The 115,418-nt window shown below is 37.5% G+C and overlaps 5 protein-coding genes across 7 annotated transcripts; 1 reads left to right on the top strand and 4 right to left on the bottom strand.

Annotated features, from left to right (window-relative positions):
- The first annotated feature begins 2,250 nt into the window (after window positions 1-2,250).
- Window positions 2,251-36,776, top strand: slc1a2b (solute carrier family 1 member 2b). 2 transcript variants are annotated; one of them, XM_088006343.1, is made up of 11 exons: window positions 2,251-2,637; window positions 21,275-21,414; window positions 24,174-24,326; window positions 24,566-24,816; window positions 25,442-25,589; window positions 25,910-26,036; window positions 26,964-27,197; window positions 27,328-27,522; window positions 28,493-28,627; window positions 28,763-28,951; window positions 32,134-36,776. In XM_088006343.1, the coding sequence occupies exons 2-11, from the start codon at window positions 21,285-21,287 to the stop codon at window positions 32,135-32,137; spliced, it is 1,566 nt and encodes a 521-aa protein (XP_087862469.1). In that variant the 5' UTR covers window positions 2,251-2,637; window positions 21,275-21,284; the 3' UTR covers window positions 32,138-36,776. The 2 variants fall into 2 exon arrangements, with proteins under 2 accessions (XP_087862469.1, XP_014858084.1); XM_015002598.2 differs by having other exon boundaries at window positions 2,509-2,637; window positions 28,763-29,027.
- A 1,287-nt stretch (window positions 36,777-38,063) lies between these two features.
- Window positions 38,064-52,168, bottom strand: cd44b (CD44 molecule (IN blood group) b). Its single transcript, XM_015002600.2, has 8 exons — window positions 51,830-52,168; window positions 43,396-43,561; window positions 43,038-43,174; window positions 42,876-42,935; window positions 42,188-42,505; window positions 41,201-41,281; window positions 40,962-41,040; window positions 38,064-39,714 (listed from the first exon to the last, which is right to left on the bottom strand). The coding sequence occupies exons 1-8, from the start codon at window positions 51,894-51,896 to the stop codon at window positions 39,501-39,503; spliced, it is 1,122 nt and encodes a 373-aa protein (XP_014858086.2). The 5' UTR covers window positions 51,897-52,168; the 3' UTR covers window positions 38,064-39,500.
- An 8,941-nt stretch (window positions 52,169-61,109) lies between these two features.
- pdhx (pyruvate dehydrogenase complex component X) lies at window positions 61,110-84,506 on the bottom strand. The gene is made up of 11 exons (XM_015005966.2): window positions 84,328-84,506; window positions 80,330-80,413; window positions 78,463-78,563; window positions 73,871-74,079; window positions 72,566-72,664; window positions 69,308-69,473; window positions 68,960-69,107; window positions 66,948-67,006; window positions 65,398-65,556; window positions 62,623-62,687; window positions 61,110-61,922 (listed from the first exon to the last, which is right to left on the bottom strand). Exons 1-11 carry the CDS (start codon window positions 84,461-84,463, stop codon window positions 61,667-61,669), a joined length of 1,482 nt encoding a protein of 493 aa, XP_014861452.1. The 5' UTR covers window positions 84,464-84,506; the 3' UTR covers window positions 61,110-61,666.
- Window positions 84,507-86,528: 2,022 nt separating this feature from the next.
- LOC106929221 (ciliary microtubule associated protein 1A-like) lies at window positions 86,529-88,482 on the bottom strand. The gene is made up of 6 exons (XM_015005965.2): window positions 87,951-88,482; window positions 87,638-87,841; window positions 87,409-87,510; window positions 87,090-87,211; window positions 86,861-87,001; window positions 86,529-86,785 (listed from the first exon to the last, which is right to left on the bottom strand). Exons 1-6 carry the CDS (start codon window positions 88,060-88,062, stop codon window positions 86,687-86,689), a joined length of 780 nt encoding a protein of 259 aa, XP_014861451.1. The 5' UTR covers window positions 88,063-88,482; the 3' UTR covers window positions 86,529-86,686.
- A 9,426-nt stretch (window positions 88,483-97,908) lies between these two features.
- ehf (ets homologous factor) lies at window positions 97,909-105,672 on the bottom strand. Of its 2 annotated transcripts, none has more exons than XM_015005963.2 (9): window positions 105,467-105,672; window positions 103,197-103,307; window positions 102,490-102,747; window positions 101,123-101,167; window positions 100,976-100,996; window positions 100,793-100,855; window positions 100,656-100,700; window positions 100,371-100,566; window positions 97,909-98,673 (listed from the first exon to the last, which is right to left on the bottom strand). In XM_015005963.2, the coding sequence occupies exons 2-9, from the start codon at window positions 103,270-103,272 to the stop codon at window positions 98,574-98,576; spliced, it is 804 nt and encodes a 267-aa protein (XP_014861449.2). In that variant the 5' UTR covers window positions 103,273-103,307; window positions 105,467-105,672; the 3' UTR covers window positions 97,909-98,573. The 2 variants fall into 2 exon arrangements, with proteins under 2 accessions (XP_014861449.2, XP_014861448.2); XM_015005962.2 differs by having other exon boundaries at window positions 100,976-101,017; window positions 105,467-105,671.
- Window positions 105,673-115,418: the final 9,746 nt, after the last annotated feature.

The raw sequence follows: 115,418 nt of genomic DNA, 5'->3' as shown, positions 1-115,418 counted from the left end.
GCGTCCTGGTGAATCATCAAATGATTCATTCCTGATGATTACTTTTCCTGTTGAACCAATGCAACGATCTCAACCAACTCAAAATGTTAACATTAAGCAAAAAAATGAGGAGCTGGGAATATACTGAAGGAAATCTGAGCACATTAGCCAACAGCACACGTGCAGTTGGCTAATGTGCAAATGTGCTCCAATTTCATTAAGTTAAATCAAAACATATTTTTTAATAATTTATCCACTTTTTAGGAGAAAGAGTACATAAGCAATGCAAAATTAGCAAAAAAATAAAATAAAAAAAAGTTAACATCTTTAATGTTTAGTATTCAGTATAACCACCGTCCTTTTGAACTACTTGATGCAGCTGATCAAAGGAGTAGGTGAGATTAACTTGCAGGAATGCGGTCTAACACAACATGAAAAAAAATAGCAAAGGACATATAGATGAAGGCTATAAATTACTGCTATAAATTCATAAATCAAAATCAAAGTTCAATGTTCATGTGCTTTATATTGTAGTGATAAATGAAGTGACGTCTGGAGACTATTTTAAGCAAACCGTACAGGAAACTCTCCATCAACACGTTTCTTTGATGATGTCTTTTCCTCAGCCTTTCTTGGACTCTTTAATCATGCGTCACACATGCTCATGCTGTTCCTGCCAGCACACCTGCTCAGACAGAAACCAACGCTTCTCCGCTCACTCCTCCAGTGAAACCTGGAACTGCTTACGCCAAATGCAGAAGTCACAAGTTTATTAACACAGCACAATTACAACAACCTCACCTGACCAAAGCGCTTCACAACACATCTGCTTGTTGATTTGACCAGTGTTTTCTGTTTTGATCATGTATCTTAAAATGTACACAATTTTAAGCAGCTGAGGGACGAAATAAAAATAAGCGACTTCATATTGTATTGGTACACTCACATTGGCAATTACGTTCTACACTTTCGTCTTGTTGTCTGGTGGCAAAGCTGCAAGTAGAATCAGTGGAGACTCTAATTTCTGCAGCCCACATGAAGCCCGTTTTCATAGCCAAGTGTTGTTTTGATTCATACGGAAAGGCCTCTGCAACTGATAGAACTGTTGGGTGTTACTGAAGACAAAAACACTGGGAAAATGCCCTAGAGTGTTGTATGACGTTCTTCTTCTGCAGAAAGTGCAGTGTATTATGAACAGGTTAGGGAAACATGAGACTGGTATTTGTGTTATGTATAGCATTGTTTGAATAAATGTAATAATTAGCTTATCGGTATCAACATTTACTCACTCGGCTGTGATCTCAGTTTTGGTTGGGAATTATGATTTCACTACATAAAACTAAGACAAATTACCTTTAGCTAGTTCTTCATTTATACATGCAAATGTGATGTAGCGTGTTAAATATTCGCTTCAATATAATTTTATTGTCAGCGTATCATAATAAAAAAAATGTCGCACAAAAAGCAATAAAGATTAATTGGAGTGTGAATAAACTAACAATTTAAAAGTGACAGAGTGAAAACAAAGTGAGACCTTGAATTAATTTATTTGTTCATATTACATATTTACACATAAAAATCTAATCTGGCATGTTTGAGAAGGTTGATGTATATATATCCTGTTATCCAATTAGATAAGTCAATTTAACAACTATACTGCCTATTTTAACACATCTATCTATCTATCTATCTATCTATCTATCTATCTATCTATCTATCTATCTATCTATCTATCTATCTATCTATCTATCTATCTATCTATCTATCTATCTATCTATCTGACAGAAGTATTCTGTCAGATTTCTTTTACAAGAGTGGTTAAGGTAACCATTACTTCAACTTGAAGATTTAGGATATTTTTAAAAAAATGCTCTGATCATACTTAGTACAATAAAAGAGTAATGGATTTAATGACTCTTTAAACAAGAAGGTTTGCCTATATTTGTGGGGCATGCTGTAAATTAATGGGTTGACCATTGGGACATGGTGTACTTTGCTTATTCTAACAGACTACACAGACAAACTCTAGATTTTCTAACAGAACAGGTCTAAAACATTTATGTCTGTTTTTTTAAAAAAATGTACACAAAGAGAGAGAACAGCACTTTCCCTAAGATGTTAAAGCTAGGCTTTAGGCGATTAGAATTCAGTCTGTGATCAGTTCTGATCACAGACTCTCTGTACTCCATGTGCTTCCCGTCCTGAACAGGTTTCGCATGAACTTTAACACCAAATGGTGTTTGCGTGAGGGTAATAAAAAGAGAGAGAAGAATAAGGAGACAGAGGGAGGAAGAGGGAATGTTAGGGTGTAGGCTGCATCTTCGACCAACGGGAGTTGGCATTCCCATGCAGAAGAGACAAAGAAGGAGGGAGGGGGGCGGGAGGCGGTGGTGAGGAGGTAGACGGTGGGGAGCAAAGCGTCGAAGAGCGAGGTAAGGCAGAGCTCATTCAGTGGGAGCGTTGAGCTGCAGGAGCTGCTCGGATTTTACTGGCAGAAAAAAAAGGAAGCCCCTCTGGTGTGTGAAGCGCTCCTGTCCCGGACCGCTGTGCGCTCTGCAGCTCGTTGTGGCTCACCCAGTCTGAAGCGGATGCGCTTATAGAGCCTGCACACCAAAAAAAAAAAAAAAAAAAACTTTCCCATCGTGGTTCCCAGCAAAGGTAAGATGCTTTTGTTTTGTTTCATTTTATCATGCAAACAACAGAACGCTTTTTACTGTAGATTATGGAGGAAAAAAAAAAACATGTTTTAATCGTGATTTAAACTGTTTTACAGTTAAACACCAGAAGTTAAATTTTAGCCATTTATTCAGGTGCACATGGGCAGCATTACTGACGTTAATATTTTCATTCTGAAATGAGCATGGGGTTGCAATGCTACATTGACAATTGACTGCAGACACAACAAATAAATAGAAACATGCTGCAAAGAAAAGTCGTACAGCGCAGACTACCAAGGTTTTATTAACCATAATAAGCCATATGAAAAAAAGTGCAAGTATTTCTGTCATAATTTTTAAATTTCAAAAAAGAGGTGCATGCCGAAGTTTAAGCAACGTATGAAATAACCAAGTTATGCGTTTAAAAAAAAGGGACAAAATGTGCATTCCGGTTAAGACTGCAGCCTCTGGCCAACATTAATTGCAACACCGAGAGATGCAAAATCTTGTCTTTGGGTAATTTTGTGGCGTTTTGCTTCTTTAATCATGGTAAAATCTGGTACCTAAATAAGGATTTGCTTCAGCAAAAACGCAAGTAGGCTATGAATTAGCTGTCAACAAGTTGCTTCGAGCTAAATTCGGAATTGATAGTGTTTACATTTTGGCCACTTGATTAACCCGATAGTTGAAAGACCATAGATTCATGTGGACTTTAATGGTTTAATAAACTAAATGTGTGAATTACAACGCAAATCTAAAACATTATATTTTGAAACAGGGTTTTCAATATGCATTTTCTCCTGTACTGTATTTCTAATGCCATCGGAAATGAATACAACTTCCTGTTTTTTTGGGGGGGTTTTTTGCAAGTTAATGGCATGATGTAAAGGAATTCCCTTTTTCTGTTGCCCTACATATTTACATCTGAGAAAACCAAAAGTTACAAACATCGCTTCTTTTTGTGCGGTGGTTGCGCCACCCATCTCCCGAGCCAATCATCGCAGTCCTTTTTCTTTTTCGTATTAAAACTCATGCATGCTCAATAAAACGCACTCACGGAAACAGACACTTTTTCAAAGGTACCATCAATGTCACCATGGAAACCAAGTCTCTTGGCACCTTGAGTTGATTGCCTTCTGCATCTTGGCTTGTCTGGAAAGCGTTTCTGGGCAGGCGCTTGCAGACGCTCCTGTGAACTGTGAGTCTCGGATAAATGATGGATTTCAGTGCACATGTTCCTCTGGTGGTGCAGGCTTCAAAACGCGGTTTGTGTCGATATTGTCAAGGGGAAACCCTGGCCTTTAAGGGGAATTCTGCACAGCAGTGTCCATGCAGCTAACACATTTCTTTCCAGAGGCTGCTGTCTATGTTGCATTTCTAACCTACATGAATGAACACAGCAGACATTCAAATCAAGTTCAGACAGACTGCAAAGCGCAAGGAGTCACTTAACAGTAAGAATGTTCTGAAACATGCAAGCATAACAGCTTGCAGCATGAACAGTTGCTACATACATTGACAGCAGTCCTATCGAGTACGTTTTGCATATTTTACGCAACACGTTTTAACTACTGAGCCAACAATGAGTTCAGTTGACTATATCCAATGCTTTATGTTTGATAGTTACATCTTTTGCTTCATACTAATTACCTCTTCAGGTAAGGTGCTCATTTATATCATGTTGTTTTTTTTTCTTTTTCAAATGTGATTGTAATGACAGTCAAATCAGATGAATGTTATAAACATGGCTGTGAAAGAACGATTGCTACAGGGTAATTTATTGAGAATCTGTAGAAGCATGCAACACAGGTTCCCCCAGCTCAGACACAAATAGTAGAAATAATCAAATTAACTTTCTGACCCTTGAAGTATTTTTTTTTTTTACCTGTGGGGGTTTTCTCTGTGTTCATTAACATGTCCTTTAAGACTATTACTCTACAGCCACCAGGGGGCATTTACATCAGACTGATCAAGATTTGCCCAGAAAATAAACAATCTGTAAAGTTAAGTAGATCAGAGAAAATTATTTTGTGGGAGACTGAAAATGCTATTTCTTTTTACTGTTCTGTGCTACGAGTAACGTTGTTCAAGTATAGTGGCTGCAACATACGGAATACATTTGGGACTAAAGGGAATACATGTCTGAGCAACATGCCAACACCTGCAGGGCCCTGAAGCATTGATAACATCACCACACCCATTTTATATGGCTGTTATCCATCAGTCATTTTGTACTGGTATTTCTGTTCTTGTGACGTTTCATAAGATGTTTGAAAATAACTGCTGCAGAACGTTTGCATGAAATTATAAAAAAAAAAAAAAAAACAGGTTACAAATAATGCATACTCATGTTCTTTGTTTTATTCATTGCTCCTTCAGTACAGTGTTGTTCCTTGAAAAATATCAATCCAAAAATAATGTGGAAACACTTCTGAAGTGAGATTATACCAGTGGCAGACATGTGTGTGTGTGTGTGTGTGTGCGTGCGTGCGCGTTTGTGTGTGTGTGTGTGAGAGAGAGAGAGTGTGAGAAAATCACTGTGTGGGAGGGATAAATTAAAAGATTAAAATATGGAAAAGAAAGGAAACAAAACCATGAAATTGTTTCATTAGTCTTGTGTACATACATCACAGACTAGTAGAGCAAATGCTTGAGGAAAAAAGGGTGGGGATTGTTATTCTTGAGGCACTTTGTGTGACTAAACTATCCTGCCTTTGGGCAAATAGCCAGAAGATGGAACACATGTTACCTGCCAGCAAGTGCAGTCAAAGCTCTCTTCTCAATGGTGGGAGGGAGGTAGATGGTGGGTACTTAGCTGGGAAACTGGGAGAGAAAAAGACAGTAGAAGTAGGAAAAAAGAGGTGAGAATCCAGGTGAAATAGACAGTAGACCCAGCAGGGGCACAGTCTCGGAGATGTGTGAGCTTGGGCAAGTATACGGATGTGCATGGCCATTCATGGGGCTTCACTGTGGTCTTGTTGGCAGTCTTTTTTGCATCCAGTGTTTGAGTAATCCTCCTGGGAACACACAGAAGCTGCCAAAGTACCATCCAGCTCCTCTGTTCACTCTTTCCTTGCTCGTCTATCTCTGCCTCTCTATTTTTTTTCTGCTTTCTCAGTATCCTATCATTTAATTCCTTTCTAATTACCTTAATATCATTCAGTTTCACTTGCCTTTTCCCCCTCATCACTGTATTCTGGTTGTGCATCTTCCCAGTGATGAGAAGAGGGTGATTCACACTCTTAAGGTCCTGCCTATAGAATCAGCATATCGTTTCTCAGAGAGCTTGAACAGAGTGAGGCCATTCCCATGGACTGACCAAACACAGAGCCTTCCCTTCACTTCTGTATGACTGCGCAGGAACAGACACATAAGCATTCAACAGCGGGGGCTGCTGCTGGGCGGCAAAACGACAGATCTCAGCTGGCTGTGGTTGAAGCGTCTCTTCAGTTTCACTATGAGACAGCGACATAAACAGTAAAAAAAACCAAAAACAAAGCATGAGTATCTTTAGCCATGCATGTTTACAGATTTTTAAAATTGATTTTAGGTAAACTATAAATATTTTAGTGAAAAATCATTGCATATTAGGGAGTAAAGTTTTGAATTTTCTTTTAGTGTGGGGTTAAAAGTCTCTGTCATATAACATAATTTATGTGTTTCACATTCCTAGTCTTTCTATAAAAAAAAAAGTGGAATTCTGAAAGCATAGGTTTAGATTGTTGATGCATTCCTCAACAGACTGCTGCAGGCTATATAGGATTTTTTTTTTCTCTCAAGGTAGACACAGGTCAAGAATACCACTCTAATAATAATAGCCTGCACGTTTTTCAAAAAGGTTGGGGCTTCAATAGAAGGTCAACACATATTGAAACAAACTATGTATAGTCAGGACCCAAAGTATGTATGCTTCTTTAAGATTTAAGATTAAAGTATTGCTTTGATTTTACTATTATGCTTGTTTTGATAGATAACCTATGGAGATTGTAACAGATTAGGGGGATGGCAATGAGGTCTTCCAACTTCAAACTCATCACCAGAGATAAATGATCAAACTTAAATTGGAAACATGAAGTATGGCAAACACAAGAAGTGTCTTTTTACTGCACTGCCAATATATATTTTTTAATTGATTATTAGGAAGAGTTTAAATCATGTTCATCGTGCCATTTTATTAATTAAATGTAAGCAAAAGACATGTATTGTTCTTTTCAAAATTGATATATCTTTTACAATTGTTTCGTCTTTGGAGAGGCTTTTGTCTCATTTCTTATTAATAGCAAACTTCTAAACTAGACTCAAAGGATTTTAAACATGTATCTACAAGGGGTGTAAATAATTTAGATGATGTTTTTTTAAGTACTGAAAAAAAGTTCTGCGGAGTTTTAGATAGGTGTACTAGTTTTAGATCTAACAGGAATTATGGAATTATGTGATTAATCCCTATTTGTGCATTGAATAATATGCTCATAACTTATATCAGATGTTCGTGGTGCATTGTTGGTTGATACAAAGTTTTGGACTTGAACTTAGCTTTCTGTATCAGTAAGTCTGCCATATTTTTCCTCTCTCATATTCAGTCGTGGTGGTCAATGTGGACTTAGCACTGCATTCATAGCATATATAGCGCAACAAACAAACCTTCTAGAAAATCTTCCCGTTTCATAATAATTTTTTTAATTTATTGATATTTATTGATACTCTTGTTGAACAAACAGTAGAGAAAATAGTAATAATAGTGTCAAAATCTTTTTTAAAGTCACTTATTGGAATTTATCAAGAAAACAACAAATCAGGATTCTTATGATATATTTTTTTACAATAAATAATGCTATGAGAAATGCCCAACCCTAATATGATAAAACATTTTTATAGACCTATGTAAAAATCACTGCAGGATCAATGTTAAGATCCTGGTGTAAAATAAGTGTGCTTCAATAAGTACCTAGTGCTCCATTTTTTTCCCCAAGTGTGATTTTCAGTTTGGTGTGTAAACAGACAAAATAGTGTCAACTCCTGGTGTTCATGCTTAGGAAGAAAAAAAAAATCAGATTTTTCTCTATTTGATCTGCTAATCACTGATCAAAACTGCTCATGTGAAAACTCATTGATGCATCCATAGTTTGCTACTTCTGCATCTTTTTTTTAATAAGCTAATTTCCCGTTTTTCCCCTTTTTGTAGCTTTACTCACGTAGCGTATAATGTTTACAATTGATATCATACATGAATTTACACACAGGGGGAGTCTGAAAGGGATAGAGTCAACATTTATTGATATTATTCCCATCCATCTTTTCAACACCGTTGCTGTTCTCCTCTGAAATCCCCAAACCGCCCACATCCTATTGGCACCTGCTACACTGGAATTCAGGTCAGCAGGGGGGTGTCACGAAATTGCTCACAGAGTGATTGGTAAGGCGTAGAGGAGGCAGAACGGAAAGAGGGTGGAGGGCGGGGGTCTCATATTTGTTTTTCCCCTCTGTTACTAAAGGCCATGCCACTGTAAATAATCAGCCCATTGTGCAGCAACAAAGGAATTATAATGAAAGCACATGAAGAGATTTGTTTGAAACAAAACGGTTCATCTGAACAGTTGTCACAAGATTCAGTCTGACAGATTCACACTGGTTGTCACATAGAGCAGCCTTTAGTGTATGCCAGGGAACTGTGAGCTTTAAACATGTTGTCCGAACCGAAAATGAGAAAGATGATAAACAGCCTTGCTTTGATCCTAGAAACAGAGGTAAGCTGTGAATAGGGGTCTGTTTTGCAGAATCAAAAGGCATAATAACGTTTGAAACAGAGACACGGGTTCTGCTTTTCATTGTTTGCATCCATGTAAAGATATTTACATATAAAATTTAGATATTTTATCCAGTATAGTGCAATAGTAAGTCAAGGAGAGAAATATCAAAGACCTTAACAGGAAAATAAGAAAAATGTGATAAAGCCAAGAAATAGCAAAATTAAAGCATAACACTAAAAAAAAAAAAAAAAAAAAAAAGTGTTAATTCCAAATCAAGACATTTTAACATCTTAGACATGATTGAAAACTGACAAAATAATATTTGACCTCTATGGAAAGGCTTTACTAATGTTTTTTTAGTCTTGATTCTTCCAGAGCTGAGGAGCATAGAAACTAAAAAAAATAAATAAAAGCAAGCTATGTCTTGTGGAACCACCAGTGACATCACGTTCACTCAGATTTCCGATTGCTAATTGGCACCAAGTTGTCACTTTCATTTAGATCTGAGTAAATCTAGCACAATACCAATCACATTCAATATTCCAGCCCGTCAGTCAGTATGTTACAATCAGCTGTGTCAGCACTGAGATCCTTGAATATTTAGATTAACTGCCTATTCAGCTATCTATAGCCAGGTCTGTTCAATAATTGCCCTGTATTTATTAGTCATCCAGATTAAATTATCTACTCGTATGCAGATTGATAAGAAACAGAGGTACAGTGATAGACACTTTGCCATATCAATTCATCTGGTGTATTTGGAACTCTGTGAAAAAAAAATAAATAAAAAAAAAATAAAACTTGCTTAATGAAGACGACAACTCTCCCATCACCACTACCGAGTTTTGTTGCTCTCCTCACTCCCTCTTCCTTGCAGTCTCACCCTTCTTCCTTTCCATCTCTCCCCCGTTTTTTTTTTTTTTTTTTTTTTCCTTTTCCACAAATCCTCAATTAAGTGCGCAATGGGCCTCAGAGGCAGGTTTGTGTGCATCTTTTGTTCAGACTTTGGGCATTAATGTTCCTCTTGAGTACGTAAATAGCCTGAGCTGTGGGAGAGCAAGGCAGGGTTGTCAATTGCCCGCTTAATCTCAGAGAGCTCCATCACTTTCAGACATTTTAGGAAGCCCACATGGGACATGCATGAGAATGTTGGCTTCAAACTCAATGGCCACATAAGAAGCAGTAACCTTTAGCAGCCATGTCCGCCCCTTCTTCTCCCTCTCTCACTGTTTCTCTGGCCTGCTACTCTTAAAGTCCATCACCCTCATCCACCACCTCTCCACAAAAAAAAAAAACAAAAAAAAAAAACACTAGCCTTCACCCCTTCTACTCACTCGCATAGACCCCTGACCAATCCACCCTTTCCATGAGTGCTGCTCCCCACTGATCGGCCTATCCCATTCTGACAAGCTCCAGTTGATAGACCCTACACTGTAGATCTGTTTACCTCAACCACTTGTCCAGTGGAACACACAACAGTGCCGTTCACTGCCTGTTTGTCAGTCCTCTTTTCAGAAGTAAAAGAGGAGAAGAGAGGAGGGGGAGTTGCAAAAACAAAAAAAAACGGAGGAAACAATTAAGTTTTCCCTCCTCCCTATGAACCCCATGTTAGCAGTTTCCCAGCTCTGGATTCTGTGAACCAACTTGGAGTCCAGTAAAGTGGCCCATTATTCTAGCAGAGCTGGCGTGTTCCAAGAGCGGCTTGCCTCAATGGCTGATGAACACAGAGAGGGGTTTGTTAGAGGGTTTTGGCTCAGCACATAATTCACTGGTTAATTGGGAACTCTATCTATCTATCTATCTATCTATCTATCTATCTATCTATCTATCTATCTATCTATCTATCTATCTATCTATCTATCTATCTATCTATCTATCTATCTATCTATCTATCTATCTATCTATCTATCTATCTATCTATCTGATTGACATATATGATTATTCAGTGACTGAGACTGTATTTCTGTCTTGTCTGAAGATTAAAGTATAACTGGGATTTGAAGGAATTTGCTGGCCTGAAATCTCTGCTAAAGCTGACTTCACCATCTTTTGAAAGGAATAAGATGTTCAAGCTCAAGGGATCTCCCCGTGACTGGGATCAAACGATGGCAGCATGTGGAACATATTCTTGTTGAGATCAGCTTGATGCTGATTGTGGCTGCCTGCGTCAAATCATCAGAAGACAGTAGAAAAGCCAATGAGAGCATAAAAAAAAATAAAAATAAAAAAATAAAAAAATCAATGAACTGAGGTACAACAAAGGTTCCCCTTATGCATTCGTCAAGATTGTGCATGTTATTAGCAAACATTGTTTTAGTTGCTCGTGGACAAATGTGACGTGATTCTTTTAGGAAAGTGCCCCTGCATCCTGCATTGTGTGTTATTCTAAGGGATCAAGCAGGCCGAGACATGACCAGACAGTGCCCCATGTTGAAAATCTTAAGTCTTTCAAACATGCAAACAAGGGGACTTGTTGAGGTGCTGCAGCGTGGAAATAACATGTTAAGCATGTGTTTATCTAAGAGGGGATAAAAGAAAGATCAGGCAAAATAAGCAAAAAGAGTGATGTAAGCAATAAGAGAGGCCCATATTGGAGAGCCAGTGAAAGAGATAGACTGGACAGTTGCACTTTGATAATTTCCAGCTTAAGTCCACTTTAGTTAACATTAATGATGTAAGATTTCCTTCACCAGGATACTAGAAATAGAAAATCATCTGACTGGAAAATAAATTGGAATTATTAGTGTCTATGAACTATAACACAGGGCTACATATGCTACAATCTAGTATTCATCAATTATTTATATTGGTTATCCTATTCCCCTAGCCTGGCCATTGCTTTCCTGTGCAGTTCTTCTCTAGAAAATTCTCACTTACAGCACAGTCTGGGCTTTTCTCCCTTTTCTTGGATTCTCTTTGGTAGATTTTCCACCGGGTCAATCAGCAAACAGAATGATACGTTCTGTTTGCTGTGACTGCCTGAATGTGTAAGAAGTCACAAACCATGTTGATTTTCTGTGCTGTTTTAGAATTGTAGTCTGCCTGTAGTTTTAGCAATGGTAGAGGAGGAAGTCAACAAAGCTGTTCAGTCTGTATTGGCCACATTTCCAAGTATTGAATTCAAAATAATAGCCACCTTGTTTGGAATGGCACTTATGTCTTTGCAGTGGAGGTTGATTGAGGCAACTCACAGTAAGCATTCATAGCGTTGAACTGACATACTACATATGTCATGGACAAACATTAGTCATTGGGTAAAATGTAAAACTTCAACATGCTCCACTCCTCCAGGAAGTAGATGTGTATCAATTGTCGAGAGCCCATAGCCTCTCTATAAGCAAATAGCATAGGATCAGCAGCTGGATTTTACCAGGCTGCTATCTTCTTGAAGCCTAAACATCACTATGTGCCACAGTTAGTGGCAAGCATTTCCAACACATAGTTGGCTCTTGGTCCAGCAATGATCAGAAACCTATTTTTGTTGCATAAATGTCAGAGGTGTGTACACACCTCTCCTACACACAGGTGTGTAGGGAGAGAGTTCATTAGGTTTAATTTGTGGATGTAATGAGCTGCGTGTGTGTTTGCAGGAATGGCCTTTAGTCAAAACTGCGGGGGGTGTGAGGAGAGCAGGCCATGGTGACTGCTTCTGGCTGTGCTTAGCCCCTTATGGCTCTGTTGTTTAATTAGACAGAGAGCATCCAGCCTATTTTACTCCACCTATAAGCGCTGCTCAGCATAACTGCAATCTGACTTGTCCACCTTCAATAGTATCAGACTGAGACTTAGGATCCCAGATGACAACGTTGCATTGCATATGTGCACTTCAAGTGTGATGGATTATCTTCATGCATTTAAATCTGAGAGTGTTGAATCTGGTGATGTATGAAACAAGATCTAAGATCTATGAAGCGTTACACTGCGCCAGCTGTCCTACACAGATGTTAATGTTTCATGTAACTACAAATAACCTGGCAACTTCAAAGACAACCCCCTTATCTAACCTTCACCACATTTTTCTCTAGGTTGCATCTCCATTCATTTGTCTCCACTGTCCCTTAGCTAAGCAAACTGTCTTTATTTTACCCCTTTTTCATCAACCCGCCTCCGCACACAAACACTATTCCTCATCTTTGTTTGCACTTCATTCTTGCTGTTTCACTCCTCTCTTATCTTCCTGTCATTCCCTGTCAATGACATATTGGGTACTTGTGGAGAGGGATGTGGTGGTCTTGCCTTACTGACTGATTTAATGAGCTCCTGTGGGGATCAGGCCGAAGCCATCAAAAGCGGTGTGCAGGGATATTGCATGTTCTGTCAAGCGGAGGCAGGTTTGCTAGTGACAGTTTAATGACTTGGTTCATAAACTGCAAGTTTGGGCAGCTGTAGAAAGAGATGCTTATACAGTATGGGAAATCTCAAGTTAGTGTACTGTGTGATTTTGTTTTTCTCTGCCTCTCATCTCCAGCCTTTGCGTGGAAGTGGCAGGGGCAGGGAGACAGAGCTTAGATTCGAGCAGCAATAAAAATCTTTTAGCGTCTGCTTAGAAGGACCCAGATGATGAGCATCACAGATAAGTCTCTTTAAAAGCAGAGAGAGGACAGGGTTAAGGTTGTAAATGCTGAAGCAGGGCATATAAATGTCAGATGTTTAGGAAAAATGTGAAGCAGTGGCTGCTCAACTGATCTTCAACAGTGAAGCTGAATTATTTTCTGAGATGCATGCCATTAAAGACAAGTCTATCTCAGATTAATAGCAGCCCCCCTGACAACGGCTTGTCATCATACACTGATGGGGCATAATTACAGTGAGACTGGTAGCATCTGATAGACTGACAGACCCTCTGTCATGATTTCCTCTTTATAAACACAGAAAGTTTTGCTGGGTGAGGAGAAAACTCATGAAAACTCCATTTTTGGATTTTTAAATATGATAAAAATTGAAAAATTTTTAAAGGAGAGTTTCTACAAAGTTTCAACTGCAGTCACTAATCAGTGTAGGCCTGGGCTGGTATGGGATTCTCATTGTACAGTGACCTTGATTACAGTGACCGCAGATATACAGGATCATCTGTTTTTACATTTATTTTACTCTGAAATGTAAGATGTGGTTGAATGATTTAACTGCATGGTTTCTACACCGTGTCTGTCTGTATTTATTGCTATTGGAAATATCGCCAAACATTTCAATTTTTGCATTTTCAGTGTGGAGAATGCATGTTTCATTTAGTTAGAGAAAGCTTCATTCACTCTGGCTGCATTTATCACTCTTTTCTGTCTCAATAAACTGACATTTAAATCATGGGAATGATTTGAAATAGCATTTTTGCAGTTTTGAAATTGTCAGTGTTTATAAATCGTTTGGATATCTTGGTACATGGCCTATCGCTTGTACTGCCATAACAAAAATCCACCCATGCTATCAAATACATGGGATAAAAATAATACAAGATTCAAGTAAAATGTTTACAAGGCAACGCAAAAAGAAACAATTTCAAAAATGCAAATGTCTAAAATGAGAGGTTGTGTCATAGGCCATCAGTGAGATCAAATGCCAACATACAATCTTCTTTCGCTAAAAGCAGCTTAATCTGTGCTTAAGTCAGAGCGATCCATGCTGATATGAATCAGAACACAAAATAAGGATTTTTTTTCCCTACAAAGAAGAAAACAAGTATTATAATTCTGAAGTCCTGTCAAAAAATGTATTGTATTCTTATGCCTATTTTTTGGGGGGACACTCACTTCCATCAGTGTAATTTGAATTCAGTGGAATTCAGTTCATTTATAGAATGCCAGTTTACAATAAATGTCTTCTCAAAGCTCTTAACAAATCTTAAGATCTTAACTTCTGTCACACATACATCTCAATTTCTCCTAGTTATCAAACTTTATGTTGTCAGACTGAGACAACATAAAGAGAAACAGAAGAGCTGCTGTAGTAGTGCTTTCTATGTTAATGAAAAGTAAAAAAGATAATAGCAGGGGTTTTTGGCAGCTTTTTCTCAGCCAGTACCCCCTTCAACAAGGCATTACATCCAAACAGAGTGCCAGTCCAAATGTAGCTTCTCTGGACAGAAAAATAACAGAGAGAAAACATAAAGTTACAAGTTGAAGAAACAGCAAATACAGCAAATTGAGAAGTAGTAGAAGAAAAAAGTAGAAAAGTAATTAAAAGTGGTCAGTCTGTCCTGCATCCTAAGCCTATAGTAGCATACAGAGATAGCTCAGTATAACCTAACCTAACTCCTTAAGAACAGGTCATGTAGGAGGTAGAGTCAGGTACAACTGTCTTTATGGACCAAATTTAGTATATAGTATTGAATGCAGATGAATTCAGTAAATACAAAAGGCACTTTTCGAATGGCAACAAAAGCTATCCAAACTATGAGGTAAATAATCTCCCATTAACTTCTTGTGCCACCCTTGGCAGTAACAACTGTGCTGCCAAGAACTGGCAAACCTTTTTGTCATCTTGCGGGATTTCAAGCATTTTCAGCATCTTAACGGCCATGCATTTCAATCAAATATTTTAGCCTGAACTTTGATTAAACCATCTTCTTCTTCTTTTTGCTGAAATGTGATGCTAGTTTTATACCAGATATAGTGGAAGGCACACACTTTCCAAAAAGTTTCGACGTTGTCTTGTCATTTGATAAAATTGTTTCCCAAAAGTCTTGGTTGGTTGGAAAATGGGAGATGGATTTTTTTTTTTTCTTTTGTCATTACTGGTGTTAACCTTGGAACGTTTTTACCCAGTCTTTTTATTATTGTTGAATCATGGCCACAGGCTGTAACTGAGACAAGTGAAACCTGCAGCGGTTTAGATGCTGTTCAACGTTCTGTTGTGACATTGATTTGGTAAGCTGGTCTCTCCTGTGGAGGTTCACCACTGTTCCAATACTGTAAATGTGATTCACTAGACTCCCAAAGCTATAGAACTAGCTTTGAAACTTTATCAGAGCCATTTATGTCGATTACTTTGTTTTTGTGCTTTGTTTTGAGATGTGTTGCTGTAAGAGTGGTAACCAGTGAATTTCAGCCCAGCATTCCGGAGATAATCCAAGATTTAAAAGTGTGGGTGGAGGGTGTGACTTTACTTTTTCACACAAGGCTAGGTTGGTTTGAATAGCATTATCGTTTGAAAACAGCATTTTGTATTTACTCAGACTATATCTGATTTTAAAATGTGTTTTGTGATTATTAAAATCACCCAACAAAAAAAGGAAGTATTAATAAAAAGGATAAACGTGAAACACATCGAAGGGAATACTCAGGTTACAGCTGATTTTAGTTAAATAAATAAATAAATAAATAAATAAATAAATAAATAAATAAATAAATAAATAAATAAAATAAAAAATCTCTTAAAATCTGTCCAATTAAATTTGGATCCCAAGTAACTAAAATATGCAATATTCCAAATGTTTTCCTAATCAGAGAGCTTGCATAATCTTAAAGTTTCACTGACCATGGTGATTCATACTGAGTCAGTTGTAAATAGTACATTAAATTTTCCAAACATTTGTTGAAATGAAAAATGAAATATTTTGCTAGACTTCATACAGTAATAGTGAGAGAATCATTGGAATCCAGCAGTTTGCTCCAGTTGGATGCTTAAATTAGCAAAATGGCTTTATTCAAAGTAATGTTTGAGTGTGTCAAATTATGTCACAACACCTTCATTTGTTGTTTAGCGCTTGAAATTGGTCTGATAACAATGTGTTAACATTGACCCATCGAAAATCAGTATAAAAGCAGTTTTACTTAGTGTGCAAATTTCATCAGATTTTTAATCTCCCTTGAAGGTCCACTTGGATTCGTTTCAAGAGAGCTTCCGTCTTTCAGTTTTAGAACCCTCTGTTGTAAATTTGAGATTATCCAGTTGTGTGCAGCAGTTAGTATCGACATCAAATACATATTTTGCTTTGGATGAATTTGCGTGCAGGAACATGTTTAGAGAAGGAAAGGTTGAGGTCTAACCCTAATGATTAAAACATATTTTCAAAAAATGACAAGGAATTAAGAACAAAGAACAGTAGAGACTTTGACGGGGTATTCATTGTTGAAGCCACTTTCTGCCCAGTGCAGTTTTTTTGTTTTTGCTGGGGAAATGCCTTTTTATCAATGAATGTACTCATCCCAGCAATTATCTCGAGATACGTGATTGAGTGAAGGAGTAACAAAGCTCCTCTTTCCTTTGGGTGCTGGAATGTTTCTCCTACTTCACATGCACCTCACAACCTGAAGGGTTTGCTGAGAGATCCCTTTTGGGAAGGACCTGGTAGGGGGTTCGGAGCTTGTGCACATCCAGAATGTGTGAGTCCATCTCTCTCTCCACTGTATTGCAAGTGGTTGTGAGGCCCAGTGGGTTGGGTGGTTGGTTCGGGGAGAAGGGGGATATATCCGGAAACTGGCCTAGATCCAGTTGTCTTTGCCTCACAGTATATTGTGATACACAAATCATGAGACTGGGCACTGGGCCTCTCGAAACACCAGTGGGAAACGCGCATTTCTAATTTACATGTATCTCTGTGCTATAAAACCTGAATTTGACAAGCATAACCGCACAACTAGTCACTTCATGGTTATTGCGTAACCACGTGTTGTATCAGTGGTGGAGTAAATATACGTAATTCATTGAAAATGCAGGAGTGCAACACCAACAATGTTCTGCTTGCAAATGTTCTTTCAATCTAGGTGATGAAATGGCTTCATATGGATGTTCCAGAGAAATATATAAGCTGAGGTGAAAATAAAGAGTGTCTGTTCGATCATTCGCTCGGGTCGTATAGCATCTGTAAGTGGTTTTTAATCAGGCTGTGTTTGTGTGCTGGATTTGTGTGACTAAAAGCTTCCTCTTTTCCCCTCATCCCCTTCCCACTAAGTCACAGAGTGTTGCTAGGACAACCCCTTGTGGTCCCTACTGCATCGCAGTGGTCCTCAATGCCAGCACTCAGGGAACCTCCTCGCACTGGGAAGGCTGCATAAAATTGGGATAATCGGCGTCGATTATGGGAGACAATGGGCTGCCGCTTCTCAAAGATTCATTCATCCTGGAAAAGAGACTGTGGAGAGAGGGGGGGACAGAGAATGGGGCGCCTTGGTCCCTCCGCTGCTCTCCCACGGTGGGCACAGGCATGACATCAGTGGCCTGAAAGAACTGGCATTCTGGACATGTCCATTACTCCCCCCTTCCTCACTATAACCTTGCTCTCCCTCCAACCCGAGCCCAACCTCCCGCCTTTTCTTGCCGCTGCCAGTTTGGATGGAGCGCTTGGCCAGGCAAGTAGGGGCCACCGCTGCTGTTTGCGTGTGAAACAAAGCCCTTCAGAGGGAGAGAGAGGAAGCAGAGAGCTTCACATGGTACCAGCCAAAAGTAGGGATGGCTGCCTCAGCCTTCCCCATCTCAGGCCCCTCTTTTGGCTGATAGATGCTGGTGTGACCCCAGTACCCCCTTCTCCTCTAGTGTCCCTCTTTCTTTCTCCTGTAACCCCTTCTTGTATGTCCCATCCTTTAGCTGTCATATCACAAACTTGCCTTATGTCCATTACTTAGAATAATCATTGTACGTCAAAGGATTTGGGTTGAGTGATTTCTCATGACACGGCCTTTGCAAAGATAAGGATGGCATTCCTCTGGCTTTTGTTGTGAGATTGGTCATTAGTTTTAAAGAGGAAATAGCTTTCCAACACATTTCCCTAATTAGAATGATGCGATGCTGCTCCACATGGTGTGAAGTCCCATGCTGCTGAGAGACTAAAGCGAAGTCAGCGTGGCACCGTCCTCACAAGAATCATACGTCGTTTGTGCTTTGCCTTCCACTGAAGTACGGGAGTTTTATGCATTAGTAGAATTACATAAACCTATATGCTTTTATGACTGACTTCAGTATGAAAAATTAGTTGTGTATGCATGTATGCAGTCAGTGCTTCAAAATCCTCTCTAATGTCATTGAGTGTTGTCCATCAGGACCTTAAAGAGAAAAAAAGAATTGAAATCCTTCGTCCATCATTTATTAACTTCTCAGCAAAATCATCCCTGACAAAGCGCTACTGTCCACAATGTGCCATTAGCAGGGATCATCATCCTCATCCTCTGCAGCCCAAACTTTCTCATGCCATCCATGGAGTTTGAAAGTATAGTCGGATGTTGGATTACAGAATCCAGGGAGTGCAGGATTCTAACCGATTTGACAATTAAGCTCATACACTGCCTCCCTCCAACTTCACTTGTACTTTTGGTTATTTATTTAGTCCCAGGTTTTATCACACGAATGCGTGTTTGTGTATGTGTGTGTCTGTGTGTGTGTGTTTGTGAAGTCAGAGGGTGGGGGCGAGGTAAAAGAGGGGTTATTGCACACATCAAGATGGGGCAGTTCAGGTTTCTGTGGCTGTGATTCTGGTCCAGACTACGTCCTCTCTTCCCTCTCTGGATGCTTTGGAGCCGGGTGGGCAGCTGAGAGCGGCTAGCCGTCAGCAGACCTCTTCCGTTTTCAGCTTCGGACATTATCCACTGACACCTGCCAACTTATTGGATGGAGCACTTGTGACACAACTAATGCTTTTTTTCTGCTGATTCATCGTAAACTACCAAAGTTTGGAGATCTGCTCCTGGTAAATGTATATTGCACTAACCTCATCACCACCAGAAATGAAGTAAGTAATGAACATTTTTAATTTCAGTTGCAATATGACTTTTTCTTTTGTTCGTTTTATATATATATATATATATATATATATATATATATATATATATATATATATATATATATATATATTACTATTATTGTTCTTAAGGAGTTAATGTACCAATTATGCATTTTAGTCAGGATAATATTTTGGAACCTTTTAGAAAAGAGTACCAAATAAAACTGTGATTGCTTTTCATTCTTAAAGTGAACAGCAAATTCAAAACATAACAATATAAATGCAATATATTGCATATATAATACACTATAAATATATCGCCTGAATTATGATATCCCATTTAAGAATTTTGTTATATGCCACACAGTCCCACATTTTATTCTTTTCACTAAGAGTTTGTAATGTAAATTCCTAATTAAATCAGCCCAATCATGTTCAAAGAATGAATTCTGATTACAAAGAGGCTTTGGAAATATATGATAACCATTAATCATTTTTTTGTCTATCTGAATTTTGTTTTTCTAGGACTGACTTTGAAAACAGTTCATTTTTTTCTCAGTTATGACATTTTATTATTATTTTTTTTTAAAAAAGCATGTAGGTTGTTCAAATGTAAAATTATGAACTTTTTAGTAAATGATGAAAAAACCTTGAATGTTTTTCGTCATTCAATCTGCATGAAGCTCAACTTGCAGTACGTTTTTATATTCATCTGTTCAGTCCTTCTATGTCATTTGTCTCTGACTCAAAGGGAAAGGTGTTAATGAGAAGATCCGGCTCACTTCCTCACTCAGAGCTAAAAATAATGAAGGGAGAGCAAAAAACGGAACGTCCGCATTGCATTTATCATTCCTTCTGTTAGGAGTTCAATTATTTGGTACTGCACCAAAATGTTAAGTTTATGAATTCCTTTTATGAAATACGGAGAGTGCATAGATGGAGTTCAGCTGTTTGCTCTTTCTTATTTGCAATTCACACATTACTTTGAGATTATTAGCAGTAGATCTGACTGCTTTGACAGGAGGCTGACCAGGTGGTCTCCCTATAATGTAGTTTTCTCACACATCGCTGGAGGAAAACTTTGTGTGTAAGTGTGGTGTGTTCAAGTGGGGCTATTGTTAACCTCTTACATAACAATGCCATTAAAACAAGTTTTATTCTCAATCCACGGCTGAGATAAAGAAACATACTTTTCTTGCAAGAAAGGTTTATCGCAGGAATTTTGGTGAAAAATGTATATTGATTTGAAACATCTACTACTCAGACACTACTCATAAAATGTCAACAATCTGTTCCAATGTGTCTCCCTGTGTAACTGAATTTGCGCTTAAGCTTCATGTCAAAAGCAGGTTTGTTTTCTCATGCTATCTCCTTGTGATTGCAGGAGACTGAAAAAGTTAGCCTGTCAATGTGTTCCCGCAGTACTTGCAAATCATTCTTCTGTTGTGTATCATTATTATTTTTTTAAACACACCTGCAGAATTGAAAGGTGGTAAATGGTTCTTCAGTGCATTTACAACAGACTGCTGTAGTCCAGCCTGATTGAAGGTTTGTCATCTTCAGAGGGAAGTACATGAAATGTTTCCTGTCTTACTTCAAAATAAGAGTCCCCTAATAGCCCTTTTTCTTATCAAGGTTTGGTAAAAAATAATTCATGGACCTCAACCAGACGAAACTGTTGAAAGTGCTTCATGCTTCAGTTCAAGATGAAATATTAATTTCACTCCTACTAATAATTTTTCAGTCATTTTCTTGTGTACTTACTGTTTTGTTTTTGGATTAATTTAGATTATTCATTTTGTTCTACAAAGAAGATTAACTGAACAACTATATGTATGGATGGATTAGAATTGTTAGTACTGAAGAAATATGAATAATGAGCAACAGACATGACTTTACCAAATGCTTAGCACATCGATGGAAAGTGGAGCAATTATCAAGCTGCATCATCTTGTCAGCTTCCATCTGTTGGATGCTATAGTAACCACGGTGTTCAAGTGACAACTTGGCAACAGTTGAATGCTTCGCATGTTTTTTCTGCTTTTTGGAAAAAAAAGTTATAGAGTTTGTAGAGACGTTAACTAAAATCATGCTGCTTTCACTGTGAGATTCTCAATCTAAAGTTATACGGCATAACATGTTTTTTTTTTTTGTAACTGTAAACCCAATGGGTCATTTTATCTTTAGCATTTATTAACAAACTCTTCTCTTTTGTGTTTTGTTTTTGCCTTTTTTTGCTACAGTGCCAACAGTATGCCTAAACAAGTGGAGGTGAGGATGCATGAGAGCCACCTGGAGCCCATCGAGGCGAGGCCCCGGTCCAAATGTGCCCAAATCTGCTCCAAAATGTTCAAGAACCTCCTGCTCACGCTCACAGTCCTTGGTAAGGGAAATCTTTTTTTTCCTCTCTTAGGCGTATGATAAAAAAAACTGTGCTCTGTTAACTCAGAGCTACAATCTGCAGCTAGCTTGCAGCGTGAGGAGGAGATGCCATCTGTGTTCAGTGTACCAGACAGTAAGCTGACTGGGTGTTCTGACCTTCTGCAGCACGATGCCACCTGTTGCTATGAAAAGCTCTTCCCCACACACACAAGTCACCCAAACAACCTATGGTGAAAAGTATTGTGATTACCGCTGTAGCTCTTTAATAAACACTAAAGGCCATGACATGTTCTGGTTGCGGAAACAAATCTTTAATTAAATTACTTTTATGCCTCCTCATGGCCATCAGTGACACATTACTTTCTAATTCTGAGGCTTTGGAAATGCCTTCCTGTGAGGAATTTTTAAAACTTTGGACAGTCCAGCTTCTATGAACATCTCAATCACACAACCCTCATAAAATGAGCCAACATGATAAATAGATCTCCTGCAACATCAGAACTAAGGGATAAGGATCAGTAAAGGAGAAAGCGACTGGGGAATGAGAAGGTCAAAGAGAAAAGATCAATCCTAAAACACAGAGTGTCTAAAATCCACCGGATGTTGCCAGCCCCAGGATGTTACTGGTGCTTTTCTGCTGGCTCCGCACCAACAGTCACACAGACACAGAGGACAGCAGCTGGCTCTAGTCAGACCAGATGGATGGCAAATTTACATTCTGGCAATAATTGTGCAGATAGAGAATGACTGCTACTATTTGCATTAAGACTAAGATATATGTCTGATCTTAAGATTTATGCATCTAAGTATAGGTTTTATAAGTCATATGCCAGTTCTCTCAGTCTCCAGTATGCTTGTCTGAGGCACTCAGATGTGTGTTATCAAAATGCAGAGGAGGAAACAAAGGGAATAATTTGACACTTGAAACAACTACATAAACTGATAAAGGTTTCTATTGTTTCAGTTGTTTTACAAATGAAACAAATTGTTGCAAAATAATACAAAAAGGAATGTTTACAATATTCTCTATGGAACAGAGTGATGGCTGCTTCAAACCACTGGTGTTTGAACCTCAGGGTACTTTGTAACTTAACTGATTATATACAAGGAATCATTGTCTATTTGACAAATTATAATCAATGTTTCTTTAATGTTTTTACATAAAGTTTATTTGACTCCATCATGGTTTTGGAGGTGCAATAAATAATAGACTTGTGTACTTCACAGTTGGGATGGTGTAAACAGGATTGTAATTTTTAAAAATATTTACTCTAAAAGATCATCACGGCCAAACACTTCAATAGTTTTATCAGTTGGCTGGACACATATGTAGCAAAAGGATTTTGTCCCACAGTTTGTGTCTAAACTGAAAGTAATTTATGCTGTTTTGGGGGACAAACAGCTTCTTCCTAACTGTATGTCATTTGGCCGCTGGCAATAGTACGATGATACAATCTTAACAGCTTCAGCAAGAATCTTCACAATGACTTTTCCTTTTGTTCTGTTGTTGGTCTGCGGTTTCACCCCAAAACACATTTATATTTCAGAACTTTTCTCCTTAGCTAACAGTGTAATGGCTGGACATTCGAACTGTGTTTATACTTGGGTAGAACTATATCAACAGATGATCTTGGTAGTTTCAGACATCTGGAAATTGCATCCACAGATGAACCAGACATTGTTTTTTTTTTTCCCTTGGGTAATGTTTTTTTTTTTTTTTTTTTTTACATTATGTCACACAACAAAGTAGTATGTTTGATGTGTTGTCTTACAGTAAATACATTCAGAGGTGTGCCTTCAGGTAACTGAAATAGTGTGAATAGTCAGAATAACAAAAGTAATTCAAAGATATTTACAAAATCATGTCGTCATTATCTGGGTTCTTGTAAATTGTTGGAAGTCACTGTAATCTTAGTGTATACATTCTGAATTTTAAAATGTATTTAAAATTTCTCAAAAAGTCGACCCTCATTGTTGTTGCATCCAACAATTGGAGGTTATCCTGGTAATTCTAACTACACAGAGTACATAAATGTATAACTGTTTTAACTGAATAAAAAAAAAATCTCTGGAGCTACTACTACACTGGTCCATATGAGCTTGTTACCTGTCAAATATATTGACACTGTAGCTGGAACAAGAAAGTATGGCTGGTTTCCAAGGGCTCCCAGGAGAAGCTTTCTCTTTCTTTCAAGAACATTGAAGCTCACCTGTGATTTGCAGGGCTGCCTGTGAGCAAACCACAAAAAAAAAACCAAAAAAAAAAACTGTAAAAATGATTTTAATAACAAACAAGGGCAGTAGTGTAAGTTTTCATCCATTCTCCAAATGAAATACTGGCCTATTTATTTAGTATTCGGTGGAATTTGAAAATACTGAAAAATAAATAAATAAATAAAATTCTTGAAAAGTTAGATTTCTTGTGATTACATGTGCCAAACCTGACAATCTGATATGCTGCCTCTTTCAAAGAAATCTGATCTTGCCTGGTTTTGGTTTTATCTTCTCAACTCACTGTGTTTGTAGCCAACAGGATCTTTGTTGGCCCTGAACAGCTGACTTGAGAAGGTGGGAGTTGATACTGAGTTGTCTTGCAAGACCACAGAAGCAAAAGAAAAAAAAAAAAAAAACGATTGAGAATGATTAGAATTTTTATATAAAATAGTGTAAATTTTTTCATTGAGATTTTTCCCCCTTGCTTAGATTAAAATCTTTAAGTGATTATACATTTTTAAGTTATTCCCACTCCTTTCACTTTAGGTGTGATCCTGGGAGCTGTATCAGGGATGCTGCTGCGTGTTGCCTCTCCAATTCATCCGGATATTGTCATGGTGATTGCCTTTCCTGGAGATATTCTGATGAGGATGCTGAAGATGTTGATCCTCCCTCTCATTATCTCCAGCTTAATCACAGGTGCCGACTCTATCACAATTCATGCTTTTAAATTCTCAAGGAAAGCCATGTTGCTCATATTGACTGGAATCTTTCTTTTGTTCAGTTTCCTCTGTTGTCGTACTACTGTAACACACTTGATGGTGATCATAGAGTCGCCAAATAGCATTTGTTTTGATCTCTTTATTCCTACATGCTATGTCAACTTCTTCACTGAGCCAGAAATGACCGGATAAACATCTTGTTTGTGTGCGGTACAGGGCTTGCTGGCCTGGACGCCAAATCTAGTGGCCGCCTGGGAACCAGAGCTATGGTTTACTACATGTCCACCACTGTTATTGCTGCTGTCCTGGGTGTCATCCTGGTGCTAGTCATCCACCCTGGCAACCCCAAACTGAAGGAAAATCTGGGCGAGGGCGAGAAAAACGATGACGTGTCCAGCTTGGACGCCTTCTTCGATCTGATAAGGAACCTCTTCCCAGAAAACCTGGTGCAAGCCTGCTTCCAACAGGTAAAAGATGAAATTGTGCTTCTTATTGTAAAGTTGTCATTATAATATCATGTCAAACTAGAATAAATTGCAATTTATTTCATTGAAATAAGTTCGCCTAAGACTTAGGCTTATCTTCCAGTCTGCTCGACAGTTTAACTGTAAAGATTGGGACGTAAATTTTGTTAGCTGGACCCGTCCACTCTGAGCGCTCCAAGAGCGACAATAACACTTCCATTCAACGTGTGACAGCAAATACAAAACAGGTGTAGATACCGTGAGGCTGATTTTGAGTGCATGTTGTTGTTTTGTTTTCTTCTATCAGCATAAGGTTTAGTTTTCATCAACTAAACCTTATGCTGACCCAACAGAATGTGGTCTAAATAGCAACAGAGTTAGATGTATCCTGACAGGAATAAAACTAGCTGCTGTCTAAAAAAAAAAATAAAGAACAAGAGGTTATTTTCAATTAAAGTGGTACTTTAGAAAAAGCCTAAATATATGATGTAAGCGTCACATTACACTTTGTATAATTAGGTCATAACATATTTTAAAACCAATTAGGGAGCTGTCATGGTTTTCTTCTGAGAAGATAATTCTGCCACTTATTTATGTTTTTTTTTTTGTTTTTTTGTTTTTTTTCCAGATCCAAACAGTCACAAAGAAAGTTGAGGTGGTTGTGGAGGAGGAAGTTAATGTCACCACTGTGGAGGGCCTGGTGGCTAACATTACCAAGGAGCCACAGTTCATCATCAAAAAGTCTCTTCAGTTCAAAAGTGGCATGAATGTTTTGGGTATGTAACACGGGGCCCTCTGGGGCCTCGTAGTTAACTGCACACATTTGTACCGTTAAAATTTAGCATCAAATTGATGTTAAAATCATCATGCTAGGATGCTAGCTATAACAAAGCTAACATTTGCTGATGAACCCCAAGCTTCTTGTGATGAAAATGTAAATCATTTGCTGTTGAGGCATTTTCATCAACTAATACAAGTCGGCTCATCAAATTCATTTCTCATACTTGGCATTGTAAATATGTTTATACATTTTCTTCCGTACTGAAGCCGCCCTCCATCGCATCTATTCTGACGCATTCATAATTTTCTGCTGCAGGTCTGATTGGTTTCTTTATTGCATTTGGCATCTGCATGGGCAAGATGGGAGAGAAGGCCAGACTCATGATTGAATTCTTCAATATCCTCAATGAGATCGTGATGAAACTTGTCATCATGATCATGTGGTTGGTATCTGTCATGGATTTCTTTGAACCACTTCAAAACCCATTTCGCCGTGCTTGAAAAATATAAAATATTCATATCGATGCAATTTTTTTCATATGTTCTCATGCTCCACTCACAAACTACAACGTATTATTTTGGGGTTTTATGTGATACACTGACATAGCACAGGATTGTGACTAGGAAGGAAACGGGGCGGATGATTTTTGTAATCTTTTTTTCAAATATGAATCTGCAAAGCATGAAAGGTATTCAGCCATCCTGAGTCAATATTTTGCAGATATGTCCTGAAGACTTTCCGTGACTTCTGTAATTCTTCTTTCAAAAGTAGCTTAATGTCAATCATATAAGATGGAGAATATATTGGAGTATTAATTTTTAAGTTTTACTAAAATTCCTCAACAAGATATAGGTTCACGGTTTGACTTGGCTCTTCTAATACTTGAATAATAATGGAATGTTGTACATTTAGCTTTATATTTAGGATTTAAACATTAAAAATGTGGATTTTTCATTAAGATGGAAAACTTTTTTTTTTCATATGACCAGAGCATAATTTGTCCTTATGTTTGCTTTGTACACTGCATGGCTTTTGCCAAACTGCTACTCTTCCATAAAAGTCAGATTTATGGAAGGCATGAACCAGAGATTTTACATCAACAGGTTCTTCAATCTGGATCTCTGCAGCTTTCCTAGAGTTATCACATATAACTCTAATTAAATACAATCAAGCTTGTGGGTCTAAGTTTTACAAATGTGGAAAGGTTTAAGCTTCCAAAAATTGCAAGAAAGGAACTCCTTTATCTCATGTTATTTTGAAACATATCTAAAGGATATTACGTCGTAATCACAGTGCTCTTACAACTTGTTTTGATTATGCTCTTCGCTTTAATTTCAAAGTAACAAGAAATTGTTTCTCACCCAATAAGGTACTCTCCCTTTGGTATTGCCTGTCTGATTTGTGGCAAGATCATCTCCATTAAGGACTTGGAGGTGGTGGCCAGGCAGCTTGGCATGTACATGGTGACTGTGATTATCGGTCTGATCATCCACGGCGCAATCTTCCTGCCCAGCATTTACTTTGTCATCACAAGGAAAAACCCCTTCACCTTCTTCTTGGGGATCTTCCAGGCCTGGATCACTGCTCTGGGAACAGCTTCCAGGTCAGCATGAATAAGGATCAACGGGTGAACAAGTCATTGTGAATAATGGTTTTTAGAAATAATTTGTGCATGGTTATATGTGTTTACAGTCCTCCTTGTTTTTTTTTTTTTTTTTTGCTTTTATCTCCAGTGCTGGCACACTTCCTGTCACATTCCGTTGCCTGGAGGAGAATTTGGCCATTGACAAAAGAGTCACTCGTTTTGTGCTCCCAGTAGGTGCCACCATCAACATGGATGGAACTGCTCTCTACGAGGCTGTGGCGGCAATCTTTATTGCCCAGATGAATGGCGTGAATCTTGACCCTGGTCAGATCGTCACAGTCAGGTGAGAAAAGCATTATTTTTATATCAACATATATATATATATATACTGCTCAAAAAAAATAAAGGGAACATTTCACTTTAATTTTGTGTGTGGCTCCAAATCCAGGCCTCCATTGGTTAATAAATTTGATTTCCATTGATGATTTTTGTGTGATTTTGTTGTCACCACATTCAACTTTGTACAGAACAAAGTATTCAATGAGAATATTTCATTCATTCAGATCTAGGGTGTGTTATGTGAGTGTTCCCTTTATATATATATATATATATATATATATATATATATATATATATATATATATATATATATATATATATTTTTTTTTTTTTTTTTTTTTTTTCATTCAAGGTTCAAAGAGTCTGTAGTTTGTAAATTAGGGCCTTTGTCAGTAAACCAAAAATAATAAAGAAAGCAATGCAGTCTGTGTTATAGATCAGTCAGCATAGTTACTCAGCAGAAGTGTGGATGTATTAATCAGTAAACTATGAAGAATGTGTGATTTAGAAACAATCCTTAAATATGAAAATTAAAGTGAAGCACATAAACCAGCATGTGGAAGTAGCAATAGTGTTGAGCCTCATGCTAGGCAGGAAGACAAACAGCGGGTACATGCTCTCTTTCATCAATCTTTGCCAAAAGACTCTTCTCATAATAGAGTGAGTTGAAGATGGATGACCCTAGTTCTGACATTTTTACACATAAATCAATGAAGCTTCAAAATAAACATTCCATCTCCCACATTTTGGAACCAAATCAGGTTCTCCCCAGGCCTGTACTTTATGCAGACTGAAGAAAGAGCCAGTATGAATACAGTGCCTTTTTTTTTGCCTTTACAGATTTTCTCTGCTTTCAATTTTTTATCACATTTAAATATTACAAATTATGAACCTTTAATACTAACATAAAAATAACCTGAGTAAATAAGTAGACCTTTTAGAGATCTAAATAACTTTGTTTCTTTTTTCTTCAGTCTGACAGCCACTCTCGCCAGTGTTGGAGCAGCCAGTATTCCCAGTGCCGGCCTGGTGACAATGCTGTTGATCCTTACCGCTGTTGGCTTACCAACTCAGGATATCAGTTTGCTGGTTGCTGTCGACTGGTTATTGTGAGTCTAACAGACTAACAGACATATTCTGGTTATATTTTGTTAATTTAATAGATTTCTTATATTACATTTTCCAAAAAAAAGAAAAAAAAAAAATGTATGATGTCTTTAAAATCTTGGTTTGTTTCTCCTCAGGGATCGTTTCAGGACCTCGGTGAATGTGGTGGGTGACTCCTACGGTGCAGGGATTGTGTACCATCTGTCCAAAGCTGAGCTGGAGGAGCTGGATGCGCACACGGCTAAATCAGACGACATCGAAATGATGACAAAGACCCAGTCCTACTACGACGACATGAAGAACCACCACGAGAACAATTCCAACCAGTGCGTCTTAACCGCAACTCCTTCTACAGCCGCTACTGCCAATGCTAACAATTCTGTCTTAGTAGATGAATGCAAGGTACTATTAACGCTTTCTGACATAGAGACTTCAATATAACCCTGTGCCGTTGCATGCTCATCCTGCAGCTTTGCTTCGTTCTGCATGCTTTGCGCCGACTCTTTGTAAGCAGAGATGCACTTGCATAAACTCTTTATTTCACATGTGCACCAAGTTTATTTACTCGTCTGGAACAGCCGCTTTTGTGTTTAATGATCATTCAACATTTAAAACACAGTTCAAAACATAGTTGATGTGCTTGCATAGACAATTATAGACAGATCAGCTATCCCCCTAAGATGACGTTATGGGACAAAGTATGAACTTCCTCAATATAACTCTGAGAAATTATTTAGCGGCGTCACATCTAACATAAGTTCAGAGTAGCTCAATGAACACAGCCGTAGTTTCAATTAAAACGTTTCTATAAATATTTTAACTGCTATTTTCTGTTTATTCAACGTAATATCCAGCGGGTTTACTTCACTTTATCTTGTTTTGTGGCTGATCATACATTTTTTACTCATTTATCCTTTTAATTTAAAATGCAGTGATGGGAAGTGTTGCATAATTAGCAGTTCATGCATAACTAATGCACACCTCTCCATCCCACAAAGAGTGATTAAGTGCTCTAACACAGTCTCTTTGTCCCAGCTCTGAGAACTGTGCAGCGAAATCAAAAGTTAATGTAATGCTAATGTAGAACAGATCACAGGTTAAATCTCAGCTATAGATTTTTATTTTTTTTTTTTACTTTCATACTATTACTTACACACTTGGGTGCAAAAAGTCAGATGATAAGATTTGTATTTCTGATAAAGGGTGTGGCCAAGCAACACTGTAAGCAAGTAAAAAAAAAATACAACCACCTGTTTTCAATGTCCAATTCATAAATACATTTTTTATATGTATACGTAACACAAAGGCATGCTACTTCCAGGGCTTACATTTTATTTTTTTTCATTTATTTGTTTTTTGTACATACCATGACTCACATTGCTAACCCTGCTCCACACTGCTGTAGAAGGCTTGCAAAAAAAGACAAAAAATAACAATGCATTTATTTATTTATTTATTTTATTATTATTTATGTTTTTGTACATTGTTTAAATTTATGTGTATATTTTGCATGGAGCATTAAGATTTTATTTTGTTTCATCTTATATTTACTTTTTTTCAGTGCACGTTTTGTGGAGTTGTTATTAACCTATTTATACAAAATAATCACATTTGTAGGGGCTGCACAGTGGCGCAGTTGGTAGAGCTGTCGCCTTGCAGCAAGAAGGCTCTGGGTTCGATTCCCGGCCCCGGTCTTTCTGCATGGAGTTTGCATGTTCTCCCTGTGCATGCGTGGGTTTTCTCCGGGTTCTCCGGTTTCCTCCCACGGTCCAAAAACATGACTGTCAGGTTAATTGGCCTTTCCAAATTGCCCCTAGGTGTGAGTGTGTGTGTGCATGGTTGTTTGTCCTGTGTGTCTCTGTGTTGCCCTGCGACAGACTGGCAACCTGTCCAGGGTGTACCCCGCCTCTCGCCCAGAACGTGAGCTGGAGATAGGCACCAGCACCTCTCCCGACCCCACTGAGGGACAAGGGTGAAGGAAAATGGATGGATGGATGGAATCACATTTGTAGTTTATTCCCAAACAAACGCTTCCATTGCCATAAGCATGAGCCTTGTTGGTTGTCCAGAGGTTCACATAATCTGCCACTTCTGCTTCTGTGAAAGAAAATGAAAACAGACCTGAATGCATTTTTATTTGCTAAAACATTAACAAAGTACAAGATACATGGAAAGTGATGGTTGTTTTGTACATGGGTAGCAAATAATTTATAACTACAAGTTTTAAAATATGACATGCCTACTTCAGGGGAGGGTCAGGAAACTCAGAGGAAAACATGCAGTGATACTTATTGCAGTAGTAAAAAAATCAGTTTAAACATTTTAAAAAATCATATAAATATGTATATAAAATATTTTCCAATTGTTAAAAGCTAATATAATTTTGGATCTGGCTCCGTATAGTTTGGTTTGTAATCTCATGTAAAAATGTATTTTTTTTGGATAATTTACTTTTGAGGCAAAACAAGTTAGTAAACAATGAAATGAATTGTATTTTTATTTTATTTTATTTTATGTTTTTCTTGCATTTTCTTTTATTATTGTGTCTACCTTGAGTTCAGAAGTTTTAAAAGATTTATACTATAATGTTAGGACAGAATGTAAAAAGGTTCTGGATGCTTCTTAATGTTTGAAGTTAAGTTTGGGTAAAGGGTTGGAGTAGTTAATAACTCTTTAACTTTTGTTGATCTTCCATTTAAGATAAGTCCTGATCAGTAGCTTAGCTTAGCTAACAGCTACTCAGAGAGGGGATTTCTACCGTCTTAAGACAAAACCTGGGTAGGGTGCTGTGGAAATGCTGTTTTATGAACTTTTAAGTCATCTTCATTTTTGCTTTGGGGGTAAAATTTTCACAGAAGTTAAAAAATATATATTAACACAGAAAGTGAAGTTGGAAGACGTGCTACACCAATGATCTTCCTGAATGAAACATGTTCTGAGAATAGAATGTGTAAAGCTTTTCTAGAAGAGTGTCTGGTACAAAAGTAAAACAGGATAAAAGCAGCAAATAATATCACATGTTTAAGGAGTAATGTTTTACTAGTTTAATCTTTTATTTGGTACTTTACACTGGCAAAATGTTTTTTTTCTTCAGATGTTTCACACTTGAAGCTCACTGATGGTGGTCTAAGCCCACTTTCCTTTATTCACTGTAAAACTTATCAACCATTGTGTAAACAATGACTCTATTCAAATGTGAAAGCAGCCTAAATTTTATAAAACAGCATTCACACAACCCACCTCTGAATGTTTGAGATTGAAGTTGTTCTAAGCCTGTAGAAGTCCACATTGTTATTCGCATAGGTTAACGTTAACTTCAAGTGTTTATGATTGTGGATTTATCCTAAATGCAAACGAAGAGATCTATGTGCTGCAATAACATATTACCTGCGCTTCCTTTAAAAGCACCTGCAAATGTTCTAAATTCTCCTTTGACTGTGAAGTTACCTGTATTTTTTTACGTGTGCCATGGATGAGCTGCTTAGATCTCCCTGCTGACTGCTTGCAGGTAACCTCAGCCGCTAACGGTTCTGCTGCGGAGTGCACGCTTGTTGAGGAGGAACCATGGAAACATGAATAATGGCAGCGCAGAGATCCCCCTGCTCCTGGGCTCCACGAGCTTTCCTATCTGGTGATAAAACAAGAAGAGTGAATGAAAAGTCACATGAACAGAACTACTAATGTTTTTTTTTGTTTGTATTTTTTATGTAGTTTTATTTTTTTTATTCTTAGTCCCTTTAAGAAGTTTTTGTATGTTGTCTATCTGACTGCTATGTTATACTAATTCACATAACCGTGAACTGACAACAGAGTTATACCTCACCTGTTAGAGCGCAGTCACATCCTGTGTACCAGATACTTGCACGACATACTTCAAGGCTTGGGGAGGGAAGAAAGAGAGAAATATTACTAGATTTTTTTTTTCCTTAGGAGTACAGTTCAGTTTATGTTTATAAGAAAAGCAACACAGTAGTGGTGCAACACACATGCACTGAGGGTATCTTCTACATTTTATAAAGATGGCTCCTTTTTCTGAGTGGGAGGATGAGTGGGAATCACACCAATAACTGATACAACTGATTTTATCTGTGCTGAACATGCTGTATTTACACCTTCACAAAAATCTCCATGGTACATCAATTTACAGTAATCATGTACTCTGATCAAAGGAAAATCCCTCTGAGCCTCTTCTCATACAAGTATTTGTTTGTGGAAACAAATCCTGGTTTCCACAAGCCAGGTTTTGTTTCCCCTCCTCTTTTTTTGTCTTCTGTGAAGAAAATTGACATTCTTCTTTCACGTGTTGAGAGAGATCTTAAAACTAATTTATTTGTGTCAAGAAAGCATGACCAATTCAAGAATAGGGACCAAACAGGCATAACGTCAACCGGCTAACAGGAGCCTTTCCTCTGCCTCCTTACGTACTTGCAACACATTGTCACATTTGTCTACAATATGATGCAAGCAAAATCCCTAAAAAAAAATGATAAAGCACTTTTCCCTTTTTTTCCGCAAAGTAACTTTATGATGCCAATGAAATTAAAATCTATTTTTATTTCTCGAAAAAAGGAAGACAATATATATAAAAAATATAGCACCCTGAAGGAAATGTAGGGATTATATGGAGCACAATTATTGTCAAAATGCCAAGTTTAATTTGTAGTTAGTGTTATTTTTGGCCATTACAACTTTGCTGCATACAAAAATTGATTTACAGCAAACAGCAGACACTCAGGCTTTTTATGTTCCCCTTAACAGGAATTCTTGTAATGTCGAAGTGTTTACTCTATCAGCTAAAGGAAATGGCTTCTTGTTAGCACCATTTTCCAATGCTTTGTCTGTAAAATAAAACAAGAAAAAAAAGTGTTTACCTTCCACATTTATACTGAAAGAAATGTGAATATATTGTGGAAAATGAGGATTTCAAGCACACACATTCACATGGTGTTTAAGCTACATTCCACTGGTGGAATCTGTTTAGTACCTGTAAGCACAATCATCCCTGACCACTTATGGAGCACAGTAGGCGAAGCAACAGCAACGATTCACAATTACATCATATTTCCAAGAGGCTTCCTGTACTGCAATCAGTGTTCATGCCAACAGAGCTCAAGACTGTTTCTACCAACCCTATATGCTGCAGCTGTACTTTTGTGCCAATCAGAGGACATTTTAGGGGACTCAGAGAAGAAACGGGTTAAGCTAAGATTATTCAAACCATCAGGTCATATTAGGAAAATCTGCCTCTGATCAACTTATAAAGGTGGCAAAGGTTTAAACAAAGCAGGGAAAACTGGATATCAACCTTTGTTGACGGGATAGTTCAGGATTTTTTTTTTTTTAAGTGGTCTTCTTCTAAATTGTTTTAAGTGGTTGATATCTTAACTCTTCTGACGCCTTCATTTAGTAGAAATCTGAACTGGGTGGTCCCAAAGGCTGAAGCTGACGAGTAGCTAGAAAGGTCCCAAGATCAAAGCGAACCTTCTAAAACAACCTCTGTTCTCAGAAATGTCGAAGCAGTTTATCAAACCCACTTTTATTAATGATTATTTACAGAGGAGATGGAGGTTGGAGGTGGTGCATCACCAGTGGAATCCCTTAGGGCAAAATTTATATTTTCTGCTGTGTTTTCACCTGCTCTCTACATGTAAACTGAGTTTTTGATGAGAATTGTTTTTTTCTAAAAATGGTTTCAAAAGTGCAAAATTTTAAAAGCTCCATGTTTTAACTGAACTGAGTATCCTGAGAAAACTAAAAGCAATGACGTAAAGGCACACTCTGTGCATGTACACATCTGCTTTCTAGAAACCATGACAGTATTGGAGCTGCTTAATATCCCTGCCTTCCTTTGTTATGATTTTGTTTCCTTCAGACTTCAAAAATGAAGCTAATGAGGCGATAACCAATAAGAAGATTTGTCTTTTTTTTTTTTTCATAGCAAACATGGCAGTTGTTTTAAAAGGCATAAAATGGCATTAGCGAACTAATGAATTGCTAGGGAGATGCTAAAATTGGAGTTGTTAAAAGTGTTAGTCTTGACCCCTCTCGAGCTAGCCGTTTTGTTTCAGCCTCCTTGAACCTGAATCCTGAACTTTCCCCTCATCCAGTGTGAGAGAGCAGTGAGAACTCGGTTATGTGGGAGTTGATTCAGTAGCTTTTTTTTTTTCAGGTGGATCCTTCTCTCCTCTTTGGTTTCTTTTTAATTGTGCTGAAATGACAACCATGCCTTGAAGGTGTTCAAATCAAATGTCATTTTCTGTAACAATAGAAAACCTAACTTAGCACTTTGTCCTTTAGTTCTCAAAGCTCATTCTCAGCATACACCTTTTTAAGTTAATTTAACATAAGCGAGGCATGTTTTGAACAACACTGGTGTTCTACTTAACATATTAAAGGACTGATGCATGCTTAGACTAAAAAAAATAAAATAAAACACACACATAGACACTCATTAAATCACCTGGGCTTTTATCCCTGAATCACACATATATTAAAAACACTTAAATCCTAAAGGTCAGTCAAGTTTGATCCATATTTCCTGAGCTACAGAGCACAGAATTGACACCTTTACAGGCTCTTACCTTTAGATCTTGTGATATTCAGGAAAAAAAAAAAATATATATATATATAAAAAGAAAACTTCTCCAGTGAAGTGACAATGTAAACCATAGTGTCACATAAGGGGACTACTATGACTACTATGCTCAATATTATGGTTGTAGATGCATGAATTAAAAAAAATTCTAATTATTTGGTTTTTTTGCACCACTATCTTAAAAGCATGATATTTTGAAGTGCCTCCATGCACTTTGTGTATATATTGTAGTTAACAGATTTCGTTTTATTGATTTGTTTTGTTTCTTTTGAAATGCCATGTAGAAATAAGGTTTCATTCCTGTGACTCGTTGAAATGTAATCAGCTAGAGGAAGGGGAAAAAAACAAAACAAAAAAAAAAAACATTTGTTTTAATAGATTAGACGAAATGTATAGAGGACAACATGTAATAAATTGCCTGTATGATTTCATTTTCTAATTGCTGTTAACTAGCTTTTTAACATTTCCGTCACACATATGATATATAAATATCTTTTCTTTTGTATCTAATGTAAGCGTTTTGAATGTTTGCTCCATAAAGATATAAGCAGTGTGAATTTGTTTTCATTGTACATATATGGATATAATTGTTCTGTTCAGTGGCGATGCAGAGGTTAATTAAAATTGCAGTGATCCTGAATCAAACGCAGTCTGTGTGAAAAGAGAGGCGGTTAAGAAGAGAAATAAAGAAAGACAAGAGTAAAAGAAGGTTTCTTGTTCTATAAGGAGGCCAATCTCACTTATTTAGGGTAAAACTGATGTGAAGGTGTTTAAAGACAAAAAAAGGGGTCCAGTTTGCCCTTGGTGTAGGACACACAGAGAGAGATAAATCATAGCCAAGAAGTTAATCAGAAAGAATAAATACCTGTGCTACTTCTATGCCTACCACAGTACAGAGCAACAATCCTCAGGTGAATTATCTGAAACATTTTTAAAGGAAACATGCTGGCTTCTTAGTCTCAGGCATATTTGTTCAACTGATTCATTTAAACCTACAAGTCATGAATATCTAGACCCATTAGAGTCTATGCCTGCCTTCAGTTCACCACTTCTTCACACATTCCACGTCTGTTGCACAACCAATGCCAGTGAAGTTCGTAGGAATCCCACGTTTTTTGTTTTTTTTTATTGCCTTCAGTCTCAATAGCTTTTTTGAATTTTACACTAAACAGGTATGCTGAGAGATTTGACGCCTGCTCAGCTAAATGTTACTAATTAGACGCAAAGTAACTGACAATGAAAAGCTGGAATGCTTTTAAACACTGTAAAGTGTGTCTTTTTGAAGAACTCCATAAGTAGACATGATGGTCTGTTTCATCGCTGCCTTAAATGAGTTGGGGTCTGCCCTTATTGTAATGATGTTGTAATATCAATGTAATGGCAAGAGAGTATGTGTGTGAGAAATATACAATTGGGTTAAAAAAAACTGAATGAAGCATTCTTTCCTCAGATTTTGGTTGACATGAAAACAAAAAAAAGAAAATCTGTTTCTACATATCAACAAATGTACCTTTGGTGTACATATACAACTATAACTAATAAATGTTCATAACTAAGTGCTGTTTTGAGATTTTTGAATTGTGGTGACTTTTACAGTTCTGATGGTACATGAACACTAATTTAATCTATCTGAATGGTGTTCAGTTAGCTGTTGTTAATACTTCATGTTGACTTACTGCTTATTAGATTTTAAAGATAAATGACCTAGCTTACACTTCATTGCATTTATTTCATAGCCTTTTTTTCTGCCTAATTTGATAAGACTTCTTCAAATTAGGAGTCGAAAATAATATAGATTTCAGCTAAAAAGGGATCTCAGTGTGTGAATACACATCATTTAGGTATTTACTGAAGAGGTAAAACTAATCTTTAAAATCTCCACATGCTCCTGCAGTTATATACTATTTTTAAATTTCACGTGTGTTCTCATTCACTTTAGATTCAAGTTGTTTTGTACAGGACAATTTAAACACAGGATGATTTTGAAGGTAGAAAAGTATTTTTTTTTTTTTAAATATTGATTGATTGAAAAATGTATACATTGACCACAAGAAGAGAAATGCTCTGTGTAGCTCTAAGTGCTAGTTTCCACCTGTAGTCTCTGACACAGTTAATGAGAATTAGTTCTTTAACTATCTTACCTGGTTAAATAAAGGTTAAATGAAATAAATAAGTTGCATAGTTTCAGTTCTTTTAATTGAACATCACTGAAAACAACTTTGAAAACAACAACTAGTTTTTCAGTCATGCTTTAGATGAAGACACAGTGCTCTGCATATACTGTATATTTAGTTTTGCAGTAGAGAGCTTCCTGGACAGATTGTGTGTCCATCAAAGCACCAATATAGAGAAAACAGTAACAACCATGTAATACCGGTGAACTCTTTATGCATACATCTGATCCACATGGAGAAACCTCAACCTAGAAAGCCAAGGAAAACGGAGTCGTAAACTACATAATGGTATTCTTTTAAATTGAGTGAAAACTAAGAAAAATGTTTTTCAAGATCCCACATGATTTAAAACATGTTTTTTTTATGACAATGCAAGTGTTAAATTACTTTTATTACTCTATAATTAGTGCATGCAAAGTCGGCTATTATACACTACTGACAATCTTGCGGGTTGCTTTTGGAAGGATGCCATGGGTATCTTTCAAAGTGTCTCTCTTTGTCTCACTCCTTTTATCCTGTGCTAACGTTTTCCCGCATCCCGACTCTGGTGCCATGGAAACCTTACTTCCTGTTACGTGGGAGAAATGCAACATGCGTTTCCTGTCATGCCGTTCATTTATTTCCCTTTTATCCCCGTGCTCACAGAGTGATCAGTTGGTGAACACCATGTTCCAGCGCATCTGTACACATTTTATTTATTTTGTGGTCACTTTACAGATCTTTTCAGCAAAACCGTTTTGTCAAACCTGCCTACTCTAGTGCAACACTTTTTCCTCTTCAAATCATAGGAACATGTAAAAAAAAAAAATCTTAAGTAACAAGTCAAAAGAATGTCATTCACAATGACTGCATATAATTTAGTCTCATTCTAAAAGCTACATTGGCCACACAGAGAATAAAGTTGATTAATACATAATGTGTGCGATATATTCAAGCTACAGCGAGTTCAATAGAAAAAAAGATGATTACAAGATTGAAAGCTTTATAAAGAAACATAGAATATAAACATCAGCTTCTTTTATCACATCTGGTTCAGAGCAAACAGGTGTTTCTCTTGAATAAGCCTTTTGGATTGCTCTACGTCTGCAGTGGATTAACTTCTCTTTTTGGATGTCCAGTATTTACACCTCATCTCATAAAAATTGAGCTTGAGTTTATCTCAAAATTGATAAACGTACTTGAAATACCACCCAGTTCTTTATTTTGTCTCAAAATCAGTATCTGCCAAGCAGATTCCCTATAATAAATTTTTCATCCACACGGTATGATCAAAACATAATCTTATTTCTGTATTCATCATCGTCGGTTGTGCAGTAAGCACTCACTTTGGAAAGCTATAAGTCATGCTGATTCAGGATGCTATCTATTCTGACCTTCACAAACCAAAACATTTACCTCTAAGGTACAGTTTCTGATTAAATACTACTAGAAACAGCAGCAGTTCTTCACGCTAAATCGACAAAGCATTTTCCTATGAAAAAAACAAAAAGCAATGGCAGCTATTGCAACATTTGTAAAGTTTCATATTATGTACACAGTCAGGGAAAACAGAATCAAAAGGAAGATAGTTGCGACTGATCCATCCCCAGTTTTCTTAAAGCAACAATTACAGACAACAGGACATGTCTGAAATATGTGCAGAAAGGAAAAACATGAAAATAAAGAAATAAAGGAAGTTTTTTCTCTCTCTCTCTGTCTCTTAAATAAAAGATAACAAAAAGAAAATTACAATTTATTTCTTTTTCCGGTTAAGATTACTAGCTAGAATTTTACAGTCATCAAATTTAACAAAAAGCTTTTCACCCACTCTTAGAACTCCCCATAATCAATAATTAAAAATAGCACACACAGTAATTAATGTGAACGGAAAATAAACATATTCTGATATTTTGTTCTAAATCTCTCATTCTTGCGCACTGATCTGAAATGCTTAGCCTCTTTAAAAAGCTTTTTGTGCAAAACTTTGTACTTTACTTGAACACGAAATGACACATTCAAATGCTCTTACTCAGTGCCCGTCCACTACAAGCCCATCCAACAGCCTCCAACTCTTTTATCCTCTCAAAAGTCTTCCCCCAACCTCCCCGGCTCTTTCCTGCCCAACTCTCAGGCCTGCTGGTCTTTATCTGGAGACTCCTCTAACGTGATGACAGTGAACTCCTCCGTGTTGCCGTTCTCCTGGATGGTCTCCTTGTTCATGAGGGTCACCATCTCCTGCTCTCTCTCCGGGTTGCGGGAGCTGCATGCTGCAGCTGCCACCCCGTTGCCGTCGCTGCTGTCTTTCGTTGTGATATTCAGCGTTTGCTTTCTGCCACACCACCTGCAAAAACACATTGAGGGCGAATGTTGGGTTTTTGCAGTGGTTCAGTCAACAGCTGCAAATGCTAAAAGCTAAAAGTGTAACTCTGGATTGATGGTGTGGATGTCAAAAAACATGTCACTGTTGCAATCAGAAGCGCATATAACAGACCAGACTGGGAAGAATAATAGTTTGGACAATTCTTTTTCTTTTCTGTGATGATTAAGCAAAATCTCATTTGAGATGGTTCCTTTAAATATTAAAGAAACCATTAAGGATTTTCTATAATGCACACCTGATCAGAATTGTATATAAAGGCTCAAATATATCCGTTCACTGCCACTTTTTGAATGCATGTCTACTAGCAGCTTGCAGAGAAACTGTAGCCTTTTAGTTTCTGGAATAAATCTGAATGCATGTCTGAATACTCTTCCAATCAGAAATGATCGCTTACTTCAATCAGCTGATTGGAAATTATCGTTTTGACGAGCAAACTTTCTGCTGGAGAAAAGTTGTAATCAGACCAGACAAAGTTTGATGTATTTGGTCACAATAGCGAGAACCGGGTTAAAAATCAAGGTGAGTCTTTTGAATCTTTTAACAGCAAGTATGAAGCACAGTGGCGGAAGCATCATGATGAGGATTTGCTTTGTTGCCAGTTGCCAGTGGTGTTAGTACATTCAACAAGCTTTAACATCTGACTAGGTCTTATATCCAAAATCTTCAACTTCACCTCAAATCAGTAGTTAGATGGTTGAAAACTGAGCACATTTTGGTTTTGTTTCTGGTCAAAAATGAAATGGTTTTGGAACAGGTGATACAGATTAGCATTAAGCTTGTGGACTAGCCCTGCACTCAATGCGAAAATTTGTCGGCTGTGTTGAAAAGCCAGGTTTTGATCAGAAGACCAACAGATAATGAACTATGCACTATTTGTGATGAGATAAGTGGTGAAATATCCAGACAGATTTATACCAGAGGCTCATAAATGGCTACAAGAAGTGTGTGCAAGCAAGGTACAATCTGCAAAGAGACTTTTCACTTAATACTACTGAGGCTGTATGTTTATATTTGAGCCATTATGTGCTATTTTTAATGACTTTAAACATACACATCCTGGTTTTCCCTATAGAAATTTCTAGTTGTATGTTGTATTTTCAGTTCAACAAAAGCACCAAATTACTATGCAATTCACTCCTGGTTACAAATACTTTTCTCTGAAACTGTGAAAGACAGCACCAGAAGTGTCATATCAACCAAGCCATTACCCTTTTCTCCTGGCAGCAGCTGCACACACAAGGAGAATTGCACCTACTGCTACAATAACACCGAGAACAACCAGCCAATCTAGAAAGGAGAAAGAATAGAATAAAATATGAATATCGTGACAGTGTTAAAATGATTCCAGAAAAAAAAAAAAAAAAAACAGAGCACTGCGATAATTTTGCTGTTGGCTGTCGTCATGAATAGTATCTCTGGGTTTTGAGATACATGTATAGTTACTCACCTGATGAGCTGCTGTCTTTTTTATTCTCACTATCATTTCCCAAATTAGACGATCTTCCTCCTCTACTATTCGGTGTGGCATCTGCACATCAATAAAATAATAATAAAAAATGTTAAAACAGAAAAACAAACAAACAAACAAAACAAAAAAAAAACATGCCTGTTAAACTGCCAACCAACAAAGCAGTTTTTTAGAGCTTCATTAGAAAAAGAGATGGGTTGGCCTTTTCACTTAGGACTGATCAGATTTGGCTCTACTTCATCTCCAAATATATTTCAGCTAACACAAGGGGGCGTCATTTGTTCGAAAAGTTACTTTAGTTACTCCTGTCCTCCCAAAACCTGTTGCATCAGGCCTCACAGCATATATATATATATATATATATATATATATATATATATATATATATATATATATATATATATATATATATATATATATATATATATATATATATATATATATATACATATATAATAAAGGGAACATTTCACTTTAATTTTGTGTGTGGCTCCAAATCCAGGCCTCCATTGGTTAATAAATTTGATTTCCATTGATGATCTTTGTGTGATTTTGTTGTCAGCACAAAGTATTCAATGAGAATATTTCATTCATTCAGATCTAGGATGTGTTATTTGAGTGTTCCCTTTATTTTTTTGAGCAGTGTATATATATATATATATATATATATATATATATATAGATAGATAGATAGATAGATAGATAGATAGATAGATAGATAGATAGATAGATAGATAGATTACAATATTTAATTTCTTACAAGATTCAATCTTTAAATCGTATTACTAGCAACATAAAGTTTTTAATTCTGAAACGTAGGCTTAAAACTTAAAACTGCTCAAAGGTAATTTTCAAAAGTTTATTTTAATCTGACCGACCAACCTCATTGAAACATAACGTATAATTTACTGAGATGTACTGGACATACTGTTAGACTTTCCTTAAACTCTGATTTTATGTTTTTACCATTGGTTTCAATATGTCTCTTTTCACCCGATGTTGTCGTTTCAGCGTTGATCACTGGAGTTGGTTTTTCCTCCTCTGGTTGAGCAGGCCATATCCCAGATCCATCACTCGGGTCTGGCTCCACTGTAGTGAAAGCAGAAGTGACGTTGCTTCCTCCAGCGGGGTTTCCCTCCTCAGGAACCGTGGTGAAATCATCTTTACTCAGATCTTCAGGTGTAGTTGCAGCTGTTGGAGAATTCATCCAGTCCTCCTTTGGGATTGTTTCTGATGTTTCTGACTCTGTTGTGCCATCGGTCAGAGGCTGTGGTGATGTCAGAGCTGTTTAGAGAATAAGCATTTTTTGTTCACTCATACACTTTATACATATATTTTTGTTTTAAGCAGCATCTAAGTTAACCAAGTCCCTATGGTATTTCAGTTATTATAACTGTATAGTTAAGGACATTGTTTGCTAGAGTCTGAAACAGGATTCTGCCTGTTTCAGACAGTTCATTTGTTTAACCATTTGTGTTAATTAGAGAACAGAGATCAGAGGTCACATAATATGGTACATCTTTCACTGGAGCCACTTTCTCTCAAATGCCTCAATCCTACAACAAATCTCAACCGTAAAAATGTTTCAAACACCATGGTGTTTGTTTAGGACTTGCAGTCCATCACAGTCAATATGAGGGTGTGTTATACTGACCTGATGTGTCTGAGAGTAAGCTTTCCCGGAAAGCCTTGCTGCAGTTCTTCTCAGCAAAATCTGGTAGCAAGGAACCATAAGGCAGCAAGTTTCAAATCAAAAAGTCAATAATAACAACAAAATAAACCAAAATCTCATAATAGTTCCTCATTTGCAATTTACCATTTTCGTCATAACAGTAAGCATCAAATTGATCTTCAGTATGTGAGTTAACAATAAACCCAGTCAAGTTCCTTGCACAGTTTTCATGCTGAGTGTGCCTGAGAATGACGCTGCTCCCATTGCTGATCCAACCGTACCTTAAGTGACAAAAACAGTGAACAGTTGTCGATTCAGATTTTGATCCACAACGCTTTAGAAATTTGGAAAATAAAACATAGCATATAGCATTCTTCAGTTACATTGTGTCTTACCTAAGCAATAAATATACCTTACTATATAAGATGAAATATCTCTAATGTGTTATTTTTATGAAACAATACTTTATCTACAATATTTTTCTGAAGGAAGTTTAATTTACCTGCACGTTTCCATGCTGCTGTTATAGGCCAGTTGGACTTGCTCTGGACTTGCGATTGTGCTGTCCAGCTGCTCACAGACTTTTCTTGCCATTTCAAGAGTCAGAGAGTGGCGACTCTCTCCCTCAACCAGAAATACGCCTGCATAACTGCAGCTGCGAGAGTTAACTGGAAAGAAGCAAATAAACAGAATGAGAAGTCGTTTTATTACTGTGAGAAATTCAGAACTATAGTAAAAGTTATGGAAAAAGAAATTGATGAGCTAAGTATTGTCGGAGTCAACAACACAGAGATCTGTAATTAAATCAGTATACTTAATATCTCTACTGAGGTTTTATATTAGATCAGGGAGGAAGAGAAGTGTGTAATTCATTTAAATTCAGCCCACTAACAACAACTCCATAAATAAAATATTATTTTTTTGGATTTGTAAGGTCCAAAGCTTATTTATTTCATATAATTATTGGTATAAATAAATCTTGTGACATTCTAAAATATATATATATATATATATATATATATATATATATATATATATATATATATATATATATATATATATATATATATATATATATATATATATATATATATATATATATATATTATGTTCCATAATAGGGTTTCACATTGAACGGCACCGTTCTACACTCGCTGAGATTATGAAACTGCAAACACATCTCATTGTGCTTTGTTACAACCATCTGCCTGGTCTTGATGAATGACCCAAGCAACCACAAAATATGTAAAAGCATTTTGCTTTAATTCAAAACATATTTTGGACCATAAAATAAACAAAGATTTGGGAATTTTTTAAGTCGCCCTTTGGGTTATTCTTGTTTAATGCATCTCCTATTTTTATTTTTTTTTTAAAAGAGGAGTTCATTAATATTGAGTTTGCTGTGAAATGTGTCCTGGGAAAGAATCATTTTCAAAGTGATCTTTCTTTTTACTAGCCTTTCACCCTATTCTAAAATTATATTATGATACATCTTTTAATTGCATTTTCTGATCCATGAAGAAGAAAATCTGGTCATTATTGTGCCGCCTGCCTCCAAATGTCTGTTGCAAGTCTATTTGCTTCAGTTTCCTTGAGAACTTTCAGGGTCCGGATATGAAAACAAACATGCAAAATTGGTTTCATCAGATAAGATGGCAGCAGTTGGTATCCACGTGGTAACTGCTTCTTTCAAAAGCCAAACGCAGGTTTCAGAACTGAAACACCTGGCAGGCAGGTGAACCCTGGCACAGTGACAGAGGGACAGACGGCAGGTGGGGTGGGGAGGGGAACTAAAACCACGAACACACAACACTCATGCTCTTGGCTTGGTAAAAGAGGATGCTGGTGCAGGGTGTGGTTAGCCTTTATACATGAAAGCAAACAGAAAACTTGGTATTATATTGAGGTTCACTGAGGAAATGAAATGTTCAGCTATTACTATGTCTTCAAATTCTGATAAGCATGCATAGTAAGTTCACCCCTTAAAGCTTCAGTATGTAACTTTTATTAAAAAAAAGATTGCATAATTGTTGAAACTGTACAGTATGAGAAAAATTGTGCTCCATTGTCTTCCTCTAGTGTTCTAAATGCTGACTATAAACAACCAATCAGAGCCAGGAAGAAGCTCTTAGTGATGTCAAACAGGCTAGTGTACGTGCCTCTCCCTCTCTCTGTCCCCTTTGCTCTCTGCTATGCTACAGCTTCTTCCTGATACCCCAGTCTGCCATGAATGCACAGTTTTCCTGGAATCATAAGTTGCTTCTCCGCCATTAGCACATTTATCAGCACATACACAAGGATGATTGTCAGCATCAAGATGCTCCTCCTGACTCTGACTGGTTGTTTTTGACAGGGAGCAGTGCATTTCTTTAGACAACAGTAGCAGGTCAGTCAGGTTGAGGAGCTCAATCTTTTCACAGATTATCTGTCCTGGTTTACACTGTCACTACATAGTAACAAATATATAAAATACATATTTTTTTTTAATAAAAGTTACATACTGTAGCTCTAAAGACTTTTCACTGTTTCCTAGGAATGTCGTTGATAATCTGAAGATGAGTTAAATTATGTCACATGCTTCCAGAGAAACAGAGAAAACATATGCACTTGCTTTTTTGTGTGTAGATTATCTTTGTTACCAGGGTGACAAATTTATGAGTTGTGAAAGATGGCCTAGTCACACTGCAACATCTCATAGGAAATGAGAAGTCATTTGTTTTTATATCTGATTGCTGAACTTTTTGGAGAAAAGCTGTGAAAAAAAAAAAGTCACACTGACCTTACAGTCATAGCTGTGACAAATATTCTGAACAAATAAAACAAAAAAACTTCAACTGAGACATTAAAACTTTAAGCGCTTATTACAGACACCTGCTCAACTGCCTATTAATTTAAATAGAGAATCAGCCACAAGGCACAATGTAGATTTAGTTTCCTTTTCCTTTTTTCTTTTTTTATTTTATTCAATTGTTTGTTTTTATCTTTGTACTATGTGGCAGGCATCTCAAAAAAAAACCCAACAAAAAGCATCTCGAGCAATTAATGCGGCTGACCACGTTCAACTTTTAACAACACCACCTTAACCATTTCCTGCTATTCTCAGCAGGATAATCACACACCATTTCACAAACCTCACATTAAAAATGACAATACAATGAGTTCACTACTTTAGTGGCCTCCAGAGACATGTAATCTCAATCCAGCAAAGCACCTCTGGGACGTGGACAAACAGGAGGTTTTCATTAGGAATCTGAAGCAGTTCAATTTGCAGCTCCTGTATGATGCCTTCACATCAACCTGGACCAAAATATGCCTCAAACTTTTTGTGATTTTTTTTTTTTTTTTAAAGAATAAAGTTCTTAAGGAAACTTTATTCTTTTACCAGAGTCAACTTGGTAAAAGCAGGATGTACCTAATACAGCGTCCTTTAAGTTTAAATTTGCAACGAACAATAACATTATGTTGTGTTTTGCAAATAAAGGACAATTTGTGTAATTTCACAACAATTTATCCGTTGTGATGAATTGGATTCATTTGGAACTGGTTTCAAAATGAATCCAGTTCTGACATTGATTCATTTTGAATCAAGTCACAATAATGAAAAGATTTTTTGTTAAGTGACCATAAAAATATGTATATAATCAACTATACAATTTCATCTGGCTGCATTCTGAACTTGACACTTGTATTAAATTGCACACCAGTCAGAGGATTACTCATTGATAAGTTTTCTCCTTTTTTTAATTTCTTGATTTTCATGAGAAAAGATAAGGGCCCCACACCTTTTTTTTTTCAACATGCTATCATGAGCAAAAAGAAAGCAGCAACAGAAGCAGGAAGTAAAGTTTTTGTATGTTAGTGGCAGTTGTGCAACAGTGCCAAGTTCCTCTGCACATGCTGTAAAAACTAACTCTCTCCTTCATACGTCTCCGTCTCCCATAGGAAAATCTGAAACAACCTCAGTCAGAGCAGCTTGCATCATTCACACCCTCGAGGGATAAAATAGACAACAACCTTGGCCTTGCAAACCTGCCCCAAACAGATCAAAGGGAGAACAGCGCGCCTTCGGTGGGCTGAAAAGAGTGCTGACAGTGATCTAACAGGGCACTCGTTAATATGCAGAGGGACAGTTGTGGGTGTCTTTATGCAGCCCAGAAGCCTGTTATGCCAAGGCATTGACTCTCCCAAAAGCTCCTTTGTCACCTAATGGAGTTGGAACCAAGGAGACTGCAAAGTCTGGCTGCAGAGTTCAATAGAAACGAAGCTCTGACACTCTGTGTTGCCAAAACCTCCAGCTGCAATGGGAAGAATTGTCAACCCAAGTCTCCACTCCTACTTCACTTTCTCTCCCTCCCTTCTGCCCCCATGCTTTTACATGTTGTCTTGTTTTTTTCTGAAAGCTCTCTGTTTGTCGTTTCTATGCCAGCAATAAAACACAATATACCCCCCACATTCATGTCTTAAAAAAAAAACAAAAAACTGGTAGCTCACAGATGCACAGGGCTGATTATCCCTTCATGACTTCAGAGCCATTCCTCAAGAGGAGGCAGTAAGCTGCTGTCAACAATATTAACATACAAAGCTGGGTCTCATTTTCTCCTCTTATCTGTATCTATGTTGTTACTTGCTGCCAGATGCACTCTATAGGGAATGCTCACACTTAGGTGTTCTGAAAAATATCATGAGGTTAGAATGCCATGCTTGAAAAAAATAACCTGCTGTGTCTGCCCTGTTCATACTGTGACATCTGTTTAGCCATAGTCCATATGCTGGTTGTGAAGCAAGATTGTGCAGCATCAATTCCCACAAAGCGTCACTGACCAGCATCATCACGCATGGGTGAACTTCATTTTGTCAGCACAGATCTTTCCCTCCACTGGGAAAAGTCTCTGGGGTAGTGGGACAACTGAAACATGAGATCTAGTAAGGACAATGTTTTCAAACACTCAGGCGTATAAACACAAAATATTCAAAGGTCACAAAAAGGACTGACAAAACTGGCATTCTCTGCAAAGTGTGACTTCCTATCACACCTCCAATGTTTGCACCTCCACCCACTCTACTCTGGATGGTAGGCAAGTTTTTTTGCAAACGTATCAAGGCGGTAACGTCGTCTTTTTCCTTTTACAGGCATGAAGATTTTGCTTTCTGTACAACACATGTGAAGCGAAATCACTTCAATCTGTATAACTTTGAAAACTGGAGAATGAGGAAGAGGAAGGAGTCCAAAATGTTTGTTCTTCTGCAAAATGTCTTTTCAGTTTGAGGTGTCAAAAGTTTGTAAAGTGCAGCATGTTATAGATATGTTTCTATTACTTTATTAATTTTAATAACTAGCAGCACCTGGAGTGTTTTCTATAATAGTTTAGCAAAGTGTTTACCATTTCCTTTGATATATTGTTTTTAAAGCACTTGAAATAAAACTATGTCTCTATGGCAAAGTAGATCAACATTACAGTAGGAATTATTCATATCAGCTGATTAGAAATTACCAATAATTATTAATCTTGTTTAATCATTAGAAAAAGTAATGAGTAAATTTTGAGGAATGGCCATTTATTTGGAAAAGCACCTTTTCTTTTCTTTTTTAGTACAGTAAAAGACCTTTTACGAACAGCAAATGCCAAAGGTTTTGGATGCTCATTCCAGCAGAGTGGATCAAAAATAAATATAAATAGTCTGGAGTCATTATGGATCTAATGACTGTGGACATGAAGGATTTCCTGTAGCGGCATGTGCTACAGTAAAACTGAATAAGACATCTGTTGTTGAATTATGATTTCACAGGATATGATGACCAACAGATCATTCCTAAAGGACTAACTCAGTCCATGTGTTTATCTGTACTTACATTGATTACTGCGTTGATTAGGCATTGATTACTGCCTAATCAATGGCAGACCTGCAGTCCTTGCAGGTCTGCCACTAGCTAAGACAGCTGCAACTGATCCAGAACGTTTCTGCTGGCAGCCTCACTGAAACCAGGAAGATGGAGCCCATCACCAAAGTTCTAAAATCCTTACGCTGGTTCCCTGTAGCTTAGATAATAGACTTTAAAAAAATACAGCGATAGTTCATAAACTGCTGAACGGTTGAGCACTAAAATACACTAGAGACCTGTTGTTATTGTATCAACCTTCCAGACCACTCTCATCTTCTGGTTCTGGTTCTGCTCTGCATCCCCAGAACCAGAACCAAACATGGCGAAACAGGATTCAGCTTCTACGCACCACAAATCTGGAACAAGCATCCAGAAAACTGCAAACCAGCTGAAACGCTGAGTTCCTTTAAATCTAGACCAAAACCTCAGCTGTTTAAAGCTGCTTTTGAACCATAATAAATGAAACATTGACCAACATACTTGATGTGTTTTGATCATTTTAATGATGACATTCATAACAATGTAATGTTTGTTTTGGGTTTTCTCAAAATGGTGTCTTTTATGACTTTGTATTGTTGTGTTTTTATGATGTACAGCACTTTGAACTGCCTTACTTCTGAAATGTGTTATACAAATAAACTTGATGGATTGACCTATTGATTGATTCCTAAAGAGATTTAGCTAAAGGGGGAAGATCCTAAGACTCTAGCATAAAGGGCGAGGACATCTGATGAAAATAGCTGGTAGTCATCCACATAGAAGTCACAAGAAAAGCCATGTGAACGGATAACTGGGCCAGAGAGGATGAAGCATACTTTGCAGAAAAGAAGTCCCAGTATCTAGTTTTAGAATCCTCTTGTAAAAGACAATAGGGCACTGATGTTCATTCCTGACAGGATACCTTGTAGGAAAGACATAAACAATTAGTTTCCTGCAACCCTATTGATTATTTGCAATAAAACGCCTGATGGTTTTCTGATCATATTCCAGTATCATAGTAAGTAATTTCCCTGTTGGGATGAATAAAGTACTTCTATTCTATTCTATTCTATTCTATTTCAAGAGTCAGTTAAATCACCTTTTGACTCATTTTGCCTAAATATTAGGAGCTGCCTAATATTTGTATAAACCTTAACACAAATATAGGGTGCAGAACTCCTTAGACCTCAACCTCCCTCAATACCCTTAAGACGACCATGAGCTGTGCTGCAATGTTCATTGATAGAGAGGCACTTACTAATGATTTGTTCAAGAAGCAAACTGAATGACATGAAGAAATTCTGCTAAAATGAAAAGGCAGGCTAATAAACAGCATGGCAGGCAGATGCTAAGTACTAGAGTCCATAGAAACAGAGTCCCCCCAACACAGGCTGAACAAGTATTGGTTTGTAGTAAAGGGCACACTGGTAGAGGAGGCAAACACGTGCCTTTTAGAATAGAGACCCTACCAACAAAAGCACTCTTTGTCAAGGCCTAGTTTATGGAGACTTTGACCACCCCTCACCCTGAAACATGACACAGGAGCATTCAGGGGGAGGTTGCCAAACCAAGGAAACAAATATCATGTCTGCAGGACATGCAACTTATAGCCAGCCAGTGAACATTTAAGCAGAAAGAAGAATATTCCAACCAAACACATGGTGAGTTCTGTAAGTGCACAATGAGTCAGAGTTTCTTCACTAGAATACGACAGCATGTGAGCACATGAAGATACCACATACGGTTGTTAAGAAGTTCTGATGTTTCAGAGGTTCACAGGTCTGTTCATTTTATCAGTTGTTTAGCTTTGTTGCATATTGAGCAAATTTTGTGATTCAAATATAAAATTTCACTGACTTTATCAAAACTACTGAAGTTAACTATTCAATTGGATTTCCCTCAAAGTTCAAGATCCTTGCAGAATTTGCGCTACAACTTTTAAATCAAATAAGCTAAAATTATTTTCTTGTCTTTTTTTTTTTTTAATCAAAGGGAAAATCTCAGATCAATGTTGTTCATGCTTTTGCCGTCATTGTGGTGGATATCAATTTCCATCCACTGTCCTCTTCCCTCCTGACTACTTTTTGAAGATAAAGTCATTATCCACAATGATAAATCTCATCATCAAAACACGTTAATTGAATCAGTGTGTAGACTGAGTCTGGACCTGGATGAACAATCGCTATAAACAATCGAAACATGCACAAACAAAGCACACACTTCTGAGCGTGCAAGGATCCTTGAGGAGCAAACAGGGGCTGTCTTAGGGGTAAAAGGATCCCCCTCCCCCCTTCCTACACACTCAGCACCTGAGCTGTCCAGATATCCCCTCATTTTGCCTTAAAATCCTAGTCAATATTACAGCTTGATGCTGATTTTTATTTGGCCCAGAGCCAGAGGAAGGTCTTTGTGAGCAACTAGACCACCAGCTCCTCAGGGAAAAAGCCAGACAGACCCGAGACCTGTTTGATTCAAAGCCAACTAAGCCTCCAGAGACTATCGCTCATAGCACCAAATCCAATGAAATTATATGTGAGACACAAAGAGTTAGGAGAAAACAAAAAGGGAGAAAACTAGAGCACATCCAAAGACCATCCTTTGTGTCACAGACTGCAACATTAAAACAGGGCAGAATCGCTATACCTTTTCCCCCCAATTGATAATTGTGCTTTTAATAGCCAGCCACACTGTTCATAAAAACCCAGAAAAGCGGAGGTTTAAATGCAAGCACGTGTCTAAAACAGAGTGAGGAAGAAGCGGGGCTTTCTTCTTTGTGTCTGTCATGCGTCAGTCTCAGACTATGCCAGACGTAAGCCTGTCTGGAGAAGCACATGCTCTCTTGCCGGCACCAACTCATCCATTCTACAAGCAGCAGCCTCAGTAGCGTCTTTCACTCTCGAGTTTCCTTTTTTATGAGTTCTCATTCATGTGCTCTGCAAGCCTCAGCGTGAAAATAAAACGAACGCCGTCTGGCTATAAAGTCTGATACCAAAGAGAATTACCAGTCACAGAAGAACAATAAAAACAAAGAAAAACACAACAAAGAGATATTTAGGTAAAATCTCAATCTCCTCACCTTGAAGTTGGTTTGAACTGCCAGAGGCCAGTATTCCAAAGATTACCCCTACAGGAAAAGTCCACATCTCTGCCAAATTGTCTGGTGGTGGCTGGGTGAGCAGCTGGGTATAAAGATCTGTAACAGTCCTCCTCGTGTCTCTTCTTCCCTCTACAGTACCAGCAGTGATGGCTGGTGGGTGTATGTGAGTGGAACAGAGTAAATGTGTGGGAGAGAACAGAAGAAACCTGGGCTTGCTCGGGTGTCTGGAAGCTCCTGGAGATTTGCATCAACTTTCTCCTCTCTGCCGGAGAGACAACAGTGGCTGGTGGCATGCATGTAGGAGGGGAAGAATGTGTTCATGTGAACACACACCCTTCTGCCTCTCCCTCAATTGCCCCACCTCCCCAACTGCCCCACCTCTCCACTTTCTCTCCCCTTTTTCCTGCCTTTAGAATTTGCAGTCAGAAAGAAGAAGGTGATTTCTCCTCCAGTGTGACGGCTTGTCCTTGTCTTCCTACCTCATTTTCACCCTATCTGCTGACACCCCTATTGCCTTTATTTATGGTCCTTGCACAGAGACAGTTTCAGAGAGCCCATCTGGTCTTTTGTTCAATCTTTACAATGTTGTCAACTCATCTGATTTTCTCAGCCCAGCTCCACAGGGGTTTGCTGTCAATCCTTCTCGACTACCGTTTGGAAGAGGTCATGCGTTTCACAAATTCAACCTCACTTTGTCATTTTGTACGTACTGAAAGCTCGGGACACATGGACTCATTTTATCAGACACACCTCAATAGCAATTGATCAGAATCCTGTTAGCTTCAGAGCTGTTTTGCTTATTATGGCATGAAACCAACAAGATTTAAAAGAACATCCCCCAGCAGAAAATCTCCTGCTCCTCCACATCCCAAAGGTCATCTACTGGGTTGAGATCTGGTGACTGTGAAGGTCATTGGAAACTGTGAGCTAAATGTCATGTTCAAGAAACCAACTGAGGTGATTTGAAATTTGTACCTATCAAAAAAAAATGAATGCACTGTTGTCATAAAGAGATGAAAGTGAGCAGCAGCGTCACTCTGGTTGGTTGTGGCGTTTAAAAATGTTTAATTTGCTACAAAGGGGCCAAAGGTGGCTGAAATTGTCACCCACATTATTTGACAAACGCCACCAGCCTGATGACAGGATAAAGAAATGATCACTGTTTAATATAGTTTCAGCTAGATTCCTCTGAGCGTCACTGTTGAAATTGGAAAACAGTTTTCCAATTTGTTTTTGACCAGTTTCTTGCTCTCAAATTATATGGTCATTCGTCATAAACTTCAAAGAGGTTTGTTAAGAAAAATCTTTATCATTATATTTGCCTGATTACCTGTTTATGCAAATAAAATAATCAACGTACTTAATAAAGTGGCTGTTGAGGTTTTTGTTTATTTTTTTTTCTATAATTTTCTATCACTGACCAAAAATCCAGCTTTTGTTTTATTATGCACTACAGTTACATAAAAAAATGACCCGAAACATTCTTGTCTGTACTATCAAATATCTCAACAACCATTTCCACCATGAGAAAGATTCCTCTATTCTTATTCCTGGTTTTTCATTTCACTTCATAAGGTAATTGATGGCGTCACCTCAGGTTTCTGGAATCTCCCCAGTGCTGTTGGCAAGTGATTGCGTAATATCTCAAATAACCAGATGCAATATGAAACCATGACTGCTATCTGTAAGTCCTTTACTTCCCTCATAACAGACCATGAAGACCTGTCCTAATGGTTTGTCATGGCCACTAACTTTGCGGTCATGGGAATGGCAGTCAACAAGTGAACGACCTCGGTCTTAAGTTGAAAATGTTCATTGCTACCCCCACAACACCACGTTTCGATTTCAATGGGAAGCTGATTCATGGGGACAGGTTGATGCACCTTTTGGAGCTCATGCCAAAGTTCTTTTTAAATTTTTAGATTGGATATTTAAGGTATTGTTTGCTTTTGTAAATATACATTTTTGACTGTGCTGCTTTTTACACTTTTGCTCCATTTTCTACACTGAGCTAACACTGGCAATGCAGCACAGCAATAGCTTATCTCATTCACTGATAGCAGATTGAGTTCTGGTAATAGATGCTATTTAAAGCCTTCAGTTTTTTTTTTTCAAAAACTGTTTAATGAGTAATCTTTGGAGAAAGACCTGACGGCCATACAAGATGTTATATTAACACAGGCTGTGTACAGACACTCAGATTCTTATAAGTGAGAGGGAATTGTAATTTATGAGCTCATTTAATTAATAGCCAACCTCTTACAATTTTTTGTCACTTATTGAATTACATTAAAGTGTTGCTCAAGTGTAATGTGAACACAAGAATAAAGAAAACAAATATTTTCATTACAGCCATTAGTTCTATATGTTTGTAAAGCTTTTGATGATTTGTGCATGAACACAGAGGAATACTAATTCAGACACCATTCTCCAATATATTTCTCCACATATTTATGAGGCTATTAATATTCAGGTTTTTTTCTTTTAATTTAAACAGCTCTTTTCACCCAGTTTCATCCTCTCCTTGTTGATGTTGCCCTTAAGAGCACAGGCCACCAGTTTTTTGATTTAAATATTTTTGAAAGAGCCAAGAATGTCACTAACTCAGCCAAATCCCAAATGATTTGGGGAAGAGAAATGAGTCACAGATTTTCCTCCAGACTCAAAAATGGCCGTCATACACTATTAACATAATTCATCCTTGCTTATCCTTAGAGTCATGGGGGTCGACTCTGGTGCCCCTCTCCAGTGGAAATGAGGCAAGAGGCGAGGTACGAAACAGACAGGTTGTCAATCCATTACGCAGCAGCAGATAGAAACACATATGTCATTAAAAAAAGGGATGTTAGTGATCTTGCATTAGGAATGATGACATTTAACATGTGATGATTCACATTTTGTCCTTAGAAATTTTACTTCAGACTCTTGAAGCTACTTCAAATAAATATTTTTTGTCTCGAATCACACAGTTCACACCTCACTGCAGATTCTGTTCACTTCCTGTTTTGATGTTACCATAGTTACACTGTAGGAACACTACAACAAACAAGCACTTAAAAGAAATAGTAATTCTGCATTACGTTTGTTTCCCTATTTTGGTAAGTAAACTTCTGATGCCGTTCTATTGAAGTTCCCCATTTGTGTGAAAGGGAGAACAAAAATAACACCTGACTGAACTTTTCTCTACATCTTTTCATGTTCAAGTACAATCAGCAGGGATTGTACTACTTGTAATGAGGGAAAATCCAAAACAATACAGTCAACAAGGCAAAAACAAATGGGGAGGTAAATGAAAAAACATAACAAGAAATAGACACTAAGATAGTGTAAAGACAGACAATACAGTATAGTTTATACTGTCTGCTCCAACAAATGTAATCTTTTTGGGGGGGATTTACTTTCAAAAAGTGGTTGAGCACAGTTGATGTGGCTCATGAATTTCAGTTTAAGGCAAAAATAGTTTACGAAAAAGTTTTTTTTTTTTTTGTAGATTGATCGCCGTCAGTCTACAAACGTAAAACAAAAATGCAGACCCTATTTGAATTCAGCATACTTAGGCTAAATTCACACTGTAGAAGTGAAGTGACCTAAATCTGATTTTTTTTTTCTTGTCCTTATGAGACCTGCACCTGATCTTTTTATGACTGTCTGAACAACACAGGCCAGATTTTTACAAATGCCACCCGAGTCACTTGGATATGTGGTTCTAAATCTGACACGTAAATTATCTTCTCAAGTGAGATTTCTGTCTGTTCGGCCAGGTCATAATCATTTGACCTGTACTTCATTGATATTTGACAAACTCGACAACAATGGCAAACGATAATGAGAATTGAGTTGTTAATGCCCTGGCACCAGTTGAACAACAACTTTAAAATAGCAAGATATGCGCCACCATTACCATCCATGTTTACTTCCGTAAACACTGAGCACGCTCACTACATGTGACGTTACCACATCCTACGGCTGGAAGTGTGAACTTAGACCTACAAACTTTTATGAACATGAAAATGAATTAATATGAATCTATGTGTCTTGTTCTGGTGGGAGGCAATTGTGGAATAAATAATGGAAAAATGACTAGATCAATCTTTTTATTTTCTTTTAGTAGATGCACCAGGCTGGTTGTTACATTAAAAAAAATCATCAGTGCTTTATCACTAATGCCTGGTTATGTCTCCTGGATGACTGGATGCAAAAACAAACAAAAAACAGGTCATGTCTGAATCCAGTATTAGACACAAGGCTTCTGAGTCAGTTAATAGGGAAAAAGAGAAGAAGAAACTTTTCCATGATGGTTATATAGTGAGAACACACACATGCATCCTCACCAGACGTACTTGTGGTTTGGGAGTCCTTGCGGTAATGGCAAAGCTAATAGCACATCCTCAGCATTCCTCTGAGGCAACGTGCTTTTTTTCCCCCTTTGGCCAGTAAAGTCACTGGAATTTGAGAAGAGGGGAGTTTGGAGATATCCATATAAGAACAGAGGAGTGTGACGTTGAAGTGTTTTCCCAAATGTGATACAGTGATGACAAACAGTATTGTGGCCTCAGGGTGTCTCCCAGGGTTTGATGAGTTGTTGCTGTGTTGGCTGTTTCTCATTTCTTAGTGATACAGGTTCCCAAGACGACTGGTGACCATTATGTTTAGGTGCTTAAAAGGCAAATATTATTGAGTTTTAAAGCCAAAAACTCTACAAACCTTGAAGATACAAGTCATTTTACTAGACACATCTTGCAGTGGGTTGAATCCAGTCATGTTGAAGAAACCAGATAGACATAAATTAAGCTTTATGACATGGTACATTGTCTTGTTGGATGGGTGCATTGTGGTTATAAGTTATGAACACTAATTAGGCTAGTTGGAGTGTTTACAGTGTTTAATTTGTGCTAAGAATCCAAAGAATTTGCTAAAAACATTTCTGCAAACCATTATACCATTACCATTACCCTCAGTTTTGTGTTTTGTTTTTGTTTTTTTCAGGTAAAAGGGGCTTCAAGGTTTAACATGCTAGCATTCATATATGGTTTTTTTCTTTATTTATACAAGATGCAAGTTGTCCAAGAAGACTTTTTTTTTCTTATTTTCAGAATTAAAATTAAATTAAATTGTCCTGGAGGAATCAAAGTGGATAGCTTGTAGAGTCTTCCATGTTGGTGGAACAGAGTATAAAGAAAAACAAAATTCCAAGTTCCGTATTCTGCATACTTTAGTTTTACCAAATGATTACATGAGATACTGCTGTTTCTTTTCATCCTAAATCAATCTGTTCATTTTCCTATGAACTCTGATGCTGACAATGGATTTTCATTCACAGAACTGAAACTCACTAGATTAATTTTTTGTGTGTAATCTATTCGCTATAAGCTCCATACAGATGGTTGTGCTTGGAAATCTCAGTAGATTAGTTTGTGAAATACCCACCAACTCATCAGGCAGTAACAAACAGACCCCTTTCTTACATCCCAGCAAACCAGAAAGTCAAAAGCAGAAAGTCACTATCAAATATGGATGATGAAGTCCTTTCTGGAACTGCAGAGAAAGAATCAACTGTGCTTTGTTTTACCAAATGATTACATGAGATACTGCTGTTTCTTTTCATCCTAAATCAATCTGTTCATTTTCCTATGAACTCTGATGCTGACAATGGATTTTCATTCACAGAACTGAAACTCACTAGATTAATTTTTTGTGTGTAATCTATTCGCTATTCGCTTTCCTTGACAAGAAAAGAGGATATTGATTGATGTGTCGCTTAACATTATTATCAATATAGAAAAGGATGTAATGACTATCAACTATAAATAACCCCATGTTTACAAAACAAACAATATGAAGTGAAGACTTTCCTATCACCACATTCGTCCTGGCCAGCCATTTGTGTCATATGCATCGATGCCGGAGTTTGGTGTCCATCACTTTTCGGCAGCTTTCAGCTGTGTCCTCAATTCCCTTGTTTTACTTTGTTTTTATGTTTCTTTTTAAGCAAAAAAACAAACAAAAACAAAAAAAAACTTTGCTTTTGACATGGAAATCATCACAACTATTGTGAGCCATGTTGTTCTTGCTCTCACTCTTTTATACTCTCAAGCTTCTTCCTATTACATCAATAAAAGTTAAAAGACTACTTTTATTTCAATCAATGCTTCTGCCTGGACTTGTCTCTTATGGGCAGAGGGAGGCTTGTTTCAGCTGTGTTCACAATGTGCACATTTGACCAAAGTTTGCCTCAGTCTCTCGAGCTGAATGAGCCAGCTTTGCGTCATGGGAACATGACTGGACTCCTTCAAAAGGCAGGGCTTTGCAACAACAACAAGGCAAGGGCCTCGCTTCAGTTTGGCTGCTGGGATGGCAGAAATGAGCATGATAAGCAGAGTGCTGCAACACACTGGAGTGTAGGACAGAAAGGAGTGTTTTATGTCGTCCATACTTGGTTTGCATGACGATAAGCTTCAGTTGACTCAGAGGTGTAATGTTTGCAGTGGTTGCTTGGTTTCTGGGCTGCATTTCTTTTATGGGTACTTCTACAGGATGCCTGTAAGAATGATAAGCACCCATTTCAAAGAAATGACATAAAGTCCAGAGTTAGCAAAGGCAAAAGAGGAAGGATGTGGAGGTTTCATATTTATAATCTAAATATGTACGGAAAGGAAAAAAACACTGGTACAAAAAAAAAAAAAGTATAGGGGAAAACGGGTGATAGAGCAGAGGAAATCCTGTCAACAATGGTTGAGCAAACATGAGTGTGAGAAGTGTAGATGAACACAAGACGTTCTCTACAACTATCCCAATGACGGGAAAATTAATTAATTGTGATTACGTTGTCCTTTCAAAAGACCTTAGATAACTTATTACAAATTTGTTTCTTGCAAAGAGTCAGAAAAAGTAACTGTGACCTTTTACAACATGTTTTTCTTTGTCATAAACTCCCTGCCCCAGCAAATCGTTCCATTCAAACACCCACTGTTAAGGAATTTAAACCCCATCAGCTGTTTGACCAACAACTTAAACAGGAAACTGAAGGACATGCACACCTGAGTGCTCAAGGTACAAATTCATCCCATTCTGTCTCCATAGCAACAGTCCCAATCTTTCTACACCACACTGTGCATTCATGAGCCCGACCTACAGTCCAGCCCGAGCTTTGCCATTATCTTCCAGACCTTGCGCATTCTCCATAAAAGCACCTTGGTGTGAACAAAGGGGATTATTCCTACTGGGCAGCTCTCTTATCCAGCTGTTACATATAACCGTACTGCTGGCCAAAGATTGGCAGGCAGCCATCCTGAAGTAAATGTCATACTGTGACATAGAAGCCAAAGGAAATGTCAGAACCTACAGTATATAGCTGCGTCTGCAGTGCTTATATTTAGAAGGGTATTATTCTGTTGTTCTACTTCCCAGCCGCTCTGGCAAGCGATAAGCGATAGGAAATTAAAACGCAGCAAAAATAAGCCCTGATGACATGATTTCACCATCCTGAGGATTTACCTTACCCAAACAAAGTGAACATATGAACTAAAAATAACATTGTTCTACATTTATTTGTTTTTAAGGACACCACATGATGATATTACGAAGAACACTGCTCAACAAGTAGTGAACAACTAGACAAATTGTCCTGTCTTCAAATATTTTACCATATGTTCACTAAGCTTCCATTCCTTCTCAAACTGCTGAGGTTTATTGCTGAAATAAAGCAGATCCGCAACCTGATTTCATAAAAAATATGGATCTCAAACACACGCACACACCGTGCATGCCTGTTTTAACTTCCTGCCATTTTATTAGCTCTCATTGCAGCTCCTGCGCATTCCTTCAACCATTTCATTTTAAGCAGCAGTGCAAATTATCTGTGAACTGCTTGCAAGTTGATCTGTGTAACCACCCTATTTCTTTCTGGCAGATGGTGCATCAGGATGAACAGTCAAACGTAGCAGCAGGATTACGAGGCAGCTCACAGAGAAATAACACGTTTATATTCAACGAGAAGAAGATGCCTGAAGGTGAAGGAAGAGATCAGCCTCACTGGGGTTCAGCGGAGATGATCAGATGTGATTTATGACCGAGTTTATCATTATTACTTCAAAATGCTTGCCTGTGCCCATCTGCCTCAATCCTCAAAATTTACATTACGCACTCTCTCCAATATATATTTAGCTAATTATTATTCTTTAGGTGTTTGAATTGTTCTGTAGCCAACTTCTGAGGGTTTCGGAGAATAGCTCTAGTTAAAGAGGTAAAATTACACACATGGAGCAACTTCTCAAATCAATTTGTTGCACTGGATTTCATTTAGGAGTATCAGAGTGAAGATGGCCTGCAATGCAATTCACTCTTACCCTCTTCGCTAAAAGCTGAAGAGGGTAAGAGTAGTTTTGCAAAGATCTTTGAGACCTTAAAGTATTGTTCACTCCTAATTCCAAATTGCACGGATCAATTTTTTTTCTCAGCAACATCATGTAACTTTCTGTAGAAAATAACTGGTATCTGGCAATTGTTAATATTACTCTCCCAAAGCTTCCCCCTAAAGGGCCCTTGTCTGCAATGGTGATGAATTTCAAACCGACACCACAGAAACCATAGAACAAAATGTTCTTGCTTCCGAGTCCCAAAGTGGTAAAGTGCATCAAGGACAGCAGCATTCAAAAACTTATTAGTATTAAGAGTTGTTGCTCAATCTAATGGCTTCAACCACTTAAAATAAGGCAATTCATCCGTCATTGTTCCCTGCATAACTTGCCTTAGCTAATTTATAATTTGAATTAAAAAATAAACCCTATAGACTATGAGAATAAATAAAACAAGAGTCCAGCCATTAAGACAAAGATTAAAGAAGCTTAATCAAACTGCTATAACTGATCCCTTGTTCTAATAACGGGAACTGCTTATGGCGCGCTATATATTAAGTTAAACAAAATCCTTTGCAAACATTGATTACTGTATATATAAAGGATAAAAATTTGAGCCATTTGTCATGTTTTTTTTTTATAGATCATATCTTGTGTTTTGATGCACTTGAACAAATTGAAGCAGATACAGAAATTTCCCAACATCTGCTCTGCCAGTGGTTACAGAAGACAGACATCTGCTAGCAAACATGGACCTGTCCACTGAGGCCAGCAAATTATTTTAATTGGCTTATTACATAATGCATTTAGATTCCAATAAACTTGAAATGGACAAATGCATCTCTAGTTACCCGAATTCTTTGTCAAAATTGTGAGAAAAAAAAAAAAACAAACGTAAATGAAACAAAGGTTGAACAGTGTTTTATTGACACAATAAGACACCAAAACGTAAATGTAATTACATTTGGACTTCAAGAACTTGTCAGTGACAATTATTTTTAAATAAAGGAAATAATATTAACATTAACAACTTAATATGTTTGTAGATTTAGTAACAATTTGCTCAGATGGATTTAACAGGAGTGCAAACTGCATCGCCACGGATGTTCTGTTGATAAATATTGAAAAATCTTCATTTTAGGGGTTGACCGTTTGCAGATTTATTATGGGTGACAGAGTTGGTGCAGATGGACTTAGACTGAGCATTTTATTTACATTGCTTGTCTGGTAGATAGCCTGTCCATTTAACAGTATTTGGGACGCACTTTTGCTTTGATGTTGAACTGAATCAGAAGTTCACTTTTGACCAGGTGGTAATCGGTCAGCTTACATCATCAACACCACCACCAAGCTTAAAATGAGGCAATAATGCTAATCCACTACTTAAGAGCTCTTTCGTTGTGAAAACATGAGCCGGGCTTTCTCTTAAGAATTTTTATTTTCAACTGTGATCTTTTTCCATTCAGGCGAGGGCCATTCGCTGCGGTTGTTCAAGGTTGGCACGGAATTTATCAAGAAACCGAGAGGCTAATTCATCATCCACGAGCCGACCGTCGCTGGACAAAGTAACTGTCATCAGCTGTTGCTTGCGCAGCGTCTGGTCATCTTCATTCAGTCGCAACTCCGTCCTGGAAGTGCCAACAGCGAGGATGCAGGCCTGAGGAGGGTTGATCACGGCGCTGAAACCAGTGATTCCGAACATGCCTAGGTTAGATATACTGTCCCCGGAGGGAATGTAGCAGATGGGAAAATGAGGGAAAAGACATGTTTCATGTTAGACGTTAAGAATAAAGCATTAAAAAAAAAAACAAAAGGAAGCACATAATGATGGCTGTTTTCTCATTTTTTACATGTTATATTCCAAAGAGAACACTAAGCAGTCAAGGCACGGTTTAATAAGTCTGACCAGAGGCCACTAAGCTGTTTAGCTTAATGAGACCTTCTGCTCTGAGGAAGAAATAAAATGAATAAAAAGAACACACACTGATATATCTTTAGCAGGACAAAGAGAGCAACATCTCTGCACGGATTCATTGTTCTAGTTTGACACAGAAACCCCATTAATGTGTAAATGACACCATTAATTCAAATGAGGAGGGAAAAAATGCTAGCTCTTTTGCAAATGAAAACACCACAAGTTGTCACCCAAGACCACATTCAGTCCAAAACCACATGAAATGTAAAATATGCATACTGTACAGACAGAATAAAAGCATAAAAGCTAATTATGGTCACTATGAAGGGAAGTTATGATCTCGCTGAAATGCAAAAGAAATTGTGAGACAGTAATGTTGCTCATCTAAAATGGACAACTTTGAGACAAAACTGAATAGACTCAGTTACACTACAGACTTTATAAAACATGAGAAAATACAAGTTTAGTATATGCTACTCCTTTATCCCTATAACTCAGTTTACCTGAACGAGCCTCCCTGGTACTCCTCAGGCAGTAGTTTACCGTCTCGAGCTTTCTGGGCCAGCACCTGTGAACATATGTCACGTCATGTAGGCTCCATTTGAGAAATAAAACAAACTATAGTTTACATTTGAAACCAAAAACGATACATGCTGTGACAAATATGCAAAAAGCTACGACTTTAGACAGAACTGGATCCTCAGGGAGATGTACACCAGAGCTCCCTCTTTGGCACGGTACATTAGAGCTTAATCTTCACGACCGACTGCACCACTCCAAAGCTCAGAAAACAACTTGTGTTATTAAGCTATCGAAGAAATAAACTGGTGCATAGAGGATTTACTACAGCTTTCAGTCAGGAGACATAAAAATACCCAGCCGTGTAGCAATGAGAGCACATGAACAATGTGCTTTTCAATGACACGCTTACACTACTGATTACCAGCTTGATACTTACATAGATATATATTCTACAACTGTCAAGAAAAGGTTATGCAGGATCCATGTCAAAAGTAAACAGGATTTATTTTTTCTTCAAAACTCATGTTCAAGACATTAACAATGTCAAACAGCAAATGCTCATATTAATGGAAACAATTTGACTATTTATTGATAAAATGAAGAAAGGGAATTGTCAACAATTGTCACATTAATACACACAAAAAGCTGTTTTCAAATAATATTTTTTAAACAGAAAAATAAAACATTTTCAACAAATATGACCCAAAAAGGAAGATGAACTGTCCCTTAAACCTAGTAGCCTAGTTTGTAATAACTGGCAATGGGTCTTTTACATCGCTATGGAAATGTATCCTATTTTAGAAAAACAATTTTAATCATGGCTCGCTGACAAGTGTTTGAGCATGAACAGCATATTTTGGGTTTTTTTTTTTTTTTTTAGCAAGTTTAAAGATGAACTTGTCTAGTAGATGATGTTTAAAGTTTTTAAACGATGGACGGAGATTCTCCTTAAAGATTTTCTAGTAGAGACCAGAAATAATGGTTCCGTTATGGCAAACGATCTATGCTCGACAGCAGCAAGGCATCCCCATGCCATCACACCCCCACCATGTCTGACTGTCATTATGATGCTTTACTGTTTTTACCTTAAAAGCTATGATACTCTTAAATCAGATGTAACAGAATACACATACTCCAATTAGTCCAACCTGTATCTCAATCAAAAATAACAATAAAAAAAAAAAGTCCATAAGTCTTGGGGACCATCAATATGTTTTTGGTAAAGGTGGAACACACCTTTTTTATCCTGCACTAATGTTTGCCTTACAAACCCTGCTTTTCTTATTGTTGACTCAATAACTTATGCTTAATGTGTAACCGAGGCCCACAGTGCTTCATATCTGAGCGAGTTATTTAGGCATTCTTTGAAGTGATTTCGGTAGGCCAACCACTCCTGGGAATGTTCACAGCTGTTGCATGTTTTCTCCATTTGTGGATAATGACTCTCGCTTTACTCCCAGATCCCTAGACTAACAGATGTCAGTAACTCTCAACTGTTAAATGTTCTGGGGTTGGGGCATAATGTGTTGCTTTTTGAGCTTTTCTACCCTACTTCGTGTTTTCAGACATGCTCTGTTTAAATGAAATATTGATTCTTGTAGAATGGTAATCATGCGGCTAGTAAATTTGAACTCAGATTTAAAAAAAATGGAGTTAAGCTCAGCTAAGTTATGATTTGAAGCAGATTTTCAAACAGAACTACATTGTTTTGGATAGCTAGTAATTGTGCAGGTTAGTCTTTATCTGATATTACAATTTTCAGATCACTACAGACAATCTGGTAGTGGGAAAATAAACTTCACAGTACACCTGCTCCAACTGATGCAACAACACACCGCATCGCTGAGAACGTGACACATGATAATGCAACACATCACCGACCAAATTCTTGTTTTTATTGGTGCAATCTTTATCAGATTGAGACAGTAACCATTGAGATGCATTTCACAACCACTGCACCTTTGTAGATAAGATCTAAGCAAACAGTAACACCTGGTAAACGCCAAGATATTTTCTTCTTTTAAATCTCATTGAATATATTCCACACGACGAAGAAAGCGAAAGTTTTTCATTTACTTTGCTTATTTTATATGAGAAAGAAACAAAGTTGAAATTCTAAGAAAACTTGGGTTGTGCTCAAAACTTCCTTTTTTTTTCCCTTTTCAAATTCAATTTGATATATCCATATCTAGATCTAGAAACATGGTATTTTTGATCAGTTGTCTGATAGTACATAGTTTTAGTTAAGTTGTTTAATTGTGGAAAAAAAAAACAACTATTTACTCCTAAGCATATGTGAAACTTCTGTGTTTTCTGACTCATCCTACCAGTATGAGTGTGACTATGACTTAACCAGATTGATTTTGTTTCATTATTGCTGTTTTAAGGACTTAAGGTGAAATACAAAACGTAACTTATTTGGTTGAATTTCTTGTTAATGAAGAAAGCAGAACAAGCTGGCATAGTTACCCCCATGATAGACACATTACACAATAATAAAACTTCTTGGAAATTGTCATTTTTGATGCTTAGACATTTTAGAATATGACTACACCCATGTTTCACAATAAAACATAACTTCAGAGTGGCTTTAATATTTAGATTTTTCTCCAATTATCTGTAATGCTCCCAGATACTAGGTTGAAGTTATCAGTTTTCTGCAGACTTTAAGGTTGCAATATTATTGGATAGACCTCTGCAGAGTCTCATGTAGGAAAATATTTCTTCCTGTTAATTTGCCTCAGCTTCTTTCATACCTTAGCAGTAGCTGAGATCTCCTGCACTCCTTTGTTAGCAGCATCCCTGATGATCGGTGTGATGAGGCCCCTGTCAGTAGCCACAGCGACTGAAATATGGATAGAATCTAGTGGATGGGGTCCATCACCAGACCACGTCACATTTACTTCTGGCATTTCCTGGGGGAAAATCCAATTTTGATGTAGCGTGTGAATGGGAGCACACATTGTCACAAGAGAATGACCAGATAAAAAAAAAAAAAACAAAAAAAAAAACACGCTATCAAAATACCAACATTATACTTCTAGACAACAGGCTTTTCTAAAAAGAACAACATTAAATTCAGTAGATGGAGCTTAGAAATGTCTCCAGAAAAAAATAGGCTTAGGCTTCATCCAGTTTCCAAACTCCTTAAATTGCAATTTGTGGAGTTTTGGAACCTAGATCTAATTGCCTCTCTGGGAAGTAAGCCCAATCCACAAACCACAGACAAGGATAGATCACTTACTAAGATCACAGCACCAGACTTTCTTTGACATCCTCAGATGATATTTGCCTAAGCTCTGATCTGATTGATCTGAGGTTTATTTGGCAGCATGAGCGGAACTTACTTAAAATTACACTGACATACACAGAGTACCAGTCAGCCCCAACTATGGGACGTCCAAATGACTTGAAAACATCCATTTGTAAGTCTGGAGGGGGATCCGTGCGCTTACTATCTCACTTGGGAATCTGTGTGCAAAGTTGCTACAGTTGAGCCGCAGCTGCTTCATAAGCACTTATGTTTAACAAACTCCGCATTCATTCCTGTTTCACAGCAGAAGATCCATAAAAGTTTAATAAAGTGTGACGGCATGAAAATGATGCATATTTAGGTCAAGTAGGGTGAGATAGTTCAGTCTTCAGCAGAAGCTGATCCAAAGAAGTATTTCAATCATGTGCTAAACTGCAGCACCAGTCAAAGCATAGCGTGAAGCTCTGAGAGACCATTTAGTTATATCTTGGCACTTTTTACTTCCTTTACAGTGAAAATGTTAATGTCAGTTCCACACGGCTTGTTACCATGACACATCCATCGTATTTCCATATTAAATCAGGTGCCAATTTGTCTTGGATTCAAAGGCAATACTTCGGTTGAACAGTAATTTAAAGCAATAAGATGCAATGCTCAGCAAAAAAATCAAAACACTATACAGCCATCTTAAAGTGCGATATTTAAATTATGGGATGACTACATCCACTGAAGTCCTATTAACTTTCCCACAATCTTTAAATTCTAGTGACAATATATTTAACAAGACTGTTCAAAAGGGTTACATAATAATTTTCTAATCATAATCATAGCTTATGAATGCTATGATTATGATTAGATAAGATTATTAGTACATGAATATACTTTAAGTAATAAATGAAACTAGGGACCAGGCTGTTGCTAGTGTCCAATTCTAAAGATATATCTACGATGCAACTATTAAAAACATAAAAATGAACAAAAGAATTGAACACATAAATAAACATTTAAACAGGTGCAAATGAAGCAATAACTGGAAAGAAGTGGAATACTCACTCTAAGTGTAACAGCAGCTGCCTTGATAATAAAATCATTGACGGACACTTTGATTTGATCTGAAAATACAAAGAGGAAGCAACCTGTAAACAATTCACTTCACTTACCAAGAAAAAATGTCAGTGTTGGAGGGGTGTGAGAAGTAACAAAATGAACTGATGGCAAAAGAAAATGGAGGAGGACACTAATTATCATAACACATTAAAGGAGTTTGTAACCTTCAGTACGTTTCTGAACAACAAGAACGGAATAAGATCCGCTAATTCCAACCGCCCTTATCAATCACAAGAGAGCGTTAAGGGGGGAGAAAAATATGGGTGTTACAGATGAGACTTCAAAAGTATTAGAGCCAACATTTCTCTGTAAGGTTGAGTCAACAGAACTCGCTCCATTTCTCTGTGTTAGACATCAGTGAGACAGACGGGTTTGGACTGGCAACTGCCTGCCAACTCTAACTAGTGTCCAAAAGTGCAGCCCCAGACGGTTATGAATGCTGTGAGCGGGATGATTAATGAGCTAACCGTGAAATCACGCTGCTCCTGAACAATAAGGGGCCACAAAAACAACCGGGGCCAGAGAATCCCTCAGTACACACACAGCCTTGCTAATAGGTCTGGAATGGGCGTCTCATTTCCCCCACACAGCACCCATAGAAACGTGGTGTTTGTTTGACACTAAGGCAAAGTTAAGCTAAATGAAGCCAATTACGTGATAGGTGCAACCCACAGTCCCCCGCACCCTGTCAAAAAAAAAAAACAAAAAAAACTTTTATCATTTCAACGAGAAAGGTCAATTCGGTCAAAGTAGGTAATGAATGATTCGTTGAAGGTTTGATACATGAAAAAAGTTCCAGGTTATTTTGACCTGGAGTTGACCTTCCTTAGCAGCCTTGCGGATGTTTGAAACATCCACAATCTGGTGTCTGTTGCACAAGAAGGAACAGTTTGTGAAATAACTGTTGTCAAGAGTGGATGTAGGCCTGAGGAAGTAAAATACTTGTGTGCCAAAATATGAGAAGTATATGATTAAGCCTTCAAACTGGGACAGACAAACTCCTTGTAGTGTTAATAAAACATTGAGCTGATGTTGCTTTTTTCCTAGACTCTATACCCATGCACATTCATTTTCTTGTTTAGTGGCTGTCAGAGCTATTAACTGTTTTTTATTGCACAGAAAAATACACTGATGAAAATGTCCTGATCCAGCCTCAAGCAACAGCTTGGAGTCCTGATTAAACCATTTAAAAACTTCATAGTCATGCACATTTGCTTCATCACCTAACTCATAATTCCCAATGTCACAGTGACCACTTTAAAAACCAGTTTGAGAAGTAATTTACAGGACGTAAAGAGGAACTTGCTAGTTCCTGTTCAGATCCAGAATGCCTCAGTCTTTTGTCACTTGTTTTCAGGACTACTTAGCAACCAACGGCCATCTGAACAAGGGGGGGGGGAGTTAATGTCAGTTACAGAGATCACTGCACAGAATACAAAAGTTAGTTTTACGAACAAGAACGGTTTCTCTGAGCTAGAGAAGTGTGATGTTTTGGAGCCAGATGAACATAACGTTTCCGGATGTATAAATGCATGAAAAAGCAGTCATGTGAAAACCTTGACATGCTCATCTTCGAGCAAACGGAACCCGTAAGAATTTACCGAGACGTTCACCTCAGGGACAGAAACATGTGTCTATGGAAAATAGAACATGTCTCATGTTCTCTCTGTGCATGTGTGGGTTCTCTCACAGTCCAAAAACATGACCGTTAGGTCAATTGATTTCTCGAAATGCTCCTTTGGTATGGATGTGTGAGTGCATGGTTGTTTGTCCTGTCTGTCTGTCTGTGTGTTGCCCTGCGATGGACTGGCAACCTGTCCAGGATGTACCCCGCCTCTCGCCCGAAATGTCTCGCTAGAGTTAGACACCAGCACCCCTCCCAACCCCACCAGGGACAAGGGTGTAAGAAAATGGGTGGATGGGTGCACACACGCTCACTTTAAGCTGAGGGTTTGTACCTTTGGCGAGGTCTTTGCGGAGTTTCATGACAGCAGCCATGTCACAGTCTATGGAAGCATATGCATGTGGGATTGTAGTCTTGGACTCGGTCAGTCTCTGAGCAATCACTCGGCGAATATTCGTGGCAGGGATCTCAGTGAAACTTCCCTGAAGATGACAAGTGGAATGAATCGTTTGAACACATGAATGAGCAGACAAATATATTTAAAGGCTAAAGTTTGAGGTGTATGGAAATAATTCCTGAAAACAAAAATAAAAACTTGCATACATGAATATTTAACCAATTCAAAGGATTTTTACATCTGATTAGAAAATTTGGTCAGGAAAAAAAAAAAAAAAGTGCTCACCGGTGCTCCTGGTTTTCCAGGTACAGACACTGGAGGGATGTTGGGTCTGCTGCCTGGAGGTGGAGGGGGAGCTGCTGGGGTGGGGGCAGGACTCGGAGCTGCTGTCATCATGGTACCTGGTGCAGTTGTTGGGGTCGGGGACTTCTTTAAAAGGTTCAGTGCATCTCTTGGAAACAGAAAACAATGAAAATAAACAAGCATACATAAAAAGATGTAAAACAAGTTAAACTGATAATCTAAAAACATCTTTACCTGCACAATAAAAAAAAATAATAATAATCAAAACTCTAAATTTGTTAAATTTCTTGTGTTTCACCTAATGTGGAACTATGCTGTTCCACACATGACTTTCAGTTCAAGTTGGTTATAAAAGCATAAAGAAACAAATCCCTCATAAAAACTACAATATGTCCTGCACTTGGATACCAAATTTCATAATGGAAGCTAAACTTTACTTGAGGAATAACTTAAATGCATTCATTTCCACAAATGTTTTTCTTTTAGTTTCAGTTTCAAAAAGATTTATTTCATATCCTCAGATCTTTATCTTGCACCATCCACCTGGCGTAGAATAAACTGTTTGCTGCATCTGTTTTTGTTTGTGTCAGGTTTACAAAAAGGTAACCTTAGGTCGTTTGTGAGTGGAAGGGTGTCATGAGAATCATGTACTGTTTGCAACCACAATTAAAAGGTGTGGTAGAATCAAGTGTCAGCCGCCCAAAGGGACTACCTCATTCAATACTTTCATTTCATTATCCTTCTTAACGTCAAAGACTTCCTAACTCAACCAATAACATGCCACAGTAGACTAATTATTTTTAACACCCAAGTTAAAATTCTTTGGTTAAGCGATTTTCCAGCTGACTCAAGTCTTAATTTTAAGTTTAAACTGAATTTTCTTTTAATATCATTATTCAACTAAAATGAAAAACACTGATTTTCTTTACTGTAACCATTTCATTAGAAATGAAATGAATGGTTATTAGAAATGGTTACAGTTCGAGTGAAATGACTACATTTCACTCGAACTGTAACCAGTGGAAAAAAACAAAACAAAACAAAACTGAGCTTTTAAAAACGCTACAGAGCACAGAGAGGAGACAGAGGCAGAACTTACAAAGACAGAAATTATTCCATGCGAGCAAATCTGCCTTAAAGCTATTCTTTAATTCACTTGTTTTGGTCTGAATTGCAGAAGCACTGGATAGGGCAAGTATCAGGTGTGTTTTGAGATCTCCGGTTCCAGTTCACTGGCCTGTGGTCCACCTACCCACATGTAGGCAGCCTTTTGTTTGGACCAGCTGCTCCTGGGTTTACCATGCCGCTGGGACGGCCTGGGGCTCAAATCTCACTTTTTCTCATCATTCTGTCAACTGCTTTTTATAATCGCTCCCGGCTCCTCTCTTTCCGTTACAGATTTGTTTGTGGAGGCAAATTAGAAATCCCCAAGCCACACTGATTGCAATCCAGTTATTTCATCAGCTATAACAAAACAAATAAATTCCAGAAATGTTCTTTAAGAAATTCAGTGCAGCTTAATAATAGAACCGCTGATCTGTTTTGTGCAGACGGTTCAGTGGAACCTCTACCGACAGCCGAGGCAAAAGAACTTCTGAAAGAGGAGGAGAAGGTGACTTGAATATTAAAAAGGAAACAAAGGACCTCTCAAATGCAAAAATTCTCAAAAGAAAGAAGTGTGTCGAAATATACTGTCTTCTAACGCCCCCACAGAGTAAGCTTATAAAGAAGAAAACGACGAAACCGATGGAAAGGGAAAAAGTTTGGATTTATCTTATTTTATCCAGCACAGTGCCTGTCCTTTAATTTAAATAACTACTTTCATTTGCCTTTATGTGTCATGTAGGAATGACATTTTGTGTTTTAATTTGTGACTAAAACAGTAGCATGTAGGTTTTTATTTAGCCAACGAACCATCCGTGTGGTTTACCATAAAAAACAAGAACAACCAAACCACTTTCTATTATTTGCTTGACAAGTTCAAATTAAGGAACACACAATTCTTAGCCTCATTTTATTCATTTTGTTTTTAAAGGGAATCCCCTTAACTTTGGCCTTGAGCAGGGTTGCAAATATGATAATGTTTTCAATATCGCCATGTCACTGTACACAATTTGCATACTGCAACAAATTGCAGAGTCTATAATAAGCACCATGCCATTATTTAAGCACCATGTCTCTATGGCTGTAAAAGATTTGGTGACACTAGTTGTTAAATGCAGCACACACATGTTTGAGAAGGCAAAGATCTTGGTAAGATGATGAAGTCATTTAAGTATAAGCAGGTTGTTTTGATGAGGGCATCAGCTGGAAACAAGTTTCTCAATAAAACCTTGCTGTGAAATAATGATTGAATCCCGGGAGTACCTGGATAGACGACTAATTATCTGAGGTCTATTTCTGCTATAAAGCCATCAAAACTTTTCAATTAATTGTCTAGAAAAGGATAAAGAAAATAAATATTTTCTTTTTTTTAAATTGCAAGTAATATATTACCTACAATTACAAGTTTTTGGTGGTTTATTTAGTCAGCCACCAAATAAACTCCTGTACAATAAGTGAGCAGGTATTTTACATAGTGAGGTACACAACAAGACCAAAACATGTTAGTTCTCAAGAACTAACTGTAAAATGCTCATTTCAAAATAATGTGCTAGTTATTTTCCTCTGTACACCTAAGAACATATTGTCCATGTTTCCATGGTCACCACGGAGCTTAGAGACTGGGTCGCTATGGCAACAGAAGTTCCGTAATGAGATTCCCCAGCAGGCTGTTTGGAGAGCAGCAAGAGCATTCAGTTAGGTCTCAAGTGACGGCAGGTAGCCATTTGTGAGTGTGTGCATGTGTGTGTACATAGCTTTCTCCTTAGTCAATTCAATCCAGAACCGAGCTAAAACACTTAAAGGTCTCAGCCACCTTATTCTTTACAAATGTCATTGTTGTTTACAGGATCTTTACTGATACCCCAACATCACTGAACTGTGGTGGGAAAGACTAAGCAAGAACAAAAACCTCTCACAGTATTGCAGCATGCAGAGGCTCGGACATCTTTACTCTGCTAGTTCTGGCCCTTTGAGTTTGGTCCTGTGGCCGTTTCCTGCCTTCTGACTTTCTAAATAAAGCACCTATCTGTCTAAGTCTGCATTCAACCCTTTGTATATCAGCCATTTCAGATTTTATTGAGTGAAACAGAACAAAACTTGTAGCAGATCTTAATGTAAAACCATCCAATCACTCACTCTTTAGTGATCAGTCCGCGTGGCCCTGTAGGGGTGGCCAACTTTGGGTCAATACCATGGGTGTCCAAAATGTGTCTTGCTGCTGGACTCAACCGTAACCTGTGTTTGGAAGAATGTGTTGAGAATGGCGTTAAAAACATGTAGAAAAGAGTTCAAAACTAAGCTTTTAAACTTTAGATAACCTGCCTTCAGAGATATTTAGAGACATTATTGGTAAAGTGCAACTAAAAAAAAGGAAACAAATGTCGTTCAGTTCAATGTGAATTTAGGATAAACATAAATGAAGAAAAAAAAACAAACAAAAAAACACCGACTCTGAAAAGATGGAAAAGGACCTTCTAAGCAGCCCACATGGTATCTTAAGTTTTAGTTTCCACTCTTGTCAGCATGAGTGAGGTAAAAAATTACCCAGTCAGCTTTAAGCTAGCTTTTTTTTTTATTTCCCCATATTGAAATTTTTTTTGAATCATGCCTGTCTTAAGGCTCCAGCACACTCAGGCGTAATTCGCTCCGCATACGTCCAAGTGCACTCGAGGCGGACTCAACACAGACTCAAGGTGGACGTCTGTCAGACATGTCTGAGGAAAGATCAATTTCTGCACACTCAGTGTCGCAAAGTAATCTGCTCGATGGACAACAGTGTTTACATCCAACTTATTTCCATGTGACACTGAACTGATGAGATTGAGAGTTAATGAACCCAGTCAAGAGGACTGCCACAGGTGTATGGAGGCTGGCCTGATGGAGGAAAAAAAATTGAGGCTAGGTGTCCAACTAGCTCATCAAACTTGCTAGCATCCATTAGGATTATGGGAAATATAGCAATTTGTCACAAGAAATGTAGGCAATTATTACACTTGACTATGAAATCCCAACTGTGTATGGAAAATGTGCGCGGACTTCGCTTGGCTCACTGAGTAGACGGTGTTATCTACAAAACTGTTAGTATGACAGAGTTTGTTATGTACAAGTCATTTCACAATAAAAAAGATCTTCACTGTGTAAACAGACGCATATTTGACGACAAACCAAATCTGGTCTGTGACCTGAAATGGACGTTCTGCTTCAAGAGTATGTTCTAAAATTATATCACAACCACTACTGCCCAGAGGTTATGACCCCAACATGCAGGAAACTATTCCTTACTAATTTTAACTGAGCCTTTGATAATTCTGACAACAGTTAACTACTAAATAAATGTTAGACTTCAAATAATTCTGATCCTAATATTACAAAAATCCCTAAACGCAACACTGGATAGGTTTAATTTGAACAGATCAAAAGACAAAAAAAAATGACACTCACGGCCCAGATGTGACTGGTTTTGGCAGAGGGCTCGGAGATGGAGCAGCGGGGGTCAACGTCGAGGCAGCGCCTGCATCTGAAGCAGATGGAGCTGCAGCTGGTGATGCAGCATCTGGAGGGGGGATCTCAACCTGCTTCCAGTCCTGCCCTTCTTCCACCATGAGGGCAATGAGAGTACCAAGGCGCACGTTGCGACTGCCCTCTTCCATCTGCAAAGAGGGCGAGGCAGGCACTTAGACAATTACACAGAATCATCAGATTCAATCATTTTACAACTGAATCCATGAAGAGTAGAAGAACGGTTAAGGACTCTTGTACAAATGTGTGAAAAATAATAAAAACTGAATTATGGGAAGTTAAATCTGAGCTCTGAAGTCAGTTACTACCCATTCTCACTAATTAAAATGTTTGAGTGACAATTATGAGGAACCTTTCTCATTACCTTCACTACTTTTATAACTTTACTGCATAATTCTAGTAACAAAACCATGACTGCACTGCAGTGCCTGTGAGTATTGCTATGCTCCTCTATGCCGTTAGCCATTGATTATCTTGTTACACAGTAACCCAAATCAAATACAAGCCTTCTGTTGGTCTCCCCAAGCTATACAGGGCGCCGTTTCTCAAATATTGATCCATTTAATTTAAGGTTCAGCACAACAGAACATTTGGCAGGTTGCACTTTATCACTATTTAGAAGATACTCCCTCAGTGAGCTGCTTGTCAAGATGTGGATACAAACAAAAAAGGGACAGGAAAAGAAAAAGGAATACCGTTTTATCAAAGAAAAAGAAAGACTGTAATTTGAATTTAGCAACAACAAAATAAAAACAAAACATACAAAAACAATAAAAGGTGACTGAGGAAGCCATAAAACCAACAGAGTATTATTCAAATGAGCTTGTGAATTCAAAAGCATAACTCCAATGACCAAACCACCAAACTGGAAGTAACATCAGAACGAGAACACCTGAGTTGCACGATTATGCCTAAGCGACACGGCTGTCCAGCAGCATCATTTATATAAACCTGGATGTCTGAGTCACACAAAGCACTGTTGTTTTACACATTCATTTTCAAAACTAACAACAATTTCACCAACACTTTAGTCAAGTAATTTATTCCCAATGTCATATATATATCTCAAATTTAGTTTGAGGTTCTCAAAACAGACGATACACAAAGCAAACCCCCCTCCTCCTCCTTCTCCCCTTATCCCCCGAAAAAAAAACAAAACTGAAAAATAAATCCACAAATAAATAATAGTGAATTAACATAGATTCAGAGGGAGGCTGGGCTTGCTAAGTAAAAGGGGTGTTGGGGGCTTATAAGAGTTGTCCAGGATTTGTACTATTTAGGAATCAAACCTGCCTGGACCTTATGCTTCTTTTACCTTCTGTCTGATAGTTTTGGACAGAAAAATGCAGTATTTCAACTTTAGAAACATTACATTTCTAAGAGGGTAAGGATTTATTCACAATATGATGAATCTTTTTATTACATTGAAGATTAGATGAGGTGGTGGTACTTAAAAATGTGGAAATTACTTACTCAACAAATTGCTTCATAATTCTTAAGGATGAAACAAGCTTGTTTTCCATGGAAGTCAAGTTGCGTTAGTCGTTTTAATAACACAATAGTATTCTTCACCTATGTACACTGTTTTGTTATTACAGTCAATCAGATCCACTGTAGTAGTGTAATCCCAAGGTTAAAGCTTTGTGTACCTAGTGTAAATGAGTAAATGATCAAAATAGGGTTTAATGATGTAACTTAAAAAAATGACGAAAACATCAACTTTGTAAATATTTAACTTGTGTATTTTTAACTCCAATTTCTTACATTTGTCTCACATAAATATTAAGTGTTATTCCACCCCCACCTGCCTTTTCTTCCCCGTGTGCATATTTGTATTTGCGAGGGTGTAATCAGTCTGGTTTTTCCAAGTTTAGCATCCCGGCAGCACCTGCCTCGAGAAGCAGGAGGTGATAGATGAGGGTAACCACGAGGGTCTCTTTGGGAAACACAGCAATCTGTACATTTCCATAGAGATCAATCAAAGAAATACATCTCCCACAATAGCTGTTCAAGAAAAATAACACTTCTGTGTGCAATCTCTCATCAGATACCCATGTAGATATCTTTGTGCAACCAACAACCACTGTGTTTTGTTAGTAACTGCATACTGAACAATTACAAATCAATATATTGCAATTAACGGAGCTGATTGATTAAAAAATGGGGGCACATAGGGCATATGTTTAGAAGTGTTCAATCATTATTCCAGCATGTAATTTTGACAAAAAACTGTTTCAATTTGTCAATTTCTGTTAAATATTTTTTTTTTTTTCGGTCATCGATATCTGTTTATGTATTTTCCTCATTAAAGGAATCTACACTGCAGCATTGTGGGACTCAACACTGCCATCAAATGGCTGCAAATATCATGCAAATGTGTACATTTATCCTAAATCAAAGTCAGGGCTCTGCAGAGCTCCATAAAGCTCTTGGGGAAAAGATGATGTAATTAAAAACTTTTAATAGACCAATAATTATGTTTAACAACATTAAAGCACCCAATTATTGTGGTAGCAAAACACAAGTTCACACGAACCTATAACAGCTGGGTAAAAGCAGGTTTAATTTCAACAGATTATTCATTTAACTTGCTACAGTAACACCTGTAAAATCTCCCATTTTCTAAATCAATGTGTCACGTTTGCCAGCTAATACAGGTGCAATTAGGAGGTTCTATAAGGTTAAGCAAAAATAAAAAATAAGGGCAGGTTCACCAAAAAAACTCTTAAGCCTTTGAACAGTTTTTCAGCTTTTGTTCCCCCTGTTCTTTATTTCCAAAAGGAGGGTGGATTTCAACTAGACGTGTACATGAATGCTAGCAAATCATGAGGGACTGTGTTTAGCAAGTGAGACGATGTCTGGCTCCGATCAATAGAGCATGACAGAAACAGGACTGTGGCTCCCTTCTTTTTAGTGGTGACACTTCCCAATTTCAGTGTAATTTCTTGCACTTAAAATGTCAAAGTCACACAAAACAACCGCTACCTGATAGCTTAAATCTTTATTAAATTATATGTCTGAATGAATGTTAATGTGAAACTTCACATTTGGGATGCCTGATTATGTAAAAAAAATAAAAATAAAAATAACCACAATTATTCCAATACTATTTGAACAAGAGTTTAATAACTCCATCCAGTGACAAAAGAATACTATGTATTAGATGTATTTAATTAATTCCACTCAATTTTTCTTCATATCATGCCTAATGTGCATGTTTAGGTATAATTGTTCAAACTTGTGTCACGTCTTTAAGTCATTAACTCTTAACTTCAGGGGCCGACTTTCAGATTCAAGACATTTTCTCAAGACAGTCACTGATCTGCTTGTATTGTTTCAATATAGTCATTAGCACACATTATTTCACTGTTACCTGTTTTCTGGGTGGGCTGTGTTAAACTGTGAAATTGTCCTTACATGTTAATAGCCAGTGATAACACTGCTTAACCTTCATTAAAAAAAAAAAAAAAAATCCTTTCTGAGTCCAATTTTTCTGTCTACAGCACCCTGTCAAGAAATTTGGCCACAGGCAAGTAATTATGCTTGCCTTTAAATTAGAAACCTACTGGGTGCTTAGTGAGCCACATCGACACTGCTACTGGCTAATATGCTCTAATCCAAAATGCTAAAGCGTGCAAAGATTCAAAAATATGCCAAATGCTGTCCAGATCTGCAGTTATTACCATTAATATCACACACACACACTGTCACACAGCAAGTAAAAGAGAGCTTGGAGCTCATCTAAAGCAGACCATCTTTCTTTGCCAGCCAAAGTCCCTACCCCCCAATTCTTGGGTGGTTGCTATGGAAACTATCTTAGCCCCACTGTGGCGAAGACATGAAGAGGAATGGAAACCAGTGACATGAATGGCATAAAAAAAATAAAAATAAAAAATAAAAATCACCATGTAAAGTTACATATAAAATAAAACAGAACTAATGGGAATGTTTTTGATGTGCACTTGTTCTGAAAACAGACTTTAAAAGATTCAACTAAAAAATATTAATTTAACACAGCATGCCCAGGAATCCAAGATTACATGGACAGAAAAAAAGATTCAGACTAAACAATGACAAAGATCCATGATGTTTTCGTCTACACATGCAGGAAACTGACAGAAGAGGGGAAAAAAATAAATAATTTTTCTCTGCAGACTGACAAACAAGTGGCGGAGTCCCACTGAATGGCATCTGATTGCTCCATCTCTGGCAGCTTACTAAAAATTCTAACAATAAAAAACAAACTGGGGGGATGGCGAGAAACATTTGTCAGTGAATTCAGTATGTCAATGCTTTTGCCATCTCTGTTTAGGAAAAGCAGATTAAACAACTGCAGTCAATTAGCATTCCCAATTAGGGAAAGGAATAAAACAAGGAAAGGATTAAACAGCATTATATCTTGTGTGGATATGAATAAACTCAAAACCAAAGTTACATGACAAAACTAATCTCAGTCCTCATGATGCTAAATTCGTGTCGAATCATCAAGGGTTTTTTGGCTCTCTTTTTCTTACCAATATTTTTGCCAAAACCCCATCATCATTTGATTCCATAGTAACCACCGCCTTGTCGGTCTCTATTTCGCAAAGGGCATCGCCTGCTTCCACGGATTCACCTGTTAAAAAAATGAACCACATCTGAGATCTTTCAAAAGACACATTAATACGCATTTGCATTCACACAGCCAATTATCAAACATTTTCATTATTAAACAGTTGTGAACTAAGCTAAAGTGCAGATGAATCACTTGTGCCGTGACTGGAATACATGAATAGTAATCATTGGTGGCATTTTCAATTACTCTTGACAAGAGCTTTGCTTAAACCCTGAACACACGTAAAGCTAAAAGAGATAAATATCATTCCAATAAAGGCAAAAACAGGAAACTGTACAGTACTTTGAATTTGAAATATGTTATGCAAATAGACTGGGAGATACAGCAGGTCTGAAATGACATGTCTGCTTAACTTTAAAGAAAGTTAAAGAAACAAGTCAGAAGGGGCCCAAGCTCACCTGTTCAAGAGTTGGAATATATCAATCAATAATCAATAAGGATGATAATTTTTAAAAAGTTAGTTTTACATGTAGTACAAGAAAAATTAAGATGCATCAAGTGAAAAGATGTGCAAAAAAGACAAAACGATATTAGTTATTACATTTGCATCATAAATTGCTTTTTAAAAAATCAACATTGTAACATCTTAAATTTAAAGTTTCTTTGATTTCATCCCAACTCTTGAATTTTATGTTAGACAATATTTCTTGACCTGGGACGTTTTAAACTTCCAGGCCAACATGTCAGCAAGAAGTGACTTCTTTAGGGTTAAGCATGCAGGGTAATAACAACTTACATACTGAAGAATGGTTCAGTCAGAGAAACCTATAGTGCTTAAATATGGTTCATTAATAAGTCAGGGCGGTGGCGGCGGGGCGGGGAGGGAAAGGTGGGGGTGCTTGAATTTGACGTTGGGTGGTGACAAGGGAAAAAAAAATCTGTCACCTCAGGCTATTACCTGAGTTCTCAGTGTGTGAAATAAAGAATGAATGGAAATATAAGGAGGAGGGCTGAAACATCCAAGGAGTATGGAGTTTAAAGGCCCCCCAACACTGAGCAATGATTGGATTTGTATGAGGCATTAACAACCTATGACCCCTTGGGTTTGATGTGATGTGCAGTATTAAAGATTCAACAAGAAGCTTGGAGCTTTAAAACCTCTACTCCACCAGAAAACACTGGAAATAAAAAAGAAAGTCAGTATATTTCTGGACAAAATAAAAAGCAGTTCAGAAATGAGCTAACATATTACATGTAAAAAAAGAACAAACTAAAACTTTTTTTTTTTCAATTTGGAATTGAAGTAAGCATCTCTGTCATCCAAAACAATTATTCTTTGAAATACATCAAAACACTTTACTGACACCCATTATGATAATGGATGTCAGTAAGTAACATACTGCTTTCCTCTTCTTTATTTTGCTTTAACATTAGCCCTGTGCCAAAAAATAGATGGCAACAAAGCAGAGCAGCCAATCAGAGCACAGTACGCTGGCCCCAGATGAGCAAAAGCATGGCTACAGCACCTGGCCAAGATATGGGTTGCTAAGCAGTGAGTCCTCTGTCTCTTTGAACCAATTAAGGAACTGCTCCACTGCTTAAACTTGTATTAAATTAATCATTCACTAGCCCTGTGTATGGTCTTTAATTATGAGAAGTAGAAAAGCTGGGCTTTTGTTAAGAAACAACAACTACGAGCTAATGCTAAATTTTAAAAGGTCTGCAGCAAAAGAAAGAAATTACAATAACATTTTTTAGCAAATTAATATCATTTTTATTTTCACTAACATAAGACGACAGAACAGTGTAAACATGTGTCCCTTTACCTTCTTTCTTCAACCATTTGACTATGTTTCCCTCTTCCATGGTGGGCGAAAGGGCTGGCATTTGCACTTTGAGTGGACTGACACCTAGAGGAGAGAAAGAAGAAAACAGTTTTTACAAAGACACTAGCAATGAAAAAAAGCAACACAGATGTCACACTAAATTGAGTAAACAGGAGTAAACAGCCTAAAGGCAGAATGTCTGGGCTGCGACCAAAGCTGAGTAGGTCAACGCAACATCACCATCTGCAAAGCAGAGGACAAGTGACAGGACAACTGTGAAAGATGAGCAGTAGCAGCAGATCAATGTCTAACAATGGCCCTGGCACCAACTGTATAAAAAATAAAAGAGGTTTTCTTCCTCTTTCATCCTCGTTTAGACCGATGTCCGAGACAACATTGAGACATATGGCCAGAGCTCATCTGGCTCTCAGCAGTGTGATGGAGAGATCCTTCTCATTTTAACAACTTGTCTTCCTTGTCTCTACTTTTATGTTTGTTTTCCACTTTGGACCTTAATAACCTCAGCTAGACATTTCAAAAATACACTTGAAAATAATAGATGTTTGAATTATGGGAGCTATAAGCTCAGAGGTACACAGGTGTATCTTTCGAACACGTCTCTCCAGTTTAGTAACTTCTACAAAAAGGTAGAAAAATAACTTGCAGAAATTGGTTAGCTAAAAATAATTAAATACTAGCGATCACTAAAGGGGCAGCGTTATGCATCTTCCAGGCTCATCGTATAGCACCACCAAATGACTACATTACCTTCAGTTACCATAAAAATGCTGCACATAGAGCAAATGTGACTTAGAAGAAATTTGAGAAAGTGCTTAGGCACTCCCAAATGGCTGGCTGTGTAGATTTCAGTATTTCTCAAACATACATGAAAGAATCAAAGTAACACTACGTATGTCTTTGATGAGGGAATAACATTATAAGAGTGCAACAATGCTCAAATAAGTGGATTTTACCTAATATCCCCCATTAAAGGAAGCAGTTCTCCAAAATGCAGATAACCAATGCCATCTGCTGGATAGCAATGGCGCAACATATAACGTTTTTTTTTTTCATTTTTTCCTCAACTGAATTTTAATAATTGCATCACCAGATTATTTATTACACAGCAGGAGAGTATTAACATTCATGCTTCATGAAATACAGCTACGAAAAGAGAAACCATCCGCGCAAGACGTTTAATACAGCACAAATACAAATATCCGGAGAAATAGTAATTGATCACGACAATGTCCTACTATTCTCAAATGCTGGTAAATCATGGCACATAATAGCCTAAATGCATTGCACATAGTGCATTAAAAAGCATGTTGTTCTCAAAATAAAAAGAATATTAAAGCCGCATGAGAAATTAAAAAAAACTGTACGCTCAAAGACGTTAAATAATGAAGTATTCCTAACTAGTGGCAATAAGTAACACAAAACATTTAAGTGAAATGACATTAAAAAGTGAAAACACAAAAAGCTTTGTCAAATATGAAACCCAAAAGACATGTAGTATGACAAGAAACTCAGAAGTCTAACATATTTCAACGAAAAACATCAGAGGTGACATGCTAAAAGCTAAGCTAAAGACATGATAGCTTGCCGTCTTAAATATATGCCACGACAGCTAGTAATCAAACACCACTACCATGTTCACAAAATTGGTGATAACATGACACCTGACCATATTATAACAAAACTAGAAAATTCCGCAGAAATTTTAAGGGGCATGCCAAAGTGTGCCCGTCGGTTTTTAATCAAGCGTTCTGATGCAAAAAATTAGCATTAATGCTAAAGAAAGCTTCAATGTAGTCAATAACCTGTGGAGAGTCAGAAGCATGTGGACTAAGCTGTACTTGTACCATTCAGTATGTTGCATACGGTAAAATTAGCCAAAATGCTAATAATAGCATGAATGGTATCAGCAGAATGTGGGGTATCACCACCATGTTGTCACCCATTGACTCAGTCCAATCAGTATTCTAAACATGGCTAATAAGTAAATAAATTGGCTAAAAGCTTATTTTAGTTAAAATGCTAATGCGTGCAAGGAAGTGCACTAGTGGGTGGCAGTGAAATGCTAATGTTTGTGCTGATGTTAATGAACTGCCTTGCTGCAAACATAAAAGAAGAAGAATATTTTTGCACCGCCTGCGTCGGTGCACTGACGTGAGGGGAGTATGCAGGCTTTTATTTTGAAACTTTCAGTAAGCTTCATTTGAAATGGCAACACTAATCCCATGTGTAACAGTGGTTTGGTTAAAACGGTTTTCTAACACAAAAAAGAGCAATTACATGATGTAAAAATTGTCAAGGCTTTTATTTTGAAAATTTTCAATAAGCTTCATTTGAAATGGTCACACTAATTTCATGTGTAATAGTGATCAGGTTAAATCAGTTATATGATGCTCAAAGCACAAGTAGTTCAGAATACCAGCCAACTCCTCCTCTGTAATAATTGAGTGTTCCGCCATGTTGTAGTTCTGACATGCTGCTCAGGCCTCTGTTTTAACTGAGTCTTTGCCATAGATAGAACTACAGTTATGGCAGTTCCTTTCTCTGGATTCTGTTGCTATAGCGATTGGCCCTCAGCCAACTGCTGTGTGTGAGACAGAAAGCTGGGGAAGGATTTCTATCTTTGAGACAACCATGAAATGCTAATGTTAATGAACTGCCTTGCTGCGCAAGGCAGTTCACTATCCTGAGAAAAAAAAACATTAAAAAAAAGATTTTCATTTTTGCATCGCCTACGGCGATGCACTTTTGTCAGTGCAATTTTCAGAGTTTTATTTTGAAACTTTCAGTAAACTTAATTTTCATAACCACACTAATCCAATGTGTAACAGTGGTTTGGTTAATCTACCTGTATAATGCCCAAAACAGGAAGTAGTTCGAACTGCCAGCTGAGGCCTCCTCTGTAATAATTGAGTGTTCCGCCATGTTGTAGTTCTGACCTTCTGCTCTGCCCTCTGTATTAAAGTGTTCCGCCATATTTAGAACTACAGAGTCTTTGTAGTCCAACCAGCAGTTCTCCCTATCTCTGCATTCTGTTGCTATGGTGATGAAACTGCCCTGCGTGTGTGTCAGAGACTTTATCTATCTTTATGAGACACCCAGTCAGTTTTAATGAAAAAAGCAGTCCGAACAACTGCTTCCCGTTCGGGATCCGTAAGCCCGATCCAAAAACCGTTTGAAGCATATGAGAGGGCTATTTTTCGTCTCATTTAGTACCGCGATTCATATCTGTAGCTCAATCACAGTAATTGCAGTGATGAGAGAAAAATGGTGTGCGTTGAGCTCAGAGATTTTTCAGAAATATATGTAAAACACTGGGGAGGAACGTCAGTTACCCTGTCCCAAAACTTTGCTCTGAAGCACCTGGACCGAAAACCGTAAGCCCTAGGGAAATTTTGAAAACATTTTACCGGAGCAGGCATACGTATCAATGTCATGACCAACTTTCATACCAATAGAGCAATTTTTGCACCCATGAGAGCAATTTCAAAATTATTTTGGGGTCAAAATTCCACTCTTTTTCTCACTCTAAAAAGCGGCAGTTGGTTTCAGTTACACTCTAAGGTTTCGGCAGTTGGAAATTTCGCTCGTTTTTCGCTTTTTACGTCGCCGTCGTAACTCCGATCCCCAATAAAAATAATAGCTCCAATGCCGGGATCGAGACACACGTTTTGATACCACTTTTGTGGGTGGGCACGCAGCGGTACGAGCCGCATTAACGGTAATGGAAGAAGTTGTTATAATAATAATAATATCCAGGCGTTCTATTGGGTGTAGATTAATAGGTGCCTGCCATGCAATGCATGGAGGCAGTGACTGACCTGCTTCGCAGGTCAGTCACTGCTCTCCCTATGCATTGCTATGGCATGCCCCAATCATCCCAAACACAGCTGACAACTGAGACCACCAAATGACGCTAGTAGTAAATGTCACCTCAGAAAGGACAATGGTTAAGCATAGGTTTACTCCTCAACACTCACCGAGCACCCATGGCGACTGAAAGAAATGTCTCACACGGTCCTGACACGGCTGTCTGGGCCACGAACATTTGTTGAACTGAGACAACCTGAAACCAAATAAAACTCCCTGTCGACCCAGGCGCAAGGAGACCGCCATGTTGTCGTCCTCAGATGGGGAGAGCAGTCCATACAGATGCCTGACGATAAAGCAACACACTGATTAAGACAAAACTTTATGATGGTTAATGAATGTTTGAAAACTAATGAAGAGCAAAATAACGCTTAGGGTTATGGAGTGGGATGTGATTAACTCTATTTTATTGAGAAATAAATCATGAATTTAAGGACTCATTAAAGAACAGGCAAACCGAGTCTTCTTATGTTGGCCCCTTGGGTCCTAAATTCTTTTTTAAAAATAAAAGCTATTGAACGAACTCGTCTGTTTAAACAAACTGTCTAATTGACCAAACTGAGAAGAAATTATTCAGTGAGTAAGAATTTATTATAATTTTTATGAAAAACTCAATATCTTTTTTTTTGTTTATTTGTTTTTTCTGGATCTTCACAATTTAATAACGGTTAAGATAATGATAGTCTGACTTATTACCAACACAACACAAATAATGGCAATTTAAATAGCAGACATGCCAATATATCTGCCATTTAAATTGTCTAATGTAGAATAATATCACCTTATGGTATGTTTTCTTTTTTTCCATCTGAACAATTCTTTCAAAGAAAAGGTTTTAATTTTTCACTACAAATATTTAAAAAAAGCAAAAAAATTCCAATCTTTATCTTTAGCCTATTTTTTATTCTATAGCGCCATTAATTCTTGTTTTTTTTTTTTTTGCATTTGCAGCACTGCTTAATTTGTATAATTATTTTTCCTGCTTTTCTTTCTTTTTAATTTTCTGTTGTTTTCTCTAGTTCAAGAACTGGCCGGACATCTCCTTTTTTGCAAAAGCTTAACAGGTTATGTGATTTAAATATTCCTCTTCTAATTTCATGTGAAGCTCTTTTGATTGTCTTGTGTATGAATGATAAACTAACTGAAATAAACCAGCTTATCATTTGTATAGCATCCTTCTATTTTGAAACGCTAAATAATACCCACCAAGTGTGTGTAGAATATGCCCTACCTTTCATGACCCATAAATATTCAACTACATTAAATATGCCCAACAAAAATTTTATGAAGCAACTAACACTTGAACGTGTTCCTATTCTTACTTCATTTCACTGGTTTTGTTACATGGCTGCAAAGACTGGAGAAATGTGAAATACTGACCATCAGCAATCTGCCTTTTCTAAAGGACATTTACACTAGCATGCAGAAACCAGTGCAAAAATTATAATGTTCAACAACATCCCCCTATTTGTCTTGAACCACTCACCTTCTTTCTCCGTCCAGACTGAAGAACATCCTTCCCCTTGTAGCTGTGAGTTCATAATGGTGTCGCTTAAGCCACCCACTACATTTTACATCAATCTCTCTTTAATAATTTGAGATTTCAGGCTCTTATTGGCTTTTTCTGTTGTTTATTTTATTTCCAGACCTGAAAAACACTTGTCATTAGCTGTTAAGTTAACCTACAGCTCATTAAATTGTGATTAAAAAAAAAAAAAAACATTTATTTTTTTCTGAAATGGCAAACAACAGCAATTCCATTCCAATATCTGTTGAATTCCAATACAAGCACACATTTGACTTGATGAGCTCGTGATTTGGGGATTACTTCAACATCTTGAGATGTCGTTCCAAAAGCCATTCCACTGGGCAAGCGGAAAACATTCATGAATCCACTGACAGTTTACGGCTAATTGTGCTATTTTTTTTCTTTTTTGTTTGTTTTTCAGAAGTTAGAAAACACATTTTGTCGACATTGTTTGGCAAAACAAGATTGTTTTGGTTTAAATGTAAATAAATATTATGCAAATATGTATGCTCTGTGCGACAATAACAAACATGTGAAATGCATGGACTCCTGCTCTGACAACCAACATAGGATCAGGAATTGTTTTCAGTAAAAAAAGCAAACCAAAAAAAAAAAAAAAAGTAGTAGGATAACTTAAAAACAAAAGAAAATAACCTTTAATTATAACTTTTTGATAGTAGAATGAACATTGCTAATTCAGAAGTGCTTAAAATAATAAAATAAAATTTAAAAAAATCACCCTGTAACAGTTTCAGGTGCTGTTAAACTGAAATTGTGTTTCATCAGCTAAATTCTTAGCCCATTAATATTGAGAGCAAATCAATGCCAATGCAAAGTAAAGTTATTGCATTATTAAATTTGCTGCGAAAATAAAGCTAAAGGAGTAAAATGATCACAGTTATCTTGTTCTTTGCTTATTGAGTTTTATTGAACTCAGCTCTTTAGAAGAAACCATCCATGTTCACAATAAAGGGGATTGTGTACGGCGAATGGTGAATTCCAAAGGTTACGCTGGGTGCTTTTGGTTTTATAAAGGTTGTCTGTAAAGAAGAAAGAGAATGTGTTAGGAAGCTTAGGATTTCATCTTTGTTTCTTGTACAAGAAATGTTGTTTACCTTCTCTGGATAGTATGTTCCTGGACCCGGTGCTTGTGCATTTTTGTCAGGAAGGAAATTGCGACCTTTCATTGTACACTGTGGCGGTTTTGACCTGGAGAAATACGGGTCTGCAGGATTATAGGCAGCAGGACCTGGAGTCTGAAAAGGGACACCACAGTTCAAGAAAGCAATGGTAAATCTGGCATTTTGATCAGTTTCAAGGACTGTTCTTTTTTTTTTTTTTTACCTTTCTAAGATCCTCAAAAAAGGATCCTTTTTGTGTGCGGCCCATGAGTGTGAAGGAGGGAGATGAAGGGCTTGTTATTTCTTTTGTCCCAATTATACCTGGGAGTTTGTAGGTAGCTGGACCTAAAAGGGGAAGAGATAATTATCTGACTATAAAATTTGAAAGATTATCTGAAACATAATCAAAAAAAGTAACCACACAAAAAAGAAAAACAGGAAATCTGTAAGGGGCAAATACTATTTCACAACACTGCTTAAAATGTAGTAAAATTTTTCAGTACAGATACAGTGACGACGCACATAGCAAATTCCGTCCTCACCTGGAGTTTGGCTTTTAGCAATATCTTTGTTTCTCCCAGAGAGAGTAAATGAAGGGGCGGACCTGTACAAACTCTTTGTTGCATGCTCTGGGTAGTACTGTGCTAAAATACCAAAGAAAATTAGAGAAAGAAAGTAAAACAAAAAAAACTCAGTTAACGTGAACAAAATTATGTTTCGCATGTGCTCTTCAACAAGCGGTTGTTGTGTTTTGCGACAGCCCTAACTGACCAGGTCCAGGAGTACGGAACATTGCAAAGGGCTTTGGACGACCATGTATTGAAAATGCCGGTGTCCCATCTTTGCCAAATCTGGTTATATTGGGGGGGAGCATATACTTGGGTCCAGGGGAACAGTCGGCGTTTGTCACTTTGGAACGAGCACTTATAGAGTACGCTGGTGCTTTAGGCTTTGTTACATCATGGTTATTTGCACCTTGAATTGCAACAAAAGAAGACAATTAATAAAATACAAAAAAAAAAAAAAAGTTTAACTCCTGAACTATGAAATTCATAACTGCAAGCTATGCTAAATGTACTCTCACCTGTTAGACCAGGTAATACATATTTAGGACCAGGAGTCCCATACTGTGCAGATATGAGTCCTCTCGGCCTATGGGGCCTCCAGGTCCCAACCCAAGGGTCATCTTTCACCATTGCTTTGAGGTACAGAAAAAGATTGACTTTACTTGAATAAATGAACCAAATAAATATATTTTTTGATTCTAATCTGTAGAAATTAGTAACAAAAAATCTTTTGAAATTTAAATAATTTAATTTGAATAATAATTCCTTCTTTCGGCACTGTCTTTGTCATCACCATCTTTTATGCGCAATTTAAATGACTGTAGTTCGATTTCCCCCCCCCCCTCACAAATAAAACAATAAAACGAAAAAAAAAAAATGTTGCAGTGATTGAACATGACATATAATCTGAAGATAATACTTAAAAAATTAAAGCTTGTCCAAATTAAATAGATATTAACAACCAACCACAACAGTAGATTTTGAATGATAACAGTTCTGTTTAACATGATCAGTAACTACTAATTGACTTGGTGGAAAGATCTGAATTGTACAGACACACCCACACACAAATAATCTATCAAAAACACCAAACATTTTCTTATCAGGAAAGAATAACTTGTACTAAAAGGATAATAAGAAATATAACTATTTTTTTTTGTGATAAAAGAAAACAATCTTTTCTCACATAAAAACAGTGACTTGCTCTGTAAACGTCTGAGGTATGGTTTAGATTCTCTGAAACTAATGTGTTTGTTTTTTTGTCTTATGTTTTTATTGCAATTAAAAGCAGTGCTTCTGAAAGACATTTTACATGTCCCATGTCACCTAAATTGCTCTGTTACTCTACCAAGTGTATGGATTTTTAATTAACTGCTGTTAATGTTTACTGTGTTAGTTAAAGTAGAAGAAACAGATCTCTTTTCAAAATTCAACATTTTCTTGTTCATAAAGTAAAATCATAAAAAAAATTGGACAGACAAATAAGTTACCTTAAACCGTTCCTGGTCCAGCTCCTTCTGTCCCCCAGAAGCTAACTGGAATTTTACTTAAAATCAGAATTTTGAAATTGTTGATGCTGTCCCCTTGACAACATTACCATGGTGATGTTTTTAATCACAATAACCCAGTCAATAGCAAGCAATTGAAATCAAGTGAGCCAAAATAAATGGGTTTTAAATTAAATTTTAAATCTTCAACATTCAAATCACTTTAGTAAGGATTAACTAACATAGTTTTTTCAACTGAATCAAGAAGGTCAGACAGATATGGAGGGGCGAGGCAGCGATTTGTTATTTGTTTTCAACCACCCTCTTTGGGATGTAATACTCGCCTTGTCCTTGACAGAACACTATCCTTCAAATCCCGCATCATTAATGTCACCACGTCTGCCAACTTCCACCTACGTAATATCAACCGCCTTCACTCCTCCACCACCCCCCACACTGTCCACAGCCTTGTCACTTCCTGTCTGGACTACTGCAGCTCTCTCCTCTACAGTCTTTCTCAGAAATCCCTTCATAAGCTCCAAATGGTTCAGAACTCAGCTGCCCATATCATAACCTGAACCCCCCTCGTTTAACTACATCAGTAATGTCCTCAATGTCCTCCATCAGCTTTGGTGATGGAGGATATGGAGGATATGGCTTCCAGTACAGGTTCATATTCAATTCAAAATCCTTTTGTTAACATTTAAGGCCATTCACTGCCTCGCCCCTCCATATCTGTCTGACCTTCTTCGTGTTCACATTCCCCACCCCTTTCTTCCATCCTCTTCCTCAATCCACCTGTCCATCCTTTCTGCCTGCCTCAGTATTATGGGTTATAATCCATTCAGCTGCACTTCTCCTCCTCTCTGGAACTCATTACCATCCCAACACAGAAATATTGATTCACTCGCCTGCTTCAAATCACAACTCCAAACACATTTGTTTAAAGCTGCTTTTTATATCTAATGCCCTTTGTGCTTTCTAAGTGGGTTTATTATTTATTGTTGTATTTTTTTAATTGATTTAGTGTATTTTTTACAGTGTCCTTGAGTGTCTAGAAAGGCACTGTTACGACTGGCTCAAGGTCATAACAAAACGGGAGACCATGCAGGGGTTAAAGTGCATTTAAATTAATATTTATTAACAAAAACAACAATGGATTGTGGATATCAGTATCAGTAGTGTAATGCAAATGCTTGGATGTGTTGTATGAGTGCATATGGAAGTGTTGAAGTGCAAAAACAAAGACAAACTCAAATGTGCAAAAAGGAGGAGAGCTGAGGCCTGGCAACAAACACCACCAGTGTCAATCAGCAGAGTGATGCGACGCTGAAGGCGACCCAGAAGACGGAGACAGCCAGGTTCAAGTACTCTGTGCTCCCAATCAACGAACCAGAGACACCTGCAAAGGGGAGGAGCACAAAGACAGACAAAAGCAACACCTGCAGCCCAGCCTACAAGGCCTAGGGCCGTAACAGGCACTTATAAATAAAATTTATTATAATTATTATTATTATTATTATTTTACAGAACAATTACATGAGTTGTAGAATCTTGAAAATACTTTATCCGTATAGTGTCCAACTCAAGTGACGTTTGTGATGCTCCTTTGGCCATTTGGCCCTGAATGATGAGCCATCTTGCCCAGATCAAAAATCTAAATTGACTGAGATGACTGGGATTTTTTTTTTTTTTTTTTTAGTTCATTTGTTTGAATCATAATTTTGTTTTCTGTGCGTCATTCTTTTCTCTTTCTATCTACAGAGGTTTAAGTTTCTAACAAAAGTTAGCACTGACCTGTCCAGTGTTTTCTGTTTATTGGTTTTGTAGCAATGTTGTTCATTGAACCGTCACCATGACCTCGTTGCAAGCGAAGGCCAATGACCAACAAGCTTCTTTTACATGAGCTTATATTAAGGTGCTATTAATTTTGTTCTCCACTTTACACAATGCCTTTTGACATTTCAACAAGTTTACTTATCGTATTAATCATTTGCGTTATTAACTCTGCATGAATGGGATTTTAAATAAAGTGAAACTAATCTTTAAAGCTTTTGTATCTCTTTATCAAAACAGTAAGTGTTTTACTATCTAAGTTATTGCTTAACATAAAAAGGAGGTTAAAAAAAAGCAGTGAATCCCTTTTTAGGAGGTCGTCCTTACTGATAAAAAAAAACAAAAAAACTTTTGTCCATAAACTTATAACAATGAGGCCATAGTCTTTCATTGTGTAAACTCTTCAATTTCAAAACCAGTTGGGCGTCCTCGTTGCAGTGATAACATCAGAGGAATGTTTCCAGTAACTTACCAGGTAATTCTTGAGCGTTCTTCCTTGTACTACTTCGACAGCGTGAAGTGGAAACTACTTCCTTACAGGAAGGCTGACTGTTGCGTGTAAACAAAGAAAACAATTAGAAAGTTGTGCCATCGAGACGTACATCTTCTGAATAGTCATATTACATACATTTTGCAACAGGTTGTTGAAATATTAAGTAAATGATCTTTTCCTTTGTGATAAAGTAGGTATAGAGGGAGCAAAACTTTGACAGCCATTTCTTCCTAATGTTTTGGCATTTGGAGGCAAATTTCAGAGCAAGTTACTACAAGATAGTTACACCACCAGACTCCTGAAATCTCCCCTCTTTTGCTGGATATAACCTCTGGGAGGTGACTCTTTTAGCCTACCTACTACACTGACATCTGAGGAATGCTTTCCTCATTCCTTATTTTCAGCTGTAAAATGTTTAAGATGTTTCTTGCATGTACAGCACATTTCAAAGCCCCCTTATTCTAATCTCAATGAGAGAGGCATAAAAGTTTTGACTCAGCCTATGACTCACCATTTCTTATTCCTCAGCCGGTGTCTGCTGGATTCACTGGTATGTTTTGGGACATTTTCATGTTGCAGAACAACCAGTTTTTGATACACAGCAGATTTTATGATTGATTCCGTGCTGGTGAGCCGAGCAGGTCCTGCTGTAGCAAAGCATCCACAAACCACAACATTGCCAGTCGTGTGCTTCACAGTGTGTTAGGTTATTTTCCTGGAGTGCTGGATGTATTTTGTTTACGACAAACATTCTCGGTCCCCTCGTGTCCAATAAATTCAACATTATCCTGGAATTGCTGGTGTTTGTCTGTGTGCCCAGCTTTAGTCTGGCCTTCATTTTTCTAGAGATAAATAATTTCCTCCTTACACACCTCTTATGAAAGTTAAACCTGTGCAATGTCAATGTAAGTTTTATTTATGTAGCAAATTTACAGACAATAAAATTGACTTCACACGATTAAAAAAAACTTAAAATGTAAAATAAAATTTGATATTACCAGTGAAATAGAGAAAATGAAATTAAAAATCAGCTTAATAAGCAGACAACACAGAATAAAAACTCAGATCTAAATGAACTTGAAATAAAAAAAAAATAAAAATGTAATTTTTTTTCAAGAGAGGCTTTGCAGCACACACATCAAATGTCAGGCTTTTCCAGAGTCTAGGGGCTGCTACAGCACAAGCCTTATCCCCTCCATTCTTCAATGTGACACAAATGCACAAAAGCATCTGGCAGGATGAGCTCTGCGCTCTTTTCACAATATATGACTTGAGCAGTTTCGCTAAAAACATGGGTGGTAGATCATCTAAATATCTGATTTGTGCCAGTCAGCTGTGTCCTTTTCTGACTGTACAAGCAATCACTTTCCTATCAATAGCAGCAGCAGGAGCCTGCTGTAGATTATAGATCTTGTGATGTCATTTTAGATGCTATTGAATATTTATTTTAGCATGTTGGTCTTCTTTCACGGCGTAGACAGCCAGATCTGGGAATGTTGGCATCTATTTTGAATGTCCTACACTTGTAGACTAATTTCCTTGTGGAGAAATGACCGATTTTAAATCTTTTTGAGACATCGTCCCTAATAAACTGCTAAGGTTTTCTTCTAAAAGAATGAAGGTAGCGCTTTCAATCTTCCCATGGTGTTTACTCTCACTTATCTGTCAGGGGCATGCACAAATAATTTTCAAATGTATAAAAGGCAAAAGGAAAGATGTTCTCTTCATGCTGACCTGACATGAAATAGCTGTGTGATCTAAGCCATTTCAAGTGGAAATACACATTAAGGTTTCATTCATCCATTAACAAAATGCCTTGACTTCAGCTTCTGCGTTTTGTTTCTATTCATTGAAATTTTCAAATCAACACAAACTACTCTTTTGTCCAAATATGTTTGGCAAAAATATGCAGGATTTCAGAGTGGGTGATATTTTTTTTCACATTTATATATTTATTTTAAGTAATAGGTTTGATATTAATGAATTCAACTTCATTTCATTCAAAGTACACCTGTTGTATCTATCATTATAATATTATAATATATATTAAAAAAGATACAGCTGCCAAAAGTAAACAGACAACATAATCATGTGAAATTACAAAAATGTGAATAAGAGGTGTTTTTATTGTTGTTGTTGTTTTAAAGAAAAGATAAAAGGTGAATATGTGTGTTCTATAGATCATATAAAAATTATATATGTTTGACCATGAACTGCACTATTACACGGCTGATTTTTATAAAATAACAAAAGCCTAATTCAAACAATCACTCTTCATATCTCGGAGATCTACTGCCCCCTGGTGGGAAGAATGCGGGATCTCACTTACCTGCGAATTTCCAAACAAGGCTATCAAACAATATTTAAACGTAACAATAATGTAATGATGAATACATTCTGCTTATTTTAGGTGGTATTACAGTAAGATTGTGGTCGATCTGTCTTTATTTTAACAAGCAAATTTAACATAGTTTATCTAATTCTAAAAATGAGTTTTTAAAATATTTTACTCTTGTACAGATAATCTGAGATTAGGGATCTTACTGTGCATGGTGGTGAAAACTTTTTTTTTTTATTTTCTTCCTGCCCCCCTATGGATAGGCTATTGGCTTTCTATGGATTAATAATGCAGTATTTATATTTCATGCTCACCTGACATGAAATAGCTGTGTGATCTAAGCCATTTCAAGTGGAAATAAACACTTGAAATGTGTTTATTTTATAGGGACTGATTTGATTAGTCAAATCAGTCCCTTTGAAATACAATTTACATTGAACAGACATTAAACAAACATTAACAAAAATATTTTCTTTAGTCAGGAAGAAACTGACTAAAGTATTCAGCAAGACAGTATTCAGTATTTTTTTGTACTACTTTAAAATATTAAGCAACGTTACAAATATTAGATCATTAACACAGAAAAGAAAATATCTTGCTTATAAAACCAGATAAATCAAATTTATTAAATATGTGCGGGGCTGTCTCCATGTTCTTGGATGGAACAAGGAAGCTATGAAGTGATTTTTATGGAGAAATTAATAATAGTGGAAGAAATGGAGAGCAGGAAGATATTAGTGTTACAATTTTGAGGGAACAAAACAAAAACATCTTTGACCTGTCAAAAAGGAAACAAAAAAAAAGAAAACAACTTCCTCATACTTTAAGACTGCCAAGAAACACCAAGAGGATGTACGTGAAAAATCACAGCAAAGTCTATTCAGATATGTTTTTAGGGCATATCATGACGCATCGTGTCTTAGAACAACTCATCCGATTTAACTGATTCAGAACACAGTAGTTAGTCATGCTGGAACAATTTTATTAAAGATCATTAGAGTAATGATTAGCTTGACTGTGGCTAGCATCGTGTTCCTATCCTTCAAAAGGCATGACTGCAGCGACGCAGCTCTAATCTGTCCAAGTCACAGTTTGAACTCAGGGCCTTACGTGTTCATTTGAGTGTGAACGGGGGAAGGGAAGGGTCCCTGATAAAAACGGACGGAGGATCTCCTGAGACAATGCAGTAGCTCCACTGAGCAGGATCCCTAATATAAAATCCCATCAGTCCCAGTAGTCTTCATGCCTGTGCTCAGGTTATCTTTAATCACTTCCTTGTTCTTCCTCCAGCATGTATCTGATTGAATTAATGCGCTCCCTTTTAAATGTTATAATAGCTTCTGTGCAGCTCATTCAAACCCGAACATAATTTTCTGACGAGGGGAGATAAACTATTGGGGGAAGATAATACATACCGTTTTCAATTCCACAAATGGAGTCACTGTTTTAGGTTCAGCGAAATAATTGCAGGGGGTAAATAGATTACATACAATGACACTAAATTATAATTTTTTTGTAACAGATGACGTGATATACAATCAAAGCACACACAACTAAAACGAAACACGCAGATTTTCCATTTCAAGTTCATGTGATGTTGTTTTTCTCCTCAGATCCATTACAACTGGTTTGAGTGGATGTTTCCATTCATGCCCTCAGTGCCTTCTGCAGCTGCGATGAAGCCAAGCCTTGTAATCTAAATACATGTTCTGCTGGTTTAACGGTGCCTTGCAAATGTACTTCTGACACAGTTCCCTCTCTTACTCCCAGCTAGTTCCTGAGATTCCTTTAAATCTTAGGCTGTTGGATGAGATTCACACACATGTGCTGCATTGACATTACGCACGATAAAGCTCGATTCGAATCAGTTGCCGTCAGCCTTTAAGCATACTCGCACACTGAGGATATGTAAAGTAAGGGTTTGTGTTCAGCAGGCAGTGGTCTGTTAGGAAAATGAAGCTCTTGTCTGCAGAGGTTAGATCAGTCTACTTTATTTGCCTATAACTGCCCATTTATCTTCAGTTAGTCACATAAAACACACCCTGCATAACAGCTCCCAGCACCAGCTCGATTGCTCCGAAGTGAAACTAAGGCCAGATTTCCGATCTTCAGGTCTTTAAACAGCCTTACTGATTGTTAATTGCCCTTTTCATCTCTTTGTCCTTCAGTGTGCTCATAGTCATGTGCAACACACACTGCTTGCATACATTATCTATGATAGTCAAATATCATAAAGATTTCAGATAAATGTTAAGTAGCACATACTTTACTCGGTGTGCAATGTGTCCTGGCGGTTTCCAGACATCATGTCGAGACTTTGATTCACACGTTTTTTTTTTTTTTTATTTAACAGCTTCCACCTTCTTTTGCCCCTTCGAGAATCCTTGGAACATGTTTAAATGTTAAAGTTTAAATATATTCATCCTTCACTGCAGTAGTATGATCTGTTTGACTTATAAATATTGCATTACACAGCGGCACATTCAGCCACTCTTAAAAATAGGACAAATGAAGCAACATGCCAGTCAAGTAAGAGAGTTGTGAATTGATCTTCATGAATCACTATCCTGAGCTTGCAGATCGCAAGCTCCAAGAGAAGTGTGGTTTTTGGGATGAAGAAGTCTCAATTATGAGCGTTACATAAAACCTACAAGTCAACTGGTTACTCTGGATTCATCCCAGGGAAAATACTTTTCAGTCCCACCATCACAAGACTTTAATTGGGACTGTTGGGATTTTAATTAGAAGCGTATGCTTTGGTCTCATGGTTTTTTTGAACAGCAAACACTCTAGATGAAGTTGGTGCAAAACAAAGGGTTGAAATGTGTGTGTAGGGTGTGTGATGCTGCTGGCTTGGAGGTTATTGGCGTCTGACAGCATGGATCACGAATATTTTGAAATCCTGGGCCATTTTTGCAAATATCTGGTTGAGTCTAGCAAAGAACTGAAGGTGGGTGATAACTGAGTCTTTCTGAAGTAAACAAATCACCAGAGAGATGATTTACCAAACAGAAATTCTGCATTTTGTGACCACTTCTTTACTGAATAGGAAAGGACACAGGACTCTGGTAGGTCCAATGAAGATCGAGGTCTAAGATTCCATCTCTCTGTATGTTCAACTTCGCTAAATGCTGCCAAAGACTAAGTTCTGCACTATTTGCAAAAGGAGTGTACAGATCTGCATGCTCTGAATGTGTGGTTGAATGCACTAAACTGTAGTGTGGTAATGCCCAACTGTAAGGGAAGATGAAATCATTGTAAGACTTTTGTTTTCATCAGAACCAATTTCAGATTTTTTATTTTTTTTGTACAAAAAATGCTGCAAATGTAGAGTTCACCGAATGAGTAAGAAATTGAAACATGCTGTACTTTTAAAAGACAATGTGGAATCTGAACAATAGAGATATGATGCATGAGGATTTTAATTTGAACAGTTGATTTATTTTTTATTTTTAATGTATATTAACAATGTGGCAATCAGCAGCGTCTGATTCCAATTCAATCATGAGTATGCACTGGCTCCATCTCACTTTTAGGATACAAGTGATTTTAATTTACAGAGTAGTAAAAAAAATTACAAAATCACAGCTAATTTCTGAAATAACAAGTACCTTCCCTAGCAGGATAAACTGTGTCCTGGTTGTTTTTCAGAAATTGCATCGGGTTTTGTCAGACAAAAACTGTGTTTTATTCTGAATAATGACATCACATGTCCCTTCCGCTGGCAATATTGCAATATGTGCGCATGGAATAGAGGACAAAGGAGTGAAAATTAAAGAGATAGATGCAGCAGTGTGCAAGAACAACTTTGATGCCATCAGTTAAGATAATGACACAATGAAGTGTCAGTGAATGTCACACTATGTAAAGAGGGGTCACCAAATGCCAGATAAGTCCGGGAGAAGATTAGACGTGAATTTGCTTGTGAGCACAGGCCAAAGAAAGAAGTCTTTTATTGACACTGCTTTTATCTGGAAGCCAATCGTGGACCAGTCGTTTGTCAGCTGCCTACTGGAACCAGCTTGTTCACACACTGGCAAACAATTAACCGTGTGGCATTTCACAGTGTCACGATTAAACAAAAGAAACCCGCACTCTCTATGTGTGCAGGTCTTTTCACAGATTAGCTTGTAGCAGGTTCAGCAGTGTAAAAAAAAAAAAAAAAAAGATGTTTGAACTGTTGCTGTTAACTACAGGCAGCTGACAATATTATTAATTTTTTTTTTACTACAATTGGCATGATTCTTTGGAAACATCCTTGTTTTGTTGACTGATCCGCTCTATTTTACATTTGGCAGCATGCAAAAATGACTTGGATGAAATAAAACAATTACAAACTTTATTTGTATCAAACATCTAAAAACACATACAGTACACTTTCTTTACAGTTTAAAAAAAAAGCAAAGCATGTAATAAGACAAAGTAAGCTTCAAAATTCCAGTGAATATTAATATTTCACCTTGTATACATTTCTTGCACTGTGCCTATGGGATGTTTTTAAATTTAATTTCATTTAATTTTAACTTAAGTGAATGAGCAAGCGTGCTTCCCAAAGGACATTTCACAGTATCAGTGTCAAAACACGTAACACAAATTTGTCACACATGCTTGAACAGCTACATCAAACATGCGTTCCTTTGGAACTTACATTTTCAAAAATGCATTTCATCAACAACAAAACAAAAACACACACAAGCTTCATTGTGTTTCGTACTCATTCTTTTCTTAGTGCTTTTGCTTAGCTTTTCATCTGCAAAATATTATGTAAACACAACTTTTGAGGTCTGACTGGCACAGCTCAAGAAAGATCTCAGTGCAGTGGCAATGCAAAGGGAAACATAACAAGAAATACAAAATAAAAATAGAAAACACTTGTAAACAACTTAAACACACCTATATTTAAAAAAAAAAAAGTCAACTGAAAACCACGTTCAAATGTTACAATTATGCACATAAGGCATGAAAAAAAAATAAATTAATGAAATTATCACTTCTCTGTCTCCCTCCATCCTCTTGCATTCCTTCCAAACTTGTAAACCAGTCTGCGCCCATCCACTCGCTCTAAAATTTCTCTTTTGTAATAATATCTGTAATGGAGACAGGAACAAAATTCATTTTAGAAAATTCACAATATATATATATATATATATATATATATATATATATTTTTTTTTCCTGAAGTTTTGTTTGTGTTTGTTTTTAATTAGGTAATTCAAAATGCAGCTTTAATATGACTAAAGTTATCCTTAATTTTGTAAAAAATAAAATAAAATAAAATAAAATAAAATGGCATATCAAAAATTAACAATACCTTTCTATATAATAAAGGTGTGTAAGGAATTCCAACAAATCAATGTAAGGAGTTTATTGGCAGGGTACATAAAACCGACTCAACTCATATAGTTTAAAACAATTCTATCAAATACTGTGGAAAAGATCTGTGAATTTCAAAAATTAAAACAGTAATCAAAACATTATCTCTCTAAATACTCGGCTGTTTAACAAATAGAAATACATTTAGCTAATTTACCTATTTTACCTCACCTAAAATTGGAAAAAACAAATGAGTTGATATCAAGATAGGGACAGAAAAAGAATGGGAGTCCTGTTCTGCAGGGTATCTAAAAGTCTGCTTTGAACTGAGTGCCTCCAGGTTGCACAACCAGGATTTGATCTAAAGGTGTTACAATGTAGCTGGTATGCTATCTGACACCATTGTTTGTTTGCTTTTGCAACACGTCAGCACCTGCACACAATAGTTGTTCGCTTTGTTGCTTTCTGTCTGACTTGTTTTCCCCTCAAACGTAAGATTTTTCCAATGAGCAAGAAACAATTTTCCGTATTTTTAATAGGTTTGCTCTTTATTCTTGATATTTCACTTCCTCGTACCTCATTAGCATATATATATTTTTTCTTTTCAGAGCAGTATTTTCTATTGCTGAAAATTAAGATTTTAAGACTAGTTTATAAATATTTAATACAGTTCAGCGTATAAAACTTTAATGTTAACCTATTCATATTTAATCTCAATGTGCTTGCTCATAACTCCATAAAGTTTAACACAGTGACTCCCATTGTGTAAATACTTTACAAAATGGGAGTATGAAAAAGCAACTTTCCATTAAGGTTACACAGACTTTAAATTTTATGTAATGAATTTGGATAAAATATTTTGACTACTTTTCTTTTGTCATTATTCTTTACCTTTGAGTGAGAGCACCAGTCTTCACAGTTACAAACTGCAAATCATTTAACAGCAACAGAATACATAAAAAACCACCTTTGTCCTCACAGTGACACTACGCTCCTGTAGATACATGTGATTTGTACAATAATGCTGCTATATGACTCAACCAGCCAACATTTCCTTGGTGAAATTCTCTTCCTGCCTGTATGTTAATAACATATAGTAGGAATAAATATGAGTTAATCTGACATTGAGCAATAGAAACTCATTAAAACTGTTTTTCAAGTTTTATGGTTTTGGTTGGAACCCCCAAGAATGCAGTGATAAGAATTTGAACCGATTTACTTTCCTTTAGATTTAGAAAAGGAACAACAAAATGTTGAATTTCTTGCTTATGACAAATGACACAAGTTGAGACAAAACTAATACTGACTAGTGATAAAACTGGTGGAGAAACCAAAACAAAAATTGTGATTTATTGATTGGTTAAAATAAAAATGGTATGGAGTGCAGTCATTCCCACAGTGTGTTTTATGGCATGCAAACATGAGGTTTTGTATTTGTGTAGCTACGTTTGTAAAACCTGTGTGGCTGTACCTCATTGCACGACTTAGTTTCTCATAGGTCATGCTACTGTTATTCTTCTTCTTTCCCCATAGCTGAGCCACAGCCTCAGACTTCAGGAAACGGAATACCCCCTCTGTTCGATCTTCCCACTTGATCAGCCCAGGGTTTCTCTCTGGGTTCAGAAGAATGTCTCTGATGAACTCCCACAAGTGGGTTCCTCTCGGGTCTTTTGGGACAAAAAGCAAGAGGCAGTAAAACAACTGACATATTGTGGAACTAAGATGACTTCTTGTAAGCTGTGTTCCTATTACTTACTGTGTTTTTTGACCTGATGACTTCGACTAAAGGACCGTTTAATGTCTGAAAGAATACATTTAAACTTGGTGAGCAGGCATTATCAATCAGGTCCAGCCACTGTGTTGCATAAACATTTTTTTTTTCCTTTTTCTTACCAGGACTTGAAGGGGTGGGAGAGACATTGGGAGCATGTGAGTGAACCAAAGGATCATAGACTTCTGATTAAAAAACAAAAACAAACAAAAAAAACAAAAGCATAAAATCATCAGTCTGGCAGCTGTTGGAATAAAATGTGTTTTAGGAAAGCAATCCAATTCCAGAAGGATATATTTGCTTACCTCCGGGTGGATAGCTGACATCTGGAAATGGACATAAGTCAGCTGTAAAATGGGGTAAATATGAGTGGAAAGAACATTTATTGGGAATCAACTAAATAGCCCTGAGCAAATCTTCCCAAACAACATTAATGCTGTATTTCAACTCACTTTCATGTTTGATCTCCAGCTGCCCGATATCCACATGGTACTGGCCTGTGCATCAATAAAGAGGGAACAAAAAATCAAAAACAAAAATCATTTTAGCACAAACATTATTTGCTATGCAATATTTTAAAGACTGAATATTTTGATGGTTAGGCATTTAACAATATAGTTTAATGCAGACATAGTTGCACAGAACTACAAGAATCAAGCTCATCAGCTGGCATGAGCACAATGAGCAACTTTTGACAGATTTTGACATAACTGTGAGACATTTCTGTTGCAAGGTGTAAGCTGAAGGAAACTGTATTTATGATGGTGTTCAGAAGTTTAGCCTGTGCAAAAATCTTACAATATTCCTGTTGGAATTTTTCTGTCTGATTTTCTGATTAGTTTGACTAATTAAAAAAAAAAAAAGGTCTCTTTGCAAGCTGAATGAATGAACTGAAACTATCAAAAAGTGCCCCAAGCAGAGTGCAAGACGGCCTGAGATTACATCAGGTACATCACAAATTCTGTTACATTGCTTTAAGGCATTATCAGACAATGCTTTACAAGGCAAAGTAGGTGAACTGCATTGTATCTACATATTTTAATAACTTGGCATGAACATTTCTGCTCTGATTGGTGGTTTTCTGTTTGACAAAAATGGACACTGATGTAGTTTTTGTAGCAGCACTATGCTGTGAACTCTGGCTTCCCATTTGTGCTTTGAACTTTAGACACCTATTCTTGGCTTCCATGTTCTGTTTTTTGTCAAGAATGATAACCACGTGGAGGTTTGTGCGTAAGGTAAATTAGTTGCGAGTTCCAGTCAGGAAGAACAATAAAAGCACTGAAGTTTTACTTTACCATGCTTTGCGAACAGGGAGGTTAAACCTGTTATACCAGGTTTTCTGGCACTGTTTTCGCTTGGAGGACTCTTAACTTCAGATGCTAGACAAAAGATTATGTGTTTTTCTCATACGCTAGACATGAAAATGAAATACCTCGGTTGTCTTGTAAGCTAAAACCAACACCCGAGAGAAGCAAAAAGGTTAGAAAGTGATTCCTTGAGGCTCCAAACATGTTTCTTCACAGACTCTAATTAAAATCAATAGATGAGTCATTTTCTGCTCCTGTTTACCTTCACGCCCCCTGTGATTTGTTAGACGACCCACTCCAGAAAGAGAAAACAACAAATCTATCATCTCCCCTCGCTTTAAGTACTCCAGCACCATGCAGTGCAACCCCTGACTGGCTTTTTGATCCCTTCCCGGCTTCACTCCATCTACGCTTTGTCCCGCACACAACGCTGACTACACAGCCTTTCTTTTACTGGTAGTAATCGTCTTTTTTCTGGCCACCTGAACCACTCTCTCGCTCATACCTACCGCCCGATTTTAGCTCTGTGATGCTGTTGTAAAGAATGTGTCCCACACTGCCAGCAGCACGGATGAAGTCATGGTAGTTCAGGCTGCAAAGCTGATGGCCGTCCATGTCAAAGTTTTGGAAGGGAATGCTGGAGGCATCAATCTGGTGGATATCCATGACCTGCTGCAGCCACTCCCACACCTGGTACTTGCTCCAGAACTGAGGCTGGGAGTCGTGGGACCACAGGCGACTTGTGTAGCTGGACATCACCAGTGGACCTGCATACAAATGTCAATAGTTAGAAAACAAAACAAAAATTGTGTTTGCTGTTGTAGACAACCGTTAAAAATGAGGAAAACATACTCAAATGTTTTGCCAATAATGAATCCGAAACACAATTCACTCGAATTCGCTTGATTCATTTCTCAGGCAGGGATTCTGGATTCAGACCCCGTTTTCTGTGAGCGTCAGGGCCCACCAGGTGTGTAACTCATCACTTCTGAATGAGTTTCACTCCGTATTCTAGCGTCACAGAGATGGATTGCTGAAGGGAAAGCAATTAAAATTTCAAACCGAATGTTTTACCAGATTTTCTTCAGACATTTTAGGATTTTATCTGGACAATTTCATCGAGTGATTGATGTCAGGCAACGACTGCCTACGTGATGCCTGGAAAGAATACTGTCACTTTCCTCCTGACTCTGACAGTGCGGGTTACAGTCCTTACCGTCGTGATAAGAGTTGGCGGGTCCCCAGGTGCCGGTCAGAGGGCTTTCCAGGGAGACGGATGGAGTTATGCTCATATTGCAGATTTTAAACTCTGACCATGGCTCAGGAGCTAAAGTATGAGAGAAGATTTGTTACTCTATTAATGAGGAAAAAATAAAAAAATAAAAAAACATCTTTGCTTGTACCCAGACAATTGTTATGTTTTTATGGGTTCTGCCAGGCAGCAAGGAAAAGCGGTATTATTTGGCTGGTTGCGATGCAGGGTCACTGGTGGATTTTCTCTAGCAAAGGGAAGAAAACAGAGTAAACCAGACTGAGCCCACAGCAAATCTAGCTGCAAATCTAATACCCAGTTTATCAGATGCTGCATGTTTATTTTGAGCGCATGGAATTGTGTGAATGCATCTGCTTTTATCCATCAATTTCGTGTGTGAATGTCTGCGTGGGATTGTATGCAAGTGTGGAGAGGCGGAAAGGCAGAGACAGTCTGTAGTCAAATTGGGGTACCACCAATCCTTAGCGCAGCCTCTTCCCACCCAATGTCGTGGACGTGGATAAAAAACGGCACCATACGAAATTTACTTAACAGTATATTTTGAAACTAGCTCGTCATTCCATTTATGACAACGATAACTGGGGCTACTTAATCCTCCTGCCATAAAACTCTAGGTGAAAACTGTACAATCAAGTTGACACGTCACATATAAAAGAGTGTTTTCTAGAGCACTAAAATGGAGAGGCACAAAGCCTTCTGTGTCTGCGCCATTAACGCGCTGAATAAGCAAATTTGCCAGTTGGGTTTTACTTCTTGAAGGAAGTTCATTTGTTTATGTACAGTAGAAAAACTGTTTAATTTCTCCGTCTGTGTTTGAAGTGCATCAATTTTTGCTCTTCTCACTCTCAGTCGAAAAACTAGTTAACATTTCCATAATGAATGCATTTTTTTTCTCCATGTGGGTTGATTTTATCAACTGAGTGAGAAATAATTCCTAACAGTATTTTTCAAGATTTGTGTTTTTTTTCTTTCTTTTAAAAAAAAAAAAAAAATCATTTTAACACCACATATTGCAAATATAAAATGTAAATAAAGGAATGTTTCAGACCTAACTCTGCGTGTATTTGCATGTGATGCAAATATACATGTATGAGAATTTCACCAGCTCCACTGTTTTGGTGGCAGAAGTTTTTCATGCGCACAATGGCTGTTTTCATAGTTCACTGTTAATATTGGATTTTAACAGTGAGTTGCTGTTACAAGTCTAACAGGAGTGGCATTCTTGAGAAATGAGGCAGGCAGTTACTCATTACTCATTAATATTGGCACTGATAAAGTAAACGAGTGCTTCACAATCTGGTGTCTGTGTTTCGTAGTTCTGTTTCCACAATATATTTTTTTCCGGTGCTTATAGACATGTAAATTAACTAGATGTGTAAAGACTTTAAATGATGAAATGGTCACCTACTATCTAATGTCACGGTAATTACTGAAATATTTTAAGCGACTCCACCATAAATCTAAGCCTTCACCTTTTCCCTGAATAATCTGGGTTACACTTTTATTGTAGGCATTAAATAAAATGACACCAAGTCTCATTATCCACCATGATCACAACAGTAGTGCATGAGCACACAGCCACCCTACTGACATACATAACTGAATGACCTTTCATCTAAAAAATCTGGTAAATCACTTGTATTAAAAAAGCCTAGTGTGTCGATCTTTAAAACATGTTTTTCCTTAAGACCGGTGCTGCATGCCATCAGACCAAGCAGGATCAACTCCTCAGCTGTCAGTGTGCCAAGTCTTCAGACGTGTTAACCCTTAGTGTCAGTCACTGCCATGCACATATCTTATCAAGGCGGCAGAGTGGTCTACGTCAATGCGCCAATCAGAAAGCTACTTTTATTGTATACCGTAAGTCGAGTCATAACAGAAGATCACTTATTTTCCAGAATCATTAGTGAGAAGCCATATATCTTCTGCAAGAGAAAACCCTAAGATAGTTTGCTTTCATTTTCACATTAATCCCATGGAGGCAGAGAATCTTACACAGTTTGCAGGTTTTCTGTTTTAGTTGCCTTCATATAAGCGATTTCTACAGTCGCTCATGTGTTGAAGAATCCCCACTGTGTTCAGCCTGCATTTCTTGTAAGTATGGTAAAGTTACACATGCCATCGCCATGGGTTTCACCGTAAACAAGAGTTTGCTGAGAAGGAAATAGAAGGAACTTGCAGTTATTTTGATTCAAGCAAAATTTGCCACTTACCAGAACAGAACAATGGGGTCCCACTGGACCGAACTGATAGAAGCCCCAGGTAGATCCTCCGCTGATCCAGTCGGACAGATCAATCCAGCTTCAGATGATTCTGGTACTGTGGTTTGCTTAAGCTCAGAGCCAGGTGAAGTTAGTCGTCCTGCAATTCAATGCTATGAATCAACAGATGTATACAGGCTCTACAGGTGCTACCCCACCACAATGGGATTTTTTATCCACTTAACTTCCTTATCCCGCTTGATTGGCTCCCTACAGGTTTACACAAGGTAGGTATTTGCATAATACACACCCACACACACACACACACACACCCGCACACACACACACACACCTGAAATAACTTTTGCATTCCTCATTGGCATGGTTCTTCTCACGTTTTACACTTAAGAGCATGCTTACTCAAGCAAATAAATTCACACTAACAAGGAGACATGCAAACAACAAACACATCCACACACATCCAGGGTCCAAATGCACTGCGATGCTCCAAAGTGTAAATATTAAGATGTTTAAGGAGAACGCTTACATGGTTGCTGAGCGGAGTTAAACATTACCGGAAAAAGAAATTCTCCTGTGTTAATATGTAGCACAATATTTGGTTTTCTTACAGCATGATGAACGCTGAGCTGGCAGGTTAAACAGGAGGACCTAAGAGACTTAGTTTCCAGCTAATTTGTTTTCTTTTGAAACAGGCTAGTACCGCACCACAGAAGAAAAAAAAAATATTAAAAGAAGAGGCAGGAAAACACTAGCTTTATTGAATTTCCACATTTGCACAGCTCAGAGTTTCCACTGGAATGGAGAAGTTGAAAATGAAGTTTGTTGTGAATTTGCACTATACAGGTAAACTGAATTGAATTGAAATAAAAATGACTGACAGATGATGGTGTGCAACAAGTTAGCAACACTTGTTAATGATATTCTTGGAGTTTTATTTCTGGGAGTCAGTTTCCATACCCCGAACACATTTACGCGTCACACATTTCAATTTATAATTTTTCCAGTATTTGACGTTTGTGAGCAGCAACATACAGTTCTAGTCAGATGTATGGACATGTTCACCACAGATATGAATGTGATAACTTTAGGCTTTTAATGATTTATTTAGATCATTCTGTATCCAGGGCGGATAAATAAAAGTAAATTATACTAAGCTGCTTTGAAGTTATTTAGTCTTTTCTCTCATCTGAATGTGGTCATAATTGCACAAAGACCTTCCAAAATTGAATTTCATTTTGTTTGTTTGTTTTCTGCCGTGAATCAGACTTTTAAGCCAGTCCATCGTTTATTTGCATGGTTACGATCAGGCGATTCCACAAGCTTAATGTTAGCTCGCTTTATGTATGTAAAGACCAGGTTTGAGATGATACTCTTGTTGGAAAACCCAACTGTGTCCAGTTTTCAACGTAATGACCCAAACGGTCTCGCTTTAGAGGAAGAAATAGTTTTGAGAATGATTACAAACAGACACATGACATAAACCTGATGTGCATTTCTAAACTTTAAACAAACTAAGTAACAACTTAATAACTACCATCAATTCGAGCTAGGAGCTGGGTGGCAGTAATGAGATGAACAGCTTCCTTTTAAACTAACTTTATGCTGTAAGTGTCTATTTCTTCGTAAACATATTAATCTCAAGTTCTTGGTCCAGAGTTCAAATAGCAATTAAATGAACTCCACAAAGAAAAATACACAGATCAAATGATAACATAAGCTAATTAATGGGAGCATTAAGCCTGCAGTGTTACTGTTTGATGAAAAGTCTCTTCACAAGTGTGAATGACGAATGTATGTACAGTACATTTCTGACTGCCACTGTATATGCATGTTGAATGCTGAGACGGTATGAGATGCACAATGCATTAATGGTTGGCACTGTTCTCTCACAGCAAAAAAAGTTCACGGCATAAATTAATCAAATAAAATCCCAGTTGACTCTCTTTTTTTGTGCAGAGTTTGTTCTCATCCCTTCAGTGTGCGTGTGTGTGTGTGTGTGTGCGTTTGTTTGTAATACCTTGTGGGGACGATTTTCCTAACATATACTACATTGTGGGGACCAATCGCTCCTCGTGGGGACTGGAGCCTGGTCCCCACAAGGGGAAACCCTGTTTTTGGGTCAGGGGTCAGAGTTAGGGCTAAGGTATGAATTGAGTTTTGGTTAGGGTTAGGGTTAGGTATGTGATGGTTAGGGTTAGGAAAAGGGTAAAGGTAAGGTTTAGGCTGTAGAAATGAATGGAAGTCAATGGAAAGTCCCCACAAAGATAGCAAAACAAACATGTGTGTGGGGGTGTGTGTGCGTGCGCGTGTGTGTGTGTGTGTTTGTGTGTACACTCTGGTTTCCTCCCACACTCAAAAACTGTTCACTCTAAAATCTGAGTATATGAGTAGCTGCTTGTTCTCTGTGGCTCCATCTTGAGGCTATGAGGGCCTGGAGGAGTGATGTTTAAGGAGTGATGGATGTACTGGGCTCCACATTTTTCCACTTTTCTTGCACAAATATGAGTGAAGGATGAGTTGTATGCTGCCAAGATACACCTGTGAATTTCTGTTCGCTTTGTTGTTTTCCCCCCGTCAACTCTATCAGGTCTCGTATTTCAAATAAACTTTTCCCATTAAACATTGTCTCTGCAGAAACAAGTTCGGCGAGAAAAATAACTTTACTGAAGATTCCATTTCTTCATATCTACTGTTACTACTGGCAATGATTAGATAGATAGATAGAGTTCAAGCCTTCTATTTTTGTTTGCCACCAATTAGAGTTGGGGGAAATTGTAACATCTCTCGTCTGACAATCTGTCAGTGTGTAACATTACAGAGCCTGTTGGGACCAGCAGCAGTGCTGGGATCGTGCTGATAATTGAGATAACTTTGAACAGGGTTGTACTAGACAATAGTAAAAAAAGTCAGTGGAAAAAAAAAGGATAACCGTTTATCCGCGTAGCTTTTTGTGCAAAGTCGAGGATAAAATACAAATATTTGATGCAGAACAAATAAATCATATTTATTTATCATGCGTTAATATTGATTTATCTAGTCAAGCATTAATATTTCACAATTCAATAAAATAGAATAAAACTAGCTTTGCACTATTAAACTGCATATTTCATTATCCCGACTGGCTTAGATCAATAGCTTTCCCTCATTCCATAGGCTCTATGATCCATGTTTGGGTGTCTGTGCTCTGCAAGTTCAAGCTGCACTCGCCTTGGAAGTTCTTCCTCTCCAGCGTGTGTACCTCAGACTCTTTCCCGCAGACCATCCTCAGAGGTAATGAGGGATAGCCTGATTATCTGTAAAACTTTCACTCCTCTCCCCGTGAGCACCAGATCATCGCAGTCCTAATTGTAACACTCGGAACTACTGATCCCTTACAACTTAAAATAAACCCCCCCCCCCCATGTGGGTTTTTAGATAGGTGGCATCAGTCCTCTTTGCTGCTCCTTATTTGCAACACATTTTTTTTTTTTTTTTTTGTTTTCCAGTAGCTGTGCGTCCTCTTCAGGAAGGGTTTGTGAAGAATGAAACACCTACAGAGAATAAAGGGGACCCAAGTGGTTCAGAGTGCAGTCTTTGAAAGCTTAACCAGGTTTTAGTGCATGAAGATTAATGCAGCAATAATCAGCAAATGGAGGTCACCCACTTCTCATTGCATTCAGTAGTTGGTCTGTCTAAATTTTTTAAAACTTCTCTCTTCGTCGGACTATTTTATTTGCTGCTTTCCGGGCGGTTGTTGTGGGTCGACATATGTAAAAGTCCGTCGGGAGAACAGCAGCATAAAAAAAAAAAAAAAAAAAAAAATGAGAGAGACACAGCAGGAGGGATCAAAGTCTGTCATATAGGCTTCACTCCGGGTGAGTCAGCCAGCCAGCCAACACTGTGAGGAAGCAGTGAAGGCATCCTCCCAGATACAAGGAAATGTCATCCAAAAAGCAGTCTTTACAGGCAGTGCCATCTATTTCTGGGAGGGTTAAGTCACTCTCCAATAATAGTTCCCGTCTGATCCATTTATATAAAGGTTCATGACTTGCTTAGCAGAACTGTGACACATTAATGCTTTTTTTTTTAAGGATGCGGTCAAAAGTTTCTCCATGACAAGAGCGGCTGTCAACACTGTCAGTCAGAGCAAGCAGACATGACAGGAGGAGGATACAGTTGTCTGCTCCAATGAACAGTAACTTATTAGCAAGAGTATGTCTATTACTGTCCCAGTTGCCTCCTCTCTTTCATTAACCGCTTATCACACTCGTTAGTGTCATCTTTAATACTTCACATTTTGATTAGCATATGATCCATGGGGAAGGAAGGGAAAAATCATTTTATTAGTGTCAATTACGGCTACAAATGACAATTTTACTGCCTAAATTGTGATTTTACGTTTCCCCCTTGTCAAAGAACAATGGGTGTGTAATTACAGTAATGAGAAGTGCAACAGAAGAAATGAATTATTCACAATCCTATTTTCTTTCTTGTTCTCCTTTACTCTGCCATGTCTTCTCACTCGGCATCGGTCTGGCTGCATCGCTGATTACATGGGGAAAACACGGGTTCCGTGTGTCTCACAATGTATGCGTTTGGTGTGCAAGAAAAAAAAAAAAAAAGTCCTGTTCTTACCTGCACGGGGTCCAGGAGCAGGACTGCACTCAAGGTGATTGAGGTGTAGATTTCCTGTTCGCCCATAGGTGACACTGTTGTCACATGCGCATCTGGCTGTGCCTGAAAATGAGGTTCTGTGATGAGTGAGCAGCACAGATGTGATATAAGAAAGTGTGGGCGATGAAACACTCTCGCTGACAGTTATTGACTATGCTGCCCATGGATGGTACTACTCATATGGGTTACAGTTACAGATCCTACATACATTATTAGCTTTTATAGGGAGGTGTGATACATGAGGGAGAGGCAGAGATTAGAGATGAGACGGCAGGGCAGCACAGATTTCAAGGGGTGCATTGCCAATTTGTTGTGACAGAGCTGTGCTGTCATATTGGTGCTGCCGCAGCCCAGTGGCAGCCCCTCGTGTTTCAATTATCACCTTTCTGAGGTGGACCATCAGCTGAGGCTCTTCCAAGGCAACGGCGACTGCTTTTCTCAGTGTCCTAAATATCTCTAGTAAAACACAACAGAGAAGCATCCGTTTTTTTTATTTTTATTTTTTATATATATATATATATACAAACCACAACTCCCTAAAAAGTGACTCTGTCCAAACTTCAAGGTAACAGAATATAAGGATTTTACATGATAACTGAGAAATAGAGATCCACACACCCCAGATAGACAAGTCAACAGTTTGCTATGCACTCTGTAAACCCAAAGTTACATAGAAACAAGCAGAAAGCCAATTATTGAAAGAAAGCCAGCAATTGTAGTTCATCGCAATTTGTGAAGGAGGCACAGCAGATAAGTGAAAGAAGGTGATCTGTTCACACGAGATAAAAGAGCTGTTTTTTCCCCCCATACATGCAAAGTGTAATGTGTGGTGGAAAACTAACTCTTCAATCAACATAAATATGCCACCCCCTCAGCAAAACTTAGTGACGGCAGCACTGCACTGCGGGGGATGATTTTCATTGACAGGGAAAAGAAAGCTGGCCAGATAAGATGAGGAAGCTCAGGGCAAAAAAAAAAAAAAAAAAACATTTTAAGGCTACAAAAGACTTGATTCTCTGGTGGGAGTTCAACTGGTCTCATTTGATCAAAGTAAATTAATGTTTGAATAAACTTGTTAAAGTCCAGGCATAAGTCCAATTAAGAATCTTTTACAGGCCAGATATTTTTGTCTCTCGTTATGTGACAAAATCTGGAAAATATTATGTTATGTTTCCCTGTAAAAGCAGACAAAGTAAAGTCTGGAACTATGTGTTACAGTACACCCTTTGAACAACCAGAAAAACACAAACCTACTTTGGACTGTGTGTCGTAAAGACAGACATCCAAATGAATAGTTGTTTTTGTAAATAATTTCAGCAATTTCACTTTCATTGGCTTGTATTACATCATCCCAATGGGATGTGTTTGGTTGTATATATTACTTTTACCAAAATAATCTTTACTGCACTGATTGTAACTATTTTAAAGATGTTTTTTTTTTTTTCTTAATTCTTGTATTACTGAAAAAAACAGACAAAAAAAACACAAATGGCATGTCAATATTACAAATTGTTTTTCAATCAAGATTAATTCAAAAGCAGAACTATTGACCCAGACTATGAGACTAGAGGCTCAGGAAACCATTGCAGTTGTTTTTAATTGATTACGTTATTAAGTGTGACACCATGAGTTTTTTATTGTTGAACATTTCTACATATTTATATTTTTCTGAGACAGAATTTGAGTTTTCATTGTTTGTAAGCCATAATCATAAATATTATAAGAAGAAGCAAACTTATGATAATGCATTCTGTGTGTAAATAATCTATGTGTTTTTCACATAAAAATATAGACTTTTTCCCGATATTTAATTTTTAGACATACTCACAGGTACGGGAACATGTGAGTTCTACTTTGAATTATAAAAGTAAAATTATGTTATATATTTGGAATTAAAATTGTATATATATGTCAAACAATATTTTCTATTTAAAAAAAAAAAAGAAAAAAGTTATTTTAATCTTTTAACAAGGTTAACATATTTGGCAGCAGTTTATCTGTAGATTAAGTATTCTCTGGTTGTTCATGACAGCCAGTATTTCAACATTTTATTAAAATTGATGAAGCTCACAAATACCCAGGATTTTATTATTTGATTCAGTACTTCTGGACATTTAGACAAAATGTAATGTATTTTTTTAAGTCAAAGTGAGTCTGCTGTGGTTATTAATCTGGAGGAATGAAAAGAAACCCATGTTGATAGTAATTAAGTCAGTATTTCTTTAAGAGCTATGTAAGAGCTATGTGGAATAAAACTATCAGTGATTGAGAGCAACACAAAATCAGTGCAGAAAAGAGAGTGACAAGAAAATGATCAAAAATGTGCTCTGATTAGTTTATTAGAGAGGCATGGGCAAGGCCTAGTTGCTATAGAGACATGGAGAGAGCATCTCATTGCCGAAGGAGAAAAATAACACCTCTTACATTGTCAAAATTACGGCCACTCTTTCTCCGAGAGATGCTGAAAAATAAAATAAAATGTGACACTTCTAAGCCGAACTCTTGAAATCCTGCTATTTTCAGCTTTAAATTTCTCTTCACTCATAAATTCTTCATTTTTCTTTTTTAACAAAGCTACATATTGTAAACATCTCATATTGCCATGCAATCTGAACAGAGCACTCTATTTCCAGACTGCAGGTTGTTGTTTTGTTTTTTTGTTTTTTCTGTAGCAGTGTTGAAAATAATAATAATAATTAAAAAAAAAAAACAGAATGCAAAATAATTTTTATACAGAAAACACCTGATATTTGGCAAGGTTGAATAAAATTTATTAGGTCCAAATCCAGGCATGTAAATCATGGATCCAAAACATTATCCCTGTTTGAGTCTGAATTATTTGTGGGCATAACGGAGCTCTGTTTTAAAAGTTGCTTCATGCAGGCATTTAAGCTTGAAAGGAGGTAGAGATTAACATGCTGTTCAGTATATAGTTCTAAAAAAATGAAATGTGAAGATAAAGGTATAGTTTAGCACGTTACAAAACAAAGTCAGGCGTTTTCTTGTGATCAGGGCCGCCTGATTTCAGAAGCAGACAAATATCAAAGAGGAGGTTAGTAGCTATACCGTTATCAAAATGAAAATGTTCTACTTGTGGATAATAGCTGTCGCGCAACTTCTTCTAGACCGAGTAGTTAGTTTTTCTGCTGTAATTGAATGTCTTCGGTCAGAACACGATGTGCTGCTTTTTAAAATCTTTTAACCTTGTGCATATCATAAGGCGTGTTCTGTTTACGATTCGTGTTTCTACAGCAGTAATCAGGCCTGAGTGTGGCTGATGACTTTAAAACTCAGCTCTCAAAAACTTTGGTTAATTGCAGCATATTCATAACTTAGCACAAGGAAAATTACTTTTTAGAAAGGGACTGTTTTGGCTAGATAAAGATCCTTTCAATTCATAAATGAAAGTCGGATTCGCAAACTGCATTTTTCAATTACTCAGGTTATCTGTTGTGTTTGATGACCTAAAGCATTTCAGTCCGACAAAAAAGCCAAACAGTGAAGAAATCTGGGAGGGCGAAAATGCTTACCACTGCATGGTGACCATTGTGAAACCATTTCACTGATCTATTCCCTTAAACAAACACAAAGGACAGGACAGCAATGAGTGGAGGGGGTGAAAAGACTCTCACTGCAGAACATGAGAATGACATACGATCCAGCCCTCCAGCATGCTATTCTTACCTTTAACTTTCTTTTCCTTTATTCTCCCTCTCTGTCTCAATCTTTGTCTCTATTATAAAGTTAATAGGCTCTCAGCAGGGATATTTAAACTGTAATTTGAAAGCTTCGCTGTGCAACTTTGACAGTCTAAAAGTGGCACACCATGCCACCTGCAGAGCCAACAAAGGAGAGGAAAGAGGGTGGATGCATGAAACTCTACAAGTAAGCGACTGAGGGGTGTACCGCAACAATTAGCATTCCCGAGGCTGCATGTGTAACTAATTATGTGCGAGCATTGTGACAGGGTGGTTGTTGAGTGCAGTAATGGGATTCCTACTGCTTTAATGAACATGTCACATAAGCTTCTGACTGAGCTGAAAGAAAAAGACAGTGCTTGAGGACCCCTATGTCTCCAGTGGACATTGCGTATGCTGTCTTGTGCAATGTGTCTTTGCAGGTCTGCGTTCCTGTGAGAATATGTACCAATGGGGAACAGGATCTGCCTTCAAACTCATTTTTCTTTGTTAGCATTATTAATATACAGCATATTGTCCGGGTGTTGCAGCGTAACACATGTTGCCTTTCCCCATTAGAGCTTTGAAAGTTCACATTTAGAATTAATTACCCATAGAGGAAATGTAGTGTTTTAGATTCATAATGCACGGCGAAAACCAATTAATCCCCACATGATGATTGATACGGGTGACGATGTGTACAGCTTTTATCAGGCAACGGGGCCATTAGTGAACCTGTGATAAGAAATACCCGAGCAAATGAGAGTAGCTTAGAAGTCATGTGCTAAACTAAATCTTAAGTTTCAAGTTTGTTTAAATTTTTGAGTCAAAGTTTTTAATCTGCGTTGTAAAACAAACAACCAAAAAAAAAAAAAAAAAAAAAAAAAAAAAAACTCATGCAGTGTAATAAACATCCGTTACAACATTTGCATGTGCGTGTGAAGCCCTGGTTCGAATATATGTATCCAGTTCTTTTTTATCTATGCAACAGGAAATATATCACATCCTAGATATAAGCCTAGCTTAGGCCTAGAATGGTGTGCTGTACGAGCATTTCCTGTATGCTTTACACACATCAAGAGCAATAAACATTACATTTTCCAATTTTCAACTCAAACAGTGGAATGAAATTACTCATGTCTAGTACTAAGATTAAGAAGGTTAAAGGAGAGGTATTATTTTGTTAAGCTTTACATCATGTTATAATGTAATTCCCTCATCAAAACCTACCTGGAGTGTTGCTTTGATTCTTTCATGCATGTTTGAGAAATCCTTTTAATCTCCTCTGGTAAGTCTTTCTGGGTGTAGAAAACGAGTGGTGTGACCAAGCACAATGCTGCTCCCTGGAGCTGCAGTTTCCAAGCAGAGCTTCTGCATTGCAGAGCTCCCCTCCCTCTTGACTGTGGAACCTCTGGAGATGATTATGCAGAGATGGATTCTTCATAAAATCAAAAAAAAAAATTAAGGACAACCCTGACCATCCTCTTCATGAGAGCGTCTTGGGAAGACAGAGCTTCGTCAGTCAGAGGCTTCTTCAGATTCACTGTAACACAGACTGCTACAAGAGATCTTCTCTGCCAACAGCCATCACAATCTACAATAACACTCTGAAG

The sequence above is a fragment of the Poecilia mexicana genome, unplaced genomic scaffold (assembly GCF_051168715.1).
Source record: "Poecilia mexicana isolate PSO_F unplaced genomic scaffold, ASM5116871v1 scaffold_6, whole genome shotgun sequence".
In the NCBI taxonomy this organism is placed as follows: Eukaryota; Metazoa; Chordata; class Actinopteri; order Cyprinodontiformes; family Poeciliidae; genus Poecilia; species Poecilia mexicana.
The sequence above is the reverse complement of the archived record's forward strand: the minus strand, read 5'-3'. Positions and strand labels throughout refer to the sequence as shown.

Bases quoted from the DNA above. Each gene is read 5' to 3' on its own strand.
- slc1a2b (XM_015002598.2), top strand. From the start codon at position 21,285: ATGCCTAAACAAGTGGAGGTGAGGATGCATGAGAGCCACCTGGAGCCC. The intron at 27,198-27,327 runs GTCAGCATGAAT...TTTTATCTCCAG, and splicing joins GCTCTGGGAACAGCTTCCAG to TGCTGGCACACTTCCTGTCA. The intron at 29,028-32,133 runs GTACTATTAACG...GACTGCTTGCAG, and splicing joins TCTTAGTAGATGAATGCAAG to GTAACCTCAGCCGCTAACGG.
- cd44b (XM_015002600.2), bottom strand. From the start codon at position 51,896: ATGTGGACTTTTCCTGTAGGGGTAATCTTTGGAATACTGGCCTCTGGC. The intron at 42,936-43,037 runs GTAAATTGCAAA...CCTTGCTACCAG, and splicing joins TTACTGTTATGACGAAAATG to ATTTTGCTGAGAAGAACTGC. The intron at 39,715-40,961 runs GTAATGGCTTGG...GTGTTTTTGCAG, and splicing joins GCTGCTGCCAGGAGAAAAGG to GTGGTGTGGCAGAAAGCAAA.
- pdhx (XM_015005966.2), bottom strand. From the start codon at position 84,463: ATGGCGGTCTCCTTGCGCCTGGGTCGACAGGGAGTTTTATTTGGTTTC. The intron at 69,108-69,307 runs GTGAGCACTTTT...TGTCATCTTCAG, and splicing joins CTGGAAAACCAGGAGCACCG to GGAAGTTTCACTGAGATCCC. The intron at 67,007-68,959 runs GTACAAACCCTC...TTGTATTTTCAG, and splicing joins CCGCAAAGACCTCGCCAAAG to ATCAAATCAAAGTGTCCGTC.
- LOC106929221 (XM_015005965.2), bottom strand. From the start codon at position 88,062: ATGGTGAAAGATGACCCTTGGGTTGGGACCTGGAGGCCCCATAGGCCG. The intron at 87,842-87,950 runs GTGAGAGTACAT...TTGCAATTCAAG, and splicing joins TGTATTACCTGGTCTAACAG to GTGCAAATAACCATGATGTA. The intron at 87,511-87,637 runs GTCAGTTAGGGC...TTGGTATTTTAG, and splicing joins GTTCCGTACTCCTGGACCTG to CACAGTACTACCCAGAGCAT.
- ehf (XM_015005962.2), bottom strand. From the start codon at position 103,272: ATGAGCATAACTCCATCCGTCTCCCTGGAAAGCCCTCTGACCGGCACC. The intron at 101,018-101,122 runs GTGAGTTGAAAT...CCCATTTTACAG, and splicing joins GCTGGAGATCAAACATGAAA to CTGACTTATGTCCATTTCCA. The intron at 100,567-100,655 runs GTAAGTAATAGG...TTGTCCCAAAAG, and splicing joins TCATCAGGTCAAAAAACACA to ACCCGAGAGGAACCCACTTG.